At 37.6% G+C, this 144,179-nt stretch overlaps 1 protein-coding gene and 1 non-coding gene across 3 annotated transcripts; one reads left to right on the forward strand and one right to left on the reverse strand.

Moving 5' to 3' along the window:
- The first annotated feature begins 55,718 nt into the window (after positions 1-55,718).
- On the forward strand, positions 55,719-99,531 carry RAB11FIP2 (RAB11 family interacting protein 2). 2 transcript variants are annotated; one of them, XM_012505875.2, is made up of 6 exons: positions 55,776-56,848; positions 62,091-62,533; positions 63,218-63,686; positions 68,597-68,656; positions 89,274-89,319; positions 95,127-99,531. In XM_012505875.2, the coding sequence occupies exons 1-6, from the start codon at positions 56,496-56,498 to the stop codon at positions 95,352-95,354; spliced, it is 1,599 nt and encodes a 532-aa protein (XP_012361329.2). In that variant the 5' UTR covers positions 55,776-56,495; the 3' UTR covers positions 95,355-99,531. The 2 variants fall into 2 exon arrangements, with proteins under 2 accessions (XP_003255059.2, XP_012361329.2); XM_003255011.4 differs by lacking the exon at positions 68,597-68,656 and having other exon boundaries at positions 55,719-56,848; positions 95,127-98,587.
- Positions 99,532-108,793: 9,262 nt separating this feature from the next.
- Positions 108,794-108,899, reverse strand: LOC115834520. The gene has a single exon (XR_004029467.1). It is a non-coding gene; the product is annotated as a U6 spliceosomal RNA (small nuclear RNA).
- Positions 108,900-144,179: the final 35,280 nt, after the last annotated feature.

Here is a 144,179-nt window from a genome sequence, read left to right on the forward strand (position 1 = left end):
ATAGGGGGCAGTCAGCCTTTTGAAGAAACTCATTTATTTCAGCATCACTCTGTGTTGCTAATGTAAACATCTTTAGGGGCTGATTTGGAGGAAGTAGGACAAGATATACAAGACATTTCCATTATTGCCTGGAGGCAATTTGCATCTCTTAAAGATGAAGAGGCAGAGGTTAAACATAAGCTGAAACTCATCATGACTTATATACCATGAGATTTTTTTATATATCATTTCACCCAAATCCAGTTTTAAAAGTTGAATATGCGATTTTTAAAGTCAAATATCTGCAAAGGAAATTGGACTGACCCGAAACCGCCTTCAGTGTTTAATGGTAAAGGATGTTGTGAAATCTGAAGCAATTTTGTTTTCCATGCACACATTCTTTTTTAGGAAGAAAATCTTTCTTTGCTCCACATTCCTCTTTGTGCCCACAGAAATGCTTGATTTGGTTTGGTATGAGTCAAACAAACTATTCTCATCACAAGTGGAGCAAAGAAAAAAAAGAGCTTTTCATTCAAGTTATGGGTTCTGGAAAAAATTGTGTAAAAGCAGGCTATGTAACCGTAGTTGTTGGCCACTCTTTTGTGAGCTATCTGTAGAATAGTTATTTTTTCCTGCACCCAACAGAAAATAAAGGGGCACAAAAAATTCAGCCTATTACAGTTTAGGGAATATAGAAAAGTGCTTATAGAACTCCTTTTTTTCCCCTATCCTATGAATGTTCATGCATGTCTATGGAGAATTCCTTCTCTTCTCTTTCCATGCTTCCCCCAAGATTGTGCCCCATCAGCCTAGCAGCTTTAATAGGTGAACTACAAGACAGGAACAAGACAGTGTTAGATATGGTTATATCTAACACTGAATTTCATGTGATGGCATGCACTACCTATTAAATCACATCTATCACTTGTGCTGTGATTTGATTAACATATTCTATAGGAATAATTATGATTCTTAGATCATAGTATTTAAAGGTGGATGTTTAATAAGAAGGAAGTTAAGATGAGCCAAAGATAGGAATGGCATGATTAGCTATTCCCTCTACTGCAGATAGCTTCTTAGCAAACGAAAATAAAAATACCATCAATGATCACAGGGAAATCAAACTAAAACCTCCACAAATCCTCATAGAGGTTGTTAAATCCAATCATCCAGGATAACAATTTGGAGAGAATGGAATAACTTCTCCATGCACTAGGACACAATTATGGTCAACTCTGAAGCTCTTTAAAATATTGAGTGTAGCAGGCAAAGCTGGGATATGAAAATGAGAGCTTAAATAGGCCCGAAAAATCAAAGGAAATTGGAACACCAGGGAAGAGTCTCATGGTTTAATTGATGGTGGAGTCAGCAGGCCAAGGGAGCTTCGTGAGTTCCAGAAAATGACTTGGGAAAATCTCTTAGGATCCTAAATCCAGGAAGAAATGGAAAATGCCATTCTGTCTGCCCACCTGCCTCCAAGCAAGACCACACTAAAACTTTTTAAAAATCCCGTGGAGTATCCACATTGCAATTTAGTAGCATTGTTGTATAAGAAACCTTAAGAAAAATTTTCCCTTCCGATAAACCAACATTGACCTAAAAAGAATTAGTTAACAGCTCTAAAATCATCACTGTTTCTCAGATGGGAGTTGGACAATGAGAACACATGGACATAGGAAGGGGAACATCACACACACTGGGGTTTGTCGGGAGGTAGGGAGTAGGGGAGGGATAGCATTAGGAGAAAAACCTAACGTAGATGATGGGTTGATGGGTGCAGCAAACCACCATGGCACATGTATACCTATGTAACAAATCTGCATGTTCTGCACATGTATCCCAGAACTTAAAGTATAATAAAATAAATAAATACATAAATAATAAAACATTGTACAGAAGGGCCGGCCACCATCATTCGCAATGCCTTTGGAAATGAGTTGTGGATGTTTTGTCATACTGGTTTGAGATCTTGTTGGTAGAAAACACTAACCAACAAGTAAATGTCCAAAGATGAAAAGAGTTTTCCACTATGTTCTGTTTTCATAAAAAAAAAAAACATTTAATAAGTTTCTAAAGGAGAACAGGATGGCCACGTTAGAACACTGCCAAACTTATAAACTTCAACAGTCCCACATACTGAGATGAACAGAAGAATGCATTTCACAAGAAATAAAATACATTTTTCGTCTTCTGGATTTGTTGAAGAAGAAGAAAAAAAAGACCCACATCTGTCCCAAATTTCTTTGAAGAAACTGAATGCCATTCAGTTTTCCTAAGCCAATAGGCTTACCCTTTCTACTGGGTTACCATAGATGGCTTTGTAAAAATAACTTTAATGCTATAATCCAACAAAATCGAGGAGACAAATTGAAAAATCTTCACCTCTACTAACATCTCAGGAATGGAAATAACATTTTTCTCAGATGTAGGAAGAACATCAATATAAGTAATTAAATATTTATAGGGTTGTTCACCAAAGGGTTGCATACAATAAATACTGCATTTTATGCCTTTATAGTATCACTTTAAAAATGGAGATAATCATAGCCATTTCATAGTTCTTATGAAGATCATGTAAATTAATGTGTATAGCTATACAAATATAAGGTGCATTTATTGTTATTCAATTTTATATTAGATTATGGCAGCATAAAGAAATGAGTAACAGCAAGGACTCCCGAGCAATACTCCTAGGGTTCAAATCTTTGCTCTGTTTCTCGCTGTTTAACCTTGGGCAGGTTTCTTAACCTGCTTGTGCCTCTGTTTGCTCATTTGTAAAATGGGGATAATAAGAAAATCTACCTCATCTGGTTGTTATAAGAATTAAGTGAGTTAATATGGGTAAGCACTTAGTGCCTGGCATGTAGTAAGCACTATAAATTATTTCTAGTTCTACTATTGTTGCTTCTGCTTCTGCTGCTGTTGTTATTGTTGGTGTTGTTTGTGTCATTGTTCCATTCTAACTGCCCTCTGGGGACAGGCTGCAGCAACCTAAGTGGCCAAGGTTATAGATGAGGGTGTCTGAAAGTAAATCTCAGGCCTCACATTCTCTGGATTTCTAATTTGGAGATTAAATGAATGGGACTGTGGTTATCAAGTCCAAAGGGGAGAGGAAAAGAAGGACTATGATTTGAGTCCAGGAAGCTCAGGGAAGCCCATGGGAAGACCCAGTCTGGAAGTGATTCCTGTACCATGTGGACCAGCAGTGCTTGTGCTTTGTACCTGGTTCCTAAGGCTGCTGTCCAGGGAGTGCCCTGAGGACCTAAGGGCAAGACGCTGGGAACAAATAAAGGCCATCACCTGACCTCCTTCTGAAGGATTTGTTGCTACAAAATAGCAAATATTGAAAATGTTTTAAAGTGATTCCCTAAAATGGCAAGGAAGTTAGAATTTGGTATTCAGATAAATAATGCTTTTTGTGGGTGTAGATATAGCAGTCTTTCCAGATAAGATACACCTTCTGGTCTACCAAGAGACTATGTCAGTGAAGCTAAGAGTGCTGATTCAGTAGAGAGTCTCCAAACCATATTCATAAAGGACTGGATCTGTGTCTGTTTAGCTAATTCAGTAAATGTCGCAGAAAAACCTAAGTAAAATCATTGAAGACATCAGTAAAACCAAGGGGCAGTTGGCTTTATGTAGACAAGAGGTCTGAAGTGTTGATTTTCAACCACTAGCTGTTTTCTGCATGGATAAAAGAGAATATACTTTTCTTGTGCCTGAATATAGGCCTTTCTTCTTTTAGGAGAAGATCACTTGAAAGTTAGTGGTACTGCTTATTTTTACTTTTATTTTACTTTTCTTCTGAGAAAAAGAGTTAGGGAGAAATTTCCCTTGGATAGTGTCTCTCAAACTTTAGCCAGCTTTAGAAATGTCCAGGGTACTTGTTTAAAAATGCAGATTTCTGGGCCTCACACTATGAATAAATTAACATCTTTGACCTGTGGGGGAAAAGCAAAAAGGTACATAAAAACATTAGGATAAGAAATGTCTTTCAGAAAAATTAATGATATGTGGACTATGCCTCTTCATTTACAAAGTTAGAAAAGGAGTTGTGAAATATGTGTCAGATTTTTTGATACAACTATCTCCAAATCTAGTTCCAAAATTTCACTCCATATCAGTCTTTTTTGTTTATTATATTTTATTATGTTTTTGATTATATATTTTGTTTTTCTCATAATATAGACTTAATTTGTTTCTAAAGAAGGGCACAGTTTTTTTGTTTTGTTTTGTTTTGTTTTTTTGAGACGGAGTCTTGCTCTGTCACCCAGGCTGGAGTGCTGTGGTGCGATCTCAGCTCACTGCAAGTTCCGCCTCCCGGGTTCACACCATTCTCCTGCCTCAGCCTCCCAAGTAGCTGGGTCTACAGGTGCCTGCCACCGCGCCTGGCTAATTTTTTGTATTTTTAGTGGAGACGGGGTTTCACCGTGGTCTCGATCTCCTGACCTCATGATCCGCCCGCCTCGGCCTCCCAAAGTGCTGGGATTACAGGCGTGAGCCACCATGCCCGGCCTAAGGGCATAGTTTTATGGTAGGCAGTTTGGAATTAATCCACGTATAAATAAAGGAATAAATGACTAGGAAAAAATTACAAGAAGTATGAGTGGAAAAACATTAACTGGAGACACGACGTTCCCTCCTTTTTCAGTATGTATGTTTTACATAACAGGAAATCCCCGTTTATTTTTAAAAGTATGTAACATACATGCTTAAAAAAATAACCATAATCTGCTCTTTCATGAGAATACAGATAAGACGTACTGAAATTCCTAAATACTACATTTTCTGGAAAGTTTCCAGCAATCACAAAGATGGCCTAGTATGAACAAAACTAACATCATCAGAGAAGAGCTACCATGATCTTAAATTCATAATCCCCATGTATTCTATGACGTGAGGTGAAGCTTCTGAAGAGTAGGATATTCCCTGAATTAGAATGGCCCTTCTCGTCTACTTTCGATAAATGAATCCAACCTGATGTTTGCACAAGAATGATACTTTCTGTGCACCCAGACACTCTTCTTTATATTTTTGGCACCTGTTCTCTCTCCCTCTAGTTTATATCCGAGTTTTAAGGATGGTCTCCCTCCCTTTCCTTCCCTATTATTCCCCAGCCATTAAACACCTATCAGCTCTCTGTCTGACTGAGGAAATCTGAGCATGGTTACATTCAGAATTACTGATGTGTTTGTTTATATGATTAAAATGGATGTAAATGTGCTCTATTCTGCAAAGAAAATTGAATACTTGGATCATATGGTTAAGTAGAAATGAACTAGTATGTCATTTTGTTTGAAAACAGAGCCAGGTTAACTGTTATTGTATAAAAAAGTCATTATTCTTTTCTTACAAAAAAATCCATAAGAGAAGTCTTTCCAGATATTATATATATTACACTCTAAACAAGGCATATTAATAACACTATTACCCAAGAAACAATGAGAGCCACAATCTGATTGATGCAGAGGACATTTACTTAGATACATCCAAAACCAGAGATGGACAGAGAGGAGCAATTATTGGAATGAATATCTGTGTCTTTATTGATCCAATACATTCATAAGAAGGTTAATCAATGAATTAGTAAACCTCATGTCATCTGAGGTCATGATTTCTATTTCCACTGTTCATAGATTTCAGACTATATAGCAAGGAAAAAAACTTTCAGGAGGTCTAGGTCCTAATTCTGACTTTATGACCAATTAGTTCTATAGTATTGGGCAACTAATTAAGTTCTGTTGGATTCAGTTTTCCCCTTTGCAAAATAAATGGATTGTACTAAAGAACCCCTAAAATCACCTCTGGCATTAGTACTTTAAAATGAGCATGAGTGTTACTGTGTGTGTGTGTGCATAAAACTAAGACATCCTCATTTCTTTCTATACAAAAATTCCATATAAAAGCCTTTTCTCCATGCCTAACAATAAAACTAACAATAAGTAGCTGAGTAACCAATGACATTTTCAACTTGTCCATTTGAATTATAAACAAAACACTATGTGGATCTTATTGTTTCAGAGAAGCCTTCAGTTTGTAGGGTATAGGAATGGAACAGCAGAAAAAGTGAGGTATCCATCTCTCAGTCAAACCAAAGCGATCAACAAAATTAGGTTGACATAAATAATAAAGATCTTGGAGCTACCTGTTAAAAAAAGTTCTGGCAGGAAGAAGTGGGAGCTGTGTGCTTTCCCCGGAAGGTCCTTTGCAACAAAAATGGACAGTTTGCCTTGAAAAATTACTTGTATACTTCCAAAGTCATTTATATAACCAAGGGAAAATATACAGAAATGCTCTAGCTACAGAAAGAAACTAAATGAATAATGGAGGCAATTTTCCAGATATGGGGCCAGGGGAACAGAAATGCTGGATGTTTGACTCACTCAGATTGGCATTCAAACTGAGTGATCCATACACTCAATTCCTTATTGCAAAAAGAAGATCCTTGTGTCCTTTAGGGCCTTAGAGAAAGTAAAGAGAACCACGCCAGCCAAGAAGCACTTTGAAGTGCAATAAATATTCCTTTTGAACTAAATGTACATAAGAACTTGTGTGGTGGACACAGATATGCTACTGCTGTAATAATTTCTGCTAAATGCCCTAAAAATGATGCAATGTGCTTCTTACTATTGCAGAAATGCTAAAAGTTTATCCATCATACTTATTCTTTTCTTTTTTCTATAGCCTCTAACTCAACTAGGCTGCTGAAGGCCTCAGGAGCTTCCACTCCAATGTGTCCATTGGAATGTACCAAATTAGCCCTAGGATTAATGAACTCTAGTCAACACCCATATGTACTTCCCTCCTTGAGAGGCATGGTCAATATCCCCAGGCACCTTCAAGAATTAATTGATCTACTACTGAGTTAGACAGAGAAGCATCATGTAGGGGGAGGGATGGGGGAAGAGGGAGGGCAGTTTGGAAGCACTGCCTTCGTCAGAGGCATTGCCATGCAAGTAGGCAGTCACATCCTCCTCCAAGATGACCAATAAGTTCTCAAACTCAAGGAGCGCCACCCAGCCTAGCAGTGCATAGAGTCTTCCTCATATCCAATGAGGGAGCTGGAGGCAATGTGTTCCATTTTTTACATAAATGTAACTCTGCAGGGCATGTAAGCTGACTTTGTACTTCTGAACCACACCGAAGCTGAGCAAAAATAAATACAACTAGGGGCTTCTGGAAAATAGCTTAGAAGTTAGAGAAGCTTGGATTTTCTCTTTTATTTTAAAAACAACTGCCTTAAAAAATGTATATTATCCTTACTAAAGTCCAATAATTAGTATCCTAAGAAATTGTTAGCACAGGCAATATGAAGAGAGGAAAAGTTTGGTTGTTTAGGGAAATATTAGTTAATTTGGGTGCTATAGGTAAAAGATACACTTCTCTAAGTAGTAAGCTACTTTGTCCAATTTATTCATCCTACATTATCTTTTCAGTCAGAAAGTGGAAAGGGTTGTTTTAGAAGCCTTGCCATCTTTGTTATTGGTAGTTGGACAACAGTTCTGGTACTTGCCAGATATAATTTCTCCAGGTTTTATTCTACTCGCTTTTGTTTGAAAACATTCAGACAGTGAACTGTTATACAATGAAGTGTATCAAAAGTTCTGTATAAAAAGTAGTTTTGTAAGCAAATTATTCAACATGGGACAACTAATCCTTGCCCTTGACATATAACCTGAAAATGCCTGTCTTCCACCCTTTGCTTAAGCTGTTTCTTCCACCCAGACTGCCCTTTTGATGATATTCATGGCTGCATAAACAAATCATATTATTAATTCTATCATTTATTCATTCAACAAATATTTATTGAGCTGAAAGTATACTATGTGCAAGGCCCAGTTCTAGATGGTGGGCGATGAACAAGACATAAAAATCCCTACCCTCATGGAGCTTCTATTCTATTGGAAACAGATGAATAATATCAACTTCAAATGGCAGTAGCTAGATAAGCCTAGGTGACAGGAAGTATGTGTTATTCTTCCCTTGTTGAAGATCCATCTCTGCCATCACGTCTTCTCCCCTTCCTCTCCTGACCTCCCATTTTCATTGACCCATTGCACCATCACTAGGTAGCTAAGGAAGGGGGTGGCCTGGAAACCCCAGGACAGGAAGCAAGAGAAGGAAGACATGGTTAGCTTGTGCATGGACAAAGCTAGCTAAACCCTATATGTAACAGTTCCCCCAGAGCAGTGGCTGGAGTAAGAAGTGGGGCCCAGACTATTTGAAGTAATGTACGAAATATATCTGATAAAGCTACAGAAGACAGTGTTTTAAGGAACAGGAACAATCAATTGCATCTAATGCTGCTAATAAGATGAGGACCATCAGCAACATTGGAGGTCATGGTGACCCAGACAAGAATAGTTCTGTAGTGATGGAAGCCGAAGGCTGATTGATCCACCTAGTCTCACTCCTCCTCCAAATGGCTATGAAAATATAAAACACAGATAGTAACCCCATCAACTTCTGCCACATAACCTTCAAATCTATCTTGGCAATCATCCTTTGTTTTTCCCTTTAGTTTCAAGGGAAGTGGCAGTTTCCTTCATACGGATCTAAGGGCTATCCTGCCCTCTCCCAGCTTCTCAGAATCTTCAGCCTCTTCAGTATTCACTTTTCCACCTAGGTATTCAATATGTCCTTCTCTGTCGAGATTTTCCCACCCTGAAGCCACCAGAAAGCCTGACACAGACTGCCGTCCCAATTTATGAACCAAAGATGTGGAATCCACGAGCACAGGAAGCATTTCAACATGCTCAGGTCTTCCCCAGCTCCATGTTCCCTTCCAGCTAATACTTTATTTCCCATCCCCTTCTTACCTTGAAAGAGCTTCCAACTTCACTGTTTCTATATTCTTACCTCTTCCTGTCACCTCCTTGCTGTCTGTCCTCTACCTCCACCATCACACTGAAACTGCTCTTGCCAAACTCATCAATGATATTGTTGCTGCTCCACCCAAAGAATCTTTCCTTCCTTCTCTTTCTAGATCTCTTTGTGGCACAAGACTCCTTTGACCATTTCCTTCTTCCTGACACACTTTTTCCATTTGCTTCTTTGACATTGAGTTCTCCTGGCTTCTGTCCTTCTTCTCTGCCCTCCTTTTCTCACTTCTTTGAAAGTGAGAAACACTTTCAAACACTTTTCTGCTCATGCATCAAGGGCTGGTGTTTCTATCCCTGGCCTTCTTTACTCCTGACTGTGGTTTTCCTCTGGTGCACTCATTCCTTTTCCTGGCTTTCACTACCTGTCCACATGCTGATGATGCCCAAATCTATATTGCCAGCCCAGCCCTCTCCAAGGCCTAGTGGATATTTGCACTTACAGGTCTGGAACACTCTCTTTTTTGAGAAAGGGTCTGTTGCCCAGGCTTCCGGAGTGCAGTGGTGCAATCATGGCTCACTGCAGCCTGGACCTCCCAGGCTCTGGTGATCCTCTCACCTCAGCTTCCCAAGTAACTAGGACTACAATTGTGTGCCATGACACCCAGTTAATTTTTAATTTTTTTGTAAAGACGGGATTTTTGCCATGTTGCCAATGCTAGGCTCAAGTGATCTGCCTGCTTTGGCCTCCCAAAGTTCTGGGATTATAGGCATGAGCCACCACACCTAGCCTGGACCACTCCTTGAATTCAGCTTGACCCAAATTGAACTTGAAACTTTGCCCACCTCCTCTCGGCAGACCTACTTGTCCTACTGAGCTCCTAAGTAATAAGGCAATCCATAAACAAATCTTGTCAACTATAACCTCTCAATTGCTCTAGGACCTATTCAGTCCTTCCTAAGTATACAAGCAGATTATATTCTGTGGTCCTGTGCCAGTACATTTACAGTAGTTGTTGGAGCCAGCATCCATTTTGATTGGCCAATGACCCTAGAGCACTGATTGCTCAATATTATTAATATCACCCCTGTTTGCCACCTCTTTCTCAGTAAAAGCTGCCACCAGGTATTGCTTGGATTGGAGCAACACACCCCATGCTACTTACCTTTAGTCACTAATTCATTCACTACTCATCGACTAGAGCCATGTTTCTGAAATGCGAATTTGTTTATATCTTTGTCCTACATAAAACCTGTTGGTGGCTCCTTATATTCTAGATATCTAAAAAACTCTCTTCCTATTTTTTTTTTTTGGACTGGCTGCTGGCTAAATGGGACTCAGCCTTCAGGTCTCAATTGAGATGTCAGTCATCCTGAAATCTTTTCTTGCTCCCTCCCCACCCAAATCTTGGCTGCCCCTGTCTTTTCTCACAGCATGCTGTACTCCTTGATTGAGACGTCCTTTCTGGCACTCTCTCCTACTTTACCGCATATTCTATCTGTAATCCATGCTGCTAAGCCTTTCAGCCCCACCATTCCAGTGACACCACATGTCAAGGCCACCATATTATCACACCTAGTGATGAGTCTACTATTCTCATGTTCCTGGACTTCTCAGCAACATCTGATACTGTCGGTCACAAATTCTGCCTTGAAATGCTGTGGCTTCCAGGACCACAATGCTGTCTTAATTTTCTTCCTGCCTCCTTTTTAGGTGACTCCTGCTCTTTTACAAGACCTCTTGGACTTACTGTGCCAGTAGGGGATTGAGTTGGTGGCCCCCAAATGATATGTTCATGCCCTAACCCTAATGCCATGCATAAAGTTAATAGGACCATTAACTTACTTGGAAAACATGTCTTAGCAGGTGTAATTAAGTTAGGGATCTCTAGATTAATCATCCTAGTTTATCAAGGTGGGCCCTAAATCTAATGACAAATGTCCTTAAAAGAGACAGAAGAGAAGACAGACACAGACACAAAGGAGAAGGCCATGTAAAGATGGAGGCAGAGATTAGAGCCATGTGGCTACAAACTAAGGAATGTCTGGAGCCACTAGAAGCTGAAAGAGGCAAGGATGGATTCTCCCCTAGGGCCTCCAGAGGGAGCATGGCCCTGATGACACCTGGACTTCTGGCTCCTAGAACTCTGAAAGAATAAATTTCTATTGTTTTAATCCACCAAGGTCATAGTAATTTGTTACATTAGCCCTAGGAAACCAATATAATGCTCAAACAGAGTTCTTAATTTCCTCTCCCAAGCCATTTTCTTCCTGGTCCACCTCATATCAGTCAAGTGTACAAAAATCCACAAGTTCCTCAGGTATAAAACCATAGGAGTTATTCTTGATTCCTCTCTTTTTCTCCCACTTCACATCCCATGCATCAGCTTTATCCTCTCTACTTAAAAAAGTTACCCAAAGCCTGATTACTCCTCATTGAATCCACCATTACTACACAAGTTCAAGCTATTCCTCATCTTTCTTCTAGACTGTTGCTTCAACATGCTAAGTAGTTTCTCTGCTTCCTCCATTCTTAACAATTCCAGCCAACTCTTAAACTCAGACCCCATCATAATTCTGATTAAAACCTTCCAGTAGCTCCCCAAGTTCTTGGACTATGGGCTCAAGGGCCCCAAATGATCTGGCCCCAGCCACTGTGCAGCTTCCCCTCCACTAATTCCCTTATGGTGACTTCTTGGGCTGCCTATCTGTTCCTCAACATCCCCATGCTCCTCCCTCTTACTGGCACTTGCCATGGCATCTGGGTCTTCTGTGGCCAACTTCTCTCATCAGTTAGATCTTTCCCTTCCAGAGCCTTTCCCTAGCCATCCAATCTAAAATAGCCTTCCATGTCTTTTCATCATCTACCCTGCTAAACCAATTTACTTCTTTGCAGCATTAATGATCTAAAATTGCATTATGATATATTGACTTGCTTGTTGATTATCTTCCCTACTAGAATGTAAGCTCTGTGAGAGAAAGCACTTTGCCTATTCATCAAACAACCCCCAGAGTCTGGAACAAAGCTTGTCATGCAGTAGACCCTCAATATATATTGTTTGAATGATCAGATGAATGCATTTTAATGGCCTGCTTACCTTCTCCTTCACTGTTGTGTATTCAGTGCCTACCATAGTCCCTGACTATGTATATGTGATAAACCAATAGGCATATGAATGAGTATTTTCTTGATCACTACAGCTAAAAGGAATCTCTCCTACCTCTGAACGCATACATGCTATTGCTTTATATGTTGACACGGTTGTGCCTTCATGTCAACTCATTTCTCTATGCCATCTCTCTTTCTCACTATAAACTCCTTTAGCTCAAGATCATGATCTCTCTCATCTTTATTTCCCACACAACATATTTTGCCATATGTTACAGAGAGCAGCACTTCAATGGATATTTGGTGATTGACTGAATGAACAATTAAATGAATGATTACAAAGGACACAGTCTGGCAACTTGTAAACTTCCACATGCTTAAGACTGTTCAATCCATTCCTACTTGTCCCAGATTCTCTATAGCTCTCCACCAAATCCACCACTTGAGATATCAGAGGATCAAAAAAACTTCACTTTTTCCTTCTGAGCAGTGAATACAAGAGGCAGCAAGTAGCAAAACACTCATGATACCCATGGGTCTATTGGACTCTTTTTTGGCCACTAACTCACTTAATTTGGTGTAGTTTAGCACATTACAAGATTGTTCAAGAGTACTATAAATGATGTCAGACACCATCAGAAACCACTTCAGAAAATCATTGCCTGTAGCTGGATCAAAAGGTGAACACCTGGAAACTAGCAATGCTAGGAAAACAGAATAAATCATGTTTTCTACTCTACCTTTTAGAGATTTACACCTTTTTGCCCTAAAGGATGTCCATATTTTTAAAACTTTTAGGCTACTATATGTATAAGTCATTTGTACAATAATAAAACATTTGCGTACCTGATTGAAGAGGAATTATTCTGGCTTCTCTCACTTCTCTTTGCAATTATTCCGAGCAACTTTTAAGTCATTTTATTTATTCTGGTCATTTATTCAGGTTATTTTAATGTGGTACTACTTTCAACAAGTTAAACAAAGACAGCCATATGTATCCAAATAAATAGATAATAATAGTGACATTTGAATGTTCAATGGATTATTGAACTTAGAGTATTTTTAAATGACTTTAAAAAGCAATATGGTAGTATTTAACTGCTTTAAGCACACCAGTTTAAGCAAAATGCAGGGCTCAGAACAATAATACTTTTTTTTCTATCTCAGAGCAAGTTGTAAAAACAGGTTGATAAGACAGTTCTTGGGTGAATGATAGTTAATGCACCCCAATTTTAATCCAATCATTTATTTCTTTGAGTGTTCAGTTGCTCACTAATGCCTACTTTGTGCCTCACAAAATGGCAAATGTGGTCAAAATGACTCCACCAGGAAAAGATAACTTAAACTAAATTATGAATAGATTCAGCCATTAGGCAACAGCATGTGTCTCCACAGCAGCAACTCTTACCAAAGAGACGGCAAAGCTGAGCTTCCTTAAAGTAGTGTGGGAAAAAGAAAGGAGATGTGGGAAAAATTAAGACTTTTGGTGGGGGGTCATTTTTATAGCTTGAACGTGGTTTATCTGAAATTTTGTGAACTTGATATGCTATTGTGTTCCGGGCTGCAGAGTTCAAAAAGAGATGGTTTGTTTGAAATTATGGCACCAAAATGTGTTTCCACTTAGGATTTTACAAAACAAATGCTTTGGAGATTCAGAGAAGGGGGCAGCGTGGAAAGAAATAACTTTCCAATTTTATTTTAACATTAGTTCTTGGTACCCAGAGTAATTTGGTCCCAGTACACTATGACAATCATATCTGTCAAGCCCCTCTTGGATTTACCTCAGACTTGAATGGAACACACAAAAATGCCCAGAAGGATTTTGTTCTTCTAGAAAATGAACCTGCTTTGCTTTGAGGACCCTTCTTAAAAGACTGTTACTTCATTCAGCTGTTCCTAGACTGAAAATATTATGAACCATACCCTGGGCTTCCGTGTTCAAAAAATGTAAAATCACAGAATTAATCAACTGAACAAAAATGTCTCCAAGTAGACAGTTTTGTCTCAAGATTTTTTTTCTGCTATATTGAATGGCCTGAAATATAGTGGATAAAGAAACCGTGTGTGTGAGTGTGAGCGTGTATGTGTGTTTCTGTGTGTGTGTGTGTTGTGCGTGTGTATTGGGGGCTGCTTTATTGTGGCTGTTTCCCCCTCCCTTCTTTGGACCTGAATGAACTAGGAATGCCTTACTGGAGTTAGTTATTCTCAGCCGTTTCCTCTGCCTCCACACCATGCACAGTCAGAGGGAGCTGGGAAGGGAATAGAGACCTGTCAGAATGTGTCAGTGGGGAGGTGAGCAGGGAACATGCGCACTTTGAAAAAGTCAGTTCTGGCAAGAATTCACCCTTATCCTTTTCAGGATCACTCCCTTACACCGGTAAACTTTTAAAAAGCTGAAAGATAAACCTACAAACAGAAGGTCTTTTTAGAGATAGATTTCCTAAACTTGTCATTCACATATGATCTTCATGATTTTAGACATATTCAAGGATCACTACCTATGAGTTATTTAATCCTTGTTAGCAAATTTGACTCAAAAAATCTAAATTTATTTATGTTGTTAAGGGGAAGTTTCTTTCACTATCATACATAGATGTGCTGGTTACATATATATTTATATATTTATTTTAAAAGTACATTTATATATTATGTATATATTATATATTATGAAATGTGAATATATAATGTATGCATATTATATGTATGATTATTACATTTATATATAATATATATTTTTCTGAAACAGTTTGTATTAAGTGTATACAGATATATTTATTTATTTGTTTTTTTATTTTTATTTTATTTTTGAGATGGAGTCTTGCTCCATTGCCCAGGCTGGAGCCCAGTGGCGTGATCTCCGCCCTCCCCAAGTTCAAGTGATTCACCCGCCCCAGCCTCATGAGTAGCTGGGATTACACGCATGAGCCACCACACCTGGCTTATTTTTGTATTTTTAGTAGAGATAGGGTTTCACCATGTTGGCCAGGCTGGCTTCGAACTCCTGACCTCAGGTGATCCACCTACCTCGGCCTCCCAAAGTGCTGGGATTATAGGCATGAGCCACCACGCCTGGTCTGTTTTTTTTATTTTTTGAGACAGAGTCTTGCTCTGTCATCTAGGCCGGAGCGCAGTGGCACAACCTCAGCTCACTGCAACCTCTGCCTCCTGGTTCAAGTGATTCTCCTGCCTCAGCCTCCCGAGTAGCTGGGATTACAGGCATGAGCCACTGCTCCCGGCTGAGATAGATTTATATTTAGAAAAATATTTGCCACCTAAAAGCCACTCACTTTTGGAAACACTGGTTTGAAGTATCCCATAGTTGAATGATTTTGCAAACAAAGATGAGAGGCTTAGACATTGACATGGCACCAACCCACTTGTCAGGCGTATATATAGCTGATGCTGCCTTTCTTTCCTTGGTGACTCTCTTCTCTTTTTCTGTTCCCTTCTGCTTTAAATTATTCCAGCATCCCTTCCCACTGTCATGTTTTCCTCTCCAACCCCTTACCTTGACACACTCCACAGAGACTATATACAACCTTTGTTTTCCAACAAAGCGGGGATAATACATTAATGTCTCCCAGGGAGAGTAAGCAGTCGGTTCTATGAAAGCATGGTTTCACTGTGAGAAAGGGACCCCGATGTCCCCATGTCCTACCTAACTTCACATTCCTCCATGAAACTGCACGTTAATTATATGAGGTCACCAAAATATTGGAGGCATGAGATCCTATTCTAAAAGTAAAGACTCTAACATAGTAACTGAAATAATGAATTGAAGCACAGTTTTTATTAAACAATGATAGGAGATACACCTGTTAACAAAAAAAAAAAAGAAATTCTAAGACTATATTTTATGACTGGGTGATCTAATTTGAATATATGTCCCTGCCAAATCTCATGGTGAATTATAATCCCCAGTGTTGGAGTTGGGGCCTTGTGGGAGGTGTTTGGGTCATGGAGATGAATCCTTTGTGGCTTGGTGCTGTCCTCATGATAGTGAAAGAGTTCTCACAAGATCTGGTTGTTTAAGTGTATGGTTCCTTCCCCTGCTCCCAACACACACACACACACACAAACACACACACACACACACACACCTCTCTCTCTCTCTTGCTCCTGCTTTTGCCATGTGACATGCCTGCTCCTGCTTTGCCTTTTTCCATGAGTAAAAGTTCCCTGAGGCCTCTGTAGAAGCTGAGCAGAGGCGGTGCCATGCTTGTACAGCCTGCAGAAATGTGAGCCAATTAAACCTCTATTCTTTATAAATTATCCAGTCTCAAGTATTGCTTTATACAAATGCAAGAACGGTCTAATACAGAAAGTTGGTACTAAGGAATGAGGCATTGCTATAAAGATATCTGAAAATGTGAATGTGACTTTGGAACTGGGTAACAGGCAGAGGTCTGGAGGAGTTTGGAGGGCTCAGAAAAAGACGACAAGATGAAATAAAGTTTGGAATTTCTTAGAGACTGGTTAAATGACTGTAACCAAAATGCTGATGGTGATATGGACAGTGAAGTCCAGGGTGATAAGGTCTCAGATGAAAATGAGGAACTTATTGGGAACCGGAGCAAAGGTCACCTGTGTTATGTCTTAGAAAAGAACTTGGTTGCATTCTATTCATGCCTTTGGGATCTGTGGAAGTTTGAACTTCAGAGTGATGATTTAGGCTATCTGGCCAAAGACATTTCTAAGCAACAAAGCATTCAAGATATGACATGGTTGCTTCTAACAGCATACATTCAGATGTATGACTTAAAGTTGGAACTTATATTTAAACAGGAATAAGAGCATAAAAGTTTGGAAAATGTGCAGCCTGGTCATGTGGCAAAGAAAGAAAGAGCTTTTTCAGGAGATGAATTCAAAGAGACTGTGGAGCAACCACTTTTTAGAGAGATTTGCACAAGTAAAAAGTAGCCATGTGCTAATAGCCAAGACGATGAGGAAAAGACCTCAAAGGTATTTCAGAGATCTTGGAGGCAGCCCCTCTCATCACAGAACCAGAGATCTAGGAAGATTGAATAGTTTCATGGTCCAGGCCCAGGGACACCCTCCCCTCTCACACCTGCACCCGTACCCAACCCCTCCACCCTACCCCCAGCTTCACACTGTTCTGCACAACCTTGGGACAATGCTCCCCATATCCTGGCCACTCTGGCTCCATCCTCAGCTCAAAGGGCCCCTGATACAGATCAGGCTGCTGTTTCAGAGGGTGTAAGCCATAAGCTTTGGCAGCTTCCATGCGATGTTAAGCTTGTGGGCATGCAGAGTGCAACAGCGAAGGAGGCTTGGCAGCCTCCATCTAGATTTCAGAGGATGTATGAAAAACCCTGGGCACCCAAGCAAAAGCTTGTTGCAGGGTTAGAGCCCTCATAGAGAACCTCTACTAGGGCAATGCAGAGGGGAAATGTGTGGTTGGAAGCTCCACACAGAGTCCCCACTGGGGCACTGCCTAGTTGAGCTGTGGGAAGGAGGCCACCATCCTCCAGACACCAAAATGGTACATCTACTAGCAGCTTGCAGTCTGTGCCTGGAAAAGCTGCAGGCGCTCAACAACCTATGAGAGTTGTTTTAGGGGCTGAACTCTGCAAAGCCACGGTACAGAGGTGCCCAAGCCCTTGGAGCCTACCTCTTGCACCAGTGTGCCCTGGATGTGGCACATGAAGTCAAAGGGGATTATTTTGGAGCTTTAAGATTTAATGACTGCCCTGCTGGGTTTCAAAATTGCATGGGGCCGGTAGCCCCTTTCTTTTGACCGATTTCTCTTTTTTGGAATGAGAATGTTTACCTAATGCCTATGCCCCCATTTTATCTCGGAAGTAAATAACTTGTTTTAATTTTACAGGCTCATACATGGAAGGAACTCATTTCCAGATAAGACTTTGGATTGGGGACTTGGGATTTTTGATTGAGTTGATTCTAGAATGAGTTAAGACTTTGAGGGACTGTTGGAAAGGCATGACTATATTTTGCAATGTGAGAAGGACATGAGGTTAGCGGAGCCAGGGGCAGAAAAATATAGTTTGAATGTCCCCATCAAATCTCATGTTGAACTGTAATGCCTCGTATTGAAGGTGGGGCCTGGCGGGAGGTGTTTAGGTCATGTGGGCAGACCCCTCAATGGCTTGGTAGTGTCCTCATGATAGTGAGTAAGTTCTCATGAGATCTGGTTGTTTAAATGTATGGTACCTCCCTCTCAACTCTCTCTCTTGCTCCTGCTTTTGCCATGTGATGTGCTTGTTCCCACTTCGCCTTCCACCGTGAGTTAAAGCTCCCTGAGGCCTCCCTGGAAGTCAAGCAGATGCTGGGAACCAAGCTTGTACACATTGCAGAACCGTAAGTCAATTAAACCTCTTTTCTTTATAAACTGCCTAGCCTCAGGTATTTCTTTATAGCACTGCAAGAATGGTCTAATACACTGGGCAACTGCTCAGCCTCCCATTTCATTTAATTTGAGCATAGAAAACAATGGCTGGATTTAGAAATCCAGGTACGAATGCAGAAAAAGAAAAAGAAAAGAGTATCATTTATTCCCTGTGTTTTTTCTTAATTCAGTTAGAAATGGTTATGTGATAGAAAACAGAAACTTTTTGTTTTGATTTTATTTTTAAAATGAATATTTGACCCAAAAGATATGTCAAAAGCAAACAGTTTTAAAGTACTTAATACTTTTAAACTTAACATTACTTTCTGCTTGGCAGGTTCACTGACACTTTGATGATCTGATGCATAATACAGAAGGTTTTAGTAGGATACAAGGATCTTATTTTATGTAAGACCTAAATAAAATATTCTGCTCATGACAAAAATTGTGATTCAATCAAAAGACAACTGATCCTACCCACTCTGGTCTTATGTTTCCCCATTTGTAAAAGGAGTGGGTCCAGTGAGAGGGTCTTCAAGCCTCCCTTCTAACTCTAAAAATTTATAATTCTGAGATCCTGCATTTCCCAAAGATATAAAATGCTTTATCTTAGTGTCAATCAGATAACTAAAGAAGCAAACACGGCTGAGTGCGGTGCCTCAGGCCAGACGTGGTGGCTCACGCCTGTAATCCCAGCACTTTGAGAGGCCGAGGCAGGCGGATCACTTGAGGCTGGGAGTTCAAGACCAGGCTGACCAACATGGAGAAACCCTGTCTCTACTAAAAAAACAAAATTAGCTGGACGTGGTGGCGCATGCCTGTAATCCCAGCTACTTGGGAGGCTGAGGCAGAAGAATTGCTTGAACCCAGGAGGCAGAGTTTGCAGTGAGCCGAGATGGCGCCATTGCACTCCCGCCTGGGCAACAAGAGTGAAACTCCGCCAAAAAAAAAAAAAAAAAAAAAAGAAGAAGAAAACACAAGTTAAAATATTGGGAAAATAATATACTTCTGAGTTTATTAACCAAACACACTAAATATTTGTGTATTCACAATTTCCCTATCTTAAAGTTATCTAAAAGTCCAACATCCAGCCTGGTTAAGTGTCATTTTTTATATTTGTAATTAAAAATAAAACAACTACTTAATGTTATCATGTACCAAAATTGCATGTCAGGAACAAAACATTAGTGAGTTGAATTGTAGCCATCGTATGTGTCATATTTCAGTGCTTGATTCTAGTCTGAGACAGAGACATATATGGCTCCATATTGCTTTAAAATTTTTTAAAAATTGCACGTATGTCTTTTTCTGATTTGATGTAAGGCTTTAATGTTGATATGCTATTTTACAGGCTCCTTAAACTAAAAAAAAAAAAGAAACTAGTCTAGATAAAAAACAAACTATATGTCTAAGAAATTTACCCTGAACAAAGGCTGAAAGGGAAAAAAACCTTCATTATTTTAGCTGAAAAATGGCAGATTAGTTCATTGAGTTTTAACCGAGACTGAAACCCAGCATAAGTTTGGGGTGGGATAAGGTAGGTAGGAACGGGTGTTGGGGGACCCCTTATGGCCCAGCTGAGGTCTCAAACTTTTTTACTTTTGAGATTATTTCTAAAAGAGATTAAATATTCTGTTATTCTATTTATTTTGTGCTATAAGCAATAATTTATAAAATATCATTTGAAATACACTAACATTTAGGAAATCTGATTTTGCAATTTGTTCATTTCTTTATGTATTCAGAAGCCTTGAGAAATGTAGCGGACTTGATAACTTGATTGTGGCTTCATTATTGGTTTCTAGAGCTGCTTATTGGTTATTGACAGAATCTAAGCTCCATGAAACATGGGATATTTGTCTATTTCACTCATTGCTGTGTCCCCAGTCCCCAGAACAGTCCCTGGCACACAGCAGGCACTCAAACAAAATTTGGTTAATAAATAAAGGAAATTAGTATATTTGTGATTTCTGTTTGCAAAATGTCCATTCTCGAGTGAGAGAGAGGACTTTGGGGAAGGCTGCAGGAATTAATTGATAATGTAATATTTCAATCTTTCTATGGGATAGCCCTCAAATTGTGTTCTGATCCATTCTTTAAAACAAGAAAAAGTGAATAAGCAAATACCCAATAAAAGCAGGCAGCAGTAACAGATAATACAAACGAGGATGCAATTTTTAGTTACTTCTCAAACTCTCTCTCTCTCTCTCACTTCAGGCTGTTTATATTGGTCAGAAGAGAATTGGATGGACGGATGGATGGATGGATGGATGGATGGACAAATAGGTAAGATTGGGAAAGGCTGATTGCTTTATCTCCCCTTTAGAAACTTAATAATTATAGCAATAATAGCTAATACAGGGCATACATGGTGCTTATCTTGTGTCAGGCTCTGTTCTAAGGGCTCTATATATACGATATATATCAATGGAAGTAATTCTCACAACTACCCTGAGAGATATGCCTTATTTCTGACTCCATTTTGCAGATGAGGAAATTGAGGTGCAGAGATATTAAGTGACTTGCCCAAGATCACACATTTAGTCAGTGATGGAGTCAAAAGTTAAATCACAGTGGGGTCTCTGGAGTCCACACTCGTAACCACTTTGGTATACTGCCTCTAAGACTCAGTAAAGAAACATCTCTAGCTCCCTTTAACCCACTGTTCCCAAAATTATTTGACCACAATGTGCCAATCAATATCTCTAGAACATAATCTGGCAAACACAGAAGCATGATATTTGTTTGGTTCCTTACAAGTCAAAATGTTTGACCTTGTAAATAGGGAAATGAGTTATAATCAGAAATGTTCTCCTAATTTTAGGAAAGAGTTAGCATGAATTGAGTTTGAATTCTCAGCTTCCACATGCCATATAACTCACCTATGAAACAAGAGAAGGAAGCAAGATATTATTTGCCATTTCTTAAAAATGAAACAACTTCTTTGACTGATATTCGTGAGTTGCAAACCAAACAAAACTATGTAAAAAAGTGCGTAGCTGGCAAAACGGCATGACAAATGATATCACGAAGTTCACGAGGAAAGAAAGCTAAGAAATGTTCCATTTTCCAAAGTAATTGAAACCTAGGTTTTACCATTCACTCATGAACCATTCCAGCTGAGAGGTTCTTCTCATAGCCACCAGCAGACCCTGAGTGAACCCTGGTGCAAAATCTAACATAGAACACTGCTGTGTTGTGCATGCCTGCATAGGCCCTCAGGAAGGGAAAGTAGGTTTGGCTAGGTAAGGATATATTTCTTAGGGAATAGGAAAGACAAGCTTGCCCCTCTCAAAGGCACACAATCCAGGTCTGCCATACAGAAGAGGGAGCTTCGAGCATCTTTATTTTAGCTGCTCTGTGAATTCCTGCTCCCATCCACCAATATCAAGTTTAAGGTGGGGAAGGGTGTCAGGTGGGAATGACAGAAGGGCAAGACCCACAGGCAGAAAAAGAAGCTGCCAAGTCACTCCATTCTCACCCCCTGTCACCTGGGGTGGACATCAATGGCAGCTTTGTCTTAAACAAAAGCTTTGGTCAAGCAAAGGCCTTTTGCAATACGCCGACAGCTTTGGTTTAGTTTTACCACTAATCAGTGCTGAATGGAACATGGATTCAATACACTCTCAAAAGAAAAGGGCTTGGTAAGCTGAGGCTTTCTGGGTTTTCTTTGGAACTTTTTTATTAAAATTCTGATTATTGCTGGGTCTACAAATCAGATAGTAAAAGAATCCAGAATATACGGCCATGCTTTATAATGCATAGCATATGAACTAACTTGCAAACCATGCTCTTTTAAATAATGAGTAGAGGAAAACTGGCTTTTAATTATTTTACTGCTAAGCTCTAAAGTTTATTTTACTAAATATAACTTTTAATGTTATTAATTAACATAACTTTTGAACAAAGGAACTATCCTATGTTGATGACTGTAAAGAATCACACGCATATCCATTCTCATAGTCTTCCAAAGTTAAAGGTACAGTATGAGATACATCATTCAAATACATAATAGAATCCTTGAGTGGTTCAATGGATGGCTTGAATTAATAAAAACATAGGGAAATTATTCTTTAAAACCATGAATTCACAACTACAAAGCCTATTTTTGCTTTGCTATTATTAATACAATAAGAGGTTTGACTTTGACCCTGAAATCATAAACGTGGAAAACATTAACAGTATTATATTGACATGTCTGAGCCTCTCTTTTTCTGTATTAAACTGAGGCTTCTGATAAGTTTGAAGGAGTCCCTATGGCACCAAATAAAACTAAACAATTTATACAGCCTAAGATCAAGGAGGTCTAGTGAACCAAAAGATCCCAGCTCCTCGATAAAAGGAAGTCTATTTGAAACCACTGGCAATTATTAACGTTTTAAAACTATAATTTAAGAAATCATTCTTGTTAAAAATAAATATTAACCTTTTGGAAAATCTAACCTTTCTAATAATCTATATAACAGGCTTTTCAAAAACATTTCAGATTCATGTTGATAAAAATGTGTTCATATTATTAACCTAGGCTTTTTCCCTCAACCATGATACATTTAAACTAAGAATGAATTAGAAGGCTGCAATTGTCTTTAATGTAATAGCATATCTATTATAATAAATTGTCTTTTGGAATGTTATGGTTTTTCCCCAGAAATATTTAATTTTTTTTTTTTTTTTTTTTTTTTTTTTGAGCGGAGTCTCGCTCTGTAGCCCAGGCTGGAGTGCAGGGGCACGATCTCGGCTCACTGCAAGTTCTGCCTCCCGGGTTCACGCCATTCTCCTGCCTCAGCCTCCCGAGTAGCTGGGACTACAGGCGCCCACCACCGCGCCTGGCTAATTTTTTGTATTTTCAGTAGAGACGGGGTTTCACCTTGTTAGCCAAGATGGTCTCGATCTCCTGCCCTCGTGATCTGCCTGCCTCAGCCTCCCAAAGTGCTGGGATTACAGGCGTTAGCCACCGCGCCCGGCCTCGGAAGTATTTAATTCTTAAGATTGGGTTTTGGTAACAAAATAAGATGGGATTTTTGTCTTCCAGATCATCACTTAATCTCCTCTGGGGTAACAGAGCAACAGTTTGTTATAACCTGTGAGTTCTGCAGGGTTAACTCTGTACATCCCTACCAGGGAAACTGATGCTGTGGTGTCACAGATTACAGTGGAAGACACATGCTGACTTTCTCTTGCATTCAATGTAAATAGACCAGTAGCCATGAGCCATGCTTGAGATGGAACATACTCCAGATATAAGCATATAACAAAGTGGAGTAGCTAGGAAGAAATTGTCACTGGTTGTGATACTTCAAATCAGTATTCAAGACTAGCTTACCCCAAGTGGGATAACAGGCCTTTTGCAGCCTGGAAAGAATGTGCCTGAATCTGACTGCCTATAAATATTGTTGACTACAGCTTGGTGGTTCTTTGGACGTCATGTTTTCTTTGACTTTCTATTGAAATTACCACTTTGGTAAAGCTTGCAGGATAAACCTTATTTCCAAAAATAGTTTTTGTCAGAGAAATAAAGCAAAATTGTGAATCTTAAGAGGTCATTCCTTTTAATCCTGGTTAAGTATAAGCAATTTAGAATATTTAAATGTAGTGATATTTACAAATTATTAGAATGGGCATTAATCCTGTTTAATCTTTAGCGACATTACGAAGGCAGTGCTCCATTAAGAGAAGGAAAGTACTGAGACCATTTTTTAGCTGAACATGTCAGTCAAAGAAGGTGAGCTGTCTCCTCAAAACAACAAAATGCAGTTTATGCTGATCTTCAGACTCTCAAAAATGATGTTTTCATTTCCAATATACATATGGTTACAATAATTAATGTGTTCTATTAATTTTCTTGACAACTATTAATGTACCCCATGTTACCAGGATAATCTGAGTCCTTTTGAAACTCCCTAAATGGAAGTATTTTTGAATATCATGAGCTGTAGTTGATGCCAATTTTTGGTCCTATAGAATAGCTTAGTATTCCCAAAAGACTATTTCTCAATTTGTTTTTGGTTTAAACAACTGGTGTTTAATTTAATTAAGGAAAACCTTAAACTTAAGATTCGGTTGTGGCAACATGGAATGAAATGGGATTTTTGTCTTCCAGATAAATAGCCATTAAGTTCAGCTCACAAATCTCTTTAGTCTGTATATAAGTATAGCAAATGTTAATAATTATTTTTAAGTGGGATTTGAATAATGTTTGGTCTCATTAATTAAACACTTTCAAATATTTAAACTTTGTTTATAAATTTAATATATTCTATATTTTTAAGTACTTCAATTATCTAAATTATAGAAACTACAGCAGATACTTAAGAAGCTGTTTTATATCTTGTACATTAAACTTAAAGACATTGAAGTTCTCTTAAATGGTCCAATATTGTATATGAGCTTAGTAAAATTTCAATGTAAAATCTCAGGTCTAAATAAAGTGATAAACCATCCCTAAATGAGGAGATATCTGGTATACAGAGCTTTCTATTTTAAAATGAAGACAATTCTGAGCAAATCAGGACAAACTGGTCACCCTAAGTCAAAATCCCACAACTACAAATTTTCAACTGAAGTCGTAAGACTGTCATTCCAAAAAGACAAATTTGTAAAATAAGAAATATGAACAGCTTTCTTCTTAACCCCCAAATATTATTACTTCCATTTTAATTTTTGCAATCCTTCCTACGCTTAATTCTAAATCTCCCCAGAGCTAAAAGATTCTTACCCACTAAAGGAAACCTCTTACCATGCCATGTAATTTAGGTCACATGTGCATAGAGATTTTGGCCCACATAGGGACTAGACTTGTTAAAGACCTTGATGAGTTTCACTGAACTTTGTTTCATGGTTGAAATGTCATGGACTTCAAAATACGAAGGTGAGCTCAACATCACTAATCATTAGGGAAACGTGAGTCAAAACCACAATGATATACCACTTCACACCAATTAAAAGGGCTACTATTAAAAAAACAGAAAATGTTGGCAAGAATGTAGAGAAATTGGAACCCTATGCACTGTTGGTGGGAATGCAAAATAGTGCAGCTGCTATGGAAAATAGTATAGCAGTCCCTCAGAAAATATAATTACCATATGATCCAGCAATTCCACTTCTGGGAATATACCCAAAAGAATGGAATTAGCCGGGTGTAGTGTCACATGCCTGAAGTCCTAGCTACTCAGGAGGCTGAGGGAGAAGGATCCCTTGAGCCCAAGAGTTTCAGGCTGCGATGTGCTAGGATTGCACCCCTGCACTCCAGGCTGGGAAACAGAGAGAGACCCTGTCTCTGAAAAAAAAAAAAAAAAAAAAAAAAGAAGAGGAAAGCCGAATCTCCAAGAGACATTTGTACAGCCATGTTCATAGCAACATTGTTCACAATAGCCAAAAGGTAGAAGCAATTTATGTGTCCATTGATGGATGAATGGATAAGCAAAATGTAGGATATACATTCAATGGCCTTAAAAAGGAAGGAAATTCTGATACATACTACAGCATAAGTGAACTTTGAGACATTATGCTAAGTGAAACGTCATTCACAAAAAAGACAAATACTGCATGATTCCACTAATGTGAAGTACCTAGAGGAGTCAAATTCATAGAGACAGAAAGCAAAATGGTGGTTGCCAGGGGCTGGGGATGCAGGGGAATGTGGAGTTTTTTTTTAATGGATACAGAGTTTTAGAGTTGTAAGATGAAGAGTTCTGGAGAATGGTTGTACAACAGTGTGAGTGTACTTAACACTACTGAACACTACACTTGAAAATGGTTAATATGGGCTGGGTGCAATGGCTCATTACTGTAATTCCAGCACTTTGGGAGGCCAAGGCAGGGAGATCACCTGAGGTCAGGAGTTCAAGACCAGCCTGATCAACATGGTGAAACACATCTCTACTACAAATACAAAAATTAGCCAGGTTTGGTGGCATGCGCCTGTAGTCCCAGGTACTCGGGCAGGTGAAGCAGGAGAAGTGCTTGAGCCTGGGGGGTGGAAGTTGCAGTGAACCAAGATGGTGCCAATGCACTCCGGCCTGGGTGATAAAGCCAGACTCTATCTCAAAAAAAAAAAAAAAAAAAAAAAAAAAAAGCTTAATATGGTAAAACTTATGTGGCACGTAGTTTATCACAATTACAGTAATTTAAAAAATCAAAAAGTTTGGTAACAACAAGTATTGATGAGGATATGTAGAAATGAGAACTCTCTCATACATTGCTGGTGGGAAGGTAAAATGGTGCAGCCACTTTGAAAAATAGTTCAGTCATTCCTTAAATGATTAGATGTAGAGTCATCATATGACCTAGCAATTCCACTACTAGGTATATACCCAAAAGAAATGAACACATGTTCATGTAGAAACTTACACATGAATGTTTATAACAGTATTATTCAGAATATTCAAAAGGTGGAAACAACCCAAATCCTTGTCAATAGGCAAATGGATAAACAAAATGTGGCATACAATGGAATATTATTTGGCTCTAAAAACTCATGAACAAACTTCTGGTTTCCGGTTCTAACTGGAACCTGATTCCCAGGTTCTAACAGTGGAGATAGAGAAAAAAACCCCTCATGCTTCTGGCAGGGGGAGGAGAAAAGGAATTATTTTGGAGTATGCAGAGCACTCTGTTCTTCTTAATAAGACCTGCCCTGAAAAGAAACTATTTTACCAGAGCCTAACCAACCTAGGTGTAGAGAAATGCCCAACTCCAGCCCCCTCTACGGCGGGGGAAGTTTGGCAAGGTTACTGGGAAGCATTTGTGAGGTTCACAGCCCAGGGATCCAGGCTCACTAAAAGACCAATGCTGAATCATACATGGTACTATAGAATGCTTTCTCTCCCCTCCACACCATATTATCACATTACTAAAGGCCTATTTACAGCAGTTCCTTGTACCCAGTACATTATGTCTAGCTTTCAAAAATTGCAATGCATACTAAAAGGCAAAAAAAAAAAAAAACAAACAAAAAAACAAACAAACAAAAAACCCCATAGTTTGAAGAGAAAAAGCAAACATCAAAACCAGACTCAAATATGGCAAGAATGTCAGAATTATCAGCCTGGAAATTTAAGACAATTATGATTAATATACTAAGGGCTCTAATGGAAAAAGTAGACAACACACAATATGTGGATAACATAATCAGAGAGATGGAAGTTCTAGGAAAGAATAAAAAAGAAATGATACAGAGCAAAACACTGTGACAGAAGTGAAGAATGCTTGTGATGGGCTCACTAGTAGACCGGACATGGCTCAGCAGAGTCTCTGAGCTTGAGGATGTGTCAACAGAAACTTTCAAAATTGAAGAGCAAAGGCAAAGACTGAAAAAAATGGAATAGAATATCAAAGGATGGTAGGACAACTATCAATGTAACATGTGCATGATGTGCATGACAGGAATAGCAGAAGGAGAAGAAAGGAAGGAACGGAAGAAATATTTGAGGCAATAATGACTGTGAATTTCCTTGAATTAATGTTGGACACCAAACTACAGATCCAGGGAGTTCCACGTACACCAGGCAGAATACATGCCAAAAAGAATACACCTAGGCATATCATATTGAAACTGCAGAAAACCAAAGATAAATAAATCTCAAAAGGAGCCAGAAGAAAAATGAAGTATTGATATGTGCTACAACATAGATGAACCTTGAAAACGCACTTAGTGAAATAAGTTAGTTACAAAAGATCACATATTATATGACTTCATTCATTTGAAGGTCCAGAGCAGGAAAGTTTATAGAGACAGAAAGTAGATTAGTGGTGACTTAGGGCCAGGGGAAGAAGGATGCAGTGATAGGGGACTGGTAGCTATAGGGTATGGGATTTCTTTTTGAGGTGAAAATGTTCTAAAACTGACTGTAGTGATGGTAGCATATTATCTGTGAATATACTAACAACCACTAAGTTGTATATTTCAAATGGATGAATTGTATGGTAAGAGAACTATATATCAAAAAGACTATTAAGTTTTTTAATGTGAAAGTAGTTGGTCTCAGAGTTCACACTGCCTAGTTCTTTGTCTACTCACAGAGACCTGTAACTCTTACCCAGTTTGAACCCTTGCTTGAATTTTGCGTTTCTCTGACTTTTAGGATGTGTCGAATTCTAAAGACCTTTGGCTCTGATGAAGGCCTTAGATTTGCAAATGTATTTTCTATCTGACCTGATGAAATCTTGCATTCTTTTATAGTCTTAGGACCATCCAGCCCTTAGGGATATTTAAAATGATATCCAAAGAATTCTGGAGACCTCTTCTAGCTTGTCATCACCATACACAAGACCTTTCTACTGCCAATTGTGATATTGGTGGGACTATGACTATTTCTAGCATGTTTTTCTATGGCTGAATAATTTATAAATAATAAAAAGTCTCTGAATCACCAATTTGCCAAATTTATAAAATTTACTAAAGTTACTTGAAATTTGATGATTTTGCCTAACATAAAGTTTATGTAAATTAATCACGGGGATGGTGATTTATCAGAGATATTTTTTATAGCTTAACAGGAGAGTTAAATTTGTCAAAAGCTAGAGATCATAAAACTATTCAGTCTTATGAATAACATTTAATATTCAGAAAAGGAACCAAAATTTTTAGCAATTCATAATAGATCAGTACATAGATACAGGTAACTGCAGGATTTATGACTTTTAATTTACATAGGAATTTTGTAGTTCATACTGTTATGAACTGAACTGTGTCTCCTCCAAATTTGTATGTTGATGCTCCAATCCCCAAGGTGACTGTATTTGAAGACAGGACCTTTAAGAAGGTAATTAAGGTTAAATGAGCTCAAAAGGATGGGGGGCTCTAATTTGCTAGAACTGGAGTCCTTACAAGATGTTGAAGACACATCAGAAATGCTCACATAGAGAGGAAAGACCATGTAAGGAGACAGAGAAAGCAGACCATTCACAAGGCTGCATGGGAGGTGTCACCAGGAATCAACCCTGCTGGCACCTTGAACTTGGACTTCCAGCCTCCAGGAACTATAAGAAAATAAATTGTTGTTTGAGCCACCTAGTCTGTAGTATTCTCTTACGGCATCCTAAGCAGACTAATACACTACTAATTTTTCAAAATGATATTGATGCCATTTTCTATTTCAACAGACAAAGGGTCTGTTGAAAATGCTAAAGAAGCATTTTTTAAGATTATTTCACCAATTTCCCAAGTGGTATAGCAACTTCAACTTACTGTTTTTAATAAGTTAGAGGCCAGAATTTAATTTGCAATATGGTAGCTCCTGTATCTTTCTAGTTATTTTACATTTGTGTCTTTATTCATCTTATTGCATTCCTCAGGGATTTGCAACAATTTTACTCTTTCTTGCATAATTCTTTATGGCTAATGTATTTCAGATTTGAAGTTCTATTTACAGTAGGTATGGTAATCCCTTCTCAGAATCTTCACTTCACTGCTGCATGTAGAACATGCTATCAAGAAGACATAGCCCCTGTTAGAAAGCAAGATTTCAGCAAATTGTGTGGTTGAACTGTTCAATAGTTTATCAAAGTGTTGGTTTTAGTTCAGCTTTAGTTTTGCTGTATTCTTTTCACTCTAGTTATTGGTAGTAGACTTGTCAGTTCAGTAAAATGTTAAGTTCATGTGCATTTAATATTTGAGACATTGGGCACTTCTCAAATGTTTAAAATGTGTACAAATGTTCATATTGAATTGGGTTGATTAATTGGTAAATTAAGAAAAGTGCAGAAGGCTGGACTAAAAATATGTTGGAAAAAAACCCATCCCATTGTTTATAAATCATAAGACATTCAATAATACAATTACATTTGTAGTTGAAAATATTTACTTTAAAATTTTTGATTTCCCAAAGTCAGAGTATGATAAAACCAGTGATAGTCTAGCTTGGCTAACCACTGGGCTGCAGAAAACTAAAGCTCAATGAAAGCTTCGCGAAAAGAGTCCCTATGAGTGTTGCAACTATCTCATGCATCATGGTTACTGATTATATTAGACAACATTCATGGAAGCAATGTGATTTTCAGCAAATTACTCATTCAACAAATGGATTTTCCAGCAAGTTGATATTCTGCTCTCCCTTTTTGAATATATGTGTGCCACAAATATGCATCCATACAGAAGTTTAAGCAGTAAGGTAAATGCATTCAGGAACTGAGTTTTTTACAATGTGTTATTTCCATAGTTGAAACAGAGGAAACAACCTCTTTATCAACTAAGATGATACGTTTGCCATCTGAAGAGACAACTATCAAGTTTGCAAAGTTTTTAAGCTTAACTGAGGTTACTAGTGACAAATTTAATCTCATTGGAAGCCTTTTTGGTGTTCTATCCTAACTAGAAAGATGGCTTTATTCAGCTGGACATTTTAAAGCACTTAGGAAAACAGCTACTTGACATTTAACATTTTTCCCTCTTGAAAACAAATTTATCTTTATAAGAGTTTGAAGTGATAAATATACTGAATGTAAATGAATACTTCACATGGTTATCCACCCTGCTCCATTAATGTGTAATAAATAGATGTTTTAAATATTTGCTCCTAAAGGTCTCTTCTTGAACTTAAGCATAAGTTATCTAAACAGTTGAAAAAAGATTTATAGTTATGAAGAGGCCTATATGTCAAGGAAAGTTTTATGATATGTTCTATAATAAATTAGCAATAAATGGATACAGGTGACTGTGGAATTTATGACCTTTAATGCTTTAATACTGCACTAAAGAAAAACTAATTATTAAGGTCCTAAAGGGTAATAAAAGAATACCATATACAAATTGTCAAATTAAGCCATTAGTGCTAGGTATTTGAGGTAGCTGCTTTTTATTGTGGCTCAGCTGGAGAGGTAGATGCAAATAAATGCAAGAAAACTCAATGCTATCCAGTAGTAGAAAAGAAACAACAGTCAGGCTTTCCAGCTGAAACTAAAGGATTCCTTCTCCATTTTTTTTTCTGCTGCTTAAAAATAATCATTCAGCACTTTACTGAAGTGCTATTTTTACTGCAAAAAAAGAATAATTTTATTAGATTTTCACCTGGCATTTGAGTATTTTCTCCCAAGTGCCCATGAAGATGCTTGAACACAAGAGGTCTCAGCAAAAGTTATCTGACAAAAAAATCAAATTTAAGTTACTTGCAGGTTTTAGAACTGTCCTTTCCGTAAGAAATTGCAATTAAAGCACTAGTTGTAGTGAGGCATCTCCACTTTCATCTTTAGTTTTTCATAAGAAAAAAAAAAGAACTCACCCGTTTATTCCTAATTTGAACCTCACCAGGAGGTAGATGAGTTTATTTCCTAGAGGGAAGAGGCTATTGTGAAAGTCAGCCTCTAAAGTGATCTTCCAGTTTCCAGTCTTTCACCCTTCTAATCCATTCTCCACACTAACTCCAGAATGGTCTTTATTGTCTTTATTTTTAGGGGAAAAATGTGATTATATCGCATCCCTACTTAAAATCTTTTGATGGCCTCCAACTGCTTAGTCCAACTCCTTGACAAGGCGTTTGTTGCCCTTTGTGATCCAGCCCCCACCTATCTCTCCAGCCACATTCCCTCCCGTAACCCTCTGTTCTGATGCAGGAGACCACTGGCCATGCTTGCAGGGCACGCTCCTGACTCTTGGTGTTTATAGCCTTTGTTTCTGCTGCTTAAACGCCCTTTCTCCTGATTCTCCCTTTTCTTCCAAGGAACAGCTCAGTTGTCACTTTACGTGTAAAAATTGTCCTGTCGCAATCAGTTGCTTTCTCAATGCTTCTGTAGCACTGCTTCCCTTTCCTTGCATGTGGTTCATTGTGTAGGTCTCTGTCTTGTTACTCAACTGAAAATTGTGGATGGCAGGGATTTCATTTTCCATCTTTTCATTCCTAGCTTCTAAGTTTATAGAGACATAATAGTGCCCAATAAAGGTTTATTGGATGAAAAAGCTGGGGAAAGGGTATTAAAAGGGGGAAAGGTGATGGGAGATGGACTGTGAGCCTGAGAGATGGGTTGGCAAACCTTTCTTCCTCTTAGGTGGCCAGGCAGTCAGCATCATCACCAGAATCTTCAAATGTTAAAAGTGGCTCTCTGTGGCTCAAAGCCTGCCTTCCATCTCTCAGAAAATCCCATCCACCACCTTCTGAGTTTAAATGAATGTGTTTACGATGACTCTATTCGAATAAAATAAATGATTTAAAACGTACAATGTAAAGAGGTACCTCAGCGAGTTTCTCTGTGGTGATGGAACAGCTCTGTATCAAACAGTGATGATGGCTACATGAATCTGTCCACCTTGTTCTCTCCCACCCACTACTAGTCGCATGCAAGAGACAGGAAGCTTTCCAACAGTTGGATATGCAACAAGCAGATCTTACCCACGGTGGTTTAAAGAGGATAATTGTATCGAGTGAAAGATTAGACTAGCTCAGTGATTTTTAAAACATAGACTCTGCAAGTACAATACGAAGATTTCAGATGTCTGCTGCAAAATGAGAAAAGAGGACAACAGAGTAAACTAGTCATTTTAAAGTTGATCTATCAATTTTAAGAAAAGATCAATCTTTTATCCTGACATTATGTCCTCTGAATTTTGTTTGTGCATGTTGAACTTCATTTATAAATCCTATTTTTGTTTTGCACTGCATTTGATGAAATAATGATGATAGTAAATGATTGTCTAAATTTACTTAGCAACATTTAAAACTGGCAATTCTAAGACCCCTCCCCATTTTTTCTTATAATTAATTCCACCAATTTCTGAAATCCAAAATCCATATTAAGGCATATTAACTATGCTTTAAAAATTCTAATAATTTTTCATTCACTTAGTCATCTATCCAGGGCCTATTATTTGCAAAGCACAGTCCTCAGCAGTATGGGATTCTGCCTTCTAATAATAGAAGATAAGACAGATGCAGAAATATGAAGCAAAGTAGAAAGTGAAAAGTGCCGTGTGAAGTTTGGAAAATGAGCTGGAAATTTATTCAGATACCTGCAAACATGGGTAAAGCTGGAAATGGTGAGGACCAAGATGTCATGTGGCATGGGAGTTACTGGCTAGACCTTTCTATAGAAAAGAAGCCTCATATCAAAACTGACAAGAATGGAGGCTGGGAAAAGGCAATGATTATTAAGCTTGAAATAAACATGCACTATACTCAAGCAACTGTAAAGGGACACAGCCAGGAACCAGAATACATGTCTCAGGGGAGTCTGCAGAGGACGAAGGAAATAAAGTCATTTATCTTTGAGCAGTTTAGCAATCAAACATTTTACCATGCTGAATCTGAAAAACTACTGAGTCTGACCAAATAATTATTTGATAATACATTTTTTAAAGCTGAATCCTTAGTCAATACACTAAAAAAAGCAGTACACCTCATTGTATGGATTACATAAATGATGAGCAACAGGAAAAAGTGAAGAAAGGGAAAGAAGGACAATGTGAAATAAAAGACAATCACAGAAGTGACCATTGCAAATAGGGGGAAGGCAGAGAAGGGATGGTGATGGGAGACTCAGAAATATATAAATAATATATATTTATTATACTTTAAGTTCTAGGATACATGTGCACAACATGCAGGTTACATATGTATACATGTGCCATGTTGGTGTGCTGCACCCATTAACTCGTCATTTACATTAGGTATATCTCCTAATGCTATCCCTGCCCCCTCCCCCCACCCCACAACAGGCCCCGGTGTGTGATGTTCCCCTTCCTGTGTCCATGTGTTCTCATTGTTCAATTCCCACCTATGAGTGAGAACATGCGGTGTTTGTTTTTTTGTCCTTGCGATATTTTGCCGAGAATGATGATTTCCAGGTTCATCCATGTCCCTACAAAGGACATGAACTCATCATTTTTTATGGCTGCATAGTATTCCATGGCGCATATGTGCCACATTTTCTTAATCCAGTCTATCATTGTTGGACATTTGGGCTGGTTCCAAGTCTTTGCTATTGTGAGTAGTGCCGCAGTAAACATATGTGTGCATGTCTTTATAGCAGCATGATTTATATTCCTTTGGGTATATACCCACTAATGGGATGGCTGGGTCAAATGGTATTTCTAGTTCTAGATCCTTGAGGAATCGCCACACTGTCTTCCACAATGGTTGAACTAGTTTACAGTCCCACCAACAGTGTAAAAGTGTTCCTATTTCTCCACATCCTCTCCAGCACCTGTTGTTTCCTGACCTTTTAATGATCACCATTCTAACTGGTGTGAGATGGTATCTCATTGTGATTTTGATTTGCATTTCTCTGATGGCCAGTGATGATGAGCATTTTTTCATGTGTCTGTTGGCTGCATAAATGTCTTCTTTTGAGAATTGTCTGTTCATATCCTTTGCCCACTTGTTGATGGGGTTGCTTGTTTTTTTCTTGTAAATTTGTTTTGAGTTCTTTGTAGATGCTCAATATTAGCCCTTTGTCAGATGAGTAGCTTGCAAAAATTTTCTCCCATTCTGTAGGCTGCCTGTTCACTCTGATGGTAGTTTCTTTTGCTGTGCAGAAGCTCTTTAGTTTAATTAGATCCCACTTGTCAATTTTGGCTTTTGTTGCCATTGCTTTTGGTGTTTTAGACATGAAGTCCTTGCCCATGCCTATGTCCTGAATGGTATTGCCTAGGTTTTCTTCTAGGGCTTTTACGGTTTTAGGTCTAAAATGTAAGTCTTTAATCCATCTTGAATTAAATTTTTGTATAAGGTGTAAGGAAGGGACCCAGTTTCAGCTTTCTACATATGGCTAGCCAGTTTTCCCAGCACCATTTGTTAAACAGGGAATCCTTTCCCCATTTCTTGTTTTTGTCTTTCTTCACAGAATTGGAAAAACTACTTTAAAGTTCATATGGCATCAAAAAGGAGCCTGCATTGCCAAGTCAATCCTAAGCCAAAAGAACAAAGCTGGAGGCATCACGCTACCTGACTTCAAACTATACTACAAGGCTACAGTAACCAAAACAGCATGGTACTGGTACCAAAACAGAGATATAGACCAATGGACAGAACAGAGCCCTCAGAAATAATACCACACATCTACAACTATCTGATCTTTGTTTTCTCACTTTTTAAAGTCACTTAGATCTTCACTTACGAAACATATAAGTAACTGTGCATGTAAAAGCTCTAGAGTAGATGCTGTATTTGTTTCAGTGTCTGCATAAGTAAAATACCAATAACCAGACTCATAATTAATTATGCTAGGTGTTTCATGCAATATAGTTCCAGGAGTTTTAAAGCTTGATCTAATAGTTTCCCCCAGTTTCTAATGATTTTCTCTATTACATTAATAATATAACAGCAAAATATTGAAACTACATTTTAAGAGCTAGAAAAACATGAGCATTTTCTGTATCATATGGTATTATACATATTACTCCATAGCACATTTTTCTAACATGATTATTTATAGTGCCAAAGAACTAATAATTCAATCTCTAGTCCTTACTATTTTTGTTCCTAATGATGTCTATGTATATTTCAAATGTGGGTGCTATATTAGTTATCTATTGCTGTATAACAAACTACTGCAGACTTAGCAGCTAAAACAACATACATCTACTACCTTAACACATCTGTGGTTCAGGGGTCTGTGCATAGCTTATCTGGATCCTCTGTTAAGAGTTTCACAAGGCTACAATCAAGGTATTGGCTAAGCTGCACTCTTAGCTGGAGATCCAACTGAGGAAAAATCTGCTTCCAAGCTCCTTCAGATTGTTAGCAAAATTCATCTCCTTGTGGTTGCAGGACTGAGGCCCTCAGGTTGTAGAGGCCACCCACTGTTCCCTACCACATGGACCTCTCCATGGGCAGCTCATAACAGGCCAGCTTATTTCTTCATGAGCAGCATGAGAGTGAGAGCTAGCAAGTTGGAGCCTTACATAATGTGATGTCATCATGGGAGTGACAGCCCATCACCACTGCTGTGTCCTAATGGTTAGAAACAAGTCATAGGTCCTGCCCACACGCAAAGGGAGGGCGTTATACAAGGGAGTGGACACCAAAAAGCAGAGTTCATTGGGGGTCACTTTAGGGTCTGTGTGCCACAGGTGCTAAAGTAAACTTTTCATATTTGGGGTACCTTTTCACATGCCAAAAATAGACATAATTTCCTCTGAATATATGAAGATAAAACTTAGACGTAATTTGGGCAAGCACAATGGCTTATGCCTATAATTTGAGCACTTTGGGAAGCTGAGGTGTGAGGATCACTTGAGGCCAGGAGTTTGAGACCAGCCTGGGCAACATAGTGAGACCTCGTCTCTACTAAAAACACAAAAATTAGCCAGCATGATGGTGTGTGTTTGTAGTCCTAGCTACTATGGAGGCTGAGGTGGGAGGATTGCTTGAGCCCAGGAGTTCAAGGTTAAAGTGAGTTGTGATGGCACCACTGCACTCCAGTCTAGGTGACAGAGTGAGACCCTATCTCTAAAAAAAAAAAAGAAGACATAATTTAAGAGATGAAAGTGATTATGTGAAATAGCATTCTAAAGGGAGGGCAACATTTAAAATAGAGAGAAAAAAATTATAAGGTACTTTTTGTCAACTCAGAATAAAATAAATTCCAGCTTATGTTTTAAAATTATTTAAATAATAATTAATGTGGAACTGAATAAATAAAATGAAAACTAATTAAATAATTTGTGAACTGAACCAACTGTTAGCTAGCTGCTTTCTTGAAATTTTAAGTGCTAGCAATATTGTTACGCGCTAAAACAGGATTCAGAAATAAAGTTCAAAAAAAAGCAACAGACTGGAAGAAAATATTTGCCACATATTTAACAGAGACTTAATATCCAAAATACGTAAAAAGCGTCAATAAGTCACTCAAGAAAAAACAAACAAACTCAAAGAAAAATGTACAAAAAATGGAATAGGCAATTCAGGAAAAAACATAATTATTAAATAAACAAATAAACACACAATTGACCATATAATTAAGTAAATAAATATTAGAACAATAATGAAATATAAATGTCCACTCCCACAGTTGGAAAGATAAAACAAAAATGTTTATAATATCAGGAGCTTTCACGGATGTGAGAAAATAGGCATGCTTATATATTTAATGAAAAGATAAGCTTTTTGGAAGGCAATTTAGTAAAACCTGTAACACTTTAAAAAGGCTTACTATTTGACTCAGCAATTCCATTTCTGGGAAGCTATCCCAGAGAAACACTGTCACTTTTTTAAAAGTAATATACAAGAATATTCCTTGTAGCACTTTTATAACAGTGAAACCCTGAAAATAAATGTAGTAAAATAGGAAACTGAAATATGATATAACCATGCTATGAAATTCTATGTAGCCAGTTTAAAAAAAAAAAAGGTGATGTGTTTAAAAAGAGCTCATGGCATATTGAGTGAAAAACAGGCTGAAGCACAACAGATAAATTATGATCTTATTTATGTAAACAATATATGTACAGGTTTGTAAACATATGTGTGAAATCCATAGAAAAGACTGAAAGAATGCACATCCAACTCTTGACCATCATTTGTTTGGCAAGACATAGGACGGAGTCAGAGAGACTGTCATGCTGTGTGTGTGTGACTTGATTTGTTTGGCTCATGTGCGCTGAGAATGCACAATGAGAATAGAAATAAATGCAGTGGTATCATCTTTGTCTTTGCCATTCTGAATGGAAAAAGCACTTGAATAATAAAAAAATTAACAAATATTTTTAAAAAATCAACCACCTAAATTACTTTGTGCCCTTCCTTTCAACTAACTAACTGAGCTAATCTTCTGGCTTATGATAAATGTAAAAAAGGTTCAAAATTAACAAGAAACTTCTCTCTCTCTCTATCTATCAATCATCAATCTAACAATTATCTAACCCTGCTATTTATACACCCTATTTGTTCTTGATAGTTTATACTAGTTCATTCTGGTCCTAAAATGTTTACCTTTTCCCTCTCAGAAGGTTTATTTTCCAAAATTCATGACATAACAAGAAATAGAAGATCTACGTCAATATAGCTGAGGATTTTAGCATCATCTGGAAAACCTTTCCAGCCTACGTTCAGCTTCCCCATATAAAAGTTGCCAGTAGCTCTATTTTCTTAGCAAAATGATAACAAGCTGTAAAGGGTTTACCACACAATTCTGATTTATTTTGTCACAGTGAAGGACTTTTTAATGCTATCTTGTGTCACTTTTTGCTGATATGAGTGTTACAGTAGTCAGTGCATTTTATTATAATACAAGTTTTATGGAAAGCAGCAAGTATCTTTTTTTTTTTTTTAAAAAAAAGGCTAATCATACTTCTTTTACATCAAAAAAGCAAACAAAAGAGCTTAAAAATTAAACCAAAATTTAAAGCATATGGTATGGGGTCTTTGCATTGGATTGGGTAAATGTATATATAAATTATACTTCGACCTGAAGGGTCTCCTTGCTCATTTTTATTTTATGATTACCTCAAGTCAATGTGGTGCTGTGTAAAAGCTTGCCTATGCTGTAGTCATTCCATGAACTCCATGAAATAAAACACATCTTTCTGGCTCAATGAAGTTCAGAAAGCTTGGGTCTTCACTCCTATAAATGTATCATATTGCATTTACTGGCTAATAAAGTCTCCAAGAACAAGATTGCCTTTCTTTTCACAAAACTTGATCCTTTACAAATTTACAAATGTAATGCTTTAACCTACTTGAACTCAACTCTGGCTTACTGAGGAAGATGGAACCAAGGGAGGGTGTCTGTTCCCAGTTAGCAGGGCTCCAGCAGCCAGACCAGGAGGGGCAGCCTCATGCCTGAGGGGTGTGGCTGGCCTCTGCTAGAGGTTTGTGTAGCCTGAGTTAATGAGGTTAATGAACCAAGGTCAAAACAAGAAGACAAAAGGACAAAGTGGGCACTGAGAAGGCACAAAACAGGGACCTGGTACCAGAAGGCTAGGTCATGAGGTAAGGGTGAGATCTGTTATCAGGCTGGAAGCCAACTCCCTGAAAACCAAACAGAGATAAGAGCTGAAGGACAGGTAACATTCTTTAGACACAAGGTGTTCGTTCTTTCTTAGGCATTAAATGGTTAGAGGAAATTTCCCCGCAGAGCTTCTGTATTTAAACATTCTTAGCCATCCCACCTGAGGAGGTTGTGACAGTCAAGTGGCCTAGAGGTTCTGCAATAACAAGTTCTTGCTGATTCAAAGCCCACTCAGGGAAATTCATTTTAATTTAGTTCCTTAAAGGATATAGTTTAGACATAGAAGCTCCAAAGGTGGGATAAATATGTAAGGAAAAACTACGACAACATTGTAGGCAGTAACTTGAATGTGACCTTGAATAAAAGAAGTTTTTTTAATCAAACAATAAAATGTTTTGTCTACACAACTCAGAGCGTTCTGAACTAGGAAAAGCAAAATAAGTTTGTGTAGGAAGGAGAGGGTGGGTGGAGAAAACAAAGACTAACGAAAAGAGAAGACTTAAGAGGTAGTGGGGAGGAGGGGTGAAGGGTCCCCTCTGGGCAGCAGGGCTGCATACTTCACTCACGAGGTAGAAGAATCTATTCCCATTACAGGCTCAAAGGTTTGAAAATTATCCTCATGCAAAGCTGGATATTTTCTGAATGTCCTGGATGTTTGACATTGAGTCTATTAACTTAGTCAAATGGATAAAGTTGTTTGCTAAATAATTCAGAGAATTGCTTTAGTTTCAGTGACAACCACAAAAATACCAAGCATACACGATCTAGGTAATTTCAAATCAAGGCATTTGTGCCTAGAGTAATTGCCTCGTTTTCCATTTCGCTCTGCTAGTTGATCTTCACTGGAAGCACAGAACAGATGGCTTTTTGAGTCTGAAATGTGTATACCCCTTTTGTATCGATATTTTTACCAGGGGCGACACACCGACTACTAGTGGTTAAAGCCACCTCTACCTGCTTCTCTGCCTTCCCAAAGAAAACACAGACCATGATCCCCACCCCAGTGGTGACAGTAGAGTCTGTCACTGTCTCCCGAATTGTCTAAACCACTGAAAGCACTCAGTGACCACTGGCCACCTGTGCTCAGTTCCACCATCTTAAAACAATTTAGAATCTTATTGAAAGCGAATCATTTTAATCAAAATGGTGGTAGCTCTGGCTCTCCTTAGATGAATGTGGGAACCTCAGGAAATAACATCGTGTAAGGTCCCCACTTGCTAACATTTTTATCCAACTGAAAAATCAAGTTACATGACCCTTTGTGGTAGCGCTAAAGAATAAGAGAAGGGCAGGCTGAAGGTGGCCTGTGGAGGTCAGGAAGGTTATAGAGAACATTCTCAGGAAAACAAATGCCCTCCACCTTTCTCCACTTCTATTCCATACCCTGTGATATAAGAGATGAATTTTTTTTTTTAAATAAAAACATATATGAGGACAACCTCCACTATTTCCTGAGTTGCTGTCTTTGTTTTTACAGGTCAGGGGATTGAAACAACCATCCTCAACACATAGAACTGAAATGCCAGTTGTTCTGTTTCTGTAGTCTTATCTTTATTTCTGATGCAGTTGAGACACCACTATATACATACACACACACACACACACACACACACACACACACACACACACATAAATATGAAAATAAGAGAAAAACTTCCCAGTGAAAAATGTGTTTGCAGTGGTAATATGCTTGCCTGAACATTTTGGGAAATATTTGCTTATTCTTCACAACAAATATTTGACAGAGCAACTGTGCCTTAAATAGTAGCTAAAATTCTGTAGTGGAGACATTGTTACTGGAGGACGGGCAAACATTCAGTCCAGTTAAATGGAGTATTTGGGCCTCTACTCCGTGCTTAGCATTTCTAAGTGCTGGGAGATACAAAAGAAGCGTAAGAAGCACTTCCAGCTTTTCTCAATATTTTTGAAAAGAAGAGACAAAGAACTATGGAAGAGAGTATGTAATTAAGTACCAACATACTTCATGCCAAAGGCATGTTTTTGTTTTAAGCCCTTAACAAAAAAATAAATTGTATCAAAGCTCTGCTAAGAAAAAAGGTTAAGTTTTCCTTGGAGTAGCAGGTGTGGGGGGATATGAGAAGGGAAGACTTTAAAGTTAGATCGTACCAACACAGGTAATCAATGGGGCAGCAAATATCTCATCCAGATTATCCTTACACAGAGCTGAGTTTGAATCCTGACTCCTCCACTCATTCATTTTGTGATCTTGGACAATTTTTTAACTTCTTTGAGCTTCCAATTCCAAATAAAGGTAATAATGTAATTTATTTATCTCAAAGCCTCAGTGAAGTGGGGGTATAAATGTAAAAGAGCTTTATTTTTGTCCAATCACCACTTTTAGCACTGATTTGGGCAAATCTGCTGTTCTCATTTGAGAGCTAAAACTCTTATAATTTCTTGTCCCTGTGTTAAAACAGTACTGAGACCAGAAATAATTCTCTCTCCCTGTGTTCAACAATACTGAGACCAAGCAAAATAATGTGGCTGCTTGATCCAGAAAAGGGCTGTTCTGAAAGAGAGTACTATAAACCAGTTCTCGAAGGTGGGGTGTCAACTAAACAGTTTACAGATTAAGACTAGCAACTTCCTCAGAGGATTCACTTCAAGCCCCTAACCTTGCTTTAAACTGATCAAAGCTATTACGTCACACTGCCCAAGCTCATCCAGTTACTCCCGCCCCTGCCTTGCAATATCTACCTTAAAACAACCTACCAAGGTCCCAGCACCTTTTCCTCATTCCCCCACTTTGAGGTACCACTAAGACTCCACAGATCTAATAAACTTCTCTTCACTTGATCTACAGATTTTTCTGTTTTTTCTTTAAGAAGGTTTATGGTAGACACATCCCTTAATATCTTCAACAGGTTTCATAATATTCTGAGCACACTGGAATTAAAACACATACATATCTGTTCAGGCTTACAAAGTTCAATTAACATCCTCTCGAAAGCACTCGCCCAACCTTACTTCACCCTCCATGTGTGGCTCAAGGGACTTGGAATGGAGAGGCAGCTTGGTCTTCTCTTTAAATGGGAGTGAGACAGGAGGTGGAGGGGACATTTGGTTTGAGATGACCCTACTACCTTTGGAGACCTAACACTTCCAGGGAAAAAGGATCTTCTCAGGTAACTGGTTACTTACTTGTCAGCAGTGTGGAGGGCTGCTTTTTCATTTTGCTGCTCTGGCTGGTTCCATATGTTCTTAGGTCATAGTGAGCACCATGCTGGCCTCTCCATCACTGATGGCTCACTCCCTTTTTTTTTTTTTTTTTTTTTTTTTTTTTTTTGAGATGAAATCTTGCCCTGTCACCCAGGCTGAAGTGCAGTGGCATGATCTCGGCTAACTGCAACCTTCCCCTTCCAGGATCAAGTGATTCTTCTGCTTCAGCCTCCTAAGTAGTTGGGATTACAGGCACCCACCACCATGCCCAGCTAATTTTTGTATTTTTTTGTATTTTTTTTTTAGTAGAGATGGGGTTTCACCATGTTGGCCAGGCTGATCTCAAACTCCTGACCTCAAGTGATCCGCCCACCTGGGCCTCCCAAAGTGCTGGGATTACAGATGTGGGCCACCACGCCCAACCTGATGTCTCACTCCTAAGGGATCACCCTCTCCATCAGTTCTTGCCTCCAAAACCTTTTCTTGGTGCAATGTTGCCCGACTCTGGCCCTCTTATCAACTCTGTGCTCCTTTCTATGGAGCCACAGGAACTACTGAGGAAATGAGACTAATAACGGAACATTGTAGTAAGAATTAAACACACTACTAATATATGTGGCACATAGGTAATAACTAGTAATCTTCTTTCTTCCCTATTACATGCAATGCACTGTGTTAGTGATGGTACCTTTGTAGTTAGGAATGAAAATATGAGTATTTTTTTAAGTATATAAGAAAAGGTTCACAAACATTTATACTTTAAAACCAAAATCTAACGTACTGTGATTTCATTAAACTACAAACAAATGTAGATTTACCATCACGTCTTTTAAAATTCTAGTCAAGACCAATAAGGAACAAAACATTGATGCCACAGTGATACTTCATTTTGACTGTTTTTGTTGTTGTTGCTTCTACTTTTTGTTGTTGCTGTTGTTGTTTCTTCTTAATAATAAAATAATTTTTAATTCAGCATCTGAAAAGTAGATGCTTCATTATTGATGAAACTAGGCTCCACTCAAGGTGTGAAATTAATATGTACCAACACAAAAGTGGGACATTTCTCTTAACATTTTCCATGACATGTCTTAAAGACTATTGCCATTTAGGGAGATTCAAAAGAGCAAAGTGAGAAATATTTATAGCATATGAGTGTAATAAAAAAGGTTTAATCAATACACCAAACTGGTAGGACAGAGTTTACATTAGATCACAGGAATGAATATCAAAAATACAGGCAATATTTTTGAAAAAACAACCAGCAGTGAAAAATTTATTTATAACATAAACCAGACACTCCAAAATAATTTGTGGTTTACTTAATTCTTACCGTTCATCCTATATTCTTTTGAATAAACTGAAGGAAGGCACCCGAGTAACTACCTCAGCTGTTTTTGATTTTGATTCTGAATTTTCCATGAGATGAAAACTCTGGTCTATATAACAAAAAAAGATGGCATGTAATTTTTTTAAGTTAGATTTTTTCCCTCAGTGTAGATACATATTAAAAAGAAATGTATTACAATAAATTACTATATTTCCAAATTTTCTCATTATTTTTGGGCAAACAATAATTACATACAAATTCTGAATAAAGGAGTATCACATTGCATCTTATGTGTTCTGCAATATGCACTCATAGAAAATCATTATAGTAACAAAACCAGCTGCATGTAATAGAAAGCAAATGATTTACAATGTTACTGTGAGAAACTACTTTATTTCATATTATCATAAAAAGAACAGAGCTGAATGTTTGCATGACAAACAGAAAAATCCAGAAATTCCAAATGCAACTCAGTTTTTTATTTAAATAAGTATTAATGTGGAAGGTGATTTGAAAAGCCTTCCACTCTAGAGAATATTAGCAATTATAATTTGCAAAGTCATTATTAGTCCAACAATTGAAAGAAAAAAATCTACAAACATTAATATAGAAAAAATGGAGTGATATGTGCTATCATACAACATCTATGTTATGAGAGCTTATACTTACTGATTTTGAACACTATATTTCATTTAAACTGAAAAGTAGAATGTATTTTTGTTCTTAAATGAAGATTGACCCTGAAATTTGAACCACATCAGAAGCTTTCAATGACTGTGTTTTAATATGTTTTATATGTCAGTCATCACATCTGCCTACCACAGCTCCATTCACGTGAACTGGTCCCGCCCACATCCCTAAGTAAAGGGAAATCCTATGCAGATCTCAGAGCCCTAGCTCTCTCCCTCCACCCAACCACAGATACAGGTCACGGAGCCAGAGCTGCTATGATATGTCCTGCCTCAAGAAAAGCTGATGCTTCCTCTCAATCATGGAAGTTAAGGCTAAAAGCTGTAAGTCAGTGCCACCAGAAATCCTGGCAAGAAGAAGGAGCATTAAGAGGAGGAAGCAGAACAGGAGTAGGCAGAGGCTGGGAGGGAGAGCCAAAATACAGAGTATTAGGTGACAGTGAGGAGATGGAGACATAGGGAGAAGGAGCCAGGCACGTCAGGAGTGGATTACCTGTATAAACCGTGAATTCCTGCTGCCAAGACCCCTCAAATTCCCGCTAAACTCCAGGACGCCTAGCCCAGGACTGACTCCTAGGCTTAAATATCCATGAAATTCCACACCTCTAATTTTGCTCCACATATATCAATATAACAAAACCATTCTAAACAAATTAATTGGTATGAGTCTCAGGTTCCTGCAGCCAAAGAATATATAAATTATACACATATGTATAAAATTCAACATATTAACTGCATATGCCTATAACATAATAATTAGTATATATTGTTTGTGATTATGTTATATATTTATGAATTATATTTATAACAGTACACAATGTATACCACAATGTATTTGTTTCTAAGAAGTTTATAATACTAAACATAGAAATTACATATAGTAGGTTAATATTACATATTATGTGTATAAAATTGTAGGTTATTATATATATCACAAAACCAGAGAAAAGTTCCAAGACTCAAATATTTATGCCTGAAGTCCCAGCTTCAAATCCCTTGTTACAGCTATAAAATTAAGAGTGCTCTTTAGCGATCATGCTTTTTGGAGAAGCAGCTCATTCAAGTTATCTAATAAGTTTTATAGTGGATGCACTGAATGAATAGAAAATATATTTTAAATATAATTGAAAAAAATACATTAAATAAGCATAGTAAGCCAGCTTTGGGGTTAAGTCTTTATTACTTATCACCATGTATCATTATGACACTAAACTATAATACACCAAATATTACATTAGAACAGGCCATCAATCCAAACCTTGGAGTTCTCCTAAGATGTCCTGCTTTATAAATGTAAACACTGATTTTACCTAATCCACAAAAAAAATAAGCGACAAACTGTGTGAGGTGCTGCTAATTGGCCAAATAAGATACGGACTGTGACAATGTGTAGCCGTAGAGTGGTGATGACAAAAATCTGATTGATGTATGTTTGAGAGAAAAGGAGCAGAAAGAGAAAGTAAATATGAACAAGTCTTTCATTCAATAAGTTTTGCTCTAAAAAGAAACAAAGGTAGCTGGAGGAGGTGCAGGGGTGTATGTGTAAGTAAAGTTTTTTTTTTTTAATATGAGAATTACTGGATAATATTTGTATGTTGATGACATTAATCCAGTAGAGAAGAAAACGACTGAGGATACAGGAGGGAGAAAGGATAATGGCAGATGCAAAATCCTTGAGAAGACAAGAAGAGATGAAGTCCATTACCTGAGTCCTCAGATGGGAACACAGATGGGTGACCTACTATAACAGGAGAGGAGAGGTAGGGCAAGTAGTGGGGCACCTTCATGATCTATATTTTTATTAGTTCATCTCAAATTTTCATTAATTTTACAAGCTGCTACACCACAAAATCAATGTCTACTGTAGTGAGAATCAACCTAGATCCTGTATCTTTTCTCTGTATGTTGTTGTTGGTAGGTCACCCAACCAAAATGCTCTTAATTTTTAAGACCAAGTTCGCTAGGGACATCACTTCAGGTTTATGTTAATGCATTTGGAACATTTAGTCCTAATGTACCACCACAAGCTAATAGTATAGGGGACCCAAGACCATCTCATCACATCATAGAAGGCTCCTGAAACCCTTGGGCTCTGGCCATGACCTCACTTTGCTTACAATGTATGTAGCAGGTACAGTATTTCAGGCCATATACTCAGATGATAGGCAAGAACTGTAACTCTATTTCCCTGTTACTCAACATAATCTCTATTTTGATTCCCCTAGTTCTACTCTTGTCAAAATGTATCCAGAAAATGTCATAACTGCATAAATTCAGGTTTTTAAACTCAGGTAAAATTTCCATCTTCCTATCCTTCTCCCTGAGACCAAAACTAAGTTATAAACGCTGGACTGAAATTGAGGCCCCAGGGAGAAGCCCAGGAGGATATATGGCTGTCAGCATTGACCCCTATTAGCAAGTCATATGAAGTAATAGGTGTAGGTCCTATCATGGCCAGTCCCTGGTTCTTTTTTTTTTTTTTTTTTTTTGAGACAGAGTCTCGCTCTGTCGCCCAGGCTGGAGTGCAGTGGCGCGATCTCGGCTCACTGCACGCTCCGCCTCCCGGGTTTGCGCCATTCTCCTGCCTCAGCCTCTCCGAGTAGCTGGGACTACAGGCGCCCGCCACCATGCCCGGCTAACTTTTTGTATTTTTAGTAGAGGCAGGTTTCACCATGGTCTCAATCTCCTGACCTCGTGATCCGCCCGCCTCGGCCTCCCAAAGTGCTGGGATTACAAGCGTGAGCCACCGCGCCCGGCCGTCCCTGGTTCTTTATCCATGTATACTCTGAATTTTCCCAATCCCGACCTGGAGGACCCTAGTCTATCAGCCCTCTCTCAGTCATTTTCTCACCTTTCAGGGGGAAATGAAATTTTTGGAGGTTCTCAGGTACCTCTCTGATGGCAGAAGGCTCAGGGAGTTGCCTGTATCAAGACAGTCTTGGCCTTGAGTCCCCCTGCTCTGCTATTCTACTGCTACTGTTGCTGCTCCAAGCCAATGTGGTGCATGGGATTAGGGAGCTCTAGGACTTTGCTTGCTTTCAAGGTCCTTCTTGAGAAACAAGATGCAAGTGACATTTACTTTTAGATGCCAAAATTTATCTGGATGGTCTATCATCAATTTGCCCAGCTCCCATGCTCAACAAGTGGGGAGGTGAGTGGAAAGGTCTTGGAGACATTCCACCTGTCCAACTATCTTGATCTTCTTTACAAACTCCCTATCCTTCACTTCGTCCAGTGAAATCCTTGTATAGTGTAGGTCTTTCATTAATTGCATTCTTCCCCAATTTTTTCTTTACTGCATAAATTTTGGCTTTTGTTATATCTTCCCCTATTGTCTACTTTGAAATGGAAAAGCTGAGAAGTGACTCTGTTGTATGCCTTGGCCTCGCTTCTCTGGAGCAGTTAGTCTAGCTCTCCTAGCTACTGCCTGAAACTAGGCGGAAGGTCATAAGGAGGCCAGCAATTACTAGGAATAAGAAATACGTAAGTTATTATCAAGATATTATCAACCTTGAAATCACATGAGCTTGTTAAGGCATGTTTTTCCAAGAAGGCACTAGGTTTGCCATTGCACAATACATTTAAATTTAGTCCGTTTTACTAATACAGTATATTGTCCTGTCATAATCAATTTGACTCATCACATATATTTATCTGCATATATTTATCTTCTTAACTATCAAATTCTTATTTATTCTTCACATGTTCCTTAGCTTATAAAGTTGAGTTGGATTTAACATAATTTGAATGATGGTAAATTAGAATTCTCTTGCTTTTAAATGTTCCACTGTTATTTTAAGCAACCTTTGATGCTAGAAGAAAAAAGTGTGCATGCTAATAGGTATACATTTAATAGATACAAGATTAAAACCATAATAAAATTTCATATTTGTAAAATTCTTTACAGTTTACAAAACGATTTTACATGCATTATTGTGTTTTATTTTCTAGCAAGTGTCTACTGTAGGTTGAGTTAGTGTGTGAGTCTTGACCTCCTGAATGAAAACTCAACGTTTTTCCACAAGGAACAGACTATTAGCATTTTGACCTTTGGTTATGAAGGCAGAAGAGTTCAGTGATATCCTAGGTCACTCTTTGTCCATGCATAAAGTTTATTAATATATTTCAATTTCTCTGCAGTTTATGGATGCCAAACACCACAGTATATGTTGCTGCTCATTGAGTATGTCATGCGGCACAAAATAGATCAATTATCTTTTGCTTGTCTCTATGCTTTCACTGAAGCGGTGTTAGGACCTGGCATCATGTCAAGGATGCTTTGATAATGCTTAAAGCCAACTGAAGTACAAGAGTTGTCCAAAGGATATGAAGGATCTGTTTTTTAAGTGTCCCGATGTGAGCAATGCCTAAAGAGAGTTCTCCCACAACCTCACCTTCTTCGTAACAGGATAGGAAAAAAAGTGGTAACGTGTGTATTGGCTGTAGCTTTATCTCTTTCAGATTAAATGAGATTGAGATGTTAATGAATGCAGTGTAAGGTAAGTCATCAGCAAATGTCAGCTATTATTATTATTAAAATTGAGATAACAGAGTTAACATTAGAGTAGCAAATGGAAGTTAGAAAATATTGGTTAGCACCAAGGTGATAATATTGGGAGGTAGGGCCCCTGGCAGAGCCCTCTTGACTGGGATTAGCACTTTTATAAAAGAGACCCCAGAGAGCTGGCTCATTCCTTCTACCCTTGAGGACACAGTGCAAAGACTGTCATCTAGGAGGAAGCAGGCCCTCACTAGACAACCATTCTGCTGGTACTTTGGTCTTTGACTTCCCATCTCCAGACTTGTGAGAAATACATTTCTGGTGGAAGGAAGGAAGGAGGGAAGGAAGGAAGGAAGGAAGGAAGGAAGGAAGGAAGGAAGGAGAGAAGGAGAAGGAGAAGGAGAAGAAGGGGAAGGGAAGAGAGGGGAAAGGGGAAAAGGGGAGAAGAAAGGAGGAGAGGGAGAGGAAAGGGAAGGAGAGTATGGATACACTGGTTAGCAGAATGTTTGTTGTAAGATTCACAGGACATTATATTTTTGTTTTTAAATTTATCATAATTCTCTCTGAAGTGAAAATCTAGAATATTAAAATACTACCTGGTATATGATCTACTACATAAATTTCTAATTTTGCTACTTATATATATATAATGTAAGGAGTTATTTTTCTTCAACTCAAAGATCTGATTCATTTTCATAAAGTTGTTAAAATGATACCTAGAAAGTCATTACTGAATTTTAAAAGAAGGTTTGAAATACTATTAAGGGCTTATTCTATGTTACTTTTGTTTAGAAAAAGAGTGTCCAATAATATTGAGTTTGGCTTGAAACAAAAATAACTCAGGGTCTCCATTGCTGGGTTACAGCGGCACCTGCCACAGCTCAGGATCCTTAATTATTTAGTGAGGAACAGTCCAGACCAACTGCTGTGTAGCCTTTGCCTTCAGATAAGAGGAAAGTAAGTACTTGGAAAAGAAGGGACACATCATCAAGCCAACAGCAACAAGCATCTTTTGAGCACTTCCTATGTGTCAGGCCCGCTCTGCACTTTTACCTGATTCCCCTATTTAATCTTCCGAACAACCCACTTTGCAGATGAGGAAACCTAAATTTGGAAGGTTTACACAATTTGCCCAAGGTCACACTGTTATTAGTGCCCAGGGACAAAAATCTACCACAGGGTAAATACTCAACAGTGTTCAGTGTCTCCATCCAAGGAACTTTGCAGCAAATCTTGTTTCAGAAAGCGTTACAAGCCCTTGATTCCTGAGGTGCCTAATTCAGAAGACTTCACTTTTACAAAGCTAGCTTGCTCCATTTTTTTTCCAATGTCCAAGTGTAGACAGAAAGGAAAATGAAGACCATCGAAATTATAAAGGTGATCAGGGCAAAACCTACCTTAGAAATTCATGCAACACACTTCTTACTTGGAATAGGGTTCTTTGAAAAGCTTCCTTAATTTTCCTGTGTTAAAAGAACACAATTATAGGCACAAATTGCACAATCCATATACCTTCTCATCTTGCATAAACTTGATAAAAAAAAAAAACAGTAAAATGCAGTTTCTCATTGATTTGAATCTATTGGGAAGCCACTCTGGATAACCCAAGATCCAAGTTTGGACAGAGAAGAAATGTAAAATTCACTGTTTTCTGGAAGAGGACTGTAAGTTGCTCAAGGTCATATACAACATTAGTTTATTAAGCCAGAAGATTTCTGTCCACTATACTACATAATTCCTGAAAGGAGATATCTCCTTTAGGTATACATTGCTAAGCAACATCTTATGCTCAGTTTTGGCTATGCAGATCAGCCATGATCATTCCAATAACCAGAAAATGATTATAATACATACTGGCAACAGTTCTTCCCTATATTACAACCTATAGGTGCACTGAAGGTGACCTAACCCAGAATGTGTAAAAGATAAGCACACAGTTCTAAGCCCAAAGTGCTTTTATGATCAGATATCCAGATAGACTAAAATATTGTTCAGGTCAGTTGAAAGTTGCTTTAGGAGAAATGTTTAAAATCTGGTCCTGGAACAAGAAGAGTTGGATCTATCCCTCAAAATGTCATTTTCCCTGGGCTTTATATCAAACACACAAAATATAACAAATAAAACAAAACACAACAAAAGCCCTTTACTTTTTTTAACATAGATCAAATAAGTAGAAAGGAAGAGAACACTAGATCTCACCTGGGGGAAAAAACCACCACCACCAAATGTTTTTGCCAGCCGCCCACCAGTCTAATGCTCTCTAAATGAACATATTTCCAGAAATATTATCCCAGAAATTTTATGGATTCCAGGCTTTCCTAGAAATATTATAATTTGAATCCCCCATTCTTTGTTTAAAAAATATCCCTGTCTTGGATATTAACTGAACATAAAAAAATTAGCAGATGTTTACAAAGTACAAATATGGTAAGTTTATATAACTCTGCTAATCATTGCTTTCAGGAATAATCAAAATTCTCCAGCCCTTATTAACCTGCACCTAAATCTGTAGAAGCAGCAATGTTCTGGAAGATTTCAGAAAGACTCATGATGATGAGACAATTGAAATTTGAAGACAAATACCAAAGTAGTCACAAAATCTTCTTCCAATAGCAATAATCTCTGCTTCTCAGTAAATATAATAAAAGGAATTTGAGAATTTTGGATTTGGAAGGGGTCCCTGAGGCACAAACAGAATACGGCTTGCCAGGTCTATAACTCCTTAGTTTGTAGAACCAGGATTAGAATTCAAGTCTAATACTCAGGCCCATGGGTGTTCCATACACTCATTCACAAACTCCCAATAATTTAATTGTCAATTGTCAAAAAAAATCCCTGCATATGTGCATAGGAGACATATATAGATGTTTATGCAGCATTGTTTATGATAATTGAACAGGTGGAAATAACTTAAATGTCCTTTGGAAGGAGCAAAGATCAAATGGGGCTTATTCATCTCACCCAATGCCATATACTAGTTAAAGTAAATCAATTCGTGTTCTATGCATTAATATGCATTTTGTTGTAGGAACAAAAATTATACAACAGAATACTATGATACTATGAAAAGGAAATTAAAAGATACCTTACATGTTTATGGCCATTTAAGTTAAAAAACGTGCATTTACATGTATCATATTGTTTCACTCTCAAAATTAGTCTTGTAAAGGGAAAAAAGGCATTAAGTAATTCAATAAATTCAATAAATTTAATAAAAAATTAAAAGATGAAAAGGAAATTAAAACCTTCTTATATGCAAATGCATATTTTGCTCCGTAAATTCTTACCAATCTCAGCATATTTTCACAGTTCAAAAAAGCTACAAATAATACAGATAGAAGTTATGTTTATTACTACAATTAAAAAGTTCAAGACTGCTCAAAACCACTTGCACCTACATGCAATTTCTTCCAAATCTTGAGCTGTTGGTGTCAATTGCCTCATGCAGAGCCTATTAATAAAACTTACATTTACTTGCTTTCTGTGATCATTAATTACCTTCATTTGGGAGACAGAGCTCTCACGACATCTTGAAAAATAATTTTTTTCTCCTGAATTAGAGAATTCTTTATTAATGTTACATAAAAATGAAATCTGCTTTAGTATATTGACCAAATTCAGTTAGATAATTATAATGCAATTTGCTTCTTTGCGTTGTGGATAGACTATGTAGAATTTTTAAATGTTAGAGGATCCTTTGGTGGCTGCTATAAAAGTCTCATTTTACAAGACGGCCCAAAGAAGAAAAATGACTTCCCTAAAGAGATGTAGCTAGTAATAGGAAGACCTGGGATTAAGACCCAGGCTGCTGACTAGAGCTCTTTACACTACATACCATACTCTTTACACTACATACATACATATGTAGTGTAAAGTTACTTCTTGGGCATCACAAAATGTATCCACACACTGCCCAATCCCAGAAGAGAAACTGATCAGTCCAGCAATGAAAACAAAACAAAACAATCACCAAAAATCCCCAAATGCCAGTTCATTGCCATAATAATTTCAAGTCAATTTGCCAAATACTTTCACTTTTCAACCGGTTATGTGGAGATTGATCTATCTATCTATCTATCTATCTATCTATCTATCTATCTATGTATCTATCTATCTATCATCTATCTATGTATCTCCAATATAACTCTGGGGCTTTGTCATATGTACATGTATATGAATTTTACATACATTTCAGTTGTGTATATATTTGAGGTGTGGTGTGTGTCTGAAGTCTAAAGACTGTAATGATACCTTGGGGAAGTTTCTTGTTGTCCTTATGTTTCTGAAACTCCATCTGGAAAATAATTAATATCCATTACATAATGTACATGGGAGCATTAACACGCTTGACCCAGTGGGCTATTTAAACATGAGAGCATTATAATTGTTCTGCAACAGATTTGCAAGATGTGATTTTAGAGATGCCTTCGTCCAAAGGGAAAATCTCCCTCAATGTTTGGAATAAGTCTCCTTATGGGACTGAAAGGGGCAACATGTAGTAAATATTTTCATCTGTGAAATCCTCTATTCCTGGGGAATAAATATTGACTATTTTAACTTTCTGGTCAAAGCATTCTTATTCATTGCTGTAGGCATTGTAACACTTTAAAATTAGAATGTTCAGCATTTTCCTTCTAAAATATATTATTTTCCCAAGACTTTGATTTTGGAATTGTACCAAACATTTCCGGATGTATCATTAGTCATAGGATAATTTTTTAAAAAGTGACTCTCTTCAATTCTGGTATGTTGTCCTTACACACGCAATCCTTTCCTTTTTAAATTGTTGTCCATGTATATCTTAGAATTAGTAAAAAGAATTTTTAAAACTGTAAAACAATAAACATTTTGGGAGAAGGACTTTGATCCCAGATCTTATGTAATTGCCATTATTTTTCACTATAAGCCAAACATATCTTTGACTCAACTGTCATGTTTTTATTCTCTTAATATAATCAAAAAAGGAAAACATTCTATAGGAAGTCATTTCCTTATTATAATGCAATCCCAGATTCTATTTAGCTCATTTGGTTTGTTTATTTGCTTTACCTGGGGGCAAAAATATGTTATTTTATTATTCTGGCTTAAAAAATTTTAAGTCATAATTTCTGATTTCACCAGTAAAACTAAACAATTTTGGCTCTAGCCAGGTGCTGGGAAAACTCGAAAGAAATTTAGGTGCTACAGAAAGAGAGGTTAGTAATTCCAATTGTTCAGCTCTTGCCTTTAGAGTATTCTCTGAATTGTGTTGGAGTATGTTATTGCGTTGCTGTGAACTACTGCTGCCAACTTCTACCCTAGAGACGGCTATATTTCAGAGATGAGTGAAATGATACTTGTAAACAAGTTTATAATCATTAATAAAGCTTACCAAACAATTTAAGCTCTTCAGAAATACATATCCACTATTATAATTAATTTTCTATTGTTTAATTACAACCTTTGAGACATGAAGACTTTCAAAAATGTATTGTATGAGAACTCTAAACTTAATTAAATTTGATTTCATGATGTTTATTTGGTTTCTGTAAGTTTCAGGTGTCAAATTATTTCTCCTTAGAGATCCTGGTGAAATTCCACCATTGACTGTTCCAATGTACTGTTTAAAAATCCCTAAGAATATTTTTCTTTAAAGTTGACAACTGTGCACTCTGGGATCCAGATGCTATATTCGCAGTATGACGATTTTGTTCTGTTTTCCACACATGGCCTTTTCATACACTGTCTCCCAGGGATGGAAAATTCTGCCTTGAATGAGAAGTTTTAAACCTTGCTTGAAAATAATAAACATGATACTTTACATGTTTATGGCCATTTAAGTTAAAAAACGTGCGTTTACATGTATCATATTGTTTCACTCTCAAAATTAGTCTTGTAAAGGGAAAAAAGGCATTAAGTAATTCAATAAATTGTCTGCTGCATGCTAGCCACTATGAAGGGACTGCATGATAGACAAGGCAGTTCCAAAACTTAGAATTTCCTTGGGAAGGTAAGACACGAACAGAATTAAAGGCAATAGGGCTAGTACATAGGCGTCTCTTCCAATTGAGAAATAGAGGGGCAAAAGGAGATTTATGTGCCGCATTGTGCTAGGAAAGGCACATGTATTATGTCCTAAAACTCGAAACCCATGTTTGGGGCATGGTCTCCACATGATCTGCACAGTCTACCACAGTGTGAGTCCCCACGGGGGTCCTTTTGATGTCGAGCCCATAAGAGTCGTGATGGAGTCTTAGACATGAGGTAGAACTGGCTTTTTTACTCATGAAAACACTGAGGCTCAGGGAGGTGAAATGACTCGGCCAAGGTCACACACACTGATAGCGGCAGAGGCGCGGCCGGAACCAGGTCTTCTGATGCCAGCCCAGTGCCTCCCTACATCTCTACTCCCTGTGTTAGTTTTGGAAACTATTTGCTTCCCTATCGCCCTTCGTCTGGGTGGGGGATGTCATTTTCAGTCAATTTACGGAGTTTTCAAAAAGAGAAGGGTGGATAGGAGATTGGAGAAAAGTTTGCTTTCGGTCAGTGAAGAGCCCTGATTCGTTCCAACACCATTTATGGACCTCCTCGTTCCAGGCACTGGGCATCCACGACACAGCGAAAACAGATTCCCTGCCCTCAAAGACGCCCTAGTTAGGGGCGTCTCCGGGTCTTTGATGACCTCCTGTCACGAGCGGTCCCCAGCCCTCCCCAGGGCTCACCTGCCGGCCTCTGCAGGTACCCACGTCCTTAGGACCCGCCACTGGGCCAGGCCTAAGCAGCACCAAGTCCCAGGCCCAGAGTCCCCGCCATTGCGTCCGCGTCGCGCGCCTCCAGTCGCCACGGCAACCAGGGAGGCGCTGACCCTTGACCTCGAGGCCCCGCCCCTTCACGTTCCCGAGACCAACATGGAGAAGGCCAACCCGGAAGTGCCGCCGCAGCCGCCCGCCCGGTGTTAGGAGCCGCCGGCCAGGCCAGGCCGAACCCAGCGCCCGCCGCCCTGCAGCCCGCGGCCCGCCCCGCGTCCCGCCGGCGCCGGGGCGGCCGCGTCCCCCGCCCCCCTCCACTCCACCCCTGGCTACCCGCCCCCGCCCGAGAGGAGGAGCTGAGGCGAGAGGGAGGAGGAGGAGGGAGAGGTTTCCGAGAGGGAGCGAGGCCGCGTTAGCCGACGGCGGTTCGTATTACCGGGGTCGGGAGGAGGAGCCGGGCCGGGCCTGCGGACGAACTCCGGGCAGGCGGGAAGTGCGGAGGCAGCGGAGGCTGCTCGGCCGCAAGGAGGCAGGCGGGAGGCCAGGGGTTCAGAATTAGGGCAGGGGGCTCCCTTCACCCCCGCAGCCCTCCGCCCGGGTCCCGGTGGCCAGGCCTCAGTGCCCGCAGGCCTAGGGAAGGTGGAGACAGGAGCGGGGGTCCGCGCAGAGGCCTGCACGGCGCGGCCAGGTGATGGTGGGCCTCTGTGTTTCTCCAGACGAAAGGGGACCCCCGGAGCGGCCGTGCCCCTGGGCTGCCCCTGCGAGGCGTTTTGATATCAGCCATAGGGAAGTCGGGGAGCCCTGAGCCTGCCTGTCTCCGTCAACAGTCCTTAGGATGCAGTGATTAAGGAATTAGGCTCTCCCTCCGGGAGGGGCACTGCCTGTGCTTGTGAACTCGGGTGCAGAGAAACAGGACAGGATGATGCTGTCCGAGCAAGCCCAAAAGTGGTTTCCAACCCACGTGCAGGTCACAGTGCTCCAAGCCAAAGATCTGAAGCCAAAAGGCAAAAGTGGTACCAATGACACATACACTATAATTCAGCTGGGCAAGGAAAAGTACTCCACCTCTGTAGCTGAGAAAACCCTTCAGCCAGTTTGGAAGGAGGAGGCCTCTTTCGAGCTACCTGGATTGCTAATGCAGGGAAGTCCAGAGAAATACATTCTTTTCCTTATAGTTATGCACAGGTCCCTGGTGGGTCTGGATAAATTTTTAGGGCAGGTGGCAATCAATCTCAGTGACATCTTTGAGGACAAACAAAGAAGGAAAACAGAGTAAGTTATGTAATTTATTTTGAATTTGGGGGAGTTTATGTCTTATTTATGGTTTTTCTGTTCTTGGAAATTATCCGTATACTTAGGGCGTTGGTTTTTGGATTGAAATATGATCCAGTTTTAAGCACCATATTTGCATGAATCTGAAGTAAAAGTAGCACTCGTGATGAAATATTTTTTAAATGGAATCATTAATGATCCCTTATTTCTGTTAAACATCTGTCAAATAATTGAATATTTTGCGGTGGATTTTAAGTAAGTTAACATTGTTTCAGTATAAGAGGACTGGATCACAGTATTGACCAACTAGAACTTCATATAAATTGTTATGGATTTTAAACCTTACAATTATCAATGAAATGGAAGATGAGAAATTAAATCTGGCAATGTAATGTTGATGTGTCGCACTTTGTAGCTGTCAAAAGATAAATTACCAGATTTAGAACTCAGTATTTCATTTCAACGTTATAAACACAGCCTTTATTTTAGCTCAGCCATTTTTCAGCGTCAGTGCGCCTTGGTGGGAGTCTATACCTGTTAGAAAAAAAAGAAAATTTTTAAAGTATGTACAAACATCCTCAACTTCGAATGCACTAACATTTTCCTTTGAATTTGCAATTACATCAGTTATTGTATTCAGAATTGGTTTTCCAAAGCTATTGTGTTTAGACCATATTAAAAGCTGTAGGATGGAGAGAATGATAAATTTTTGTGATGAAATGATTTGATGACATCTTCAGTGGCCTTTTCAGTATGACTTTTGAGCTTGAGTTAGATATATTTTAATTAAAAAAATCATAATATAAATTAACACCCTAGTGTGTGTCTTAAATTGAAAAAACAATATCCTTTTAGAGGTAGGTATACTCACCCCTTCCATGAACTTAAAAGGACATTATATTAATGAAATTAGTGGGAGAAAAATACTGGTTGAACTTCTAAGAGGACTTGCCATTTCCAAACTAGTGTTGGTGTTTTGTTCAGTTATAACTGAATTTATTTACTCTTTAAAAAACTTTCTTATAATGATATTTTTCTTGAAGTTTATGTTAATTCTTTACATTTTAAAACGACTCTCTTGTTCTTTGCTGTACATTTCTACTCTCAGGCTTGTCTTGATTGGATTTTTTTTCTTTCATTTTAAATCAGGTCTTATCCTAAGATTTAATATATGTGGAGTAAAAGTGTAGGGAGATCAGAAATACTAGGAATGCAGGAGGAAAAATGGTACCGTTTAATTGAGATGAAAATATTTTAGAAGGAGAGAAAGAGTTTTTTTTTTTAAGTGTAAAGTTTAGTATATATCAGTGATTTGAATAATAAAATTATTTGATACCTAAAGAGTGGCATTCAGTTTCCTCCAAGGGATTCTTTATCAAATTGAAAGTGGAAAATGGATAATTACCAAATAATCTGTTTCAAATTGCCAATTTTGGGTGACACTTAGTAAATATTTAACGTGTTTTGAATGTAAACTATTAAGTATATTGCACCTTCAAATTCCTCACTTCATTTATAGTACTTTAATATTCATAGATCATGTATTTCAGGCCTTCTCTGAAACATAAATTTTCCTAGTGAAAGTAGGCCCAAATGTGAACCCAAGGAGTCTGAGGATGAAATAACCTTTTACAGTTTCTTCTTGTTTTACTCCTAGTCCTGGGCAACATCACAGTTACAATACATTTGGTGTGAGCAATACTCTAATATTGTGGTCTCTCCTTACAGAAATTCTCTACTGGCTATTATATAAAATTGATTAGAACTTTAGGGGGAAAATGCTTTTAAATGTTATCAACAAGGTTTGTGATGTTATTGCATTCAAAGTGATTTTCATATGTTATTAAACCCTTAACATTTTATTTGTGGATAGATGGGGACCATGTATTTGATGAGGTATCTTTATTGGTAATATTTCTAGTTTTTTAATATATTTAATAGCTTCCTTTTCTAGCACAGCTGTACCTTTGGCCCAGTAAGAGACAGACTTGAGCCGCTGGTATATTGCAAGAAAGATATTTAATATTCTGCACATTGCTGAACTTTGTCAGCATATTCCCAAGTGCTTTTTAGAAAACTGTTTCGAGTGATGAGGACTACCAGCTGACTTAGAAGTCCTATGAAACTGCTGGGTGTGACACTTTTTACATTTTGACACTGAAGACATATATTTACAGCTTGTCTTCCAGTTGTGTCATGATAAAGAATATGACAACTGAAATTGTTTACTTATTTTCTTACCTTGAAAATAAATGTCTTTTTTCTCTCTTAAGGAACGGGGAAAAAGGGTCTGAGCCGGAACCCTTTGAGTGGGCCTGGGAAGAGAACTTCTGTATCTCCTCCTTTAGAGGATGTCTGGGTTGGTTCTGGCATGAGATTTAAAGAAATAATACAGTGTTTAGTAATAGAATGTTAAAATCGTTGATGCTGTTGTGTAATATCCATTGATTTTTTATAATAGAAGTAGGTGATGTTGACTTTTTTTTTAATGCTCATGAAAAGTAATAACAACCAGAGTCTCTAGAGTTAGATGTGACTCAAACATATGCAGATTTTAGGATGTGTGTGCTTCTCAGAGGTGCACCTGTGTCCTGGCCTCTGGCACTCTTACTGCCAATTTTGTCCCATTTCTGACCACACAGCACCAATTGCTTGGGAATAGTTCCCACATGTGTGCTGGTTTTTGAACATGGACCTGTGCCCACTAAAAATTGAACAGAGGCCATGTACAGTTTAAATCCAGTACTCCAGAGGTGAAAAAAAGTCAGCTAATCCAGTAAGCTCCAAATGCTGTGTTTTCATTTTATCTTTCTGAAGACTGGAAAAACAAATGCTATCTCCGAAATGATTCTTGAAGATCTCATTAAGACTTCCCTATTATATCATTTTCAAAACAAAGCAACTAAAGTTATTTGTCATTGCTACATTTTCAATGAGTATATTTGTAAAAGTTCTTTGCAGTTTTTTTTTGGGGGGGGTGGGGAATGGACATTATAGTGTATTTACAGTTTATAGTCAAATACTGATTTGCTTTATTCAGGTTTACATAGGTCTTTACAGTTCCGTACTAAAAAACAAGACAATATAAACACACACACACACATTCACACACAGTTGTAGCTTACTTGTAAGAATATAGTTCTAGAAATAAAAATGGAATAAACATTTAATGCAAGGCAGACTGCCTTCCAGGAGCTTATGCTCTAGCAATAGAAAATTTGCATTGTCTTTCTCTTCAGCTCTCACGTCTCCTGATTAAATACAGTGTCCTGCAGTATGTGCCAGCCATGTGGTTAACCTTATTAACATATGTGGTTCATCAAATAAGAAAGAGCTTCTATTTTCCTGCAGATGTTATTCATCAACTTTAGATTTTTTTCCTTATTGACTTTAATCTGACATTGGGAAGTTACATATCATTCCTTGTGCCTCAGTTTCCTCACCTGTGAAATAAAGATGTTAAAGTAGATGATTTATTGGTCTTATCTCTAAAAGTCTATGAATTTCCACTACCCTCACCCCCTTCCATTTTGGGGGCAATTGATTTTTTTTACTCATATTTGCTTTGATTTGTTACATACATGCTCGTTTTTGTTTGCAAATTTTTGGTACATTTTTTGCAAAGTGTATTCACCTACATTCTATAAAGCCTGAGGTACTACAGAGTATTTCTGAGATACTATTCGTCAGATGTGTTTCTCTCTCTATTGAAAATAGCTCTGTTTTCTAAAACCTTGAGTTAACTGCGTATATAATCTGCTTCATTTCCAGGCTTTTTGAGTGCTCAATTGTATGTTATTTAAGGTGGTCTATTTCACAGAGTTTATTGCTGTCATTTCTTATTTCTAGCCCCTGTTTCTTCAGATTTTACCATTTGCCTTACATAAGGGATTTTCTCAGTTTAAGGTCTCAGGCTAATGCTATTTTAAAATATTGATATTCTAAGAAATGGCTAGTTTTGATGCAACTATATCTGAATTGATTGAATTGCTCCAATTTAGTTAATCAAGAAAATATTTTTCTTCCTTGCCAAGATGTAGCTGGTATTTATATCATGTGCCAGTATTTCAACTTGATATACAGTAAATGTAATCTTCTCCTGGCATATCCACTTGGTAACAATGAGAGAAAGAACTAATGTAAAATTAGATCAGAGTTCCTTTGTAGCTAAGAAAATTTGTTACACTTGATTAGAGCTATATTTAAATAATAACCTGTGTGCAGGAATGGATATTATGCCTCATTGCTAAGTTACGTGAAAACATTATAGAAACTCTTTCAGGCTTGATTTTGTAGTTTTTTTGGCTGTTTTCCCATAGAATGACCACTTGTGACATGGACAACTGGAGAATTTCTCATGGATAAAAATACTACAAAACCAAAATATTGCTTCTTGTACATCATTTAAATACAGATAGTGCCATACATTGAAGGAACTAAAACATAAGATTTGGCTTCATTTACAAAATAATTTTTATTTGGTATTGTCACAGTAGCAATAGTAAAATGAAGCAAATAGATTCAAACAGGAAGCATTTTAGGTTTTTTTTTTCCTTTTGAAAACTTCACAAGATCTATTTTTTGTCACTTCTTGCATTTTACTTATTTTGCATATTTTATTCAGGAATAGGCTTTGATCCATTTTATATCAATCTAAATGACATCATATGCTGTTTTAATGATTAGCAAGCTGTATGCAATGATCTCCAATGTTAACAAAATTCTTTTGCTACTTTTACATAAGTAATACTTTGGGATGAGGCCAGGTATTTATTATTGTATTAAAATGTCACCAGTATTCATTTTATAATGCTCAAAAATAATTTGTATTGGTGAATTCTTTCAAAGTCTCTGCCTCAGTGTCTTTTAATGTTAAAAAAAAAAAATGTCCTTAGGCCATGAGCAACACTTAATCCCATATGGAAAACTTCTAGCATTGATAAGAATTTTTGATTATGAGTGATGTTCAAATCACAAAAGGAAAGATTATCTAAAAGCATTTTCAAACTTGCCAAAGACCTATTCATTCCTTCAGTGTATGTTACATCACAGAGACAGTGATCAGTTTTTTAAACTAAACAATAAGTAAAGCCCGAAATACTGTGGCTGACAGATTCTTTTTCAGGGCCTAGGTTGCCTTGATGTATAGTTACTTTACCTAAAAGGCTATCTGTATGTAACAGAACTCAGTATCCTCTCTTCATTAGGTGTTACAGCCTATTTTTTTTTTCTTCTCTTTAAGGTGGTTTAGATTAGAATCCAAACAAGGAAAACGAATCAAAAACAGGGGTGAGATAAAGGTCAATATTCAGTTTATGAGGAACAATATGACCGCAAGTATGTTTGACTTATCAATGAAGGACAAAACCAGATCTCCTTTTGCAAAGTTAAAAGATAAGATGAAGGGTAGAAAAAATGATGGAACATTTTCTGATACGTCTTCTGCAATCATTCCAAGTACTCACATTCCCGACGCCAATAGTGAATTTTCAAGTGGTGAAATGCAGATGAAATCCAAACCAAAAAAGCCTTTTCTTTTGGGTCCTCAGCGACTCTCGTCAGCGCATTCAATGTCCGATTTATCTGGGTCCCATATGTCTTCTGAGAAACTGAAGGCTGGCACCATAGGTCAAACACATCTTCTCGGACACCAGTTAGATTCCTTTGGAACAGTTCCAGAAAGTGGTAAGTGCCACATTCTTGTGTCCTCATTGGTCTGAACTACACTTTTAGTTTTTAAAGTTTAATTTCTAAATTTAGTAAATCAAAATAGCAGTTGCTTTATAGTATTTTACAAATTTTGTCATTCATCAAATATTGAGTACCTACTATACCTCAAATTGGACTAAGTTACTTGAAGGCAGAGCTTGTCTGCATTTGTATTTATATTATTAGATGATAATAAAATGAGTGCCAGTTTCCTTTTATGGCCTGGCTGCCTATTTTACTGCTGTTTCTACTATCTCAAAACCCTGAGAATAAATGAATGTTCCATTTCATCATTAAGTCCCTAGAAGAAAACTTTTATGTTTAGAAGTAAGAAAGTAAATTTAATGCTAATGAAAAAGTCTCTGAGAATTTTTAACATTATCGTGCCAACCAGAACCTCTAGTTTTGACATCATAGTTTATATGATTGTGAGCTGAATACATTACTAGTGGTCTAGCAATATGCTAGTTGTTATCAGCCTCGATGCTTCAGACTGCTACACCTTAGCATTTTAAGATTGTTTCCTTGATTTTTTGAAGGTTAATATGTTTAAGTAGCTAATTGCTCTCATTCTAAAGGCAGCAGAATGCACACAGACTGTGTCAAATAGTGTGATGTAATGTGTCACTGATTATGTACTAACTACAAAATTGTTTGTAGGAAGTCTCAAATCTCCACACAGAAGAACATTAAGCTTTGATACTTCTAAAATGAACCAACCTGACAGCATTGTGGATGGAGGTGAATTGTGTTTCGGAAGACAAAGTGACCCATTTACAAATGTGACTGTTGCATTACCCCAAAAATTTGCAACACTGCCAAGGAAGAAAAATCCATTTGAAGAAAGCAGTGAAACATGGGACAGCAGCATGAATTTATTTTCAAAACCAATTGAAATAAGAAAAGAAAATAAAAGAGAGAAAAGGGAGAAAGTTAGCCTGTTTGAAAGAGTGACTGGCAAAAAAGATAGCAGAAGATCTGATAAACTTAACAATGGGGGATCTGATAGCCCTTGTGACTTGAAATCACCTAATGCATTTAGTGAAAATCGCCAGGACTATTTTGATTATGACTCAACCAATCCATTTACAGCAAAATTCAGGGCTTCAAATATAATGCCATCTTCAAGGTAAGCTTAATATGGGGGAAGTTCTACTATTTGGGAAAATCTTGTACTTGAAAGTATCAAATATTTCTTTTAAATACTAGAATATTTTCAAGTCATTTTATTTTATTTGAAAAACATTTTTATTTCTATAATTAAATTATAGAGCCAGGCAATGTTGCATATATTTTTGGAACTGAACTTTTTTATTTTAAGAAAAGACTCTTATTCTCTATCCTGGTCTACTTCCATTATGTGAGCCAGAAATTCACCAAAACTTAGAGAGAAAACAACATGGCTTGTGATGAGACATGGCGAGAGTGAATTGCCAGTGGGTGTTAGTTCAAGCCAGAAATTTAGGTGATAATGTTTCTAGGGATTCATTCATGGGCTACCCGGAAAGGACCAACAGCAGGCCATGTGCTATTCTTTAAAAAATACCACCTTCAGTATTAATGGCTTTCCTAATAGATGTTAATTATCCTTATTAAATGGCTATTTAGAAGTGGTTTTTATTTGAGAATGCTTGTTATTGGAATTCAGTGACCCTCATGGATTCTATAGGTACACCCAAGGGATCTATATGATGATTTATAGTCAGAAATAATCACTCATGAGAAAGATTGGATTTTCCAGCTTTGAGTTTTCGGTTATATATATAATAGTGCTTTTCTTATTCCTTAGTATATCTAAATTATATCTATAATCTAAATTTAAATCTATATATAAATTTATATCTACATATATAGATATAAATGTAGATATGCTAAGGAATAAATTTAAATATGGTTATGGATTTTACAGAAGTAAATGATGAAATAGCTGATTAAGGAAACCTCAAGCAAAGAAAAGATAAATTCCCATCTTAAGTATAGTTGGCCCCCCATATTTGCAGGTTCTGCATTTTTGGATTCAATCAACCATGGAGTGAAAATATTTAAAAAATAAATAAGAAATAACAATATAGTAATGAAAAAATAATGCAGATTTAAAAAACAGTACAGTGTAACAACTGTTTACATAGATTTACATTGTATTAGGTATTATAAGTATCTAGAGATAATTTAAAATACATGGGAGGTTGCGTATATGTGCAAATACTGTACCATTTTGTATAGGGGACTTGAATATCCCTGGATTTTGGTATCCTCAGAGTACTGGAACCAGTCTCTCTCAGATACTGAGAGATGACTATAATTATCTTGGAAGAGCATTCTAGAGTGTTTACCACATAATAAAAGATTTTCTTCAAGACAGTAATATAGAGGGTACAGACCTGAATGGGAATACTGGCTTAGAAGTGCTATGACCTCCATAAACCTCAGTATCTCCATCTTTGAAACAAGGAAAATAATCCCACTTGATAGGATTCAGTGAGGATAAATGAAAGTACATAATACAAAGCCAGGCCCCAAATAGGGAATCCATAAATGGTGACGACAAATGTTTGATGTATTGTCATGTTATATTTTACTAAAAAACAGTGCTTTGTTTTGTCCCACTAGAAACAGCAAATAGAGTATTAACAGTCAATCACGCTTTTAGGCTGTGCCCTCTCACCTCTCTTATGTATCTTCCATGATATTTTAAAAATTTGCATTTAAAGTTTTCAAAGTGAAGTGTACTTTTTTGTTTTCTTTTACCTATAAATGGATATTTGCCATGGTTTAAAAGAGTATTCTGTTCTGTTTATAGACCATACACTAGAAAAATAACACTTTTATCATATGGTGTCAATATTTTATTGAAGAGTTTATAGTTTTGATATGCCATTCAAAAATATTTTGGTATTTTATATACTACACATATTACATTAAATCTTATATGGGTAAATAGAAATATATTTGCTTCTTTCCCCCTTTACTAAACTTTTTTTACAGAAGGTTGTTGGAAACAACTGTCCGAGATAACTTGGAGATGGGGCGATTTAGCTAATTTTAGAGTCAAAGAAAAGCAAGAAAATGGAAAATAGTAGGAAAATAATGTTTTTACATTATGGGCGCATATGGAAAAAAAAAAAGCTTATTGAGTATTCTCAAATCTTTAATTGCCCTGTATTTGAGCTGTTTATGTGGGCTGTTACGGGTTTTAAAAGTGCCTGTGGCATTTTGACACATCTAGGCTTTGTTTTCAGTTACTTTATTATTATTGGCTGTTTCTAGCAAAATTAGAGCTGTTTTATGATGTATGAAATGATTGCAAGTATGTAAAAAAAAATAGTTGTTTTTCATTTTATGACTTTCTCTTCTTCATATTTATGAGATGCCAGATATGAGGACAGAACATTTATGGATTCCTAGGAAGTTATTCTTTTTGCATCACAAACCATCCGTGTGGTAAATGTAAAACATTTGCAGTAAAGGGGTAGTTCTAGTTAATCTTATAAAAAAGAATAATTGAATATAAATAGACCCAAGAAGAGTGTGCAGTTCACGCTTTTGGCAAGCAGCTTTATCTTGAGTGGAATTTGGGAGGATATTGCCAAGGTAGCGTTGTCTTTATGTAACAGTATATTTCTATTTTTCCTCCCAGTATCAACCCTCAGCTATCTGGGACATTTTAAATTTCTCACATTAACATCCTAACCGAATGCACTTTTGGAGCTATGGACTCACATCATTAAGACACGTGCTGTGAATTTTTTTCAGGAGTGCTAAATAGACCTATTTATAGTTTCCTGGACTCTTGTGGCCAGTATTTGTGAGAATGCTGAACAAGGTTAAGGGTAAAATACATAGCCATGGAACTGCATTTTCTTCTTGGTGAGTGAACTGGCTCACTTGTGATTGCTGGTACCTAGGAACCATATTGTTACCCTCTGGTTGAATAATGTATATGATTAAAACTGGAGAATTTTCTTTATGCCCAAAATTTTAAAATGTACTAAGGCACACTTTTTTTTAGAAGTTAGACTTTTTATTCCTTAGTGTTAAGTAAAGTCCGCCTGAAGAAAGCACTTTGGAAACCACAAAAAATACCACATTTTGATTCTGTCCTTGGAATAGGTCCCATAGTTTTAACATAAAACTGATAGAGGAAATTAGGCATTATCTTGGATTACTTCAGCAAAGAGCAGGGCTCTTTGAAACACTTTTCCCCAAAGTTACTAATTTGCAGTCTCTTACATGCCCCTATTTCTTTGAAGCCTTTCCTGTTCTTGTAGGGAGGGGTAGTTGTTCCCTGTGCTGCAGCATTTTCTTACGTAAGTCTTGTCTTCTGTGGGCATGGCATTGTTCACTAATAGCTCAGTCTCACTTTTCTTGCCCACTACCATGAAGAGTTTGATAGCAGGGTCTGCATTTCATTCTTCTTTTTGCCCTTCATCTCCAGTGTGATGCTTGGTAGGTAGTAGGTGTTAGATATTTTGAATAAACCCACACAGTATAGCAGACCAGTTTCTTAATGCACACAGTGTAGCAAACCAGTTTCCTAATGCACACCGTATAGCAGAGTAGTTTCCTGAAATGCTACTCTCATTCCGTTAGCCTCCTACTTCCAGCCCTGCTTGCGTGGGCTGTGAAGGTCTTTCCAATAGACTGAAAACAGTTCCATAAAGCCAGATGTATGCATTTTTATGTACAACTAAACATTGTTAAAAATCTAAGTTTTAAAGGATTACTAAAATTTAATATTCAATCTAAATAGCACATTTCTGGAGCCTATTAAGAACTGTGTATTAGGGTAGGTTGTCAGCTGTAATAACCACAGGTATCAGTGGCTTATCACAGCAAAAGTTTATTGCTCACCCTTGTCACAAAGCAGTTCACTGGGATGGTGATAGGAAAAGTGAGTGCTTTGCTCTATGCATTCATCCGGCTCTGCACAGTCTCTCAGGAAGCAGGCTTCTTCCTTCTTGTGATGCCACTATTTAACACATGGCCCCCAAGATCAGTGCAGCACGGGAGGAAAGAGAGGATCAAAGGAGGGTCATTTCTGTGTGCCAGGCCTAGTGCAGTATGCATTACTTCCACATATGTCCCATTGGCCAGAGCTTACCCGTGCCCCAACCTCACTGCAACCTGTGAAGAACTATGACTTAGCTGTATACCCAGGAGGAAGCTGAATTGGGTTTAGTGAGCTTACAATATTGTGTGTGCCACTGTTGCCAAATCAGCTTGCTACTAAGAAGTCGGGATGCTGTCCAACGCTGGCATGCTGCAAAACTCCTACGACACATATACAGTAAGTAGAGTTGGAGTTCTTGTAATCTTCAGGAGAATGTTTTCTCAGTTTATTACTGGTACTAAGTTGTTTGTATTTTAAAATTGCTACTAGTCTTGTTTTTTAATTGTAAGTCACTGGTTGTTTAGCATCATCAGTATCAACTAATTTTTTTCATGCTTTATCAAATAAATTGTCAACTAATTTATCATGTGGTTTATCCCACAATTTGCGAAGTAATCCTTCTTTTTATCAGCAGTATATCATTTGCCAAAAACAAATATGCCTGAATGTTTGTTATACCATTTTTAATTTGTTCACAACAAATTATCTTTTAATATATTATAAATAATATCACAAATAATAAATTGTAAATAATGTTACCACCAGGCTGTTTTTCACTTTAAAGTGGAAATGATGGGTGTGTGTCTTCACCAAGCCAAATATGTTCATTTCTTTTTTTTTTTAACTAGGACATAGCAAGTTCTGGCTTATTTAAGAGTTCATGGAAGAGATGTATACTACTTTCAGGTCTGGCCCATGGAATGTCCTCTTAACACAATCCTCCATTTTGCCTCTTCCTCCATATCCTGGACCAGGGATTGGCAAACTAAGCTTGGAGGCCAAGTCTGGCTTGCTGCCAGTTTTTGTAAAGTTTTGTTCGAACACAGCCGCATTATGGTCATTATTGTGTACAGTGGTAGCGTTGAGTAGTTGTGACAGAGACCATATGGCCCACAAAGCTAAAACTATTTATTGTTTGGGCTTTACAGAAATACTTTGCTGACCCCTGCAGTAGCTGAATGGAGAGGATCTTTGAGATGGGCAGAGCTGTAAGTAGGAGCAGCCTAGGTCTCTGCATGCAAGTGGAAGGCCCACCTGACGAGGAATAGCCAGGTGGCCCTTGTCCGAATGATAATTTCACAGGATATAAGTTACTGAGATTTATATATATATATATATTTATTACAGCAGTTAGCATTATTTATCCTACTAAGGAGGGCACATGGGCTATAGTACCTTTTGTTGTGTTTAAGAAAGCCCTAGTCAAAAAAGTTTTAAGAACCACTGGTTTGCAACACCAAATCGAAACTCCTCTTTCTAACATTCTAAGGCTTGTTGTATTTTAGGCTTTTCTTAACCTTCCAAGTTTTCTTTTACTGTTCCTCACCAACCTGTTCTAGGTAAGTTAATTTCCTTACTGCATGTCCCTACACTGAGGTCCTTGTAAGCCATGCTGTCTTCATTCCCGGGCTCAATTGTGGGGTGCACTCTCAACTCATCTCTGAGTGTTCTTTTTTGAGTAATAACCTCGTGTTTCCTTTTGGATTTCTGCTGATACAGAAGAAGTAATTACTATACAATGTTTATTGTACCTAGGTCTTATATTAAGCTGTGTAAGCTTCGTAACAGTTGTGCAGAATCTTCTTTCTTGGGTGCACCACAGCACCTAGATTTGTGCATGACCTCAGTGCTGATCATCAAGGGCTCTTGGAGATTATTTTTTTTTAGCTACAATTTGTTGGGCCTCGCCTCTGACTGAATTAGAATTTTTAGTGAGTGGGCCCTGAAATGAAAAGCAACATTTTAATAACTTCCCATTGACTATCAGGTTTAAAAATTGCTGATCTACATTATGTCACCTACAGTGGTCCCCCTAATCTATGGGGATACGTTCCAAGACCCCCAGTGGATTCCTGAAACCAGGCACAGTTCCGAACCCTATATATCCTATTTTTTTTTCCTATACATATCTACCTATGATAAAGTTTAATTCATAAATTAGGCACAGTAAGAGAGTAACAATAATAATGAAATAGAACAATTACAACAATATGCCAGCATCACTCCTCTTGCACATTGGGGCCATTATTGAGTAAAATAAGGGCTACTCAAACACAAGCACTGTAAGACTGCAATAGGCAACCTGATAGCCGAGATGACTACTAAGTAACTAATGGGCAGGCAGTGTAGACAGTGTGGATACACTGAACAAAGGGACTGAACAAAGGGATGATTCACATCCCAGGCAGGACAGAATTGGATGGCCTACCATTTCATGAGGCTACTCAGAAGAACATGCAAATTAAAACTCAGGAATTATTTCTGGAATTTTCCATTTAATATTTTTGGACCATGGTGGGTAACTGAAACCGCGGAAAGCAAAACCACAGATAAGGGTGTGGGACTACTTTATTTCCTAAGCTTTCGGTAAGTATTCATTGTGAATGGAGATCAGGAATTGTGCTGGCAAATGCATACTTAATTTAGACAACTTAGTCATATTAGCTCTGCTTGCAGGTCCCTAACTAAGGTAGAGGGTACAGTAAAGAAGTTAGCTTGGCTAAAACAGGGATATGGTGGAAAGGAGTAAAAGATATGGCTGAATAGGTTAAACACATGCACACACACACACGCACATACGCACACACACCCTAAATTATAGTGAGCATTGAAGACCAGGCAAAAAAGTCTATTAAATATTTATGGCATCTATGGATGAATTGTTTCTCAGGATTGCAGTAAAACCTGAGAGTCAGTAGTAACGAATGACACTTAAAAATATGCTTCTATTTGTGTGCTACCCATAGTAAATTGAGGAGAAATTCCATGATGTGTATTCTTTGAAGGAGGTGTAAGTTCCTTGAAAAAGTTCAGGACCACAGAACTCCACCTACTGAAAGGAATTCTGCTTGAGAGAGTAAGATTTTCTCTCTGTTAGAGAAAATTGCTTATGTATGTCTTATTCTGAATTTTTTAAAAAAAATCAGTATAAGCCGACTACTCTGTGTGATGAGTTTCTGTTGTTTGATGTTAGAGGGGCAGCTGTTCTGAGAGTAATAATTTAATGGGAGATGTTTTTACCAGAGAATTTTGTTTGGGGACCGTCCTTCTATTTGTGACTCATGCAAAGAACATGCTTTCACTCCATTATTTTCTGCTCTAGTGTAGTAGTTGCGAATGCCATGTAGCAAATTCTTAGCTACTCTAGGATAACTAAATGGTATCTTCTATAATATTATTTCTAGTATTAATTGATTTTACAAAAGCATGTATTTCCATTTTTAATGTTTGGTGGAAGAGCCTGCCTCCTTTTTAGCAGATGATCTCACGCCAAATAGTTTATTTTTTAGGATGATACAGAAATAGTATTTAAAATCCAGACTTGTAATGTTTCAGTGATTTTTCATGGCAGTGTGCCTTCCACTTCTGAGGTCAGGTCTACCTGATTCTCCCCCTCTCTTCCTTCTTTCCTTCCTTAGTGAGTCAATTCCTGTCTGTGCTTGTGTCATACTTCCTTAGGAGGTACAAAAACATTGGTTACCTAGAATGTATATTTAAGTGTGTTTCTAATTTTCACAAATCACCATAAGTTTATAAGCATGTAGCCATTTTTATGAAATTGTATAACATGTTCATTAAAGGTCAAAGACTGTTCACTGTAGAATTTACATTTTGATTTTTAAAAAGCATAGTAAATAAATGATCATAAAGAGCCTATTGATAGTTTTTAAACCTTCATTTTTTATAATGTCCCAATGGACTTTTTTTTCCTGAATGAGTTTAAAGTTCAGTCATTGGCATCATAAACCTTAATATGCAAAGGATTTGTTTTAATAGCAATATTTACTTTTTGGCCATATTTGTCTAGTATTAAAGATAATTTGCCTGTTATTCATGGTAGGCTATAAATCTTTTGCACACTTGAAAATTTGTGCCTTCATTTATGAGACAGAAGACAAAAACTTTTGAGATGATTTTTAGACCCATTAATCCATTAGTGCCCAGAGATTTACAGAATGTATCCAATGAAACAATGACTATGAACACGAAATATGCAACGTGATTAGTTCCCTTAATACTAACTAGAACTTTTACATTTAACTCCCCAGACACTTCTTGAAACTTTTTTACCCTTTGTCATCCTAATACTCATTATAATAGCTCTCATTAATTGGTTCATCTCCCAGTGGGTTAATTTGCAGATACCAGCCATACCATCCTTGTGCTAACTCACTAATGCAAATTGATATTTATAGTCTTCAAAATTGAAAACAAAAAAAGCTCTGTAACAAAAAAGACAAACTTTGCTGTTTTTTTTTTTCTTGAGAGAGAGATTGAGATATAGCAAGATTCTGAGAGAGAAGAAAACAGGCCAAAAAAATTCACAAAAACTACTGTAGGCTAATAAACTGATGTGAAAATTTCTCAATTTACAGCACTTGACAGGTGCTAAAAGAAAAGCATCTTTAATTTTAATGTGTTGTTAGGACCTCTTTAGAGAGACTACAAGTTATTAACAAGGTCCTCTGAGACAGGAGATGGGTAATTAACAAGACCTATGGAGATATAGTTTAGGTAATTAACGAGCTCTTAGGCACTGGACACAGGATAACACATAGCGAGTCCAATAGTTAAAGAGAACAGGTTGTTATGATATGATCAAATATAAGATACAGCATGTAAGCCCTCTTGAGGTTTCTGATAGGAAAGTATTAAGATTGTATTCCAGTGACCCCAGTGCAATGACTTTTATAAATCAGTATGTAAGGTTTTTGGTTTAACTTTTAAAGTAGCATTTGAGAGAATTATTTTTAATTGTTGTTACATGTAGATTAATAATCTTTGCTAATTGCCATTAATGAACATGTATATTTTGAGAAAAATGCATTGGAAACACATCAGTTGTATGATTCTAAATTGTCTTAAACATTTATTTTCAGTTTATTTTTTACCTGTGGCTTATTGGCTAAAATTGCCTATTGCAAATTAACCTTGCTTTCCTTGTCTACTTTAAAACAGTCAGGATCTAGGCCAGTGAGGAGATGTGGCCCTGGCACCAGTTTGGTTTTTACATGTTATGCCCAGGTTCCTCGAGTCATGCCCCTATGCTACCTTCAAGTCTGAGATTTTATATTCCCAACTTCAAATATTTGGTCCAGTTATTTCCTGTGTAAATTTGAAATTGCTGAAGTATGAATCTTGAGTTTTGGCTCAGAAAATTCTCACATTCAGCAAACATTTATTAAGAACATGTTATACTCTAAAGGTTAAGAATATAAAGAAGGCCCTTGCGAGGCTCCTGATTCATTCTGTTACCTGCTGTCTCAGTGGTGCTACTCTAGCCCATCAGGATGATTTTTTTCTGAATTTCAGCTCTGAAAATCAAATGATATTTTCATTATTATTTTTGGAATATTTGCTGTATATAAGGAAATCATACTGTTGAGATATAAATCCTGCTCTTTGTGCTCGTAGAAAAAGGTGTGTAAATATTAGGTCTGAATTTCATATTAAGGGTTGGACATTGTATAGACACTGGGGAACCATGAAAATGTTTAAGTTGGTTTGTGATATGATTGAATTAATGTCTTCTATCATGAAGTAGCTGTTGAGGACAGAGGATGGGAAAGGGAAGAAGGACTTGAGACAGGGAAACTAGTTAGGAAGTTAATATAATTGTTTTAGTGAGAGTTGATGGAGGTCATTTGGCAGTGAGGAGGGAGAAGAAGGGAACATCTTTGAGAAATATTTACCCATTATGGGACTTACCCATTCTGCTTTTGGGTAGGGGGGCATTGGGGGGACTGGTAAGGGAGAAGAGACAATAAAAACTATTCCAATGAAATGTTTTCAGCTGGTGTCTTAAGTTTAATGAAATGTAGCATTTTAAAACCCATTTAATTTAGTACAACAATGTCAGGTCTATAGTCTTTGAATCAAACTTGGGATTGTAGTCTTGATAGAAAGGTTTGAATTTTTTCTTTTTGTTTTTTTAATGAGGTGCTATATTATTTTAGATTTTTTTTTTAGAGACTAGGAATTAGGTGTTTTGAATTGTTTGAGACTAGCAAGTTAGCATGAAAACAGTAGCAGCTTTTGAAAGTTTGTTTTTCAGCACTGAAACACTTTGGCTTCTTTGAACACAGGAGTGGAAATTTCAGTAACTAGTTGTGGATGTATGCATTTAAAGTGTTTCTTTCACCTTAGCATTGACATTACTAAATATATTTCTTTCTGGTGGTTTTGGCTTGACCAAAGCTTGTCTCTGTTGGACACTTTTTGTTAGTTTCTCACTAAGAGGATAACTTCTATTTCTTACATAATTAGCCCTCACTTCTGTGGAAACTACTTTTCCAGGCTTCTATGCTTAGAACATTTCCAGTTGGGCCACTATGATCACGTCGTCTGTGATTACTTATTTCCCATGACAATAATGCTTTAACTTTTGAAATACAGGTAGCGTTCCTGTAAATTTATGGTGGTACTGTTACCTTGTAGCTGAGGTGTTTTAAATAGCTGCTGGTGATACTAATTAACTATGAAGTGACTTTTCTTACCTGCATGTAACTGGTTTCTAAGACTGTTAGGATCCAGACATTTGACATTTGTCTCTTTGAACTTATATTTTAAGGATTAATTCTTGCTCTTTGACATGATATATTAAATATAATATATTTCTATGTAATACTTATAAATATTAAAATCTTATCTAATATATACCAAATAAAATGTCTTTATGTATTTTATATATTTAAGCTTAGAAATCTTGGCTAAAAGTACTGATACCACGTAAAAAGCAATTAGTTGAATCAGCTTGGCCTTCTTAGAGTATACCTTAATTCAAATTGCTATTAAGAAAAAAATGTTTCACAAATGTTGTGTGTAAAGCTCTGCTAGGGCTGGGGAGGTGTGAGGGATGACAGTCCTAGCCACACCAGCTATGGAGAGGGAGATGTAAGAAATAACCTGTAATCAAAGCAGAATAAGCTGTGTTAAACAGAAGTACATGGAGTTTACTGTGGAAAGGCAGACGAAAGGAGCAGTTCAGTCTACTGGAAATTGGGAAGTGCTTCTTCAATGGGGAGAACTTTGAGCTTGATCTTGACCATGGAACATCATTTTGTAATTTGGAGCATGAGTAGATAGAGAACTCTGTTTTAGTAAATGGCAATAAAGCTCTTTTTGAAAATTATTAGATAAGTTTTGAAGGGACAATTTATAAAAAGTGACTAAATACTATTATATCATTAGCTGTTTATTAACAGCTTAGTAATTTTACCATTTCTTTTCTAGTTGGAGTCATGGAGCTATATTCTATGTCATTCCCTGACTGGTAGGTTCCTGAGGAAGTATGTTTGCTACTTTAGGCTACCAAGGAGCCAATTAGTGAGTGCGCTGCAGCAGCAGTTCTGCATGAAGTATAATGAACTCTTTGTTACAGAGCCTGGTATGGGAATGGGGGTGTTCCAGTTAATCACATATTTTGTTTACTAGAAGTATACAATGCATTTGTTTCATAGAGACTTTTTATCTTCAAAGAAATTAAATGCTGCAGATAATTAAAAATGAAAATCACACTGAACATAATTTAATATTTGACTCAAAGTACATTTGATTCACTTCTTTCAGTGAAAGGTTTTACAGTATAACATGAAAACATTGAAATACTAATAATAGGATATTCTGAAGGGAGTATAGGATAAGTATTAAGAGTTCAGATTTAGGAGTCAGGTCTGCGTTTGAGTCTTTGTTAGCCGTGTGGCCTTACTTAACCTCTCTACACCTCTTTTTTCCAACTGTAAAATGGAGATAATAACCTTGGTGTAGGACAGATTAAATAATGTCTTATATAAAAAGTGCTGAGGGTAGCGTTTTACACACGGTCCATCCAGAAACAATAGTCCTTGCTGGGATCTTAATATACAGCATCTAGAGAATACTTAACAATTGCTTTAAATAAATTAGGTGGAATTTTTTTCCAAGTAATAATATCTTCTCAACTTAAAAAAAAAATAAAAGTAGAATTTAGAAGCCTCTGGTTTTCACCAACTGATAAAGGACATACATTTGGCAGGAAGTAATAAACTTGATAGTTTTTCTAGTATCTTTCAAGACGTATGTTCAGCAATAATCTTTGATGAGATAAAACTAAAACCACATTGAAATTAAGTAAAGGTGTTCTCTGTATTAAGTAGAAAATTTATAAGGCAAAGCTATTATGGTAAATATTGATATAAAGTCTTATGTTCAGAAATTCTTTCATAGTACTAATAAGGATATTGCAGGGTAGATATCTAAGCTGTGGCTTTCCATTAAGGCATGGTGACAATTTCATAAACTCAGATGGCTGAGCTCAAATTAGATTGTTAAAGAAGGCAGTTCAGACTATGATAGTAAGAAAGATAAAGGCTGCTTATTGAAAACTCCTCAGAACATTTCAGTCCCCTTTGGGAAAAGGGCACTTGCCTTAGGAAATTCACACAGGCACTAGTGTCTCTCTTCCAACCAAGATTCGGAGGTTGGCTCTTTTATTTCTATGTCAGAGCAGGTGCCCTCTTTGTTTTTCATCAGAAGTATGAGATTCTACTCTAGTAGTCTCTGAATTCAAGGTTCTTTAATATATCAGAAATAATATTCATTGTATTTTTAATGTTTTGTCATCCTGGTTTTAAAAAATAAATATTCTTCACTTAACAGAAAAAAATACATAACCAAAATTTGAATGTTAAATATTGTTAGACTGTCATCACGTCATTTTATGGAATAATATCTCTTGTACTTACAGAGATGGATAAGATCTAATAATGGCAATTCTTTGTGCCTCCCATCTTTAGACTACTGGACAGTGTATATTAGGGTGACATTCTAAGATTCAGATGTTTATTTTTGAATTTGATAAGGGATGGAAATTTTTGCTTTTCCTTGGTTATATGTATTATTGCTGTTCTTTCTCTGTGAGGGTTATGTTGATACTGTGATACAAAGGATGCACAAAGCAAAGTCTCTGTCTTTAAAAGTATAAGCAGGTAGATATAGAATGTGTAATTAATTGTCCTAGTTGTAAATAACTGTCCTGGGTGGTACAGTTGGTAAGTGCTGATAGAGATAAAAATTATAGATTAGATAGGTAAGGTTAGGCAGTCTAGGCATTACAGAAAAGGTAGAACTAAAAGTCTCGAAGGATAGATCTGTGAAGACAGAGAGGTAAAGATAAATGAGAAAAGGTAGAGAGGTAAAAATGAATGTGTGAAGTGGTTCTCAGGGACCTAGCCTGCCTAAAACTATTAAGGGTTAGAAGTAGTAGAGAAGATGTGACCTTATTAGTGTGAATTTAGCATACCAGAATGAAGAATTTGCATCTAATTCTATAGAATGTATGAAGAGTTTTCCATATATGACTGATGTGATGAAAATACTATTTTAGGAAAACTCAGAGAACAGTGCCATTGCTGTTATATATGTAATAATGCCGGAATCGGAAGAGGTGCACATGAACTCAGAAAAACTGCATTTCTAAGTGTGATTTTAGATTCCGAACAAAAACTTTTTGTAGTGAAACATTTTAATGATGTAACTTATAGAAGCAGGACAATAGTGAAATTATTGTGGCATAAGAAATTTGCAGATACTAATGTGTATTAGAGGTGCACTCTTTAAATCAGCGGGTACCGGTTTTAACTGTTCTTTGAATAGTTTTATTTTTTTCTTCATGCAGAAACATTTTTAAAAGCTGACTGAAAGTTGTATAGGATAATGTACAGTTTCTAATAAGATCATTGTTTTCATCTGTTGGGGGATGGCCCTGGAAATTGTGTTTTACACAAAACAATATATTCTTTTCTGGCAAAAATTTATAATTTAATAGCCCCACTGAAACAAACTCTTGACTGCCAAGAATGTATTAAGGCTGGGCTTCTCAGCCTGGGTTGCAGAGTAGTGAAAATCCCCCAGTCACGCCAGCAGTTGCTTCTAAGAAGCAAGTGTAGGAGCCTGTGGCTTGCATCACCCAACTGGGGGGCCCCTGGAAGTCTGGCTGCCTTGATGTCCCTCCTTGAAGGCTCTGCAGAGATGGCTAGGGCTAGGAAAGTGGGTGCTTGCTGGCCAGGGGCTTCATTGTAGGCTGTTCTTAAACACCTGAGGCCTTCCTGGTAACCAGAGGACACCGTGACTTCTCCAAAACATAGCTTTGTCATAGGCCCACACAGAGCCAGCTTGGGATGCTTTTGGCCAGGGTGTTGTGGGCCTTCTGTCTTTTTTCACCTGGTTCACAGGGACCAGGCATGCCTTGCTTTCACCCTCATGGAAGAGTCACATCTCTCTAGATTATCCTTACACTCTCTCCTTGCAGGAAAAGCTTGATCAAGACCACTGGGTCTGTCCTGATCACGTAGACAGGCAGAGCCTGTACTGGGTTTGGCCCTGCGGGTGCCTTGCTGTCATCACTCCTGCCCACTGTCTTGCTGCTAAAATGAACAGGACTTGATTACACACACACACACACACACACACACACACACACACACACTTGATTACACACACACACACACACACACGATGATGATGATTAATGGATACGTAGCAGGTAGCGGACAAGGGTCTACTCAGGGTAATAGCCAAACACAACACAGCTTCCCAAAGTGACAAATTTCCTAAGGATCTAGGGAGAAAATATTCATTTTATATCAAGAGACACATGATTATATTAGTAAAATGCAAAAATTTATCTGAGTTTTTAACTTGAGATGTCAAATTATATGCTTGTTGGATTTATTCTTATGTATTAGGGATATTAAAGAGAAAAAAAGAGTGAGAAGCTTAGTTTTAAAGGAATGGAGAACTTTTGGAATCCATAGGCTTTATGTTGAAATTTGTGGGTTGTTTGACTGTCTTTGAAATAATTATTTCTATTCTATTCTTTTTTTTTTTTTTTTTTTTTTAAGACAGAGTCTCACTCTGTTGCCCAGGCTGGAGTGCAGTGGCGTGATCTCAGCTCACTGCACCCTCCGTCTCCCAGGTTCAGGCAATCCTCCTGCCTCAGCCTCCCGAGTAGCTGGGATTATAGGCACATGCCACCATATCTGGCTAAGTTTTGTATTTTTTAGTAGAGACAGGGTTTCACCATGTTGACCAGGCTGGTCTCGAACTCCTGACCTCGAGTGATCCACCTGCCTCCTCCCAGAGTGCTGAAATCACAGGCATGAGCCACTATTTCTGTTATTTACCAGGAGAAATGTGTAAGTGAGATTTGATTGACTATTATAATAGTCAAACCAAGCCTTAATTTCATTGATGTCTTTTTTTTTTTATTATTATTATACTTTAGGTTTTAGGGTACATGTGCACAATGTGCAGGTTTGTTACATATGTATCCATGTGCCATGTTGATTTCCTGCACCCATTAACTTGTCATTTAGCATTAGGTATATCTCCTAATGCTGTCCCTCCCCCTTCCCCCCACCCCACAACAGTCCCCGGAGTGTGATGTTCCCCTTCCTGTGTCCATGAGTTCTCATTGTTCAATTCCCACCTATGAGTGAGAACATGTAGTGTTTGGTTTTTTGTCCTTGCGATAGTTTACTGAGAATGATGTTTTCCAGTTTCATCCATGTCCCTACAAAGGACACGAACTCATCATTTTTTATGGCTGCATAGTATTCCATGGTGTATATGTGCCACAAGGGATGTGAAGGACCTCTTCAAGGAGAACTACAAACCACTGCTCAATGAAATAAAAGAGGATACAAACAAATGGAAGAACATTCCATGCTCATGGGTTGGAAGAATCAATATCATGAAAATGGCCATACTGCCCAAGGTAATTTATAGATTCAATGCCATCCCCATCAAGCTACCAATGACTTTCTTCACAGAATTGGAAGAAACTACTTTAAAGTTCATATGGAACCAAAAAAGAGCCCGCATCGCTAAGTCAATCCTAAGCCAAAAGAACAAAGCTGGAGGCATCACGCTACCTGACTTCAAACTATACTACAAGGCTACAGTAACCAAAACAGCATGGTACTGGTACCACAACAGAGACATAGATCAATGGAACAGAACAGAGCCCTCAGAAATGATGCCGCATATCTACAACTATCTGATCTTTGACAAACCTGACAAAAACAAGAAATGGGGAAAGGATTCCCTATTTAATAAATGGTGCTGGGAAAACTGGCTAGCCATATGTAGAAAGCTGAAACTGGATCCCTTCCTTACACCTTATACAAAAATTAATTCAAGATGGATTAAAGACTTAAATGGTAGACCTAAAACCATTAAAATCCTACAAGAAAACCTAGGCAATACCATTCAGGACATAGGCGTGGGCAAGGACTTCATGTCTAAAACACCAAAAGCAATGGCAACAAAAGCCAAAATTGACACATGGGATCTAATTAAACTGAAGAGCTTCTGCACAGCAAAAGAAACTACCATCAGAATGAACAGGCAACCTACAGAATGGGAGAAAATTTTTGCAAGCTACTCATCTGACAAAGGGCTAATATCCAGAATCTACAATGAACTCAAACAAATTTACAAGAAAAAAACAAACAACCCCATCAAAAAGTGGGCAAAGGACATGAACAGACACTTCTCAAAAGAAGACATTTATGCAGCCAAAAAACACATGAAGAAATGCTCATCATCACTGGCCATCAGAGAAATGCAAATCAAAACCACAGTGAGATACCATCTCACACCAGTTAGAATGGCCATCATTAAAAAAGCAGGAAACAACAGGTGCTGGAGAGGATGTGGAGAAGTAGGAACACTTTTACACTATTGGTGGGACTGTAAACTAGTTCAACCATTGTGGAAGTCAGTGTGGCGATTCCTCAGGGATCTAGAACTAGAAATACCATTTGACCCAGCCATCCCATTACTGGGTGTATACCCAAAGGACTATAAATCATGCTGCTATAAAGACACATGCACACGTATGTTTATTGCGGCACTATTCACAATAGCAAAGAGTTGGAACCAACCCAAATGTCCAACAACGATAGACTGGATTAAGAAAATGTGGCTCATTGATGTCTTTAAATCCTCAAGTTCTAGGACTTTCACCCACAACATATTCATTATTATTCATTATGGAAAAGCAGCTAGGTCTGAATTTGCTGTCCATGATCTTTGGTGTCACTGACCACAATTTTTAATTGTCTTGCCTCTGAGAGCTCATAAAAGATACCCCATGAGAATATTAATAAGTAAATTACTGTTAATCCCCATAGACATTTATGTATTAGGTTCTATTTTGTCATCCAGGTTTTGATGTACATGTCTAGTCTCAGGAGACAGAATGTAGTCTTTTCATCTATAATATCATTAATTTGATTTGGTACTGAGTTTTTTGCTTTTTTCTAAAAAGAAAGAAAAAATATTGAGTTTCATCTTGCCTCTTAAGGCTTATTTGCATGTATAATAAACGTAATTGGAATGTGCTGAAGATTCCAATGAAATCTCTCTAGTGGAATCTCTTTGGGCACTTAACTTTTTTAGAGCTTTGGAAAGAGGATTTTTAAAGAACATTAAAAAAAAAAAACTTCAACATGTAACCTCTGTGGAATAAATGTTTTCAGGATTTACCAGAAAAATCTCTAATTAATCTGTATTGTGTCAAATACCTATCCTGGTAGACGTAGTTGGTATACTGGATAAACTGGCTAATTGAATTGATTCTGATTCAGTTTGAAAATGTGCTTTAATTCCTATTGACTTAAATATGAGAATAATTCTTCCTATCTTAAAAAGAACTGAAAAACACTCCACTAATGTATCATCAGGTATAGATATAAATAATCTTTCTTATTCAGGAAAATTATTTCTTCCACTCTTTGGGGACTTGGTATCTTGTTGGTGGAACTTATATTGCCCTACCATAGATGTACTCAGTCAACTCACTCCAGTTTTTACACATTTTTATTAAGTACTGGTTATTAATGTATTCAGCATACTTTTGTTAGGAATCTTTCATGCTGGCACTGTGTCAGATGCTAGGAATGAAAAGAGGAATGAGATATGGTTCCTTCCTTTAAGTGGCTTGCAGTAGAAAGGGAGGGGATCCAGGGGTAAGATAGATACACAGAAGCAAACTTTTATACCGTATGTTTGAAAAGCACTTTGTCAAACAAACCATTTTCATACTCATTTCTTTTAACCCTCTTTTAATTCTATGAAATAGATGGTAGCATTTCTGTTTCTTAAATATGAAATTTAGAGCAGTGAAGTAGATTGTTCCTTGGCTTTAGGGGATGGGCAATAATTCTGGAAAGGTAAATTCGATAAAATCCAGTGGACTTTGAAAGCCAGTCTAAGAAATTTTGTCATTATTCAGGAGGAGGTTGGAGGTCAAAAGTTTTTTGACAGATGAATAATGAGGTTAGACTTGAGCTTGAGAATGCCATATTCAGTATGCATAGGCTGGATTAGACAGGGATGGGCAGAGACTGTGAAGAGGCTGTTGCAGTAGTGTCAACAGAAGGCAGTTCGGTCTTATGGTCAGAAAGGTAGCAGTAAAAATGAGCAGGGAGTAAATGATGAGAGTTCTGTGGCAGAGGCTGAATGGTGAGAACATGGCAGTTTATTTGTGAGGCATGTAAGCTGAAGACTGGAGTGAAGGGTGTCTCTGAGGCTTCACCTTCAGTGCGCAGGAGATTGGTGGTATGAGAAGGAAGAAAACCAGACAGAACTGTTCTAAAAGACATGATTGGTCTTTCAGGGACAGGTAGGGTATTCAATTCAAGATTTTGATTAGACATTTGTAAGCATGATATTATAAAGGGTAAAGAAATTGGTGGTTGAAGAGATTTACTACTCCTCCATCCATATAGGGTTGGTAGTTGGTGGTGGGAGAATAGGAAATCTTCAAGGTAGAGCAGAAAAGGCCTGAAAACAACCTTAAGAAATATCCAGTGTTTCCCACCTAAGGGTGAAGAGGAAGATAACAAGGAAAAGGAGTGATTGGAAATATAGGACAAAAGTTAGGCTACCAGATAGCAAGAAGAGTGAGTCTCAAAAAGAAGGAGCAGCCATTTGGTATCACATGGAGCTGAGAGGTTAAAGAATGAGGTGATTTTAGTGAAAATAGTTTGTTGGTGGCCTTCGTCAAAGAAGCAATGAGTATTGGTGGTGGGAGTTGTGTTTCAGGTTAAAGAATATGAGTGAGTCAAGGTAACAAAGTCAGCAAGGACTGCTTGGTAGGGTTTAGAGATTGGCAAAATAAAAATGGTAGAATGTCCAAGAGATAACGGACTGTCAATGAGTCCCGGTGAGAGAGGTGAGTAAACACAGGTGGATTAGGAGACAACTGGGATGATAGTGGGAGTGCACCAGCAGGTCTCTAGGGGAGAGGGAGTGTCAGAGGTGAGATTGATCAGATGGGATTCTGATTGTATGAGATTTTATGGTATAAGATTCTATTGATTACTGTTCCTTTGGAAACATGTTCAGAGAAATTCAGTTTGTGAAAATGTGTTATAAATTGTAAGGCAAAATGTAAATATGAGGTGGTATTATTCAAATCCAAGTCACTTGAAGTAATTATACCATTTTAGATACTGCAGGAGCAATGAATCTTTAAAAATGCAATCCTAAGTGGAAAATAATTTTGAACACAAGTACTCTAGCTCTGTGAATTGGAAAAGCATATTGTTACACGAAGGCCAGGAGTTTGTGTGTGTGCGTATGTGTAGGCAGGGTGGGTGGGGGGAGGCTAGCAGTAAATTATCATTTACAAAGTAAGAAGAGGCTATGCATATTTTGAAAAAAAAAAAAGTTAAAATAAGTAGTTATGGAGCATAAGCCAGAAATTGAAGGGAAAAGGCAAGTACAGGTAATTCATGAGTAATTATTTTTCTTTGGTTCTTTCTTTCTTTCTTTTTAATAGAGAAATAGAACAAACCTTTGTCCTTAATTATTTTACATTATTAAGTGAATGGTTTATGGCATTTATTTTATATTCATGTATCAGTTAAGAACGTAATAGGAAACAAATGACACACTCAAAATGAATAACTGAGGAAAGTTTAGTGGAGAGGTGTCTGCAGGGTTAAGGACATCAAGAAGGAGTAGTACAGCACCAGGGACCAGCACTGTGTGCTTAGCTGCAGCTGTGGCTGTAGGTAGAGCTGCTACTGCAGCCCAGCAGGGAGGGAGGGGAGCAGTGGTGGGATGGGGCTGGGGGGAAGGGGAGTAAATACCCTGCCTCCAATGCTGTCAGTGCTCCAACCTCTTGGAGGTGCCTCCCAGTAGCAGAACATAATAAGCCAGTGGGCAAGCCCAGGTGATACACTCTCCAGAGGTCAGTGTCCTGGGGTGCAGGGAGGGTCAGAGTGGAGCAGGAGGGGCAAAAAGAAAATCAAGAGCACAGTTATTTCCAAACCTGTTCCATTTCAGCCATTATTCTGTCTCTTTTAGACTAAATCTAAGACTTTTCTGAATCATTTCTGATTGGAAGAAGCCTCATGAAATTGCCCTGGACTCACTGAAACCAGCCAACAGTGAGCTCACAGTAGAACTGACAGTTTAGAGCGGCTCTGTGGAAGAAGTAGAGTTTATGACTAAAGAGTTTGGACTGTGGAGTGGGGCTGCCTCTCTTGCATCCTAACTCGGCCACTTACTAACTGTTACCTTGGATAAGCGCCTTACCACCTCTGTGCCCATTTCCTCATCTGTAAATGAAGATAAATAGAGCACTCAGGTCATAGGATTGTTACAAGGATTAAGTGAGTTAACATGTAAAGTGCTGAGAAAGTTACCATGGTTAAAGTCCAATAAATACAGTTGCTTTTAGGATGTTATTCTATGCTTCATTATTGATGAAATACATGGGGTGTTTCTCTTTTCCTCCTTTTAGACTCACTGAAGATTTTTGTTACATTATATTATATCACAGTTCTCAGTATATACCTTTGTCATGAAAGTGAAGCCCCAAGTCTTTCTCTCTCTCTTTTTCTTTTTTTCTTTTTTTTTTTTTTTGAGGCAGAGTCTCGCTCCGTCCCCCAGGCTGGAGTGCAGTGGCGCGACCTCAGCTCACTGCAAGCTCTGCCTCCCGGGTTCACGCCATTCTCTTGCCTCAGCCTCCCGAGTAGCTGGGACTACAGGCACCCGCCACCACTCCTGGCTCATTTTTTTTGTATTTTTAGTAGAGACAGGGTTTCACCGTGTTAGCCAGGATGGTCTCGATCTCCTGACCTCGTGATCCACCCGTCGCGGCCTCCCAAAGTGCTGTGATTACAGGCATGAGCCACCGTGCCCAGCCGTGAAGCCCCAAGTCTCTAGAGCCCACTCGGTTAAGATCAGTAGGACACACTCCTTTGAAAATAGTTAATGTCAGTTATTCTGTGATAGTTTGAAGTTATACTTATTTCCCATACACAATAAGGAGTTGACTGGCGTTTGAGAAAGTTGCTCCTGTCCTGCCCCTTCCCTCTTCCTCCTCTTCCCTCCTCCCAGCCAGGTGGCACACCTCCTGGATTTCACATTTAATTTGAATTCACTTCTTAAATACAAAATGAGTCAAGGTGTAGGCCAAAATGGACTTTGCTTTATAATTCCAGCAGTAATGGGGTTTGGAAAGAGATATTATGGAAGGTGTAATAATACTCTAAAATACTTAAAAATACTTATTTTTAAGTGCCCTCCAAAGAGCTTGTTGTTATGTGACTTCTCATTGAACGATTTAAAATCCTAGAACCAGGAATTTAGTTTGCATTGTCTTATAAAAGCACTGTTAACCAGTTTTAATAGATCTTTGTTCTTATGTAGGGTTTTTTTTTTAATCTTTGCAAGCACTGTACACTTTTTACTCTGAACAGTTTCTCCTCCTTAGGTATTCTTGTTCCAAAAGAATATATATGTTTAAGAAAGAGAAACAAAAAAAAAAAACAAAAAAACCCACTTTGATCACTGCCAAATGCCATAGTGATTACTGTGATGATCAGTTTTTTTGCTCTAATGATTGAGTTATTTTCTGGCCGATACATGGAAGATTAGTCCATAGCACAAATTAAAGGACAGTTTCAAGACCTCACTGATTTACTTCTTATCTCTTTACTTATTTATTTTAACTTTGAGGTAAATTAACAAGTGATATTGTAGAAGAGATACTAGTGATTCCTAGAAATATTTGAAAACATTTCAAATCTTAGAATTAGAGTTTATTGGGGAAAATTCTTTAATATTTGGAAATATCACAAAGTAAAACTATTGATGCTTTTGCGTAAAAACTTCAGAATGTTAAAGTAAGTCATTTATTTAAAATAACTTTTAAAATACTAATTTAAAATGTTTAAATTCTGTAGTTTCATTTTACATAGACTCCTTTTTAAATGTGAGTGTGTCTAGGTTTATTTTGCACCTGATTAAAAATACCATTTTCCTTAACCTGTCAGCAGCTCGGCTGAGCAGTCAGACCGGATTATTCGATATCTTGTCTGACATGAGGACGGCAGTCCAAAGAGAAAGATATCACAAATTGGTGCCACACTTCAATAAATAGAGACATTTTATTTTTCACCAAGCTAATTCAATCCAGTTCAGTTAACTCTTTTTTCCCCCTTAAGGACAGATCAAAAAAGGCAGCCATGAATGACTGAGTTCGTCAAGTGTTTGACACATCAGTGTGTGAATATAAAGCAGACCACAAGGGAGGGTTTCTGCCTTTAGACTTCAGACAATACCCAGTACAAGAGCCTCTCACTCAGATCTGCACTGTGGGGAGCTGGAGAGAGTGGCTCAGATCACTCAGGTAGAATGGGAAGTAGCTGGGCTTGCCGCACTGCAAACCCTTCCCCTTAGAGTTGCGACGTTTTCAGCATTCTTAGGAATTCTCAGGCATTTTTGAGCAGCCATTGAGTTGCATTTTAGTTTTATAAGCTGTGGTTGGCTACTACATATTGTTAGTTTTGTGATTTTGATAAAATCTTTGTCCTAAATGTTGTTCCTTGAAAACCCCTATTGCAATAAATATAATACCGATATTTCTGTTTCTTAGTTCAGTGATTTCTTCCTGAGACATATACTGAAATTTATATAGTCGTAATACTGTTCAATCTCAAGGATACAATGGGATGGATTATGCCACCAAATATAAAATGTTTAAATATTTACAAGAAAAGATTAGTATTGTCCAAAGCTTACCTCCTGCTCTACGGATTGGGCCTGAGGAACACATCATCAGAACCTTTATGGGTTCCTGCCGACCCTGCTGCCTCGCTGCCAGTCTCCTCCGTGTCCTGCAGCGACACTACTGTCTGACAGCCCCAGGCCACGCCATATGTTTGCAGAGCCCTCCTTGTCTAGCCTGCCAAACATATCCTTCATGTCATTTTAAATCCTGCTTTTTCCATGAATTAGGCATTCCTTGACTAATTGCTGTGATAGAACATTTCATTTCTCTATGAGGTCTAAAAATTTAATTATCCAGAGTGCTCTCCCCCACCTCCCACAAGTACATCTCTACCCTGTGCCTTCTCGAAATGCAATATTGTTATTCTCTGATTCATCTATGTGGCCTATATGTTCAGGGCTTCTGCAGTGCAGCCAGTGCTCACTAAGTAAATCTATATACAGGGAATGGGGCTAGGGCTGTGTATCATAGGAGGACGGAGTCTAGAGCCAGACAGCTCCACCAGCTACTAACAGAATGACCACACGCAAGTTACCTAACCCCCTGTGGCTTGTTTCCTTACCTTTAAAATGAAGATGTGGAAGATATTGGACCGTAAGACTACCGTAAGGATCATGAAGATTAAATGAGTTAATTTTGGTAAAGTGCTTAGAACAGTGTCTGGCACACATTAAGTGCTGTGTAAAAGTTTATGAAATAATTATTTATGAAATAAAATAATGTTCTATCTGGTAGTCACAGTGCTAAGTGTTTTCCATGTAGTTAACTCATTGAATCTTCACAGGAGTCTTATGTGGTAGATACTGTTGCCATCTCCATTTTACAGATGAGGGAACCAAGACACAAAGTTAAGTAACTTGCTCAAGGTCACAGGGCAGAAACAGGATTTGAATTCACACCACCTGGCTCCAGCCACTTTGCTTGCAAGCACCTGGTATGCTGTTGGGCCTGAGTGTAAATCATTTTGTTTTTTAGAATATCCCAGTCAGATGGGAGATGTAGCAGAATGTGTTTCTTGACCTATTAGAAAACATGCTGTGAGATAATGGGGTAGGAGAGATTAATCCCACTGGACCCCCTGTTGGCTACCTTGGATTGAAAATCAGAGAGGATGGAAACCACATGTGTTAGCAGCTGCTACCACGGCGCTCTAGGCTAAGGTGGACTATATGAGAATGCTTTTTGGATTTAGTTTTTGTCTTTTAAGCCACTCCTTTGTGGGCTCTTGATGCTTTGCTGGTATAGTGACTTGAGTCCAGGACCATGCAGAGTACCATGAAGATGTTAGGAAAATGTGCCAGCCACACAGGCCTTTAACTGGTGCTTTGTAGGTTTTTAAAACATGTTTCACCCTCTCTACATGCAACCCAGCTCTGCTGAAATACTAAATTTATCCTCAGGAGTTCTAGTTAGAAAAGGTAAGCAATCACTTCTGGAAGCTAGTACTTCAAATCTTAGTCATAGCCAGTGAAATCTTGGTTACATGGGAAACTCTCTGGAGGTGGTTGTACATGTGTGCCCTGTACATCTTAGAACATAGGATTTGTACGCATAATTACAGATACGTTACCAACATTATATCCAGTGTCCAGACTTTTTGTCACACAATCAAAAGTTTTAAAAGTAAATTTCTTAAATCTTCAAAGGATTCCAGTTATTTTACTGGCAAGGGACAGATAATGAAAACATACATATTTTACAGTTGTTGTTTTGTGTATGGAATAAAAAGGTTCCTAGGACACTAATGCTTTGTGAAAGTTTTAAAGGCTAATACCTTTAAGTGCTGGGTAAAAATTAAACTTGAATAGCACTGATGAAATATTTACTCATCAGATGGCTTTGAAGTTTAGCGTCTTTTGGTTGCAGTCCCATCTAATGGACATGTTTCAAAGAAGAAAATAGTTATAGCATTCAGCTGTGATGTTTTCTTCTCTGCATGGAAGAAATCTGTGTTGTTTTGATTCGTTTCAGTATTTAAATTTTCAAGACTAGCTACTTAGAAATCACATTAACGAGAGAAATGTTTCCCACAATTCTGAATTTATTCTTATTGATAGGGTAGTGTTTGAAAGCTGAGTTTTCTAACACTTATGGCATTTTTAAACAGATTGCTTTAACTCTTTTATTCTATAATCTTTCCAACCTAAATTTACTTAATTCTCCATAGTTTTGTATCAGAGGGCCTAAGGTGAGTGACTTTGTGTAAATATAATGGAAAATCTCTCACACAAATTAGTTTTACAAAATATCTTGCTGGATAAAAGTGCTATGTTTAAAGATGTTTAGAAACTTCCTATTTCATTCTTCAGTTCTGATAACTAAAAAGTTTTCCTTCAAAGTTTGAAATTGTAATGATGCTTTAAGAATGTTGGGGAAATACTGGATTTTTTCCTACTTCTTGGATTAAATTTCACTCATCTGAATAATGTAGGGCTTTAGAAATTTGTATTACAATGTTGGTTAAAATTTTTCTATTTTTGTGTTTCCTCCCATATGAGTTATGACACTTTTAACATTTGTTTGTGTTTTATTAGTTTTCGTATGAGTCCAACAAGCAATGAAGACCTCAGGAAAATCCCGGTAAGTTGCTGAAGGGGTTAGAGGGTTGTCAAAGAACAAGCCGGTCTTTTTCTCTGGCACACATTTCTAAAAATGCCTTTGTCTTCTTGCCTTCTGCCTCACTTACCTAAGAATTGTAGCTTAGCATAGTAATTTTAGGAGAAAGAAAGTAAAATATAATCTTTGCCTTTAATATACAACAGGGTGTGACTCGTATGATCTATGAAAGTTCAAGCAAAATTGGTTGTAATTGAAGCCAATTTAGAATATACATATTTTCTTTACAGACTGTTTTGAAATTAATATGCAAGCGGTATGTCAGGGTCAAATTTGTGGTTATGAAATAAGAGCATGTAGAAAAGACTTTGTTGTTGTTGGGACAAGGATTGAAGAAAGAATAAAGCTGCTTGTTAACATTCAACAATAGAAAAGCATCCTGGCAGGAGAGCCAGATAACCAGGAAAGTATTTGAAAGAACAAATACTTTAGGACACTTATCTTTCTCGTCAGAACAAAACCAAATATGTTAACAGGATTGGTAGCGACCACCTAAATCAACTCACGTATTTTGCAAGGATTATTCAGATAATCTGAACTTTATTGTAGCATGTGAAGTCCAGTATTTAATCTCTGTTCAGAGTTCCATTGCATCTGCAATCAATTCTAACTATATTAAACGTAGAGAATAAATTACTTTGCCAAAATATGGGCAAATGTTCTTGGTAGAAAACTAAATTCTCACTGAATAACAGAAATAGAGCCTTTATTCCAAGGGACTGGTGGTTGCTGTTTCAACCATCTGTCCTTGATGTGTGTGATCCAGATGTATAGTAAGAATTTTTTTAGGCAATCCCTTGTCACATATCACTATTTTTTAGGATGTGACATGGCTAGAATAAGCTAAGGTGAGTTTAGGGTTTATTTTCTAAACCATTCTAAATGCAGTTGTTTATCTTTAAAATTGTGGAAACTGTTACAGAAGCACAGGACTTTGTACTGTGTTTTGCTGTTTTATTTAAATGATTCCTAAGTTTTGATGTTTTATAAATTCTCAAGTCTTTATAATATGGCAGTCTAGCGAGAAATGTGAGAAAATATGAAGTCAGCCTTTGATCAGATAGTAAAATGAATTCTATCAGGCGGTTACTTAATCTCAAACAAAATGCAACATCAAAAAAATCGATTTAATGTGTAGCTATTGTTTATTAAGTAACCTTAATTACAATTTCGATTGCTTGTAAATGTACTTTTCCAAATCTTGTAATTTATTGCTATAAAAGCATCCTTAGAATTCTTTAAAGAAATAAAATGTGAAAATTGTTTTCGTTAAAGGATTTAAAGGTGATAAAAGAATCCTTGATGTGTGATTATTTTTCTCTGGAATACTAACTATTCTAAATGACAGTTAAAGGATTACTAGGTGTTGTTAATTTACTGCAAGATACAATTAAGAGGAGGAAGCGCATCTTCGTACTGATCATGGTTGAAGAAAAGCATTCGAACAATTTTTATGTTGAAGATTATAAGATGTTTGAAGTAATTTACATTAAGTTCTCCAATAATAGCCATCCACCAAGTTATTTTTTCTCCCTCTGGACATAGTATTTTGTAATTAAGTTTGTATGTCTTATATGCTAGTGCCAACACCTGTCTGTGAAAGCACAGTGTTTAAACAGGAGCAGTAGCCAGTTGAAAGGGCAGTGTGAGCTCTTTAAGGCCTAATTAAGAACTGAAAGGGAGATGAAGGGAGTAGGACAAAAGATGTGAAAGTAGCTGAGATGATATTCCCAGAGCAAAGTTCCTCATTAGAACAATAATGAGATGATCAGAGAATGCCAAGCCTTCATTTTTTTTTTTTCTCTCTCTCCTCTAGTTGCCTTGGATGTCAGTTAGTACCCCACCAATATTTGGTTTCCAGGACAACCTTTCTTTAAATCTTCAGTTATTTTGAGTCCTGATAATTTGCTTTTGTTTAAATTTAAATATTGTAAAAAATGTACATTTCCTAGTTTAAAAGGCTAGACTATGTAAAGCAAAAATAGATCACTAGCAGTTCTGAAAATCTTATGCAAAACTGTTATTTAAAATTCTGGGTTAGAAAACTTCATGTAGTAATTCTAATATTCTCTTACCAGTCCACATCTTCTATGTCTGCATATGGACATTTTTAACAGAGGTGGGGTAGAAATGAGAAAGGGTTGGTTGTAAAAGGGGAAGAGAGAAGAAAAATTTACATTAAATTTCAAAATAAGAAAACATCTTAAAAACATAAATGCTGTCTGTATGGAGTACTGTAAGAAAAAATATTGAGCACTTTGGAGTAACCATTGTAAGTTGCATTTGATCTTTGCCAGTTTAGAGAGTTTTGAATTTTGCAAGTTTTTGCAAGAATAACAATCTTTTGAAAAAATAATTTTTATATTTACCTGAGAGTTTTCCTCTTTAAAAAAATAATTTTTGTAATGGGCATATGTTTTAATTTTCTAATGTTTATATTACTTAATCATTATTTTATTTGGAGTTATATCAACAAACAGAAATATTTATATATGTGGAGTATATCAATTTAAGAATCTTATGCCTAAAATTAGAAGGTTTACATTGTTTTCAAATATAGGATAAAATCTGGAACTCAGCATGAAACTGTTTTTAATTATTTTATATTCTTTTCCAGAATATAGTTCATAGTACATATGTTTCTAAGATGTTTTCCTGCTTAGAAACTTGATGCTAAAATTTGGGGTAAAATTTTCACATAAAAGGACAAACGGAAAATTTATTGAAAAGCCCAGAAATGTATTTCCAGGAAATCTGTGTACACATTAGTGTTAGATTGTTGTAAGGAAAAAAAAAAATCCAAACAATATATCTGTATATTCTAGAGTATGGCTATAAAGTATGACCAGTAGTCTGAAATAATAATTGTTTTGAAAGATTAAACTATTAATTTATATCGTGGCATTAATTTATGTCAAAACACAAATTTTTGAAACATCTTTCATCTTCAGTGTCTTTAGAGAAATGTTACAAAAAATTTTTAACTATATGGTAATAGTGTTAAATATAACAGTGCACATTTTTTTTTTTTTACTATTTCATTGCTTAATTAGTTTGGAGAAATCAGTTTATATATGTGTAATTTTATTAAGATTAGACAGACTTGAATAGATGCTTTTATTATGTTAAATAAAGAAAAAGCATAAAGCAGTCAACTAATCAGTAATGAATCCCATTTAGCTTCCTTTCATTAATCCCTGCAATTCTCACAAGAACTCAGTAAATGTTTTATTAGAAAAGTGAAATCACATTAGTTAGACTTTATTAGTTTTTAAAGTGTGGTTTAGAAAAATCATTTGGTATACCAGACAATTTTAGAGTTGAAAGGGACCATGGAGAACATCTCATCTATCAGATCAGGAAAGTGAGACCCAGGTTGCTTTCTCTCTCAAATTTATGCAGAACTACTTGGATTGAAGTAAGCAACTTTAGCTTATTTTTAAGAAATTTCAAAAGTATACCGAACTCTACACTATGTCTTCTCTTTAATGTAGAAAACTGCTTAACATAATCTTTTATAAGAATGTAATTAATATTTATGTGTCTCTAAACTATATATCATGACCAATTAAATAAACTAGTAACTACGTGCGTGAGAGAGTGTGTGTGTGTGTGTGTGTGTGTGTGTGTGTATAGACTTATAGAAGATTAATTGATCTGAGAGAGGAGAGAGAAGTAAAACAACACTTGTCTCTAGAATTGTCCTTTAATGGTTTTAGAACAATATTTGAAATGTTTTTAGGGATGAAGGAAATATAACTGAAACTTACATCTGTTTCTGGTTTCTAATGCTAAAATAAACTAAGTAGTTTTAGACATATTTTATAGAATTTAAACTCACTTCCCTTTAATATCCTCTCTATTCATTCTTACTAACTCTGGTCTTTCATATTTCAATAGCCCTATAACTAATCTTAGCCCCTCCAAATGTTTCCACTGTTGCCATTTTACTTTTCCTGGAACATAGCTTTAATCATATCCTTTCTCTGTTTAGAAACCTTCAGTGGCTTCCTATTTTCCATAGCAAAAGTCTAAACATTCTTTATACTACCATTCAGCATCCTTGGTGGTCTATTTCAAACATTCCATTTCAGCCCCTCTCTGCTCCCTGTCCTGTACAGTATTTTCCAGCCATGCTCTGCAGAGTACCTGTTATTGGATTACCTGTTGGCCACTATGCCTTGAGCCTTGTTTCCTTCTTTGAACAAGCAGAGCTCACTGCTTGAAATGCCCCATTACGCATTTCTGCCTGCAAAATCTTGAAGGCCTAGTGGAAGCTGTATCTTCTCCACAAAGCCTGAGAGATTCTATGAAATTGGAAAAATTTTTCAGTCCTGAATGTTTTCACTTATCCTGGAGAAGTGGGTGTGCTTCAATGACCCAAGCATCAGATTGGTATCTGTACTCTAGCTTCTCTTTCTCTGGTCTGGTAAAGTCCTGGTTCCTTGGACTGAGAGGCTGGGGAAGTGGGGAGGGCCAGCGAAAAGTTAAACTTTGGGTTTTCTGATGAACACCCCAAATACATAGCACTATTAAAGTAGATCCTGAAAACAGGGAAAGACAAGTTTAATTCTTATTGGGTGGGGAGGTCATTCTGCATTCACCAGTCCCCATTCCCTGTCCTCCACTGAATAGATAGTATTCCTTAAGAGCAAGAAAACCAATTTCATCAATATTTTAGTTAAGTTACCTTAAAGCCAAGTGGAAATGTTTTAAAAGATAGTGATGAAAATCATTTTAAATTGTTGGGCTTAGTGAGAGAACTATGATTTAAAAAGAATAAAAAATTGCTTAGTTGTAATTGGGCATTATGTTTCACAGAATGAAAACTCTTAATGCTATACACTATAAATAAAAGATGATGTTACAGGGCCTTGATTAAATTCCTGAGAAATATTTTTCTTTCGCTTTTGATATAACATTAATATTAGAATGCTTTGTAATAGCAGTGAATTAGTGTCTTTTAAAAAGTTTTTTTTTGTTATATTTATGCTTTTGCCTAAAAAGAATTTTTGTCAATAGAATAAAGTAAATAGATGAAATGGGAGAGAATGCAAATATACTAACCATAGTATTAATATGGTTGAACTCTTGAGTTTCCTGATAACCAGGGTCAAAAAGGGAAAGAAGATAAATTAGATATTATTACTAGGAGAAAGAAATAGACCAGTTACTCAGGGGAGGAAAAGTTCTGACTATTTCTAAGTTAAAACGGAAGTTACTCCCGTGGGGCTTCCTATAAGGATAATCTTTGATTTAATTCCGGGTGCTTCCATTTTCACAGCAAATTAGAAAAGATTTTTGCTGTAACCATCTTCACTAAGAAGCCAAACATATAACATTAAATCACAGTTCAGTGGAAGCAGTTTCATAAGGACACATGTCCAAGTGTATAGTTTTCAGTTGCTTCTTACAGTTCCTCTGAGTTAACTTTTAGAAATCTTTAGTTTTCATCTATTTCAGTTGTATTTATTATAGAACATTTCATCTCTTAATGTAATCTTACATGATATAACCAGTCTCAGATATTAGGAAATTGCCCACTATGTTAGAAAGGGTTTTAGGATTTATAGTCAAAACTTTGGTGCATCTGCTCTAGTTCTTGCCTCAGGACTGGCTAGCCAATTTGTGAACTGTCACATTCACTCTAGGCAAGGCTAGCGAAAAACTTCATCAGGGTTTGAAAAACAAAAAGTCGAAGTTCTAGATAATTCTTAATGTTTGTCCCAGATGTTGTATCTACAAAAGTGACAGTCTTTATCTTGTTCTAGGACAGCAACCCCTTTGATGCCACTGCAGGGTATCGTAGTCTGACCTATGAAGAGGTTCTGCAGGAGCTGGTGAAACACAAAGAACTCCTTAGAAGGAAAGACACCCACATCCGGGAACTCGAGGACTACATCGACAACCTCCTTGTAAGGGTAATGGAAGAAACGCCCAGTATTCTCAGAGTGCCATACGAACCATCCAGGAAAGCTGGCAAATTCTCTAACAGTTAATAAAGCCAATTGTATTGTATTGATAATTGGACAAAGAGAGAGAAAGAAAGAAGGAAGGAAAAACTTGTTACTGAAAGAGACTACACTATCAGGTTTCATTACATATTCTCCTTTATTGTGAAGAGTAGTTTTACCTGTAAATATTAGCAGGGACAATCAAGAGTGACCTTTGAAGCAAGCTAAATCATTTAAATGTTTAAACTGAAAATGGGCCAGATTCTCAATGAATAAGTGGTTCCTTAGGACTCACTCAGGTGCTGGTACTGACCCACTAATCTGCCATAGGCCCAGAAATACCTTCAGAAGTACATGAGTTGTTCCTCAGGAATAGATTTTTCATAAAGCAGAATTGATACTGTGGCTGGTTTCTCAGAAATCAGTTTGTAGAAATATTTAGCTTCAGGAATACTGCTCATTATAAACACTACTGAAAAAAACAGTTTATATTTTATATACACATGTACATGAATATATATTCATGTATCTTGTATATAAAATATAGGCATATACCTCATATATACATGTGTTTTTAGAACATTTAGAAACAACTGATTGCCTCTAAAGTTAGGCTACCAATTTCTTGATTTGAAAATGTGTGTCCTCTATTGATGCAAGACAAGTCATCATTCCTACTGTCATGGTTTGTTATAGAGAAGCTGCTTCAAATCACTCTTGACTACATGGACCTTGGTTTCAAAGTGAGCTGCTATATATTATTCTAGCGTCAAAGTTTTTCTCTTTCCCCAAAAGTGATGATCTCAAGTCCTTTTTTAAAGAATGACAAATTTTAGGAGACTTCATTAACTTCATAACAGCATGAATTTATTTGAATTAATTATCAACATTCGAATTTGTTTAAGGTGTAAGCAGAAGATAAGCTAATACAGCTTGTTTTGTTGAAATTCTGCATGCCTTTAAATCACTAGCAAAGCAAATATTATAAAGTTATATCTGAAAATAATTGTGGGAAGTATGTGATTGCCTGGTGTGTCTGATAACCCAAAGCAGCGGGCAGATTCCAGGAATGAAGAATTAGGCTTGGTTTCAGGTTACATAAATAATAGAGCAGATGGTTGCCTTTGGGTCTTGAACCAAAATAAGACTTACTAAAGCAAGAGTGAGTTTTTAGAACAGACCTTTACTAGCGTGACATTATGCATTACTCCACATCCACCCTTTAAGAATTGATTTATTACAAAATTATGTTCTATTTTAAAGTCCACTCCCCCAAAATGTTGATTTCTTCCATGGATTATTTTTATATGATTTGTACAAATTTTTTCTGAAATTTAAATTGACAAGCAATGTTATAAAAATATTGCTAATCTTCTGCTTATTTTTCAGTCTTAAAAGTGAAATACTGTAAAACACTGAGAGTATCTGTGTCTTTCTGAATTTAAAACGAAAATTCATCTCCATATGGAGACTTACATATTCCCCAATCTTTCCATGAATTGCATTTTTTTCTAATACTTACCTCTGTTTAGACTCCATTGAAAGTTAAATGAAAAGCCGATATAATAGTTTGGGGTTTTTTTTTTTTTTGCTTATTTTAGTATTTTGAATCAGAGAATACTTGGCCAAGCTCGTATTTGTAAGCTAAAACCGCTTGTTATTTGTGTCTTCTGCATTTCAGTTTTACTGTAAGAACATACATTTTGAAATTATGAACATTTTTTCATAAAAATTAAATGCTTTAAGAAATGGAGAAGGAAAAATAGCTTTTATCAATTTTTTTCTCCTAAGATTCTGTAATAAACCTCAAAATTTGGTATAGAATGGTATTTTCCCATTTGAAGTCTTGATAGTTTTTTTTTTTTTTAACATGGTGCCACTTTTAATTAACTAAATATTACAAAATTCTCAGCATTTGTTTTTCTCTGGTAGTATTACTGAGTCTTTTCATACATCTCTTAAAATGCGAAAATCTATGTTTTCAGTGTTATGACAGTATCTGCAGATACTATAATAATATGCTTTGGCCAAATTTGCTGTTTATAGAGTGAACCAAGATGTCAGTTTTGTACTGGGGATATGTTTTACATAAATAGAACTCATTTAAAAGTATGGTTCAAGTACTGCTCTTCTTTTTATGGGGAAATTGATTTTTAAGGAGCGATTCTTTTCCTATATAAAAGCTATTGAGGCTTAGCTTTAGTCATACATGAGTGATTTGGTTATAACTCAATCAAAATTTGTATCTTTAAATCTGAGACAAGGATTATATTTAAAACTGGATCTATTAATACATTCATCACTGCCTGAAAATTTGCTGTTCTAATGTTTGTGAATTTTCACTCATTACCAGTAAGTAAACTTACTGCATATTTTCACAATCAGTCAAAATAATAAACTAAAAACAAAAAGTAAAAATGAGTTCCCAAGTAAATATATCAGTGTTTCCTGTGTTTGGGCAGAAGTGCAAAGTAGTTTTAATTTCTCACATTGTAGAAAAAGAGGCCAAAAAGGTCACCTTAGTTTATTTTTCCAAAACGTAACTTTCAGTATTCTAATGTATTTTGTTAGTTGTTTAGAAATGGAAATAAAATATATGTGCTTATTAAATAATGCACAATTCACTAGATTATAGAGTTTATTTTTGCCTTTATGCTTTAAAGAATGCATGCCCAAAACACTTCTACCACCAAGAGGATTTTTTAAAATCACAGAATTGATATTTATCTCAAGGCTGTCTTAAGCTAATGTACTTCTGTTACATAATTAAACTATTTCTGCTATTATTTTTAAAGCAGTATTATTTTATAACCAATTCTAAAATTCAGTTTTAAAAATATCGAACATACCTTCCTACCACTTATGCTTCAAGTTTCATTTATTGAATACCAGGGTCATATCTTAGAATTGTATATAAAACAACATGTAACCCATTCATGAAAAACGTTTAAGTATTGCTTTTTGCTGCTTTGTTCTGCATTGAGCCTAGTTTTGCCATTGTCCCCTGAATGTAGTATTATCCATAGATTATACATAACTATATCTATTGCTTTTGGCAGTAAATCAAGATTTAGTTGTAATTTTCCAGCTGTGAAAATGTTGCCTTGTATTTAAAAGGGTTTCATGAATGGAAACCTAAGTAAAACTAAGCTCATTTGTGACAGACTTGTTTTCTTCATGTTACTCCTCCAGCAACTCCCTCACTACCACGCTTCCCTGCCTACCATCCCCGGAAGGGTGCTTATTCTTTAACAAAGAGAATCTAAAAAAAAAAAAAAACAAAAATAAAAACTATTGTCTAGTATATCTACAGTAAACGTTACACTAGAGCTTTTATTTTCCTCTGTAGCTTTTCAGAAAAAGCAATTTACCTTGAATTTGTAAATCAAGCTGAAACTTTTTTGATGTTCATGTACTCATATGTCTTGTAGGTGGTAGGTGTCACTTGTGTGTATGTGTAAGTGAAGTATGATGCATGCTCATTCACTTGGTCCCTTTGAAGTAAGGGAAAGGATCACAGTGCTGCTGGGCCGTGATGGTATGTAGAAGGGTCTGTCAGCACACATGGAAAGGCCCCATTTGCACAGATGTAGAACTTTAATAATCCAGATGCAATCATTGGAAGTATTTAATATGCAATTGGTAGCACCTTAGCTAATTAATCTGCATATGAAGCATTTTCTGATATATTTAATAAGAGGTGTAGAAGCTCTTCAAGCATTAAAATAGAGTTGATGTTTCATTCCATTTATTTTATCCATCAAAAAATGCACTCTCACAGTGGAGTTGAAGTCTAATACATGATACATGTGGGCTGTTAATCTTCGAAGCTTCCAGATGGTTTGTGTTTTGAGGTACAAAAAAATGCTGCAGATCTAGAAATGCATATATTTAGCGGGTATTTGAAAGATAGAAGCATTATTTATAACTGAAGAGTATAACACTTATCTTCTTAAGTAAATGCTCTCATAACTTGTATACATTTTTGCAGGTATAAATTCAGAAGTATGTAAGCATTGTATAATGTGATAATTGTATAATTTATGTAATCTGATGCATGAATCAGAATTTTTATATAATATATGATTATTGACTTATAGTTGATTAAAGTGTTTAAACTTAATTCAGTTGTCAACATTTATTACAGATACAGCGGTGTTACCATAATGGATTTATATATGAATCCTCCTTGTCTTTTAATAAATGCCTAGGATGCCTCTTATTTGGTGTATTGTAGCACATATTCTGTAAGACCTACAAACTTATTTTACTATGAAAATAGTTCTGAAAAGTCATTCAAAAGAGTAGTTTTTAAGCACAAGTGAACATTCTTCAACAAATGTGTGGATGCCCTCTACATATAAGACATCCTCTCATAGGGATGGAGCTTACGATTTAATAGAAATGATATTTGAGTATTTATATATACGCTAAGGTCTCTGCTGAGTACTTTCTATTTATGCTTTATTTTATTTCTCACAACAACCCTGTAAGATAGGGAATGCACAAGCTTTCAGAGGAAATGTAAGAAAACCCTTTGTGGTACTGAAGAAAGTAGAATAGGGTTGGTAAACCCGGTAGCATTTCTCACCACTTCTTATCCTCCAGCATCTACCAGAAGTCATTAATCAGTCACCACTTCCAGTCCCCTCAACACAACAGTCTAAGTACATGCCTCTCCAGCCGATGTATGGGTACATTTTTATGGCAGTGTATTAGGCAGTTGTATTCTAGATAATGGGACGTGAAACATATCTAGTCTTAGACATAAATCATACATATTTGGCACAAGGGATTTCTCAGCAGACCAGAACACCTTTCTGTTCTGGAATTGTAGTCCCTTCTGGAGGCCCATTGAACCTGTCCCTCTGCTTCTCCCAGCACATCTCCTTTAGATTCTTCTTTCCACCTGCCCACAGCATACACGTTTCTTTTTCCTTACTCTGCTGAGACAAAAATATTTGGAGTAATTTGGAAGTAGAGAGCTATTATGAGTCTGTTAAGGTGGCCATTTTTCCTGTAGGGTTTGTGACCTAAATGCCCGACATTTGACATTTTTCCTCAAATAATTTTACATGATACCACAACTTCATACTTTTCTGTTTTTATGATTATACAGTTAATACTTACAAGCAATATTTAATTTTGTATTTATGTACCTATAATTACATTAACTAAAAGTGCTTAATTTTGATCTTACAGTCCTCGCACCCTAAAATTTGATTCCTAAATGTTCAGTGGTTTCATCATTTGTGAGGCATACTGAAAAGCCGAATTTATGCTAGGAAGCGCAAAATCAAATTTCTCTGTCAGAGGATTTCAATTATGGTGTGTTGTGGTTAGATGTAAGGTATGGTATGGTTGGTCACTAACATTAGTACCAAAGTTTGCGTGTGATTTTTTAAAATTAGAACAATGTAAAGATTACTGCTGTGATAGTGTTACATTCTGCATGCTCTGGCAAATGATAGAAAAGTGTGTTGAGAGTGAGACTGGGGGTTATGTGCAGTTCCCAGCAAACTTTCTCATTTGTGCTGCAACCCTTAGTGCAGGAATTGCAAACTCAAACATTTACAGAGCCAGGAAGGTACAGTGGATGACAGGGCAGGTGGAGTGGAAAAGAATAGGGATTACTGAGGACAGTGGCAATCTGGAGAGCTCATTTTTTTCCACTAAAAAGCAGCAACAGTTGTTCAGCTCCAGCTCAATTGTGGCCATTCGGATATGAATGTAAGTCCAAGATTGCTAAACCTGATCTTTCTAGAGGAACTGAAAATAATACAGATTATGTGAAATATGATTTCCAAATGTTGGCAGTTAACTCATTTTCTTTTTAAGCAAGAAAATTTAAGGACCACCAGTTTGCAATCTCTTTTTTTTTTCCTTTTCTTTTGAGATGGAGTTTTGCTCTTGTCACCCAGGCTGGAGTGCAATGGCTCCATCTTGGCTCACTGCAACTTCCACCTCCCAGGTTCAAGGGATTCTTCTGCCTCAGCCTCCTGAGTAGCTGGGATTACAGGCGCCCACGACCACACCTGGCTAATTTTTGTATTTTTGGTAGAGACAGGATTTCACCATGTTGGCCAGGCTGGTCTCGAACTCCTTACTCAAGTGATCCATCCACCTCAGCCTCCCAAAGTTCTGGGATTACGTGAGCCACCACACCTGGCCTGCAGTCTGTTCTTAGTGAGTCAATATTTCTGATGTAACATCAGTTATCATCATCATCATGGTAAGAACAGTTTGGAGGAGGGTTGTCATTTACTTCCTCCTCAAGTGATTCTGCATTTAATCAAAAACTGGGCTGGCTGAGGAGCATGTGGGGTGTGTGTAATATGTAAGACTGAGAACAACCCGCCCAGGACTTCAGGGGTGATGGGGGGTGGTGTTGAGGGAGGAAATAGTAACTATTCGATGGTTATAAAATTTCACTTAGCACCATGAGTAAATGCTAGGGATCTGCGGAACAGCATTATGCCTATAGTTAACAATACTGTATTAGACGCTTAAAAATTTGTCAGGAGGGTAGATCTCATGCTAAATGTTATTACCACAATTTTTTAAAATGTAATTTAAAAAAGACTTTCTCCAGTATACCTGTCTCTGAGCCTGACTACAGTTGCTTTTCAGAGAACAGTGCAGGTAACCAGAGGTCCAGTCTGAGGGTCACTGCTTCTAATGTTTAAAGCGTTTTCAAGTGTTATCCTGGGATCTGTCACATACTCTTTTGTGGTAGTTGTGACTTGTCAATATCTTACTTATGATGATCTTGCCTTTTTGGTAAAAATTGTATAAAAATTACTGGTGTCCCAAAGATCACTGTACATATATTGTGCTGTGTGAAGGTCAAATCACATATATTGTATGACAATTTTCAGTAATAGAAAGTGAATAAATTTCCATGTGACTTTTAGGGCATAAAATACATATTTCAATTAAAATATAATGGCCATTGTTTCATAGTTTAATCTTTACATTGGCTATTTAAAATTCACTCATGGTTTTTGATCCCAGCCCTGACACTGGTGCTCATACAGTGTCATCCCCAGGGCAGCAATGTCGACATCACCTGGAAACTTGTTAGAATACAAATTCTCAGGCCCTACCCAGACCTACTGAATCAGAAACGCTGAGGGTAGGACCCAAAAAGTCATTTTCACAAGCTCCCCCAGGTGGATCAAATGCATATTCAGATTTGAGGACCATTGAGATAGGGATCCTGTCCACTCTTTTCCCCTCGTAGTTTAATGGACTTTGGAGAGAGTACTGTTTAGGTTTTTTTTTTTTTTTTTTTTTGGCTTAATGTAACTTTCGTTGCCAATTTGTTTATAAACTGATTTTTAAAAAGTTTTTTGATGAATATATTTTAAAGAAAAATTTCATGTATAATGAAACTTCATATAGGTAGAATGTTCATAAGATAAGTACAATGCCCTATGCAGAGTGGATACATGATAAATATTGTTGATTATTGATATATGTTTTGTTTGTGCAATAAGATTTGGTACTGTGATTGAGAAGAAAAAAATACACAATGGGCCTTAATGTAAAAGTGCCAGAATAGTCTTCCAATTGGTCTGACTTGACTATACAAAGTTTGGTTAAGGAGGGCATCTTTCTCAACCTCACAGAGGCCGTAACTGAGGTAAAAGATACTAGTGTAGAAAAGGAAACCAAGAATGCAGCCATGTAGGGAGTGTGAGAGAATAGTTTTCAATGTATGCCTGAAATTGTGTAATGGGCCTTAAGATAACAAATGAAGCCCACTTGTGACTTTAGGTGAGAGGTTTTATTTAATGCATACTTTCTAATTTTTTTTTTTTTTTTTTTTTTTGAGATGAAGTTTCACTCTGTCGCCGAGGCTGGAGTGTGATGGCGCGATCTCAGCTTACTACAACCTCCACCTCCTGGGTTCAGACAATTCTCTTCCCTCAGCCTCCTGAATAGGTAGGATTACAGGCCTGTGCCACCATGCCCAGCTAATTTTTGTATTTTTAGTAGAGGCAGGGTGTAACCATGTTGGCCAGGCTGGTCTTGAACTCAAGCGATCCACCTGCCTCAGCCTCCCATCAAATAACTTGTTTATTAAAAAGCTTATGTTCTTTTCACAGTCAAAACTGGGTTGAGGTTTTGTTTCTAGGGAGATCTAGAATGAAATTGGGAAGTCTTGTTAGGTCTTGCGTCAAATATTAGAAACCCTAAATGATTAGAAAAAGATCATTATGCATTCAATTAACGTAATTTAAAATAAGGGGGGGGGTAAAAGAGAACATCCAATAGGGAGAGTATTTTATTGGTTTTTATTCCTCAGTGGACTAATGTCTGGAACATTGACATTGTGAAATGAGTTCAAAGGTATCTAAACAAGGCAAAAATTGTTGGGTTTGATTTGTTTTTGTGTTTATTTGTTGCTTGTTTTAATCATGCAAACCCTCAATGAAAGCTTCAATGCTAAACATTAGGTTAGCCTATGGTACAAACCTAGTATTAGGAAACTAGAGAGCACAGATAATTAAAACCACAGCTAATTCGGAATCCTCAATTTGAACCTATAGTTTCAACCTCTTTCATCAAAATTTTGCTACCGATAATCTAAACAGTAACAAATTGGTTTATGAGTTTCATCTCCTTTCCTAGTTTTGCAGGCATTAGTAAGGGGGAAAATGGCAGAGAACACTGGGAGTTAGGTGGAGAAGGGAAACAGTAGGCCTGGTTCACTGGGAAACTAGTTGTCAACCTCTGATTAATTTAGGTTATAAGAGACCATACAGGACAAACACCTCTTTTAAAGAAATAATTCATTTGTCATGAGCAATTGACTGATCCAGTAGTTGCATTTAATGTTTTTATGTTTACATTGAAGTTTTTTTCATTAATTTACTGTTATTGAACATCTTTCATGAATTATAAGCTGTAAAATATTTTAATCCTTGACTCATTTGTTTACCAAGCTATTCATTTAATGCTATATAATATGTAGCACTTGAGACCATCTGTTAGGAGTATTTGAATAATACGCACACTGTGAAGATATGCACAGCAAATAAGCACAAAACACATGAAATATTCAGGAAGAGTTTGCGATGAAGACAATCCATGTATTTTAATTTTTTAAAATGTCTGAAATCTAGCAGTGAGTCTTTCCAAAAATGAAGCTCTCTTCTTATTCTGGGCAAGTTGCTATATTGAGATGGCATTAAGGTGTCATCCTAACTTTAAGTGAGCAGATTTTACATTAAAATATTGGAATTAATGCCAATTAGAATTGTGCTTCTAAGAGTTCTTCATTAAATGGGACAAGGTATCGCAGAGTAACTGCAGCAGTCACGTGGGAATCATAACAAGCATTCTGTTTTGTGAAGCAAACCAAAGAGGAAGGCTGTGATTAGGGGATGACTTGGGTGTCCTGGGGTCATCCTTGGAGGCAAGTATTTGAGGGGAACACCAGGTTTCATTTGTAGTCTTGGAAATACTAAGCTCGGTGCAGTGATTGGGCTGCAGAATCCTAGGTATTGAAAGGTCCTTTAATCCCATTGGAGGCTGAGGCTACGTATTTCTCTCCTCTGACTTGGTGGAGGGTCAAGAGGGGGTTAACATCATACGCAGGTCCCCCAAAGCAAGGGACCTTCTGGAAGATCGAAAATTGAGGTTTCCTTAGTCAGCTGCATATAGACACCTGGATTCTTAGACATACCCATCTCTCAGCCCTGACTGATTCTAAGGAGCCTCACTCACCCCTGGCAGACTTGTTGTCCAGGGTTACACCACTTGATATGCTATAGCCTGTCACGATGCCTCCTGTGAGAATGGACCAGGATGGTGTATACATGGGACAAAATGTGGTTCCCGCCAGACCAAGGGGGGATGTCTGGCCAATTATAGTTCGCAATCTTAGTATTCACTCTTTAGCAGTGGCTTCCCTAACTGCTTTCAACTCTGGTGTTTTGATGCCCAAACCAGACCCCCTTGGAATTAAAAACAGTCTACTTTTTTAGTTTTTGTTACTGGTCTCACAATAGCAGAGCAATGCCACTCGGGGGTGTCCCTCAAGCTCCCAGAGCGCATCCCCTTGTTAAAAGCCATAAAAAGACCACAGCAGCGAACCACGCCTTAATTTCTGATGAGCTGTTCCATATATATCACTATATTAGGATACTAGCATATTATTTCAACCTTTCGTCTTGTCTTTACTCTTTCAGCTATGTTACAGACTCCATAATATTTGTTATTATCCACTAATTACTCCTCTCTCTTGATTCCCACAGACTGGCCAATCATTTTATAAATGCCCTTCAGTTGTCTTTACACTTAGTTCTTATGTGTTGAGCAAATTGATGCATTAAATGGGCCTCACTTAAGTTACTCTTCGGTTTTGTGTTTGGCATTCCCTAGTAACTAAATGAATTTCAGTGTGCATCTCTAAATGGTGAATATACTCCTTTATTATCTTCACACTCATATTTCCCTTTGTCCTGACTCATGTATTTCGTCATTTTAATTAGTATGCATTTTTGTAAATCCCTCAAATCTTTTGTGGGATGGGGCATCTTATGGATAAATGTTTTATTGCTTCCAATCCTGCTTATTCCATTCCATCAAACTCACATCTGATCTTTGTTGACCTCTAACAAACTCCCTTGTGCATTTTTTTTTGTCCTTGCTTCTGGATCTAATAGTTATTTTTTAAAAATAGACTAAGAATTCCTTGAGCCTCTAGTCATTGTGGCCCCAAGATGGACACTTAGCATAGTGCTTGTAATATTGTTGGGACTCAATAAGTATTTGTTATATAAGTGATCAAATTATTTTTATCAAGATCTATGTGAAAATGTATTGTAAACGATGTTATCCTATAAAGGAACCCCCTTTGAAGTGATTGAAAATAGGGGTTTTTAACAGGCAGTGGGAGTTGGCACTAGAGGACGAATGATTGCTACAGAAGACATTGCAGAGTGAACTGGGAAAAAGCAAAAATAAATGTTCATCTCAAATCATAGGCAGTCTACCAAAATTTGATGAGTATCCTTCATCAACTTCTTCACTCATTCCTTCATTTTAGTGAGGACTTGTCATATCCTCCTGCAGATATTTGTTTACTTGTTCATCTGTACACATTCTGAGCAGAACAAAATATCTGCTTACTAATGCTTCCCTACTGCTTATAGGTCACACGTCACATTCTAGGTCCTCAGTAATGCATGTTAGAGAAAGGAGTGGAGGGAAGAGCTTAGAGGCTGATTCTTTGAAACACAGTGTAAGAAGGTTTTACTTTTTTGTTGTATGTGATTTGGATGGCAGCATGCTGAGATTTTAATTATCTGTACTTTAAAATATTGCAACCATGGTTATTATAAAACACTTTCCATTGTCCTTGATAAAGGGAGGAGTTCCCATTCTAATTTGACTTATATTTGTAATTAGTGAGAAAGAAAGAAACCTTGAGTGGTCCGTAATTGAAACAGGGTGTACATTGATCCATTTTTGTTTAGGAGTCTTATAGAAACTCTAGACATAAAAATAGTTTTCTTAATTATATCATGATCCAAAAATAAGTATATTGTTTTGAGGAGAACACTAAGCAAGAAAGGCTTTTCCACCCGAAGTCCTTTATTTGATATACATGTCTTTCATTGAACAGTCTGCAAGAATGAGTCCAGAATAAAACCTCAGTGCAACATGCAAAGTAAATTTCATCTTGAGTGTTAATGGATTGATCAACAGTTGCTGTTGTGTTCTGGAAATTGATGAGATTTCATTTGGGCTCTCTCATTCATCCATCAATCCAATCCACCATCCATACATACATCCTTCCTTCCTTCTACTCAACAAATATATATTGAAAATCTGCTATGTGTAAAACACTATTTTAAAACACTGCTGGTACAGAGTTGAACAAGATGTGCAAAAACGTGCCATGATTAATGATGTCTACCAATTGCTCATGAAGTTCATGCTTCCCCCCAGCCCATTTTTTTTGAGGAGCAATTTTGAATCTTTTAAGGCCTGTTCAAGTTAAAGTGACCAATTAAGTACTCGAGTTAATCATAGCAGCAGCAACTCACAGAACTTGAGTGTTATGTCCTGTGAGGATGAAACTTCATATCATCTCACCAATGCTGATCTTAGACAATGAGGTAATCTAGATGCACCCTGTAGCATGAAGAACTAATGATGAGCTCACATGAATTTCTTTCATGACTCTCTTAGTTAACCCATGGGTTTAATTTTGAAAAAAAAAATGTAGGTGAAATATGGGAGATGTTTCTAAGCAAGATTGAAAGAATGCTGAATTATCTTCACTACAGGGACAATTCTTTAATAATTTAAGTAATAATGTAAATGGACTGTTGTGATTCTTTTCTGTATTGCAGAAAACTCACTACCATTCTTCATTTGGAATTGCAGTCATATAATTTAGAAATGAAACATAAAGTAAATTTTATTTAAGAAATCTGCATCAACGTTTATGACACATGAATTCTTTGGAGAAAAATAAGTACCAAATTGCTGAATGGATTGAGAATTGTATGTAAGAGGACGTTTTCAGTAGCTTCTAAGTTGAATAATACTAGCTGGAAATTTTTCATACCCAAAACCTAATGATGCCTGATTTAGTCTTTTTTTAATTGAGAACAATTACCTTCATAAGATAAAATACACTTACCATCAAAAACAAACATTGAATCATGGGGAAAGATGTATTAATCAAAAAATCTTGAGGCAACTAAATGCTATCTGGAAAAAATATAAATTCATATCCATACCTCCAGTCATTCCACCAAAAGAGATTCAATATGGATTAAAAATTTAAACATAAAAATGACAAGTACCAAACAAAATGTTAGATTTTTTGTTCTGTTTTGTTTCTTAATAATCTCAGAATAGAGAAGACCTGTCCATTCACATCATAAAATCTAAATTCTGTAGAGAAAAATATTGATACAGTTGACAATATAAAGTTTTTTAAATGTTTGAACAACAACAACAAAAAGAACTATAAACAAAGACAAAGGCAAATGACAAAATGGAGAAAAGATTACAACACATATGACAGACAAGGTCTAATTTTTCTGTTATATCAAAAGCCTTCATGTACTAATAAAGAGACAAACCCTTAGGAAAATATTCAGAAGACAAAAACGCAAAAGAAGAAAGCCAAATAACCTTGCAAACATTTGCAAATTAGAAAAAAACAAAGAAGATGCCACATTTCACCCATCAATCATGTTAATACACAGCTTTGCCTGGAGATAGGGATGTGGGCATTCTTTTTTTTTTTTTTTTAATTTAAATTTTTATTTGAATCGTTTTTGGGGTACAGGTAGTTTTGGGTAACATGGATAAGTTCTTTAGTGGTGAGTTTTGAGATTGTAGCATACCCATCACCCAAGCATTGCACACTGTACCCAATATGTAGTCTTTTATCCTCCACTCCCCATTCAACCTTCACCCCCAGTCCCGAAAGTTCATTGTATCATTCTTATGAAAATATAGAACTCTTCACAAATTTGCATGTCATCTTATACAGGAGTCATGGTAATTTTCTCTGTATTATTCCAATTTTTGTATATGTGCCGCCAAAGCAAGCACCAAAACACACATTTTACTAATGAAATTATACAAATAGCCACGAAATTGGGTTGAAAAAAGATTCATTTCACAACAATCAAACAAATGCAAATTAAAACAAAGGGGTGTCATTTTGTTTACTAGATTGACAAAGATACAAAATAAATACAATTTCTTTTTTTTTTTTTTTATTATACTTTAGGGTTTTAGGGTACATGTGCACAATGTGCAGGTTTGTTACATATGTATCCATGTGCCATGTTGATTTCCTGCACCCATTAACTCGTCATTTAGCATTAGGTGTATCTCCTAATGCTGTCCCTCCCCCCTCCCCCCACCCCACAACAGTCCCCGGAGTGTGATGTTCCCCTTCCTGTGTCCATGAGTTCTCATTGTTCAATTCCCACCTATGAGAGAGAACATGCGGTGTTTGGTTTTTTGTCCTTGCAATAGTTTACTGAGAATGATGTTTTCCAGTTTCATCCATGTCCCTACAAAGGACACGAAGTCATCATTTTTTATGGCTGCATAGTATTCCATGGTGTATATGTGCCACATTTTCTTAATCCAGTCTATCGTTGTTGGACATTTGGGTTGGTTCCAACTCTTTGCTATTGTGAATAGTGCCGCAATAAACATACGTGTGCATGTGTCTTTATAGCAGCATGATTTATAGTCCTTTGGGTATATACCCAGTAATGGGATGGCTGGGTCAAATGGTATTTCTAGTTCGAGATCCCTGAGGAATCGCCACACTGACTTCCACAATGGTTGAACTAGTTTACAGTCCCACCAACAGTGTAAAAGTGTTCCTATTTCTCCACATCCTCTCCAGCACCTGTTGTTTCCTGCTTTTTTAATGATGGCCATTCTAACTGGTGTGAGATGGTATCTCACTGTGGTTTTGATTTGCATTTCTCTGATGGCCAGTGATGATGAGCATTTCTTCATGTGTTTTCTGGCTTCATAAATGTCTTCTTTTGAGAAGTGTCTGTTCATGTCCTCTGCCCACTTTTTGATGGGGTTGTTTGTTTTTTTCTTGTAAATTTGTTTGAGTTCATTGTAGATTCTGGATATTAGCCCTTTGTCAGATGAGTAGGTTGCAAAAATTTTCTCCCATTCTGTAGGTTGCCTGTTCATTCTGATGATAGTTTCTTTTGCTGTGCAGAAGCTCTTTAGTTTAATGAGATCCCATTTGTCGATTTTGGCTTTTGTTGCCATTGCTTTTGGTGTTTTAGACATGAAGTCCTTGCCCACGCCTATGTCCTGAATGGTATTGCCTAGGTTTTCTTGTAGGATTTTAATGGTTTTAGGTCTAACATATAAGTCTTTAATCCATCTTGAATTAATTTTTGTATAAGGTGTAAGGAAGGGATCCAGTTCAGCTTTCTACATATGGCTAGCCAGTTTTCCCAGCACCATTTATTAAATAGGGAATCCTTTCCCCATTTCTTGTTTTTGTCAGGTTTGTCAAAGATCAGATAGTTGTAGCTATGCGGCATCATTTCTGAGGGCTCTGTTCTGTTCCATTGATCTATGTCTCTGTTGTGGTACCAGTACCATGCTGTTTTGGTTACTGTAGCCTTGTAGTATAGTTTAAAGTCAGGTAGCGTGATGCCTCCAGCTTTGTTCTTTTGGCTTAGGATTGACTTGCGATGCGGGCTCTTTTTTGGTTCCATATGAACTTTAAAGTAGTTTTTTCCAATTCTGTGAAGAAAGTCATTGGTAGCTTGATGGGGATGGCATTGAATCTATAAATTACCTTGGGCAGTATGGCCATTTTCACGATATTGATTCTTCCAACCCATGAGCATGGAATGTTCTTCCATTTGTTTGTATCCTCTTTTATTTCATTGAGCAGTGGTTTGTAGTTCTCCTTGAAGAGGTCCTTCACATCCCTTGTAAGTTGGATTCCTAGGTATTTTATTCTCTTTGAAGCAATTGTGAATGGGAGTTCACTCATGATTTGGCTCTCTGTTTGTCTGTTATTGGTGTACAAGAATGCTTGTGATTTTTGTACATTAATTTTGTATCCTGAGACTTCGCTGAAGTTGCTAATCAGCTTAAGGAGATTTTGGGCTGAGACAATGGGGTTTTCTAGATATACAATCATGTCATCTGCAAACAGGGACAATTTGACTTCCTCTTTTCCTAATTGAATACCTTTTATTTCCTTCTCCTGCCTGATTGCTCTGGCCAGAACTTCCAGCACTATGTTGAATAGGAGCGGTGAGAGAGGGCATCCCTGTCTTGTGCCAGTTTTCAGAGGGAGTGCTTCCAGTTTTTGCCCATTCAGTATGATAATGGCTGTGGGTTTGTCGTAGATAGCTCTTATTATTTTGAGATACGTCCCATCAATACCTAATTTACTGAGAGTTTTTAGCATGAAGGGTTGTTGAATTTTGTCAAAGGCCTTTTCTGCATCTATTGAGATAATCATGTGGTTTTTGTCTTTGGTTCTGTTTATATGCTGGATTACATTTATTGATTTGCGTATGTTGAACCAGCCTTGCATCCCAGGGATGAAGCCCGGGATGTGGGCATTCTTAATACGTCGTTTGGAATGTAAATTGAGACAAGCTCTTTGGAGGGCAATTTTACAATGTTACTAATATTTTAAGTGCATACTTTTGACCCAGCGATTTTATTCTAGGAATTTGTCTTACAAATATTTGGGACATGTATACAAACATACACTTGCAGCATTGTTGATAATAAAAAATTGGAAATAAGCAACTAGTCAAACGGTTTTCGTTATCCAGTTGAATACTATGCAGCAAGTAAAAAGCATGAGGTCTATGTTGCTGATGTGCCAAAATACCCAAGATAGATTGTTAAGGGGGAAAGAAAAGTCAAAGAAAACTATGTGGAGAGCACTTCAGCAATTTACATATTAAAATATGTGGATGTATTGATGTGTTTGCTGGAACATTCCTGGAAGAATATGTAAGACCAAAAGTGATTATTTCTGAAGAATAGGACTAGGTTTTTGCATAGGAAACAGATTAACTTTTCATAAACTTCTATGGTCTGTGTTAGTTTTTCATATGCGTGTGCCATTTTTAGAATTAAAGATACATCTTTTGATCAATTTCAGGACTGTTTGGCTAGTTATTACCTGGTTTTAGGCTTTAGCCATTCTTTCTGTATATAATTTAGTTCTGTATTTGGAAAATAGTATGTATAGAGCTTCAAGTAAACCACTGCCCTGCAAAGGTGAGTGGTTCACCATTTGGTCAAGAACAGAAGTCAGGTTCCTCCATTTTCACAACTGTCAGCTTTCTCACTGGAACGTCTGGCATCCAGAACCCCAGGGGCACCCGTCCAGCCCAGCACAGAATCCCTGTGAGCCAGGCTTTCCATGAAGACTGATGCTGCCTCTGCTGGGGAACCGCAGTGCAAGGTGCTGCCCATCATGTTTTTTAAAGTGATAAATTCCCTATGAAATTTAGTCCAGGAATTTCTTTTTAGATTTTTCTGTATGAGTTGAACAGTTCTAGAATTTGTGTTTTTTTACCAGATTTTTTCCTTGCCTGGAATCTTAGCATCAAATTCAGTGGTCAGTATATAACTGGGTGTTTAATGATTATTTTAACAATCTGGTTGTGATTAAAATATATCATAAATCTTTTTGGGGGAGAAACCACAACATCAACATAACTTGTAAAGAAATGAACAAGCTTAATGCTACTCTAATGAGGACCTTTTGTTATATAGGTGAGACATATCCCTTTGAGGTATGACTTCCTTCTAGGAAAGGCAGTGTCTCCTATGTTGTATTCTTGACGAAGATGTTTTAATTTTAATCTAACCATGAGAAAACAATCAGACAAACCCAGAGCGTGCCACATTGTAGCCGATTGGGTTCAAAAACGTCAGTGTCATGAAAAACAAACAACGAACAAGGGATTGTTCCAAATTAAAATAGGCTAAAGAGACACACTAAATGCATTGCACAAATATTATTGGATTCTACATTAAAAAAAAAAAGGCCAGAAATACTTGGGAACAACTGAGAAAATGGAATATGAATTATAAAATAAAATTAATGTTAATTTTCCTAGGTATATTGATGGTTATGTAGTAGGATGGCCTTATTAGGAATTGCATGTGAAAGTATTGAGGACTGGCTGGGCGTGGTGGCTCACACCTGTAATCCCAACACATTGGGAGGCCAGGTTGGGTGGATCGCTTGAGCCCAGGAGTTCGAGACCAGCCTCGCAACATGGAGAAACCCTATCTCTAAATAAATGAATAAATAAATAATAAAAAAAGAAACCTGACATTTATTAAAAAAAAAAAGTGTTGAGGAGTGAAGTGTTTTGATGTTTGCAACCTACATTCAAATGGTTTAGGGGAAAAAGGCTATAGCTAGATAGTGAAAGCAACTATAGCAAAACGTTAACAATCGGTGAATCTAAGTGAAGGGTAGATGGGTAGAGAGTTTTTCAATTCTGTAAGTTTGAAAATTTCAAAATGAAGAAATTGGGAGACAAGAAAAATCCCATTTGGCTTTCAAAAAAAATCATATCATTAGTAAACGATAGCAAAAATTTTTTTTGTTTTAAAAGACCTTTTAGGTTAGGCTCCTCTCCATTCTGTTGCGCCTCCTAATTTGACTTTATCCCTTGTTTTACCCAAGTGAGGACATGCTCTTGGTTTACTGTCAGTATCGTGGGTATTTCCTAGTTCTTGTGACATCTCTGGACTACAGCAGGCTGCCCCCTCTGGCGCCACCATCTCTGTGCTCTGGTTTCTGGAAGCCCCCTTGACCCGCCCCTTTACTCCATATCCTGAGGGGAGTGTTCCATCAGGGGTCCCAGGTGGCTTGTTGACGCCACCTTTGCCCCTGACCCCCGCTTCGCTTTCACTCCCCAGGTGTCTCTGCTTTCAGGCCGCACCCCACCCCCAAGCCTTTGTCTAATTAAACTGAAGTGGTGCCACCTGGCAAAGTCTTCCTTCCTGGGTGTTTTTTTTTTTTCTCCTTTTTCCCCTCTGGGGTTGTCGGGAGTTTCTTGTCAGCATCTTTGGCCTTTCCTGCCCTCTTTTTCCCTGAACTGGGTCTGTGGTTTCCCCAGGTGTCCAGTTCTTAGATGTCATGTGAACTGCTGGTGGCTTTTTCAGAAATAAGGAAGGCCCCATTAAGACTGCCCCATGCCTTTCTAGACAAAAATTCCAAACATAGGTGCCCTGGGAGGTATTTTTCAGTCTTCTGCCCCTGCGCTCTCTAGCTGGGGCATGACCTGGGCTTGCATTCCCCAATTTCCTGCAGCCTGTGTGCCTGGAAGTGGTGCTGTGGTCCTGTCCCCAGCAGGGTCCCTCCCCGCTGCTTCCCCTCACCCTTGCCTTTGACTCTTTCACACTTTGAAAGTTGATGCCAAAATGTTTCCTGTCTTTCCACCAGAATCCCCAGAACCCTCCAAACAACTGCCAAATCAAATCCTGAAGTATTGAAGCCAATTTAGTGCTTTATGCTCCCAGTCTGTTCAAGGAAGGAAGCAAAAACTCAGGGATCAGTTTTTACCTGAATTTCCCAGATTTGAGCTGTGATCCATCCAATAGAGTTGGACTGTTAATACCGTGACCATAGTATAAAATATACTGAGAAGAGAAATGAAAGCTGTCAAGCACTGGCAAATTGTGTGAACCAAGGGACAGTCTTGCTTCAGGCTAGAACATGGCATCTACAAGAGATTGCAGACCTTCATTAATACTCGAACAAATTAGCATGATACACAGCATACAGATATTAGATAGAATCGCACTACCTTCTTTTAAGTCTTGGGTATTCATCCCTAAAGTTTCCAACATTTGAGAAGCAGAGATTAAGAAAGATAGATGGAGAACCAGAAAACCAGTTGTACTTCTGACCTACTTACTGATGAGCTTTGTAATTTTGTTCGAGTTAGTAAATGTGTTTGCTTCTATTTTCTTTGTAAAATGAGGAAGTAGGTTGGGTGGAGGTGTCAGATTTGATCTCTACCGTCTCTCCCGGCCCTAAAACTTCGTGATGACAAAATACAGTGGTCTGGGGTTTTACATTCTTCGATGTTTTTTAGAAAATGCCCTTTTAAACACTGAGAAGAGGTATCTGTATTTTTTGCAATTCTATTATTTTGAGCACAGTCAAACCTGATCTGAACCCAAAGCCAGGATAATATGAAAAGAACTGTGTGGAAATCAAAGACTGGCACATTGGAAGACACCTGCAGAGTATCAACACTGAGGGTCTTCCTCATTGATCTCAATCTCCGAGGAGCCACTCCACAAACACCCTGGATGCCTTGCCTGCGTCTACACTACAGAGCCACGTCTGGTGTCATCACCTATGGCTAAGTGTTTGATGCTGGTACCTTTGATCTGAGCCCGAATCCCCAAATCAAAGTGATCGTTTGTTTAATATTTGTCACACATCCGGAAATTCTAAAACCCCAAACAGAATAGAAGGCACACTATAACAAGGATTTCTCTTTCCAGCCAATTAAGGTCATTAAAGAACAGTTTCCCAATTTAAATACTTGCCTAAGCTTAGAATTACCGAGTTGCCCCAGCAACAGGTTACAAAAGGGCATACAAAATCATGGTGGAGAAGAGAAAGAGAATGCAAGCGTGTAAGTAAAAGTATTCAAGTAATTCTTTTGACAACAACATAGTTTAATCTAAACAGAAGGCAGATTTAAAACATTGATCTAAGCAATGGAATGAATATTAAAGTTAGCTGGAGGGATATTTGTCAAGTTTTACTCTGGTTACTACAAGAATAGAGTTGAGAATGTTAGCCCTAGTGGACCCCTTTATAGAATAATACAACATATAATTTTGAAACAACTCCCCACATTTTACTCTGTGGTTATGTGTTTTCAGAGACGGGCAACAATTTCCATTCTGCTCCCAGAAGTAAAAGCATTGGAAACACTTCCACCTTCCCTCTGCCCCTCTGCCCCTTCCTCATCAGGAGGAGCATGGCTTACCTGATTGGTGGGTTTGGGAAGGGAGGCAGCTTGTGCACAGCATGCTTGCATTCTGGGATGTCTGGGTCATGGTCATTCAGTGAGCCTGGACAGGTGCAGGGGGACTGCTAGTTGTCAGAGCTGCCCATGACTGAGGGGTCAATCCCATCTAATTCAGGATGAAGGACTAAGAGGCATGCTGCAGCCATGTCTTCTAATTTAGTTTTATCTTCAATAAAACTGACCATTTTTCTCTCCAGTTGTCTGACTTCTATGTGTCTCAGGTTGGGAAGAAACGGGTGTTACTTATTGTGGCCACTGTGATTCCGTAATAATAAGTCAATCAACATTTACCTACAGAGAGTCAGACTCATTCCCAGGAACCGAGTCTATAAAGTGAGACTTGCTCCCCGTCTGGAGGAACTTGCAGTCTAGGATTATGAAATTCAATTTTATTCGTTTTAATTGTGAACAGTGTTCTGCCTCACTCTTCCTTTGATCTCTTTAGGTGTTATCAGTCTTATAAATAACTAGCATTGCATTTCTAATATGAGTTATGGAAGAGCTATTTTGGTCACTTTGTATTACTGTAGGGCTTTAACAGCTCACATATAACAAATTTGATTGTGTTTATATTTAAACCTTCTTAACAAGGGAAACAGAAGGATTAGATTCAATAAAAACAGGAGCAGCATTCTGAATGTGTTTAAACAAGTTTTCCCCACTGATAAACAAAATAAATAGTATCATTTTCAACTAGAAAAATAACTGCCAAAAAAAACCACACACACACACACACACACACATGCACGCATGCACAACAACTGAAAAAAAGTCACCAGTTCCCCTAAAGAATTTGTACAATCCTCAAGGCAAGTTACAACTGGGTCCTCTTAAATAAATCAATCTTTTCTAGTAAATGACTCATAAGACCATTCAAATCTATGAAGCTTTTCAGTAAATTTATTCAATTAAAAGGATTTTCAATATTTTGAAATGAAATGCACTCTGGGCACAGAGTGTATTTCATCTCAAAATAATATTTTAGCAAATATTAAATTACACGTAATATTCTTGCCATGTCAGAAGAGAAAACAAAGCACACCACACCCCCGACAGCCACTCTGCAGAGGCTGCAGCTGATTCCTCGGCAATGGCCTTCCAGCCTTCAGGCAAGTCTCCCTGCAGAGGGATGGAAGTTCCTCTGGTACGCTAATGCTGATAAATTTACTTATCATTCATGATCATCTCTCCTGCTGCTTTAGGGGAAAATGTTTTGAGTACCTAAGTGTTGGAGGATTACATTATGCCATACTCAAAAGGAAGAAAATAACCGCCTCTAAGGACAAGGCAATGTCAATCAAGACTCCAGACTAATCCTATTATTCTCTTAGGAAAAAGAGTCACTTCTCTGTGCCCAGAATGTATTTCAGCTCACATTGGGACTGTGACTTTTTCTTTCTTTAAAAAAGTCATTTGAGAAGATTCACTCTACAGACTATGCTTGGGATTTCTGTTTATGTGACTTTCATTTTGGGACTTGCAAAACACCATACTACCAAGCATGTCTTTTACTTCCATTCAGGAAGTATATTCCAGTGATTAGAAAACTGAGGTGAATTCATGAAGGAATACAACGAGAAGAAAGGCGGTCCTCAACCCTTCCTCCTTGCCAGGAGTTGGAAGTCATAGAATTTAACGGGTAAGGTCTCAAAGCACCCATTGGGAGGAAAGATTTGGGCCTTGCCTTTTGGTGTGTATGAGTCACCAATAAAATGGAGAGAATCACCTACCTTTCAGGTCTGAGGATGAACACAAAGAGTTTTTGAAGTCTTCTGAGGTTCTCAAGAAAAAGTATCGTGTTAATTCTGGAAGTACACCTTGGATTCTTAGAGCAATGAAATATCACTTTCCATTAGGCAGGAAAGAAGAAGAAAGCTGGACGATGCCAAGTGTTGGTGGGGATATAGGAATATAGGCACCTTCCTGCACGGCTGGTGAGATGGGAAGGCAGCGCTGTGCACAGTACGCATGTGCACCTTATGGTCCAGCAATCCTGTATTTCAAGGTATACCCCAGACAGATGCTTAGACAGGTTCCTAAAGGACTGGTATAAGTTTTTCATAGTAAGACCTGGAAGCTACTGGGGAGAATGGGCAGGTAAAACACAGTCCAGGCATACCCTGTGCACATACACACACACACACACACACACACACACACCCCTCCAGATAAAATGAAAGAGTCCTAGCCAAAAAAAAAGGCAAAAAAGTTGAATGAGATTTCTAGAATAGCACAGTTTATGTAAATTAACAATATTTGCATACGAAATGACAGTATGCATTTTACAAGAACACATACAAAAGATCCCAGTCAACTGGAATGGTTGCATATGGCAGGGCAGGCAGGTGATGGGAGTAGAAATGATGATAGAAGGAAATAAAATGTAATTAAAAAGTACAAAAAAGGGAGCCATGCAGAGAACGATGCTAATAGTGTACTATGAATGTGGTAGGATGGATTCAAATCTCTACATTTCAAGTGCTGTCCCTCCCCAAAATGTATACTACACACACACACACACAGGTGTTGCAAGGTAGTGACACATGGGCCAAATCAGGCCCTCAGATATGTTTTGTTTGGTCTATGCAGTACGTAAAAGTGGCTTGAATTAGTTGCCAACACTGAAAATGCAGGTCTTCAGCTACTCTAAGAAGATCCAACAAGCTTGGGCTGAAGACAGCAATCCCCAGTTGTGCTTGGCGGCTTGCCCCATCCCTAAAGAGCCTGCAGTCTGCTGGTCATCATAGTCCTTATCCTTTCTGCCCTGAAAAAGGAGGAAAGTAGGCTCACACTTTCCTTTGCACTGTGAGCTGAACCAGATGATTCTCCTGTTCCATTTCCCACCTGGTCCCTGATCAGATACTGCTTGATACAGAGGTCACCTGCCCTCTCTATCTCTCATCCTCTCAGAAATTTTGTTCTACCAGATCAAGTGGTTAAGGCAAGTGGGTGGATTGGGCCTTTTGCTGAAATGGGAGAGGCAAGACAGGAGCAGGCTTGGGGCAAATTCAGAGCCCCCTTTCCACCATGACATGTTTCAGATGCCCATTACACATCCAGGTGGTGAAATTAAACAGACAGCACTTATGGGAGTGTGGAGTTCTAGGGAGAGGTCAAGGTTAGAGGATAAACACTTGGCCAACATTGACATGAATGGTAAAGGTGTGGGACCAGATGAGATCACTCTAAGTATGGAAATAGAGAAAAGCAGGAGGATTAATGAAAACAGGAGGGGTTGAGAGGGGGAATGCGAACAAGGAATGAAAATTTGGGAGAATTTCCAGACAGCATCCTTTTTTCTTGAGAGCAATAATCAATTGGAGGGATCTCAAAAATGTGTCACTGATTGCAAAAGCATGTTGTAGAATGACGTGTAAAACAGTAGTATTTTTGACTGTTGAAAAGAATATACGAAACAATACAAGGTATTTTTTCGTGAATGTGTGAAGTCTGGATGGATGCATAGCCTCTTGAGAAAGACAGGAGAGCAGGGCTGGGGAGAGTAGCAACAGGGCTGTAACCTTCTATAGTGTTCTCTTTTATTTATATTGTTTTATTTTATTTTATTATTTAATTTTAAAATAATTTTGAAGTAATTTTTAATTTTAAAATAATTTTATTTATATTATTTAAAAATATTTCAAAAATAACTATGACAATGAGCAATTTTAGTGAAAATGAAGATGAAATTAGGAATATTGGAAATCTGTACAGTACTTTGAATAGGGGAATTTGCACATAAAATATATGTAAACTCTTAATAGTATGTGTCATGGCTAATTTTATGTGTCAGCTTGACTGAGTCACTGGGTGTCTGCATATTTGGTCAAACATTATTCTGGCTGTATCTGTGAGGGTATTTCTGGGGCCGAGATAACATTCCAGTCAGTATTCTGTGGAAAGCAGGTTGTCCTTCCTTATGTGAGTGGGCCTTAGCCAATTGATTAAAGACCTGAACAGAACAAAAAGCTGAGTAAGAGGAACTTTGCCTGCCTGGTCCTTGAGCTGGAGCATTGATAATCTCCTGCCTTCAGATTGGAACTTACACTGTCTGCTCTCCTGGTTCTCAAGCCTTCAAACTCTGCCTGGAACTACACTGATAGGTTTCCTGAGATCCAGCTTGCCAACCTCAGATCCTGAGACTTCTTAGCCTTTGTAATCATGTAAGCCTATAATAAATCTCTTTTTCTCTATGTGTATATCTGATTAGTTCTGTTTCTCTGTAGAACCCTGCCTAAGACAGCATTTAATAGCAAAATTACCACCTTTGTTTTATTCTCAGCAAATTGAACTGGGCTGTTCAACATACCTTTGATTGCTGATGCAAGGCCTTTTTTTTTCTTTTTCTCAAAAGCATTTTTATCAAAGGAATGCATGCATATAATTTTAAATGTTTCAAATCACTGTAAGGCAAAACATTAAAAATAATAGTCCCGTGCCCTCCTTGCCCACTGCCCAACCCTGTTTTAGCTCTCCAGAAGCTTCATTCATTTCTTCTGATATTTATCTCCATTTCTCACAATTAAACTTACAGTGCACACTGTTGGATCATCACTTTTAGACATTTGCCATTAACTCCCTATTGTGCAGGATGAAGTCAATTTTATCTTATACTTCCATTCTCCTCCCTCTCTCCCAGTCTCAAAATATAGCGATACCACAATCATAATTTAAATTCACTGTTAATGTTTTAATTAGTATTATTCTACAAATGTAGTTCATCATCTACTGAGCCAAGTAGAATACCAGGATTACGATGACCTTTTTGTACTATTATTCTACAAATGTAGCTTATCATCTACTGAGCCAAGTAGAATACTAGGATCACAATGACCTTTTTGTACTAAAGTTTTGTTTTTCCCAGACATAACCCTTCCTTCCTCCTTTCTATTTTCCTTTCTCTCTTTTTTCTGGATTTACTTGTTTTTCTTTCTTAATTTTCTTGTGAGGCAGACTAGTAGTTTCTGGAGCCCCATTCCTTGGGTTCAAAACCATCTCTGCCCCTTGCTAGCTGGGTAAGCTTGGGCAAGTTACTTCCTGTTTCAGAGCCCCCATTTTTTCATCTATACAGTGAGATTGATAATGGGATGGCCTTACAGGATTGTGATGAGAATTAAATGAGTTAACATAAGTGAAGCACATAGAACATAGTTGGGTCTTCTCTTTTTTAATCTGCTTTGATAATACCTGCCTTTAAGTGGAAGTTTAATGCATTAAAGGTTAATGTAATTATCAGTATGGTTAGAATTAGGCCTACCATTTTATTTGTTTTCTAATTGTCACCTCTCTTTTTTACTTCTGTTTCCCTGCTTCTGCCTTCTTTGGAATTATTGTAATAATTTGTCTTTTGAGTTTTTAGATATCACTCTACACAGTTTATTTACTTTTATTTTTTATTTTTAGTGATTGCCCTAGGGATTACAAAATCCATTTTTTACTTTCCACAGTCTACTTACAGTTAATATTGTACAATTTCATAAAAATTTTGGAAATCTTGCAACTATTTTGATTCATTTACTACCTTACTGCCATCCTTTTTGCTATAATTGTCATGTTTTTCATTTACATATGTTATAAACCTCACAATATTATAAATTGTAATTTAAATAGTCATATATGTTTTAAGACAATTAAGAGAAGAAATAATCGTAAAGACAGTCATTCAGAGAAGAGGAGATCACAGCCCCAAGTTTCTGTTTCACAGATAAGGTAGTTGCTCACACATATGCCTGGAAAATAAATGAGACAGGATCCCTCTTCCCATTCCACACCACTACCTTTTTCCCCTAGGTTGCCCTTGGTGACTCCATTTGTTATTCAAAGTCATTCTCGAACTTCATTGTAGCCGGATCTCACCTGGGAAATCCTAGTAGGAAGAGAGGAAAAGTGTAGTTTGAGCTGACTTTGCCCCACACCTTCCTAGACAATATCCTACTTTGAAAATTCACTCCTTAAATGACAGTCTCTTTCTGGATGACACCATAATGTTATTAGTTGCTTTTCAATGAAGCAAAGTGTATTAGTTTGTTTTCATGCTGCTGATAAAGACATCCGAGACTGGGAAGAAAAAGAAGTTTAATTGGACTTACAGTTCCACATGGCTGGGGAGGCCTCAGAATCATGATGGGAGGTGAAAGGCACTTTTTGTATGGTGGGTGGCAAGAGAAAATGAGGAAGATGCAAAAGCGGAAATCCCTGATAAAACCGTCAGATCTCATGAGACTTATTCACTACTACAAGAACAGTAGTGTGGGGTACGAAACCACCCCCATGATTCAAATTATCTCCCACTGAGTCTCTCTCACAACACGTGGGAATTATGGGAATTCAAGATGAGATTTGGGTGGGAACACAGAGCCAAACCGTATCACAAAGTAACCCAAAGTCTTATCAAAGACAATGAAGATATGAGTTTTGATTGTATCAAGCTGTGGGGTGGGGTCGGGGGAAGACTGCACTACATTTTTCAATGAACTTTTCCTTCCAAATGACTTCCAGTGTATTCTTTCCTAAAGATCAGTGATTGTAAACCCACCTTAGCTAGACCTGTGTGGGTTTCAGCAAATCCATCTCTAGGCCCCAGAAGCAACCCTACATCCATGAGAGAACAATAAGAATAACGTTTCAAAAACATATCTCAAAGTATTCGATACATATATCCTATGCCATCACTACCTCAAGGAGAGATATCTTTTACCCTGTCTTTAAAACTATAGTAAAATGGGCCAGGAATTTAGTAAAATTTCTTTTTTTAATGTGTGGGTACACAAATGGACCCCAGCCATTCTTAGGAAATTCATGCCATTGAACATCTGGGCTCACCTTCGTTTCCTAAACAAGTAAGCAAATCAGATTCTGAAAACAAAGCTCTTCACCTGAGTTATCTTTCTGTCTCTCTCTCAGCCTTCTCCTTTACTGACCTCCCCTTTATGTGTAACAATTTATGTTTATGAGGACTATAGCGCAGGTTTTATTCAAGCTTGGGCTTCAGCTTTTCTTATTAATCTTTGCTTTTCCAAAGTTTCTAGGTAATCTTTACTGTGGCCCCAGGGTTTTAAGCTTTTCTGCTGATAGCCTCTTGCCCTGGATTACTCTGTTTTCTTTTTTATGGCATCAGTGTTTCCTTTCCTTTCCTCCCTAACTATGAATCTGAACTTTCTGCTCTTGTGACTTCACCTTTATGCATCTCCCTATCTTTACTTTCCTCCTATTTTATTTTTCTCCAGTGGTTTTATCATCTGGAAAGGTGTCAAAATAGTGTTAACATTACTCAACACCTAGTCTCTTCCGTGCACCATCAGCTGAATTTAGTCACATTAAAGTCTAATTACGGAGCTAAATGGATTATGATTACATACTCCACTGCTTTGGTCTGTGAAGTGTATTTTCAGTAAGGTGAAAACTTGCCACATTACTTAGGAAAAAGTTAAAAAAAAAAGATGCTAACTCTTCAGCTAACATAGTACTCATTTTTTCATTTGTTGAATATTTATAGGGCTCCTATTATGTGCTAGACATTTGTTGAACTTTTATTATGTGCAAATTATTGAGAATATACTGAGGAATAAAATAAACATAGGCTCTGCCCTTAAGGAGCTTAAAGTCTAGGTGGGGATAGGACAATAAACAAGCAAATGCATCCGTATATGCTTTAAAATCATGGTGAGTGAATGAAGGACAAAAATAGAGTGATGTGGTTGAGAATAACACCAGAACACATTGGGTGGTCAGTAGAGCTGCCAGATCTGTCAAATAAAAATACAGGATGCCCAATTAAGTTTGAATTTCAGATAAACTGTGAACACATTTTTAGATGGGCATGCCCCATGAAATTTTTGGGACTTAGGCAGAATAAAAATGTATTCGTTTCTTATCTGAAATTTAGATTTAACTGGGTATCCTGTATTTTATCTGGTAACCTGGCTGGTCAGGAAAGGCCTGTCTGGAGAAGTGACATTTGAACTGGGAACTGAAGGATGAGTAGTGGGCTGACAAAAGAGCTTTGAAGACCCCAAGAGTGAGAACTGAACACATTAGGGATGTGGGCTGGGACAAGGGCCGCTGATTGGCATCTAGCCGTGGGCAGAGGCCAGATCATGCAGGGCTCTCTAGGCCATGGTAAAGAAGGTGAATTTTATTTGAAATATACTGCAAAGCCTTTGAAGCATCTTAAGCATGGAAATGGGGTGGTAGATCAAATTTTGATATGAAAATGATTATTCTAGCTGCAGCATGGAGAAAATATTGGAGGGGTGAGAGGGGAAGTGAGGAGAAAAGCGAGATGGGTATTGCTGTTGTCCAGGGAGGGATAACAGTTGTTGGGGTGAAGGTGGAGATGACATGGGTAGATTGGAGGTAATTTTGTAGGCAGAACTGACTGTAGTTGCTCAGGTGCTAGATATGGAAATCAGTGAGGGAGAAGGGGGAAACATCCAGAATGACTCTTGTTTAAAATGGAGCACCTACCAGGACTGAGATGAGTGAGACAGGAGGAACTATGAGGGGGGTGGGCTGGGGTGAGGTGATCAGGAGCTCAGAATCACAAGGGTTAAGGTTCTGCCAACCATGAGACATCCAGTGGCCACCAACGCTGAAACGTGCACAGATCTGTGTGGTTCATTCATGGCTCACACCTGTGTTATCTCATTTGACATGGCACTTCCTTAAGTTGGGTGTTATTTAATTCCTGAAGCCCTAAACTGGTATTATTATCCCTGAACCCCAAACGATCCTTGCTTGGCATCTCGCTTGGGCCCCAGTGATTTGGGCCCTGAGTGGTGTATGATGTCTGTGGCTTCATAACTGGTGGAAGTTTCCTTTCTTCTGTAAAGCCAGTTTATCATGGTCTTCTAATACGTAGATCAGAGTTGAGCCAGTGCTCTGTCTGATAATGCTGTCTGCCCACTGGACTTCAGTGGAACCAGCTATTTGTTGTGTCAGTTTTGGGAAATGTTAAGTACCCAGTGACAACCCACCCTCTGACCTCCCACCCTGTCATGAACTCCTGGGGTTATTTATGGGTAACAAAAGGCTTCATGATAGAGAAACTCTGATTTTCCATATATGTATATGTATATGTACATGTATATGTATATGCGTGTGTGTGTATATATGGATTTTCCATATATGTATATGTGTGTGTATATATACATATATGTATATGTATATGTGTGTGTATATATATATATCTCCATATGTATACATATATATATATCTCCATATGTATACATATATATATATATATATATATGGAGTTTATTAAGGAGTATTAACTCAAACGATCACAAGGTCCCACAATAGGCCATCTGCAAGCTGAGGAGCAAGGAAGCCAGTCCGAATCTCAAAGCTGAAGAACTTGGAGTCTGATGTTCAAGGGCAGAAAGCATCCAGCACAGGAGAAAGATGTACACTGGGAGTCTAAGCCAGTCTAGCCTTTTCACGTTTTTCTGCCTGCTTTAAATTCTAGCTGCGCTGGTAGCTGAGTAGATGGTTCCCATCCAAATTTAAGAGTGGGTATGCCTTTCCCAGTTCACTGACTCAAATGTTAATCTCCTTTGGCAACACCCTCACAGACACACCCAGGATCAATACTTTGCATCCTTCAATGCAATCAAGTTGACACTCGGTATTAACCATCACAGCCTGGAATTCGCAGCAGCCACCATTTTGCCATTCTGAGAGAAGTCAGCCTGAGGCAAAGCCATACGGGAGAGCAGAGTCGAGAGAATTGCAGAGAAACATAGCTGGACCTCAGAGAACACCATGAACCTTTGTATCAGACCACGTCTGCAGGTTACATGCCTGTAAAATATTTTAGTTATGTCAGCAATAAGTTCCTTTATTGTTTAAGCCACTTTGAATGAGCTTTTTTTACTCCTTGCAACCTGGCTTCTTCCAGACTCAGAAATCTGATTTTTCAGCCCCTGAGCAAAGATGTATCTCACCATAGCCAGTCTCACAAAAACTAGTATTTTTCTCTTGAGTCATTGCACATGCAATGACCAATTGTAATGAGAAGATTGCTTGATGTATATGGGATCAGAGAAAGGGGAGTCATTTATATGAGTTGAATGTTTTATGACATTAAGATATTCTAAGATACCCAGTTTTCATTCCTGAAACCAGTTGGAGTCCTAAGAACTGATGAAGTCCTTAGGGAGCTCTGTCCTAGAGAGTATGGATGCCGTATTAGTATCAGCAAGGTTATGCAGCAGTGACAAACTACCCTCCAAATCTCAGGAGCTTAAAACAACCAAAGCTTATTTCATCCTTATGCTGTCTGTCCACCATAGGTTGGTTTGGGGCTCTTCTCTGAGATGTTCTTACTCAAGGATCCTGGCTGATGGAGATGTCACCCTTTGGAATGTTATTGGTTGCTGTGGCAGAAGAAAAGAGGTCTCTAGAAAATCTAGTTACATCTTCCAGCCTAGAAGCAACACATTATTTCTATTCACAACTTATTGGCCAAATTAAATTGGCTATTTAACTAAATAGCTCTACTTCAACCACAGGAAGGCCAGAAAATGCAGTTTTACTATGTGTTTGGAAAGAGAGAGCCAGAAAATATTTGGCAAACAGAACTCCTACCTTGACTTCTGTAGACCTCCTTTTGTCCTGGTTTTTATGACTACACAACTTTTTTTGATTGACTCATAATTCATGTACGGTAATAGATTTAGTTAGGTTACAGTCAAACAATGAAGGCATAGGAGGCATTCTGTCTTTGTTAGATGACATTGCATATCTCTGTTCTGATTCATCATTACACATACAATAATGTAATCCTGTAAATTCTCTATGGATAAGAATACTGTTGGTTAGGTCATTCAGTCCTTTGCTTGTCTAAGACTAATTTTCTACCACCTCACCACCTTTTCTCTAAATCGTTGAAAAAGTGTATTTCTCTGAAGTGTGATTATGTTAGCTTGACCAGTGGTCTTCAAATAACTGCTCACATTCCAACTAAAAGAATTGTGAAAAATTATGCACTTTAAATAGAATTATCAGCTGATTGATCATAGTAAGTAGTTACTGATGTTATAATACTATGTGACTTTTGTAATATAATTCAGAAGGATTTAAAAAAATTGAGCAGCATTGTGTAACAACACAGAAGGCAAGCGATACCACTTCAAGAAAGGCAGAGACACCATTACCTACCCAGGAGAATGGCTCAAGGTGAGGTAATTATTTTCCATCATTTTCTTCCCCAGGTGCATTTGCCAAGGCTGAGCATGAGCTAAGGCCTGGTCTCAGCCCAGGTAGAGGGAATCTCCTGGGGAAAGATAAACCAGGCATTTGCATGGAGAATTCAAGCACACAGCGGGTTTATCCACTGTTAACGAAATTCTGATGTGGTGTGAGAAGGTGACAGGGTAGGCTGGGAGCTTCTAAAAGCAAAATAACATCTCTTAAAGACTCATGATGCTTAGGAGGCAAAGTCCTACTAAAGGAAAGAAGCCTGCTATAAATACCTTGCCAGCGTTCCCTTCAGGACTGAGGCCAGGCTTATTTTTAAAGCAGACTTTACTGGCCAGGTGTGGTGGCTCACGCCTGTAATCCCAGAACTTTGGGAGGCTGAGGCAGGCGGATCATGAGGTCAGGAGGTCTAGACAGTCCTGGCTAACAGGGTGAAACCCCGTCTCTACTAAAAATACGAAAAATTAGCCGGGCATGGTGGCGGACACCTGTAATCCCAGCTACTCGGGAGGCTGAGGCAGGAGAATGGCGTGAACCCGGGAGGTGGAGCTTGCAGTGAGCCGAGATTGTGTCACTGCACTCCAGCCTGGGCGACAGAGTGAGACTCCGTCTCAAAAAATAAAAAATGAAAAATAAAGTAGACTTTATTAAAATAAACTATTTTTGGAGCAGTTGTATGTTCACAGCAAAATTGAGAAGATACAGAAATTTCCCATATACCACTCCACCTCTACGCATGCATTGCCTACCCCACTATCAACATTCTGCACCAGAGCAGTCACATGTAACAATTAGTGAACCTACATAGACATATATTATTACTGAAAATCCACAGTTTATTTACAGTAGGGTTAACTCTTGGTGTTGTACGTTCTGTGGATTTTGACAAATGTATATATAATAACATGTATCCACTATTACAGTATCATACAGAATAATTTCACTGCCCTAAAGCTCCTCGGTGCCCTGCCTACTCATTCTTCCCTCCCCCAACCCCTAGCGACCACTAATCTTTTTATTGCCTCCATTATTTTTCCTTTTCCAGAATATCATATAGTTGAAATCATGTGGTATATGGCCTTCTCACCTTTTCAGATTGGCTTCTTTCATTTAGTAGTATGCATTTAAGGTTCCTTCATATCTGTTCATGGCTTGATAGACTTATTTTTTTTTTAGCACCGAATAGTATTCTGTTGTATGGATATACCACAGTTTATTCACACTCACCCATGGACAGACAGCTTGGTTGGTTCCAAGTTTTGGCAATTATGAACAAAGCTGCTATAAATATTTAAGCACAGGTTTTTGTGTTAACAGAAGTTTTCAACTCATTTGGGTAAGTATCTAGGAGGACAATCGCTGGATCACAGGGTAAGGGTGTATTTTGTTTTGTAAGAAACTGCCAAGCTGTGTTTCAGAGACTCCCATTTTGGACTCTCACCAGCAGTGAATGAAACTTTCTGTTGTTCCATATCCTCATCAGCATTTGGTGTCAGTGTTCTGTATTTTGGACATTCTAATAGGTATGTAATGTAGTATGGCATTGTTTTGGTTTACAATTCTCCAATAACATACTATGTTGAACATCTTTTCATATGTATATTTGCCATCTTATATCTTCTTTAGTGAGATGTTTGTTCAGATCTTTTGCCCATTTTTAATCAACTTGCTCATTTTCTTATTGTTGAATTTTAAGAGTTCTTTGTACATTTTGTACAACAATCCTTTATCAGATAAATCTTTTGCAGATATTTTTCCTAGACTGTGACTTTTCTTCTCATTCTCTGGACAGTATCTCTCATGGAGCATACATTTTTAATTTTAATGAAGTTCAGCTTATCAATGATTTCTTTTATAGATTGTGCTTTTGACATTGTATCTAAAAAGGCATCACCATACCCAAGGTCTTCTAGACTTTCTCCTGTGTTACCTTCCAGGAATGTAATAGTTTTGTGCTTTACATTTTGGTCTATGATCCATTTTGAGTCAATCTTTGCGAAAGGTAAAATGTCTATGTCTAAATTATTTTTTGTTTTTTGCATTTGTATGTCTAATTGTTCCAGCTCCATTTCTTGAAGAGGTTATTACTGCTCTATTGTATTGCCTTTTCTTCTTTGTCAAAGATCAGTTGTCAGTATTCATGTGGGTCTCTTTCTGCACTCTCTGTTCTGTTCCATTGATCTATTTGTGTATTCTTTCACCAGTCACACGGTCATGATTATTGTGGCTTTATAGTAAGTGCTGGAGTGAGGTAGTGCTCCAACTTTGTTTTTCTCTTTCAGTATTGTGTTGGCTATGCTGGGTCTTTTGCCTCTCCATATAAACTTTAGAATCAGTTTGTTTACATCCACAAAATAACTTGCTGGGATTTTAACTGGAGTTGCACTTAATCTGTAGATGAAGTTTGGAAGATTGTCATCTTGACAATAATGTGTCTTCTTATTCATGAATATGGACTATCTCTCCATTTATTTAATTTTTCTCTGATTTTTTTATCACAGTTTTGTAGTTTTTCTCAAATAAATCTTGTACTTTGTAAGATTTATCCCTAAGTATTTAATTTTGTGGGGTACTAATGTGCTAATGTAAATGATACTGTGTTTTTGGTGATATATAGAAAAACAAATGGCTTTTGTATATTAACCTTGTATTCTGCAATCTTTATACAAATCAATTATTACTAAGCAAAGAAAAGAAACAAACTACTAAAAGAAGCAGTTAGATAGTTGAATCTCAAAAATGATTTGTGGAGTAAAAGAAGCCTTGTACAAAATAGTACATATTGTATAATTTCATTTATATGAAATTCTGGAATAGAGAAAATTAATTTATGATAGAAACAGTTAGAATAGTAGTTGTCTCTGGGAATGTCAGAGGGAGATTGATTTAGAAGCCTAGGAGTCATGAGGGAATTGTTCTAGTTGATAATGTTTTCTATCTTGTTAGGGGTTTGAGTTATATAGGTGCATATACTTGTCACTGAATGGTACATTAAAGATTTTTTCATGTCACTGTCTATACATTTTACCTTAAAGAAAATTGTAAACAAACATTGAATTCCAGTAATTTTGTACATCTTTAGGTGATTAGGGGTGAAGTGTGATGGTGCCCTTCTTAGTTTCTAGGAGCAATGCGAGTTTGCCTTTTTTTTTTTTTTTTTTTTTTTTTAGTGCTTTTTCATCATTAGAGTTTGGAGAAAGTTGCTAATAAACACTTGTACTTTGTTACCTTAAACACCAATAGTTTGTTCATTGTTTTATTTATAGAGCATCTACTATGCATTTAGTACATATTGACTTTATGCTTCTTTCTACAAATAAGTTAACAAGACAAATATGGCCCTTTTCCTAGTGCAGCTTACAAACCAGCAGATTTACTACGTCCTTTTCCAGGATCTGAGATAGACTCATAATAGACAATCAATATAATCATCTGATAATGAAGATGTACCACCTTGTGTTACATCTTCCTTGTGGGTCATACTATACTCTGAACACTGTAAGCTCAGAACCACCTCCTATGCCTCACTTTGATCTCTTGTCTAAATCAGTACGCAGAACTCTTCAGTGATTTAATCATTGTGCTATGATATTGACACATCTGGTTGTCTATGTTTTTCATTTCTTTTAAAGCTCACTGAATTGCCGAGCCCAGTATACCCAAAGAAAGTGCCAGAGGATGTGTTCCATTCACTTGAAGTCCTAATGTGGCAGTTTTATGATCTTCTGTCATTAGGCATGTTCTAAGTGGTGGTAGTGATACATCTGATGAAACGAAGGCTGCCTGGAACTCACATCCACAGTATCAATGATGAAAACTGAGAGGGGACAATGTTGAATCTGAACAAATAAATTCAGTGGTATTTAACCAAGCTGCAGAGGCATGCCACTTTTTGTTGATTTTGGTGCTGAGCTTTGGAATCCAGCTTTAAAAGTGCCTGACTGGTGGAAGGCAGGAAGATTGCAGTTATAATCTTGGCTCTTTTCTGTGGCAAGCTTGGAGGAAAATTACCTGTCTGTAATATTGAATTTTATCTACGTAATTCTTCTATGAGGTCTTTGAGCTTGCCTTGTGTTTTTCATGCTTCTTAATTTCACTAAGCCAGAACTATAGGATTGGGGCTGAAGTAGGTGATATTTCTGAAAGAAACAGACCACTTATTGGTCCCAGGTGGGACCGAAGCTTTTGATCCTAATACAACCAATTTTAAAGCAATGCCTGGGACTTGTAAAATTGGTAATTTTATTACAGAAATACATTATACTTTTGGTTAGAAAATGCCTTCATTGAGAGCTGCCACCTGATTGGCCGATGATGTAGTCAACTTTTGCAGTCACTTTCTAACCAAATAATATGTTAGATTTTTACTGTGCTTGTGTAACTTAGGGAGAGAATAATCATTCTCTACTCATAATAAGATACAACTTAGCACACTTGGACAAGAAAATTATTAAACAAAGTGACAGTTTATTTTAAATGACAGACATTTGATAGTTCATAAATTATTATTAAAAATCCTACCAATGCTTTGCAATTATCACTTGTTTATTATCTCACCATCTTGTTTGATCCTCATAACAGTTATATGGGATAGGGAGGTCAAGAGTTGTTATGCCTGCCTGCTGGTCAGATGAAGAAAATGAGGTTCATGAAGCAGAAATGATCAAGTCTCATATGGCTAGAGACAGAGATGGATCTAGAATTAATGCTTTCATTCCAATTATCTTTCCAGGCCATTTGTGGAGGGCTTTCTCCAATGCCAACAAGTGATAACTCTGGGAGCATCTTGAGAGTAATCACATGGTCCAAGGGGCTGTAGATGAGTTGAGATGACCCCTCTGGGAAAGAGGAAGGGTCTTAGGTAGGGATACAGGCAAGAAGAAGGCAAAATGGAAAATAAAGAGACCCTTCTCCTTTTTACTTCTTCTTTATTTGTTTTACTGGCTGATGAGAAAGTGGTGAAACTTGAAGACACCAGAAACACACCTTCTCATCTGGCATTTTGCTTATAAAGGACCAACTCTTTTTAGTGACTGAACCCACTTGATCACCATCTTTTCCAGTGGAAATATTTCTGCTAAGAGCCATCCTCCTCTATGAGTGCACCTTTATGGAGCAGACCAGAGGGAAAAGTAATTGAATTTAATAAAAGCTGTTCCCAATATAAAGCCACAGGGAAATGCATTTAACTTCAAAGTCAAGATGCATGGTTTCTAAATATAATTAATTGCCTGGCTGTTTCTTCCATCAAATCTCAATTTGACAGTAAAGAAGTGAATTCCTTGGCATTTTTTATTTTATAGTAACATGAATTCTTCATTGATGGTTATGGCTAGATTGAGAAAAGTCATTCTCAGAAATGTCATTCTTTAGATTTATCTAAGTTGCCACAGCTGTAACTTTGTACCCGCTCTGCTTAGGAGAGCGAGAAATAGTACTAGATAATCTTAACAGACTTGTCAAAGGTGAAACTTTTGATAATGGTGCTTTCTGCCCCCCAAACCTCCTCCCTATCTCTATTTTAAAACTTTCCTACAAAAGAAAATAAAAATCTGCAAGAAAAATTCTCTAAGCCCCCATTAAGAGAACACTTCTGTTCTCAGTGTCTTTGTTTGCAAATGTTAAGAGTTCCTTAAATGTGCATTTAAAAGTCATAAAGTTTGCGTATCATTATCTGAGCCTGCATAGGGGTGACTGCCTCCACCTCAGCAGATTAAGAAAAAGTGAGTGCAGCCTGTCCCAGGTGCTGTGGTCTGAATGTTTGCATCCCCTCCCGACCCCCAATTCATATGTTGAAATCCTAATCCCCAAGATGGGGGAGTTAGGAGGTGGTGCCTTTGGGAAGTGATTAGCTCATGATGGGATGAATGCCCTCATGAAAGAGACCCCCCAAAAGCTCACTTGCCCCTTCCACCATGGGAGGACATAGCAAGAAGTTGCTGTCTGTGAGCCAGAAAGTAGGCCCTCACCAGACATCAATCTGCTGGCATCTTGATCTTGGACTTGGACTTGATCTTGGACTGTAAGAAATGAATTTCTGTTGTTGATAAGCCACCAGTCCATGGTATCTTGCTATAGCAGCTGGATCAGACTAACACACCAGGGTATACAGAACCATAGGCCACAACATGCTTCCTGGAGTGACTTCAACTTGCATGTCACACTGCGCTTCTCTAGGTCAGAGCTCCTTTCCAGGTGACAGGCTGTCGTTGTCTAAGGACAAGCCCCTTCCTATTCTCTCTCTCCCAAGGGAGGGTTACATTTTCATTCTATGAAGCTGCCTAAAGAGAGAAGCTAGATATAAGAGAGGAAGGTTGTTGCAAGAACTGTGACTTCAGAAGACCTTCACTCCAAATTCTATTGCACAAGGCAAAAGCACATCTCAGACGAGCCTGCATGGGAAATTTGCTGAAGTACCATCTGTATATTTAGCACCGCAGGTCATCATGGGAGATGATGTTTCACCAGGAAGCAGCTTCACACTAAATCACTTGCATTTAGAAGTGACTCTAAGAAAAGTAATGGTCCTTTGAGCTGGAGCCATAAGAAAAAAAAAAAGAAAGAAAAGGAGTAATGGGCAGTTGAAAAGGAGAGAGATGGTAACAAATGTATTAAAAATTTAATAATATCAAATTTCCAACAATATGTGAAAGGAAAAAGTTATATACATAAAAATATCAATTGCCTCATTGTCCATCATAGTAAAATACTAAAGTCATATAAATGTTCAAAAGAAAAGTATTGTATAGATAAATTATAGTACAGTTACGTGGTAGTATAATAATGCTGTTATTAAAATGTTAACTATAAAGGCTGGGAAGAATATGGAAAAGTGTTTATGATATAATATAAAATTTAAAAACACAAGTATGTGCAGACATGACTACAAGTATGTAGAGAAGTTTCAGGGCAAAGGCTAGAAGTAACTATATAGAAGAAAATATGTTGGTGTTGGGAGATTACAGGTGGTTTAAAAGTTTCTGCTATGTTTTATTTTATGGTATGATTTTAAACATATATATATATATATATATATATATATATATGAAATATAATAGAAATTGAAGCTGCTGTTAGCATTTGTTAGCTTCTCCTCATCAAGAACTTCTAGGCTGACATGCCCTTTCATCCATAGTTGACCGTTGGATTTTAGCCACAGAACCAGAGAGCAGAAGGGTCTGAGTCTGATTGGAAAAGCATTACTTTCTCCATCTGCACTGTGAGCCAGACAGATCCCTTCATTTCCCTCTGTTCACAGTTTGATATTCTTGGAATTATCTAATCTCCAGCTGGCCAGATGGATGGACTGGGCCCTCACCGAGTTTTCCGCAAAGCAAGGCCTTCTGGATGGCCTGAGATGACTGCATGCTTTCTTCTCAGTTTCCATAGCAGGAATTTATTATGAGTAAGTAGGGACTTGAGGGACTCCTGACCTTTGGGACTGGCCAATCTAACTGCTTTCCCTGAACACCTACTCTCCAAATAACATTTCTGGACAGAAATAGGGTATCCTTGGACTGACAGTATACTACCAGGGCGCTGAAGGAGGCTAATTTCATCAAAATGGGAATCAGCAAGTCCCAGGGCCTGCAGCAGAGCCTGGACTGGACTGGCCAGTGTGTCTGTTGTAAGGCTGAACAGAGAACTGGTCCTTTGATGTGAGCCCATGTCATTTGGCAAGAACAGGAGAAGAATGGCTATCATGGTCTTTATTTTATTTTACTTTTTTTTTTTTCTAGAGACAGGGTCTCATTCTGTCACTCAGGCTGGAGTGAGTGGCATGATCATGGCTCACTGCAGCCTCGACCTCCTGGGCTTAGGAAATCCTCCTACCTCAGCCTCCCAAGTAGCTGGGGCCACAGGCACATGCCACCATGTCCAGCTAATTAAAAAAAAATTTTTGGGGTAGAAATGGGGTCTCGCTTTATTGCCCAGGCTGGTCTCGAATTCCTGGGCTCAAGTGATCCTGCCACCTCCGCCTCCCAAAGTGTGGAGATTATAAGTGTGAGCCACTGTGCCTGGCCTTGACGTAGTCTTTAGACTCACATGCTGGGCTAGCGGATCTGTGCTCTGTGGAAGGGGGGACTGCATGGCCTTGCCCACTCCTCTCCACCTCAATGGGCTTGGCTCAGTTTATCCAGATACTTTATGCACATACATTTCCGTCTCCGGGCATTTGATCTTCTCTTTCTAATTCTGGGAAGACCTTCTCCTCTTTTTCTTCTCCATGCTTGCTTGTTTTTATCCTTCCTAACTTACAGGGCACTGTGGAGGGGTCTCTCCAGCCCCCTACTTAAAGTATGTTGTTCCCCAATTTGATTGTTCTCTATTTCAACTTCCTGTTTGTTTCTTTCCAAGCTCTTGGCCACAGACGGTGTAATTTTTATCTATTGGCTTGCTCATCTTCCCAAGGGACTGTACTGGTCTCATTCACCTTGTATATCAGCAACCAGCATATACCAGAGCAGTGCTTGGCACACAGTAGGGTCTCACTGAGTATTTGCTGAGTGAATGAGTAAGTGAATGCTTGGATGCTTGGATCTGGGATGACTCAGTATCATGTTTTCTACAGTAGGATGCTCTCGGGGAGCCTTGCCTTGCTGCACTCCCATACAAAACATGGGCAGGCTGCTCACAGTTGCTGTGGCTGGAGGCTGGACTTGATGTTCTGTGAGCCAGAGATGGTTCAAACCACCCAGAAGAGCCTGTTCCATCCTTAGATCTCAGAAAGAGAGTGATGGAGACTGTGGAGGATTGTTCATCTTAGACCTGTTGGCCAGCAGGTGGCTGCCAGACCAGGTTATCCTAGGGTCCTCTGCCAATCTGCAGGGGGAGGGGGAAATGCAAAGGTGAGCTGGGCAGTTGGAAGAAAGGCTTGGCTGTCATTGTTCAGTGATGTAAAGATGCCTGACCCAAAGGGAGTCCAAGTGCAGAATGCCTGTGCAGCCTGGGTTCCCATCTTAACCTTGATGAATACTTGAAGGCCAGGTAGCTGTGAGCGTACCAAGGCTGATGTGGTGTTCTACTTGACCTTCTAGTGCCCAGGGAAGGTGCTGTGGGTGGAAGAACAGGAAGGAGAACCCTAGTACAGTGCTGTTGCCTGATCTGATTTCTTGCTTATGGCTTCCGGCACTCCCATCAACCTCCATCCTGGTGGGAGAGGCAGCCGCCATATTTCTTGCTTAAGACTTTTGATTCAAAGTCTAGTTATTTTGCTTATGTAAGTTATTCAAGAAAGAAAGCCTTGTCAAAGTCTCTGCCAGCAATAACTCATTTGTAGAAAACATTTGCATAGCGTTACTTGCTTTGTGCTCATGTGGCTAGAGATGGAAAGAGAACTCACGTTTAAATTAATATTTCTGACCAATAAATAGCCCAAACAGCAAGAGGAATCCTCCTTCTTAATTTCTAGTCCAGTTTGTCCCCTGAGTTTTGAAAGCTGAGAGATTCATTAGTTTTCTAGCCTCCTATTCTTAAAACTGGTAGCCAAGGACTCTTTATAAGAAATTATTGCACCATAAATTTTTAACCATTTTTAAACTGGAATATTTTGGTTGCTTCCTTTTTTAATTCAGCAAATTATGCTGTAATAAACATTATTGTATGTCTTTATGTACGTGTTTGTTCAGCTAACAAACTCTGGGTTCCCAAGAATCACATATAATGGGGAACATTAAAATATTTTATCATAAAACATAGCATACACATGGGTATATATAATACATATACAGATTAAACAATAATTACGAAATTAACACCTGTGAACTCACCACCCAGCTCAAGAATGTATGTTACCAATTCATATAAAACTCTCCCTCCTCCTCACCTCCTGTGCCCTTCTTCTTCCTTCAGAGACAATCACTACCCTGAATGTTGTGACTGGCATCCCTTTACTTTTCTTACAATTTAACCACTAATGTATACATTCCCTAAAATATACATATATGCATTTCTTAGGCTAGTCAATTGAAGCAGTGGGAATATGCATTATTTCACGTTTTGACCTGTATATAAATGAAGCCATACCCTCTGTATTACTCTGTGACAAGCTTTTATTTACTCAATTTTATGTTTCTAAAGTTTGCATATATGGATAGGTGTCATTACTATTCATTGCTGTATAGTACTCCTTTGAAGAACTATACCACAACTTATCAATTATACTGCCCTTAGGATTTCAGCTGTTTCTCGTTTTGGCTCCAGAAGCAATGCTGCATGTGAACATTTTGCCCATGTCTCCTGGTCCACACATGCAAATGTTTCTCTAGGAGAGGGATTTGGGTTATGTTCATTCTATGCATGTTCAAATGTAACAGATAATTTAAATCCGTATTCTGTAATGGAAGCTTGGGTATTTATAAAGCAGTAAGGGATAGTTTCATGACAAGAAGTTGAGGGGAACAACACAGTTGACACACAGACACACAATATCCCTAGTTCCTCCTCTGCAACCTTTGCTGCCTACCTACCTTTAAAGGAAGAGTTACTTTTGGCCCAGGTGGGAGCTGTGGAAGGTCCGGCATTTCCTGAGTTGTGCAGTGTGACATCTTCATCCTTAGTGACAAACAGGCATTCCCTGAGTTGCGGGATGTGATATCTCTTTACTTAGTGACAAACAGGCACAATACTTTGACCAATTTCTGGGAGCAGAAGGGAGGGAACCCACATTTACTGAGGACCTCCACTGTATTAGGCAAATTGTCAGGCACTTTACATCTAGTATTTTATTTCATGTAATCATCACAGCTACCCTTTGACATTAGAGAATATTGACCCCATTTTGCCCACTGGGCAAATTGAGGCTCATAGAGATTGAGTCATTTGTTCAAGGTCACTGTCAGTAGGTGGTGAAGGTGAGATTCCAATCTGGCCTTATCATTTCTTCTCATAGGTAGTAATGCCTGGGACCTGGTTGTTGCTTCATAAGTATTTGTGAACAAATGGAGGAAGAAACACATGGAAATGGGTGACTGTGCTTAAAACCAAAACAAAACCAAAAACAACTCTGGCAGGCTCAGGGGTCCAGCTGTAATTAGCTGAAGGCTGCAATTATCCTTTGGACCCCAAAACTGAAGAACAAGTTGGAAATTGCCAAGAGTGTCCAGAGCTCTGCACAGTCACCTGTTTGGGTGAATCAGCATGTTTTCCGACCTTCTGAATGACCCGAAGTGAAGCAACAGCTGGCGGGGCAGGTGTCGCTCTCTGCTGGTGAGGACACAGCGCGGGCCATTCTGTGCGTGCTCTGGTGTCAGGCCGTCCCCTGCTTATCATAGCAGGACTTCAGACACTTAAAAAATCCACCCAAACCATGAGGAGGAGGTGGGATTATCTCCAGGTTGGGGTGGGGAGGGGCTGGTTGCTGTGGAAGTCATAAATCACTGAGCGGGATGGCCAAGGGCAGCTGAGGAACTCTCAGTTCTCTGACAGCCCAAGACGTGTCCCCAGGGTCCAGCCACAGCCCCTGTCAGAGGTAATCCTGGTGCTTGCCTAGGTCATTGGAAGCCTGAGGGTCAGGCCCAGGTCCTGGGTCCCAGGTGTCCTCTCCCTTTTGGTACCTACCAACCTATCCCTAAGGATCCCTTGTCATTCCCCAGAGCTCAATACGCAGCCCCTGGAGCCAATTAGGAAAAAACGTAGAAGCAAACAGACGAGGACCATTATGATAAATTATATTGATGGTGGGGTAGAAGGGAGCAGTATATCCTTTAGAAGAATTAAGTTCATTTTAAAATGTGGATTTATGTGCAGGGGCTTTATAATCAGCCTATATTACTACCTGAAAGAATGAGATCATTGAATAATAATAAAGATGCCTATATGTGTGTGTATATACACACACATATATAGGTATATATCATTTAAAAGTTTCCAGGTCTTTATTCTTGACAGAGGTCAGTTCTTTTAACCTTGACCCCCTTGGGTTATGAAGTGCTGTTCTTGTCACCTTCATATGTTAATGAGTATTAATATATTTTTGTGCAATATTTTATATAAGTACATAAATGTATAGTTATATAATTATCTATATAATATATTTATAAATGTATGATATAATTACATCTATTATATATGTATGTTTGATATAATTACATATAAATTATATATTATTTATACTTACATAGTTTATAAGTATATAAATATAATATTTAACATTTTATATATTTATACTTACATAGTTTATATATAAGTATATAAAGATAATGTTACAATTTTAGATATTCATACACATTTAAACATATATTTAATATACAAATATATACTTAAATATATAATATAATTAATGCACTTTGGCATGGAAATTGGGGCGGGGCAATCAGTACAAACGTAGCTCACATCCAAACAAAGCTGAGTGATTAAAAATAAGGGGTGTGGGCTCCCCGCTGCTGTGCAATAATACCAACTCTCCAAGGCAGTCCAGGTATTGCCTCTGGGCTCTCCTCTCTGTGCATATCAGCCTTACAACTCTTGTAAAGCTGCAGGCTTGTTAATCTAGAAGGCTGTACAGATGGACTAACTGTAGCTTTAGTCATTATACTTAATTGGGCGAGTGGCCCTCTGAGCTGTCTATAAACTGTGTGTTCACAGTGAGGTAATTAATAACGCCACTTCCTTTTGAGAGACATATCATTAGCCATTATTTCTAGAAACATGACATTGATCTCTTTATTCAGAGAGGTAATTGCAGGTTTCTGAAAAGAGTGTATGGTTTACCCAACAATTCCCCACAAATGACATCATCTCTGAAAAGTAAAACCCACAAAATCTGTCATTTTGAATCCATAGTTGGGATTTTGTTCCCTAGGGTGGTAAAAGAAGATTCTGGAAAAAAAATAATGAACTATTTTGGTATGAAAATAAGAGTGAAGGATAAGCTTTGTTTTTTTTTTAGATATTAGTAATTTCTTTAAGAGGCGGGTTAACGGAGATGAGTTTGTGCTTGTTAGGATTATAGCAAGAAGTGAAACAAAACAATACTAAAAATTTTCAAAAAGGTTAACAACTGCCTTTTGATAATACTTTTCTTATTGTCTTACAAAGTGCTCACAACTGAATTCAATTTCAACATTAACATGTGAAAACCCATGCATTCCAAAATTCAATTCTTAACATTGAAAAAGAAGCAGGGAAATTCAACAACACTGGACTTGACATTTTGCATTGATTGGATTCTTACTGTTGAGCAAGAATTAAATGAGAATTTCAAAATAATTTTTGCTAAAACCTCTGGCTAACTTAACCATCAACAATTCTACCTTCAATGTTCACATTAAATTGAAAAAAAAAAACTCACTGCCACATTTCACTTTTTTTGAAAAAGTCTTCATAAGGTAATGGTAGGATTAAAGAGAAACAAGACCTTTATTCATTTGGATTATTTTCTTGCCAGTTTCAAATCCTTGCGTGGTTTTTAGAGCATGAGTCCATTTGAGAAAGGAGAGGTTAGCAATTTAGAACAAGGTAGCATATTTAAATCAACTGCAAGATAACCTGCCTCCAAATTCTTTTGTAAACTTTACACTGTGAATCTTTCAAATTGCTGATGAATTTTCCAAACCACGATTTTTTAAAGCATCTTTCTTCTTATAAATTTGTTTGGCACCAGGCTCTTTGCTTTTGGGGGTAGAGTTTTAAATGAAAATGACAGAACCTCTGGGTTTGCTGTAAATCAGCATTTCTCAAGTACATTAGAGGGGACACTAAATGTTCAGGATGCCAGAAATTGATTTAGAACACGATGTATCTCTTGTTCTCCTCTTAGAAACGGCCCGTGTACATTGGTATATTAAAGGCCCTGACAAGTCCTGTTGTGAAGAAACCAGCTTAACTTTGTTTACCAGGTTTTATTTTTTTAAGCTATTTACCCTTTTAACTTTTCTGTATATTTGAAAATATTTCTAATAATGGGTTAAAGCAAAACAATTTTTATAATTGTTCTTAATCTTTTAATAATACTTATTAATATCCTGCAGAATTAACATTTCCCAAAGCCTCATAGGAAACATTGCCCATAGTGAACCCATTTTACTACCATCTATTTATTGAGTTTTTCTTCTTTTTGGATAAAAAAGAGAGTCATCTGCATACGGACTTAGTGCTTAAACTTAAAACTTGGAAATTGTAAACTTTAAACTTGGAAATTATTGAACTTCACAAGTATGAATTCATTTCTCAGACATAAAATAATTTTTATTGTTAGTCAAAATTGGTGAGACAGTATTGACAAGACTGGATGTGTGCTTCCAAAAAGGATGTTTTTCATTAAACAGTTTTAATCACCATAAATTTAAGTTCACAAAAATAAACTCAAAATTTTAAGAGAAACTTGTTGAAAGAAAATGTCTGTCTTTTAAATTGTAGGTTCAAATGTATGATGGAATTAAAAATGATGTTCAAGTGCCTGAATAATTATTTTAAAGATAATACTAAAATGTCATTTAATGTCTCAGTACCAAAGGGGTATATATTGGATTGGATAATTTGGCATTTTAGGGTTTGGGGACTTGGGGAGGGTATTTATGGCTTATGGGTTTTAAGGCCCTAATCTCATGATGAATTTGGTTAATGTTACTAAAAGCAGCATATTAAATATCTATGCTTTATTTAATATATTAGATTTATTACTATGGTTTTCTGTTGGATTTTGTTTTTAACCTGGCAGAAGCATATGCATTTTAATCTAAAATTAATCTAAATGCTCAAATCTATCTTCAAATGCTTTACTTAGTTAATATGCAGACATATCTTGCTAATGCAGCAAACAACTCCATTCAAGATGTACTTTTGATGCCTAATTATCTATAAGAATTAAAAATCCTTTGATTAAAAAAATTACTCCCATTAAGAATCAAAAACTGGCTGAGGTGGGCGGATCACCTGAGGTCGGGAGTCAGAGACCAGCCTGACCAACATGGAGTAACCCTGTCTCTACTAAAAATACAAAATTAGCCTGACATGGTTGTGCATGCCTGTAATCCCAGCTACTCAGGAGGCTGAGGCAGGAGAATTGCTTGAACCCGGGAGGCAGAGGTTGCTGTGAGCCGAGATCACGCCATTGCACTCCAACCTGGGCAACAAGAGCAAAACTCTATCTCAAAAAAAAAAAGAATCAAAAACTTCATTTTTCTTTCCCAAATTTAGACCCTGGATGTTCTCGGTCATTGTGTATATCACCAATGAGTCTATGCTCAGAGAGTTGGTAACACCGTAGAAAGTCTGAGCAAGCACTGAGTGATAGGCGCTGTGAATAAACCTCTGAAGGACATGCTTCAGAAGTTTATTAGTTTTAGGGATATTAAAATATATTGACAAATCTAGTGCTTTCCTAATGTCTTAGATTACCCTATGTGTGGCAAATAAACAAGGGAAGTCCTCTAAGGGTTGTTTAAGTTAAACAAATAAATTCTGGCTATGCTAAGTTAGTGCATCAAGATGTTTTTTGTCTTTCCTTTCCTGCCTTGGCGGGTCTGATAAAATCAGAAACCTCTCTACCCTTTGGATTTTTAAGTAGGAAAGAAAGACCAGATTAAGGCATGGATGCCTCTCCCTGGGCCCACTGAACCCGAACCAAGTGGTTGTGGGTTGCAGGAACAAGAGCTCCTTTGTCGTCTTCATTAATCAAACTCACCAAGCCAGATGAATGGGAAGCATTTTTTAAAGTAAAATAATTCACTAGAATTTGGATGTGTTTCTCTTTAATTAGTTTGATGAGCCCCAAGTCTGAGGACTTGTCAAACACCTGGTATTAACCCTGCGCTACTGACCTAGGGGAAAAGGCTGGGGAGAAGCAAAAAAGATAGGCAGGTGGAATTAGCTGAATGAAGAGCCCTTGTCTGTGCAGCCTGTGCTCCACATGAAAAGAATCATTACCACAATGATACTTCTAATTATACTGTCATTAGGGTACCTCTTCGGTTTGCTGTGGTGCAGGGAGCCCTGCTTTTAGACAACATGATCCAGGAGAGAGTGGAAGCAGGGAGTCCTGGGAGGCATTTAACCCTTTCACTAGACACAACTTCAGCCCTGAAAATGAACCGAAGAGTTTTAAATTCGCTTTGCACCGTGCTTCCCACATTGCACATAAAAGATATCAAAACAAGCAATGTATGGGCCTCCACGGGAAACTTATCAGTAAGGAACTCCTCGTGCACCCACCATTTGCTATAGTGGCATTTCCAAGCTTGCATGTCCAAAGTTCTGCTCAAGCTCAGCCAATGGACACGCTGTTTCCTATGAGATGTATCATTCTAACCACCTCCACGCCATTGGGTAACAAATGACCAAACAACCACACCCTTGTATTCCTAATTCTAATGTGAGTTTATAAAATCAAAATTGGGTACCACAAAATTAAGGGTAAAGGACATTCTGTTCATGGAGGGTGTAGCTTATCAGTTCAAAGTATGAGTTTTGGAGTTTGATGGGCTTCCATTTGAATTTCCACCTCATAACTTGCTAGGTCTTAGGCTTTGAGTAGATTACAGGTTTTTAAGCCTAGAATTCTTCATCTGTAAAATGGAGTAAATAATAGATATTGCCTCACAGAGCTGTTAGAAGGAAAACATGAGATGATTCACATACAATGCTAAATAGCACTTGGACAGTTAATAGCAAACACTTAGGAGATGGGTGTGAAGAGGTCGTCTCCAAAAGTTTTCTTGAGACAAGTCCACATTTTCCTGAAATTACCAACCTACCCCAAGTATCTGCCTGTGCTATATAACGAGAAACTTCATTTATTGATTTCCTTTTTCTGGAGCTAGATGCTTGTCAGTTTCTGTAGATAACAGTTGCAGAGTCCCTAAAAAAGGCTGTGTGATCAACTAAATTCTTTATTTTTCTAGTGTATTAATGATTACAATAAGTTCCTCAAAACAGTTTTGGTATAAGTATCCAATAAGACAGTTTCCTAATAAAAATGGAAATGGAATAAAAATGGTATATTCAGTGTTGGTGACATTTGGATAGAGAGAATGATATTGTTAGAAAGAATCTGAATATTTTTGAAACTTTATTCTTCAGAACAGTGAATCATGAAGCCCCAAATGGGGTCATGGATTTTAGCATGAATAAATCCAGTCCTGTTGACATC

This window comes from Nomascus leucogenys, chromosome 3, assembly GCF_006542625.1.
Source record: "Nomascus leucogenys isolate Asia chromosome 3, Asia_NLE_v1, whole genome shotgun sequence".
Lineage (NCBI taxonomy): Eukaryota > Metazoa > Chordata > Mammalia > Primates > Hylobatidae > Nomascus > Nomascus leucogenys.

Excerpts from the sequence above, each read along its gene's own strand:
- RAB11FIP2 (XM_012505875.2), top strand. The coding sequence starts at position 56,496 with ATGATGCTGTCCGAGCAAGCCCAAAAGTGGTTTCCAACCCACGTGCAG. Across the intron at positions 62,534-63,217 it reads TGGAACAGTTCCAGAAAGTG|GAAGTCTCAAATCTCCACAC; the intron begins GTAAGTGCCACA and ends AATTGTTTGTAG. Across the intron at positions 68,657-89,273 it reads TCTTTGAGATGGGCAGAGCT|TTTTCGTATGAGTCCAACAA; the intron begins GTAAGTAGGAGC and ends GTGTTTTATTAG.